This window comes from Ammospiza nelsoni, chromosome 4 (assembly GCF_027579445.1).
Source record: "Ammospiza nelsoni isolate bAmmNel1 chromosome 4, bAmmNel1.pri, whole genome shotgun sequence".
Classification (NCBI taxonomy): domain Eukaryota; kingdom Metazoa; phylum Chordata; class Aves; order Passeriformes; family Passerellidae; genus Ammospiza; species Ammospiza nelsoni.
The window spans coordinates 31,408,340-31,552,518 of NC_080636.1; the positions used below are offsets into that span (position 1 = coordinate 31,408,340).

General features: G+C 37.8%; 1 protein-coding gene across 2 annotated transcripts; it reads left to right on the plus strand.

The window, feature by feature from the left end:
• The first annotated feature begins 13,794 nt into the window (after positions 1-13,794).
• On the plus strand, positions 13,795-115,731 carry FAT1 (FAT atypical cadherin 1). Of its 2 annotated transcripts, XM_059469765.1 has the most exons (29): positions 13,795-14,122; positions 22,045-25,333; positions 51,128-51,442; positions 65,394-65,455; positions 68,204-68,533; positions 69,043-69,253; positions 73,437-73,576; positions 81,037-81,312; positions 81,526-81,736; positions 84,209-88,276; positions 88,876-89,072; positions 90,421-90,574; positions 91,991-92,224; positions 93,463-93,852; positions 95,051-95,265; positions 95,666-95,803; positions 96,106-96,249; positions 98,637-98,834; positions 102,877-103,678; positions 104,645-104,776; positions 104,886-105,049; positions 105,510-105,972; positions 106,490-106,643; positions 106,877-106,987; positions 107,201-107,832; positions 108,079-108,216; positions 110,270-110,329; positions 113,086-113,121; positions 114,014-115,731. In XM_059469765.1, exons 2-29 carry the CDS (start codon positions 22,066-22,068, stop codon positions 114,634-114,636), a joined length of 13,866 nt encoding a protein of 4,621 aa, XP_059325748.1. In that variant the 5' UTR covers positions 13,795-14,122; positions 22,045-22,065; the 3' UTR covers positions 114,637-115,731. The 2 variants fall into 2 exon arrangements, with proteins under 2 accessions (XP_059325748.1, XP_059325750.1); XM_059469767.1 differs by lacking the exons at positions 110,270-110,329; positions 113,086-113,121.
• Positions 115,732-144,179: the final 28,448 nt, after the last annotated feature.

The window sequence follows — 144,179 nt, forward strand, 5'->3', positions numbered from 1 at the left end:
ATAAATGGATCTTGGTGTACCAACTATTATAAATTATTGCTCTGGATATTTTACTGACTGGGATGAGAACATCTATACTGAGTTATATATGAGACTCAGGGAAGTGCATGTATATTCTACCTGCTTATGAGCTGAATGTGAAAAGCTTTTGTAAGAAGAGTGCTTCTCAGACCTCACAGAGCATAAAGAGCTGTGAAGAGGTCAGACATTTAGGCTCTTTCCTGATGCTTGAACTGTAGGTGTCTGTGTTTTTGCATTTGGAAGGGATGAAGAAAAAACAAACAACTGTTCATCCATTGTTATTAATCATTTACAGTGAAGTAACTATCCCACATTTGTATGAGCTAAATCTAGGCAATGTGCAATTAATTAGATGTGAGGATCAAAGCTGCTTGCTCCTTCTGATGTATTATTTTTATAATATATTTTTAAATGTTCTGTCTTTTCTTTTTATGCCATCAAAGACTAATAGAATGGTATGTGACATATGATCATAGATGTTCACACTGTTTCAATACAGCACATGCAGAGGTTGAAGCTAAATAAGAAATTTTGTTATATTTTATTCCTTATGTAATTTACAAAAAATTCTGGTAAAGAAGGTCAATCAGAAGAACATAAATTTATTTCTATGAACTTAGCTCATAGGTTAGAATTTTCAAGGAGATTTAAAGGACAAAAGTGCTCAGCAGAAAAATTAAATAAACAACTGGATATTCATGAGATCAGGGTGGGGATGTTGGGTTTTGTTTTCAGTGGGGGACAGCTTGTTTTTGTTTTAGGTTGTTTTAGTTTGGGGATTTTTTTGGCCAGGGAATCCAAAACATCACAGCTTTATTGCTTTCCCATCTTTCTAATATCAAAGAAAGGGCACATTGGTCCAAGTGGTTCTCATTATATGTTTGGAATATGATTACAGAAAATCCCGTCATGGCAGTTCTTGCTTTGCAGGCCTTGGGGGATGTTTGGGAGGGCAGATGATCTTGGGACTATCTGATTGAAGAACCATCTCCTTCTACCTTAGTTACTAACAGAATAATATAAGAATGGTCTTAATGGATCCATCTGGCCCTGTTGTCTGTGGTCTAACTGTGAACAGAGATGCCAAGGGAAGAACTGATTAGAATGAAAATTAAAAGAATTAATATCAGGCAACAGCTGAACAGGCGGGCCCCGAGGGTTGTGAACAGCGGTACACAGTCCAGCTGGAGGTCAGTCAGGATATACCTGAGAGGCTGATACTGGGGCTATTGCTCTTTAACATGTTCATTAATGGCCTGGTCACTACTCACATGAGGAGAGGTTGAGAGCTGGGACTGCTCTGCCTGGAGAAGAGACAGCTCAGGGGGGATCTTATAAATGTGTGTAAATATCATATGTGAGGGAAAGATGAGGGAGACTAGTGAAAGGACAAAAGGCAGTGGGCACAAAGCAAACACCTGAAATGCCCTCTGATAACAAGAAACACTTTTTTACTGTGAGAATTGTCAAACACTGGCATAGATTACCCAAAGAGGTCATGGAATCTCCATTGTTGCAGACATTCAAGACTCAGCTGCACACAGTGCTGGACCATCAGCTGCAGCTTGCCCTGCCTGGCCAGGAGGGCTAGACTAGGTGATTTCACATCCCCTTCCAACCACTCAGAGACTCTGTGCGATTCTGTGACAACAGAAATGTCTTGGGAAGAATATTAGTGCAAGGTAAGCATATAAAGATATTTCTCCTGACAGCCTATCTTAGGAATCTCTTTAAGGCAGAAGTGGTGTTTTGATATTTAATAGAACAGCCATAAATTTCATACGTTCCCAGAAAATTCTCTTTCTTTCTTCCATCGTTCAAACAATGATTATTTAACAGTCTAAAATGGCACTAATTTTAACCTACCTGCAGACTTGTAAGAACCACTCATTAATTTCAGTCTAGTATTTTTAACATTATCCCTGCAATCTGTAAGTATGTTTACAGTAGAATACAATTTATATATGTGTGTATGGATGAGTTCAGGGGCAAATCACCATGTGCATTACCTTTGAACAAGGTAAATGCTTAACTTGCTATGGAACCTTTGGGTAACAATTCCTAATATCTTAGATAAGAGCATATTAGAAAGCAGCACATAGCAAACTGCACTTTCTTGCTGACATAGTCTGTTTATTTAATACATATATTTGTGTCAAGAACACTTAATCTACTAGATCTATTCAAGATCGGTTATAGTAAACCCAAGCTTTATCAACCTGCAAGACTGCAAGATTTTTAAAAGTTCTTAGTTGGAGAAAATTTTCATGGAATCTAAAATATTCTCTAGGGATTAATACAGAGTAAGTCTGGAGTAATATCTTGAGGTGTAGGTGCTGAGAAGGCAGACAATGTTTGATTCTTGCTCTTCATTCTTTGCTTTTATTTGAATTATGTCACCCTTTAAGACTCCAGCCCCCAAACCATAAACCATCAGCAATAAATGATGTTATTACACTGGAATAGCACATTACCTTCCTAAATGATGGTAGTATGCTTTTCCAAAGCATGAGAGAAAAGGTTTTTATTAAAAGTCATTCACCATCTTCACTCTTACATAAAAACATATAGAAACATGTAGTAGCTCCAATGTTGTCTCCCATAAATGTTAATTATTGTTGTTCTGACTTTCCTGAATTATTTTTGGTGTCTCAATATTTCACAACTAATAATTTAGGTTATGGCCCTTAGGTGCTTGAATATCAATAGTATTCAATGACATTTTGGCATTGAAGTAATTGTAATATATGACCTGGGCATGCTAATAAAAGGTGTTCTTTGTATTTCTCACAAAATGAATATACTGAAACCTTCTAACCACAAAGCGTTATTACAAAAATAAACACACTGAAATTGTGGAGTAAACAATGGTTACATGATATGTCAGATGGTGGTTACATAGACTCTTAGCACTGGATTTAGAGAGGGATCAATGATGTAGGACGGTTCCATGGTCAAAAGAATTATACTAGAAGGGTAGCTTTGCTGCATTTTTTACTTTTCTTCTGCAAAGGAAATGCAGAAGAAAAACTGCAAAGCTAAAGTGCCAATTACATCAGACTCTATGCTACTGCTACTGAAACACACTTATTTTATCTAATTATCCAATGAATTTAAAATTTCCATTCTTAAATCTTGCTGGTTTTAGTCATATAAAGAAAATACCCAAATTGTAAGTTTCTCTTGCCCAGATAACTTTCTATTCCACATATTCCCTAAAAACATCCAGGAGCCTTGTATGATAATCAGATAGTGATTTCATCTGGATTCAGAGAGCAATGACGAAGTGTGTTTCATGGCCACAGATCTAGGAAAAACAATGTAATGAGAGAGAATTAATTAAAGCAGCGGAAACTGAGCTTCTCAAGAAATTGAGGGTCTTCTTGTCCAGATAGGTCACATAAAAAAAAAAATCTTGTCAAAGCACACAATATATCAACCCAGCTATGATTAGAAGAGCCAAAGGAAAACTTTTTACACAGACCAAACCATCCACTTCTTAATGGACACACCCAGGCAATTAGACACACCCAGGCCAACCATTAAATCCTTATCAATAACTACTTTTCCTATGAGGTCACTGAGCATTACAGTGGTAGCAGTGAATCCTTGTCCTTATTTCCTGCATGTTCCCTGGCATGAACAAAACCCATTTGTATTCTGGAATTAGTTGCAAAGCTTTCCTCACTGGCGTTGTCTTCCTCTCAGTTCCTCTCCTTTAAGTAATTTCTTCACTTTGATGACAGAAACATGGAGGAAATCATGGAGGGATCTCTTTTTAGCACTTTAGGACGAGGACCAATTGCAAATTCCATGTAATATATTGTTGCTTTTACAAACACTCTGTCATCTGGAAGGCAGTGCACCACAACACAATGAAAAAATATTTCAAAGGATAAGCATCCCTCATGCAATTTCTGGGGTGGTGGGGAAATAATTAAAGAAAGCAGGGGTTTGATTTTCTTAAAAAAAAAAAATCCTGACACTTGAACTGCAAGGAGGAGCATAATTGTGTCTGTCTTTCTGCTATTGTGTCAGGATATATATTAACTAGTGAAAGGGTCATCATGGCATTAAGAAGACAAACAAAATATTTCTTTAATAATTGGATGAACTGCATACACAAATAAACTATGGAGGTCTCACTTAGACTAGAACATATTACATAGACCAGCTTAATGAAATATTTCAAGATCTTAATCAAACATGAAAAGGAAATTAAATAAAGCTCAGTCATTGCTAACTCTTTTTGTTTTGAATAATTCACTACTGGTAATCTTATAGATGTCATCTCAACAAATAAATCATGAAAAGATTTTCCTTGGGCTTGTATATGACATTTTTCCTCAATTTACTTTAATCAAGAAACATTGATTTTTCTATGGTTTAAGACCATAATGAACAATTTTTGATCTTGAATTTCATTCAGGGTTTAATTATGCAAATGGATTTTTCTCATGGAAGGAGAATTGTCCAGTACTAGATACAGAATTTCTCCTGACATTCAACCAGGTAAGTTTAAGAAAGGATTATTGTCTGTAATGATTTGAAAATAGTTTGAAAAACTCAAGTCCTTGATGTCCAAAGCAACACAGCGGCATGGCAGCACAGGCTTCACTCTATTGCTATTCCCCACTTATTTGCATTTTCAGCAAAAATTTTAGTCTTTTGATAAAGTCTCTAGAAGTATCCCATTTTGTCTTCTGAAATGTTAAACATGTATAAAGCCTTTTTTTTTTTTGCATCCTAAACACACATCTACACAAAACTAGATTAATTCACAAACAAATTTCTTACAGCCAGTGATGAGCTACTGAAAGGTCAGTATAGTCAGTCTCCACTGAGTCTCCACAGTGACTTGGCTGTAAAAATTCCATTCTCACTCCCTGAAGTATCCTTCATCTCAGATAGCCTTTTTACTATGTAATTATTTTTTTTCCACTAAACTCTAAACTACTGAATGATGATTGGGAAGATACAGAAAATTTAACTTCTATATTTGATATTTCATCAAAATGCAGAAAAACTCTTCCATGATCAGAGCTTTCACTCTTCTGTGCAGTGATATTTGCAGTTAGAACACAATTGGAATAAATACAAAATAAGAAATACAGTCCACTGTGTTTGAAGATACTCTAGCAAAATATTTTAATCAAAACTGAAGAGAGAAGTCAGTGCTGTCAAATATTAAAAAGCATAAAATCTTCATAACATATTTTACAAACACAGTTAACATAATGCAATCAAGTAGTGCTCTGTTATAGCCACTGAAATTTAATTATGTATAATCTTTTTTCAATGAGCCTGCCTGATTGAAAACATTTTCATCAGACAGAAGGACAAAACCAAACAAAATTTTAATAAGTACTTTTATATATGCAGTTAGATCGTTGTACAGCCCTTGTCACCACACAGACTAAGCAGTTAACAATGTATTTTACTGTTTAAATCATGCAAGATGAGAAGACTTGAAGACAAGAAGGCAGCAATACAGTTTCACATAATGTAGTTTCTGCCTCCTGCCTCTGGTAATGAAAGGAGATAGCCAGAATATTTCAAGCAGTTCAGTAAAAAACTTATCTCCTTCCAGCACAAACATAGTTACTTACTGAATAAACAAACTTTTTCCATTGCTGGGAAAGTAGCAAGTCTTTCCAGTCTGCATTTTACTTTCATTTTGCAAAGGACTATGAGAGCATTGTGGCAGTTGTTTCTGACAGACAATCACTCACCTGCTTTTGATTTCCTGACATACTTCTACCCTGACATGAAAGTAAAGGTGATGATAAATTCTTGCATTTATTTTATATGGTTTTCTTTGGGTCACCAATTAGAAATGCTACTGTGAAAATGTTTCTAGCCGAACACATGCAATCCTTTCATGCATGAATTGTTTCATTTGAATGGTGTGTCAAAAATGTAAACATAAAAATGGAAGTGATGGGCTTTACAGCTCAAAAATGTTAAAAAAAAAATCAGAATTCAGTGCATTTGCAGGAAGTTTCTAAACCAACACCTCCTGTAACAGAGAGGCTCTTATTTATAATGAGGAAACACTTGATAAGATATTTTTCTGATCTCAGTTAGATTTTCAGAAAAAGTTCAAATGAAAGTGCAATGGAGTGCCCTATTCCTGAACACTTATGGTGGTAACAGTAATAGGAGAGAAAACTAAGCAGGAAGAAAAGTCAATAACTTGAGAGCAGAGAAGGAGTTATCATCAAAGCCAGCCTTCCATCGTGTACTCGGATTCCTATTACAGTTATAAAGTGTACACAGAAAAGTTGAGATAGACAGCATTAGCAGAAATATCCTTAAAACCTGTTAGAATGGAAAGAAGGGTGGTTGAAGAGAAGAGAGAAAATACAATGCCAAGCCATGAAAAACAGGTTTAGGTATGAGTTTTCTTCAAAATAATTTTATTTTACACAGTGCCTTGAAAATGCCAAATTTAAAGTTATCTTTTTCTTTATTACCCTGCTTTATTGGACTGATCTTTTTTAACTGAAATATATTTTATTATTATTATTAATTGATCAGCTTATGTTGGATAAAATACATGTGGAAGTACTCTTTCTTCCAGATTTTGGGCAGCATGGCAGCACTGTGATTTATTTGGAATATTGTGATGGGCCTGGTATAGTATTTGACTCATCAGCCTTGAATAATATATCTAATGCTGCTTCCACAGGTCTGAAAAATTCCATCTGTGCAAGATGCATACAGACGAATGAATCACCACAAGAATTTATTACTGGTTACATCTGCTTTCAAGGTACAAATCGACCTAATTACATTGGCTAGTTGAAATATCTCCATGAAACCTGCAAAAATTCCCTGGTACAAGGGTAAGTTCAAACATCTTAACCGAATGCCAGCTCTGTAGCTCACACGGTACCTTTTCTGAAAGTGAAAATATTTCCTTCTCTCTCTCCCAGGAGACTCATCTGTTGAACTCTACCCAGTCTACCTCACCAATCTAACTTCCTTCTTTCTGCTCCCTATGTAAGACCCTCTTGGCAGATATGTCTTTCTCTGTAGTTTGGACTAAAAAAAGGACAATTTATTCGGAACTTAAAAGAACTGCTAAGGAGTTGTGTTTAGGTGGCATGCAAGTTTTATTGCACAGCTTCATCTTCCAAGACACTAGCTTTATAAAGATTGTCAATATAAAATAATAGCACAGTAGAATTTTATTTTAAGGGCAATTCATGCCTGAAGGCATGCTCTATAACTCGCTGTGGGTAAGCAATGATGTTGCAATTACAAACAGAAAAGGACACAATATATTTCTTGTGACTGACACACTTATGTACACTTATATTGTGAAAATGGGATACATTGATATTGATTCTTAGTTAGATCCTATTTTGATATATGCATTTATTTAACAGGCATTGCCCTTTATGTGATCCCATTTATATGAGGAAATTTTTCCATACATTCAAAGGGACACAATATTGGGCTGAATGAACACTTCTATGGCATTCATTGTTTGGCTAATTTAAATACTAATAACCTATCTGATGTGCCATAAGAGTACTAAAGATAGTACAGAGTACTAGAAATAGCATAAACTAGAACTTTAATATGGCATAGCTTTATTATGGAAGATGACGCGTTACATTGATTTTAGACATTCTGTGAGGCTTTTAATGATTTAGCTATTTAAAATACAGAACTCTGGGGGAAAAATTAAATTGTTGAGAAGGCAGCAAATTATATTTCTTTTTTCATTATGAAAGAGAGACAGAAGGTTAATGTGTGCTGAAATATAAGAGAAAAAAAAACAGGTTGTCTAGTCCTACTGAGTAATACAGAGCATATGAGACAATAGATAGTTTTTATATGGAATATACATATTCATCCTTTTATTTTGAAATTTTGTTTTGGCAACACAATTCCTTTGCATATACCAGAAAAGAAATTACACTGCTCTATGACAAGAATTGTGATGGAAAGCCAAGTCAGGTAGAGTGGATAGACCAAGACTTTTTTCTTACACAGAGCTGCCAAAAATGGATAGTAAATTACCTTCAAATACAGGAAAAGTAGATTTTATTAGCTTTTAAAATAGAGCAGTTGACTTAATGGTGCCTAGGCAAGACAGAAAACAAATAAAAAGAGTTCATAAAAGATTCTTTCTCTGCCCATTGTGCTCTTGTCTCAAGGAAAGGTTCTTGTTTCATGGGCTGGATTTATTTCAGCTGGAGGAGCAATGTTTCCAGAAGTAGAGAACCACCCTCAGTACTCCTGGAGCCATTATTTTTCCATGAGTCACGACGGGTAACTGTGTATCCTTTGGATAAACCATCCCTACAGCATGGTTTATCTTCTCCTTGCTATGACACTGTGCTTGAACTAGACAGCTGAAAGGAAAGGGAACTTGTCCTGCTGAGCACCTTGTTTTTGTCCCTTAAATATTCAGTTACTTCCAAGATCCAATAGCCTTTCATTGGACTCAGATTATTTTCATTGATTTAAGTTGGATTTTGATTAATAACATAGAGAAGAACACCATATAAGCAAAGGAAGAATGGATTTTTTAACATATACACTCTTTCTGGGCCAGACAACTCAGTTTACAGCAGATAGGATATCATGTGGAATGGGAATGTCTAGTTAGGAGAGTCCTCTGTTACACTGGATGAAATAATATTCCCAAATACGTTGAACTTTAGAAACTGGATACACATACCCAATGCTTTATCAGAAATTAATCCTAATATTAATAAAATGGGATAAAAACTACCAGTAAAGACCTGGAATCTTAATCTTGATGAAATCTAAGGGCTCTTAGCTGTATGTCCAGGTTAATTGTAGCAGAAGAATCACATATAATATTCTATTCTGTGGAAAAAACATTGAGACTTAGTGACAACCAAAACCAGCTACCTTTCTATCTATCAGCTTTTCAAAACTCTGAAGTTATCTAGGTTTTAACTATTTGGATTTGCAAATCCTAAACCAAGCCTTAACCTAAGATTAATTAAATTTGGACAAATAAGCTATCTAGACTTAAAAAACCATGAAGTTTGTGACATGGTGGATGCCAGCACAATTAAAATCTCTTTGAGACACACAGTAAACTGAAGTCAATTGGATTCTAGATATACATACTGTATACTCTAAAGCTATAGATTTATAAGCTGTAAGCCTACAGCTAGTCTATTAAAAAGGACTGACGACCAAAATAAGAGACATGACGACTTGGTCTCAGTAGAGACCTATGCCTTTCCTTTTTCTTAAAACCTGAAGGATTTTGAAGATATTCAGAGTATTACATGCCACCATTAATCATCCAATGCTAAATTAAAGCCATCCTACCAACCAAGGAACTTTAGGTAAATCCATTGCTTATGCAGAGTCCAAAATAATTTCAGATGTTTATGAGTACCAGTCACTTTGTTTCTCTACTTTTCTCCATAGTTCTTCACACCCTGATTTTGTATTTAGGAGCAAATTTATTTTAGGACCAAAATCTTTTAAGTTTAATTTTTTTTCCTCTGTTGCATTGTTCCAGGTTTACTTTACTAGTGCATATATGTGTATTTAACACATATCCACAAATAGTTCTAGCGTGTAGGTTTAATGATTGAGTAACCTCAGTAAACTCCTCTTCAGGTTCACAGGGCACAAAATAGATTGTCAAGTAGCTGAGATTGCTTAGCATTTCATTATACCAAAGCTGATATATGACTATTATTTTGACATTGGTGCCTTGGAAGTCTTGAATAGCACTGTGAAAGACTACCTAATCAAACAGTCAGTGATATTTTACGCAGTAATAATTCTCTAGGGTGAAACAAAGTCAATAAAAATAATTAAAATATGAAAAGTTAAATATCCTTGCACAAATTCTGTCAGATAAAGAAATGTATGCTAAGGTAATCCTAAAGATTGTCAGGGGTTTTTAAAAAGTTTGGTCTATGTAAGAAAATGTCAGCACTCTCTCAAATGTGTATTTCACAGAACTTGCCCCCTTTCCTCCTGTAAATGGCAGATGGGGGGAAGGGAAGGGAAATCGACATTTGTAGTTCAACTTAAGTTTTCAAAGAGTAGACAACAACAGTCAGAAAGACAAAATTAGTTTTTATTGCCCAGGTCTGCATTTACCAGACAGGAAACAAACTAGAGTGGTAAAGGAGTACATACCATTGACTGCAGGCCAGGGAAAGGATAATTATGAAGTTTTGGGAAGTTGTTTTGTTTTGCTTTCCAAAGGCTACAGCTAATTGAGGTCTGGGGAGCTCTTTCTAAGACTAGAAGAGGAAAAAGAGAAGAACCAGAACAGAAGTGTTACCAAACAGCCTCCTCCTTGTATAAATGCAGTTCGGATAGAGTACAGGTTTTGTGCTGGCCTTTTGTACTGTACAGAATTTAGTTCTTACTGTAAAACTAATCAGGTCAGTTCATATTTAATTGACAGAGAACTCACTGGAAACTGTGTCTGACCTCTTTCCTGAAAAGATGTTTTTGCCCTCTGCCACAGACAATCGATGTTTATGGCCCCTGAGTCACAGGCTGTTTTGTGTTCAAAAGTGCTTTTTTTTTTTTTTTTTTTTTTTCTTTTTGAAGCTGCACTTTGTGTAGCAATTGCAAGTGGTTTACCCTCCCAGAAACCAAGAGAGAGTTATCCTTGCCTTGGCCATCTCTGAGCCGGTGCAATTCCAAGTGCCAGTTTTGATCTTCAAAGGTTTATGCAGCTGAAGTCACAACAACTTAAAATTATCTTCTCTTTAACAAAATGGGAGCTGAGAAATCAGTCCAAAGTACTTCAGATATCACTCTCCAAGTGCATACCTTGGGCTGGGAGCAGGAAAATTTCTCTGGAGGACACTTGAGTTTGGTGTTTACTTCCGATCTCACCCAGTTAACAATCAGCGCCTCTTGGTTAAACATACAGCAAGCGAGTTTAAATCTGCTAGGTTTTGAGATACATTAGTGTGAAGAGTGTTAGTGCCATAATGCCTTAGAAGAATATGGTAATGGCTATAAATATGATTATGTGGAAATGTAATTTCTGTTTCAGTGTTTGGGAAATTCCTAAGTTGAAGGATTCGTATCTCTCTTGAAAGAAAACAGTCAAGTCCAGATAACTCTTTTTTCTCTTTTTTTTTTTTTAATTGACAGTTGAGGTGAAACTTGTTTCATCTTAGGCAATTTGATAAATGACAAATGATAAAAGACAAATGTTAATACATGACAGGGAGAACCAAACATACTTTACTACAATGCTTATAAGATTGGAAGATTTTCAGTGATGTGGATGGTGTCCTACACACCCAAGTGTGATTTCAAGTATTGTCTTTAGTACCTTTCCTATAGGTTAGCAAAATATAACAGAATATATGAATTTTCTTTGGGATAACATATCACAAAATACCCTTTTGTGAAAGTAAATGATAATTATAAGAGGTTTATTGACACTATTTCCAAGAAAAAAAAATTAAAGGGCAGAGAAAACACAAAATGAAAATGGAATATTCAGTAGGTATCAAAATGGCTTTGTCAATATTATTTAAGATGTTAGAAACCTGTTTTAGAAGGTAAACCTACCTATATTAAGCAGACTTATGAATACACTTGCCTGGACATCATGGCTCCATGGCTTTATCTGAAGTGCTCAGCACCATTACCCACTATTAGACAAGGATGGCACATCCCTTTATTCTTCTTCTCAATTTCTTACTGTCAGCATAGCATGTCTAGTAGGAGATTCAAATCAGAAGCTTCTAATTTTTTGTTATCTTTACCAGATACTTTTCACAGATGTTCTGTCCAACTTTCAGGACATTGTTGCAATTCTACCACTTCTCCAGGCATTAAGAATTAAAGTTTAGACAAAAATGTAAGCCATCAGTGGTCCTGACCTTTTATTACTTAACTCAGCAATCAACCACAATATGGTAATGAATCTGAAAGGTAGGAAATTTCATACTCCAAAATTAGAAAATATTTGCAACTGTAGGGAGTAGAAGTGTGGTTTACATTTGTTTCTAGCCCTTAGCTATAATGGTCTAAAGTGTTTCCCTTTTAGTCCTTTTCTGGAATGCTATTTTCAATGCAGTTTATTTTATGCAACTCACTTTGAAGCAGTTTTCACAGAAGAAAAGGTCATTTGGCCCAGTGGCACTTGGATAAAGACTCAGTATAATTCCATTTAGGGTCTTTAGAAAGAAGATGAGATGCTAAATAAATCAGTCAGCTGTGTCTGTTGTGGAAATCTATAAGGACAGAGAATTTTGACATTAAACTTTCCAGAGGTTTGCTCAAAGTGAACATTCCTAGACTGAAATGGCATGTATGCACTATTTGGAAATGTACTTAATATTTATATACTGCAGTTTGTATATGCTCTTCCTATCCTAGAATCCTGCATGATCATTTGGCTGATAGATTTTAGTGGTGTATCTTATAGGAAATAATGATCCAATGTCTTCAGAAGTCAATTTGACTTCTGGAAGAAAGCCATGACTTTAAGGTCCTTAGGGATAAATCGTTTAGAAAAAGAATATTTTACCTTGTGAGAATCTCAGCGTGCTTTACAAATTTACTGTTACACTATGTCTCTAAGACAAATACCTTTTAAAGCATTTTCTGTAGTTTTCCCAAAATTTCATAAACCACACCATTCAGGACCTACTGAGGCTGCTCCTTTCCGCTGATCCCTGCCACTAGGCAGTGCAGCATCTCCTGAACTTTGTCGAGGAAGAGTAATTGGTTGGGGCTGACTTTGGATGAGGGAGAACCACATTATAAATACATCTTGCTGGCTTGTGATGCATTATTTTAGGGAAGGAGCTGCCATTCTGCACTTTTTTTTTTTTTTTTTTTTTTTTTTTTTTGCTGTGCTTTGAGAAATACACCTCCCTTGAAGAAAAGAGAAAGGAAAAAGAAGAAGAAGAAAAGGGGGGGAAAGAAAAAAGAAGGGAAAAGGAGGAGAGGAGAGGAGAGGAGAGGAGAGGAGAGGAGAGGAGAGGAGAGGAGAGGAGAGGAGAGGAGAGGAGAGGAGAGGAGAGGAGAGGAGAGGAGAGGAGAGGAGAGGAGAGGAGAGGAGAGGAGAGGAGAGGAGAGGAGAGGAGAGGAGAGGAGAGGAGAGGAGAGGAGAGGAGAGGAGAGGGGACTATTCTTGACTTAACGTGGCCGGGAGAGCGTGGGAAATTCCCGTGCTCGGAGCCTCCCGGGTGAGCTGGGGCTGTGCCCCGCCGAGAAGGAGCCGCCGGGCGCAGCTCGGGCGCCCGCAGCGAGCGGCGGGGGCAGCGCGGTCCCGCCGAGCCGAGCGGCGCTGCGGCGGCGGAGCCAGAGGGGCCCCCGAGCGGCGGCGGCCGCGGAGAGCTGGGGCGGCGGGGCCGTGCCGGGCACAGCGCGGCGCCTCACCTGCGGGAGGGAAGGAGGAGGGAGAGAAAGAGAGAGAGAAGGAGGCAGGGCGGCCGCGGCACAGCCCGCGCAGAGCTGCGCGCTGCTCCCTCTCGCCCCGACTGCCGCGGCGAGGGCAGGGAGGGGGTGGTGCTGCCGTGAGCCCGGTCCGAGGGGGACGGACAGAGTGCGAAAGAAGACGGAGAGAGAGGGAGGGAAGGAGGGAGGGAGGAAGGAGGGAGGGAGGGAGGCGGGGGAAGGAGAGAGGGAGGGAAGGAGTCGGCGATCCGGCGCAGCGTTTCCACTCTCTCTCTCTCCGCTGCTGTAACTCCTCAACTCTGCCCGTTCTTTGCCTGGACATGTCTTAAGAAAGTTGGATCTTTCCCTCCCTCTCGCCTTTCTTCATATTCTTTTTCTTTTTATATTTTTTTCTTTTTTTCTTCTTCTTCTCCCACTCCCCGTGTATTTTTCCTTCCCCCCTCGTTCAAGTTTCAAGCAGCGGATGGGTCGGAGCCGACATGCCGCGCTGTGGCGGCGGGGCCGGGCGCCGCGCTGGCTGCGCGCCGGGGCCGCGCTGAGCGCCAGGGCCACCGCGGGGTTCACGCTCTAGAGGCGTGTGGGCACCGGAGCATTGCTCGTGCTTTCTCCAGAGGACAAAAAAGAAAGCGGGAGGAGGAAGCGTGCGGACATGAACTGAACTGGAGCGGACTTTGTGAGAAGAGTGCCGAGTCCAGCTGGTCTGGTGAGTTCTTTGTTTAATGAGTTTATTATCAGCAGGGTGCTGAGAGGGATGATTCCCTTGAGAGTTCTAGTGCTCTAATTTGCTGCCTTACTGAAAACAGTAGGGTCTGCGATTCAACCCGTGGTTTTTAACTGTGTAGAGTCGGTATGTTTATGTATATATCAATACGTGTATATATACGTATATACCCGCACATCGACTCTGTGCAAAGCTACGTGTTCCTTGGAGCGGAGGTACCCAATCTTTACCGCCCCCTTCACTTGAGCGAGGCTCAAGTTTCCCGACGCGGACCCCGCCGCCGGAGCCGGGCTCTCCGCTCCGGTCTCGGCTGTGCTCCCTCCGGCGGAGCCGGGGCCGCCGCCGTGCCCGCCGCCCGTGCACTGTGGCGCGGCGCCCCCTGCCGGCCGCCGCGGAACTGCACCGCCGCCGCCGGGGGCAGCCGAGGCCGGGGCCGGGGGCTGCGGGGCCGGCCCGGGCAGGGGGCGCGGGGCTGCGGGGCGGAGCCGCCCGGCTGCGGGCCGGTGACCCTGAGAGCCAGCGCTCTCTGACCGGGTTGGCTCCTCCTGACCTGCAGCCCTGGGCGCGTGAGGCTGTGCTTGGAGAGGGGCTCCCTCCGCCGCTGGCTGTATTTATTTATGTGGCTAATAAAAGACTTGGCGGGGCTAATGCGTGGTAAATGCGCCCCCGCTGGCCGCTCCTACCTGCAACCCGGGTTCGTCGTGAGTCCGCTGGGACAGGATTCCCCAGACAAACATTTGATAGTTATTGTGTGATCACTTATTAATGAGCGGGGAATCCTTCAAGGACTTTTTCGGAGTATTAATCTTTAATGGGGGGCTGACAGACTGCCAGATATCCCTTCAGCATGAATCCCGCAGGGCGCTTTTCCCCTTGAGAGTACGGATTGGTAGCACATATCGTCTCCGCGGGCCGCAGGGTAGTCGCCCCAGCGCTCCCCCCGCTGCATACCCCGCTCCGCGGGTATCCCTCTCACTGCCGCCGCTTTTCCCGACGCCGGAGCAGGGCGCCGTTCCTTACAGCGGTGCCGGGGAACCGCGGGAGACGCCAATGGCTTTTGGCCCCTGCTGAGACCTCCCTGCTCCGCCCGGCCGTTCAGCGGCGGCTCGCCCAGCCCAGCCCAGCCGAGGTGGGGAGGCGTGAGCCCGGTCGCCTGCGGGAAGGGCAGCAGTCGCCGAGGCGCTCCTGGGTACCAGCGGTGCGGGCGGGCACCGCGGCACTTGTCCGGGCGACCCGCTGTTCCTGGAACAGCAGAGGACTGCGTGCGCCCGCCGGCTCTGATGGTCTCCCTTGCCATCCTCGTAAGAGACCCCCGGCAGCAGCTTTCCAAAGTTTCTGAGTAGCCTTTCTTCTCAGAAAGTACGCGAAGTCGCCCCCCGTCCCTGGACCGGCATTCGATTCTCTGCCGCTCCCGTCGTGCAGGAGCGAACGCGGCGGAGGTGAGGCATTCCCCGACCTCGGGCCACCGGGAGGAACAGCTCGCGGTTGTGGTTCGCCCTTCCCCCGCTGCTCTGTCCCGCGGCTCGTCCTTCCACGGCGGGGCCGGGCAGGGGTGCGAGGGCTGCCGCGGCTCAGCCGAGCGCCGCAGAAACGAGTTCCGGAGGGGCGGCCGTCCAGCGCCGCGGAGGAATCCGGCGGCGGGGGGCGCCGCGGCCCGCGGGGGGCGGGGAGGCACCGGCGAGGCGCGCTGGTGGCCGGGGAAGAAAGGGGCAGCGGCGCGGCGGGCACCGTGCGGGGCTGGCCCCGGCCCGCGCCTCTCTCGCAGGCAGCGAGCCGCACAGAGGTGAGCGCTGGGCCGGCCGGAAAGTTGGGACAAGTTCTGGCCGTGGGGGAGGGCGGCGCGGACCCCGGGGGAAGTTGAGCTCCGAGGCGAGGCCGGGACGGGGGCGAGCGGCCGCCTCGTGCTGGGCCCCGCTGGGACGGGCTGCGAGCGGCGCCAGCCCCTGCCCTGCTGCCCACCCCGCCCGGCCTCTGCCCGCTGCCCACCCTGCCCTGCTGCCCACCCCTGCCCGCTGCCCACCCCTGCCCGCTGCCCACCCTGCCCTGCTGCCCACCCCTGCCCGCTGCCCACCCCTGCCCGCTGCCCACCCTGCCCGCTGCCCACCCTGCCCCGCTGCCCACCCTGCCCCGCTGCCCACCCTGCCCCGCCGCGCATCGCATCGCGGGCCCGGCGCCCCGTTCCCCCACGGCTGGCGGCGGCCGGCCGGGCTGCGGCTGGGGCCGCACTCCCCCGAGAGCCAGCAGGACTCTAGCGGGCAGGGTCCGCCTGAGCTGGGCAGAGGAAAAGAGCAGGCGGTGGTGCTGTTCCCTGAGGCAAGGTGTCTGAGTGCGTCTGATGGGCCATTGCAAACTTCATTCCCGGGTGAGCCGGCAGGGGCGGTTCGCGGCGGGTGAGAAGTACCTTAGGATGAATTTCTTCCTTTGTTTGCACTTCCACACCGCGTCCCTCGTTGCCTTCCTCGCCGGACTGCTCCGAAAGGTAAAGGGCAGTGCCCGCCGGGACCCGGCGTTTGGCAGCGGCTCCCCGGAAGAGCCCGGCCGCGCTCATCGGTCGGCTCCTGCTGCTGCTTTTATTCTTCGTTAGGGCAGTTGGAGCAGAACAAAGTTATGTTTGAAAGACGCACTTTTTAATCTGTTTCGTCAGTAAGTGACGCCGTGTTTTACCGCTGTTAGTATCCCCCTGTTGAAAACTTTTCTTCGGAAAAGCATTACCAAGTTAAAGAATTGCTGCCTTCTGGCAGCAGGTTTTCCTGCGGTTTAAATACTTGCATATAAGTTGTTCCTAGGGAGTGGCATAGGAAATACTACCTGTATTCTTTTACCACCTCTGCTGTCTCTATGTAAAAGAAAAGAAAACATTGTATAAACTTCCTATTTGCTTTTCTAACTGTGTGGAAGTAATTCCACAGTATTCAATGAGTAAATATCTTACTTGCACGCTGTAAACTATTTCAAAACTTTTTGTTTTATTCACTGTGAAATCCTAAAATCTCGTTTAGGAGAATGAAAGGTGTGCCTTAGTAGTCATCCCAGAAGAACTATCTGATTTTTTTAAATTAAGCATGCTAAAGAACTTTGTATGGCTAAGTTAGCTCTTCTATCAGTTCAAGTAAACAAGTGTAAAATGGTTTTAAACTCTCGAAGATTCCCTTCTTTTTTTTTTTTTTTTTAAGTTTAAAACTGAATTAAAAATCAGTACAACTATTTTTGTTATCACAAATTTTAGGGTGCCATGCTAAATTTCAATCAAACTGTTATTCACAGAGATTGGAGGTTTGCTTTTCCTTGAACAGCTGATGAGTTCATATTAGATACACCAGTAAGTAACTGCCTACAGATAAACAGTTGAAATCCTCCATGTGAATCTTTGTTTCATTCTGGTTTCAGAATCTTTGCCTGCTGCTGGAGTATAGCTGCTACATTTTCCTTTTAGCAGTTAATACTTGAAAACATAAATCAAAGTATCTCATGAGATTAACTCATGATGTGGGGAATACAAACATAAAACTTACTGGACTTTAGTCACAAGTTGAAACTGTTATGTTAATCTCTGCGACAATGTACATTTTTTGAATAACTCACCAGCTTTACTAAAGTAACACTACCATACACTCTCATCATGTGTTAATTTTCTGAATACCAAAACAGACACTTTCCCCCTCTGAAAAGCAAAAGACACTGTTAATTTGTTTGATTGGAAAGTTATGCATGTTGAAACAGCTAAACCTGGTGCTTCTTTTTTCCCAGCAGACTACATGAATAATTCCTTTTAAACAATTGAAAGGGTAGGTGTAAGGACAATTAGTGCAGCTTGCAAAGTCTCACGATCTCTCATGGACTGCTACACTAGAAATCCTGTCATGACAGTTTAATTTCACAGCGCGTTTCTGTCAGACAGCATCAGTTGGGTGTGCTGATCAAAACTGACCTTTGTGGTAAATAAACATGGTTAATGTTTTGCTTGGCAGATAGGTTATTCTGGACTTAATTGGTAGAGCTTGCATGTAGAAAAAGAAGAGCAATGAGACTAAGACTAACTTGGGTATATTGCCTGATTTGGGTAGTTTTTCTGCCTGTGACTTCCATTGATGGGGGAGTCAATATCTCAGCGTATGCTGCCTATAGATACCTTATGTATCTGTGTGTGGTAAGTTGGTTCAATGTATCTATGGTAAGCAAGATAAGCTTGATTTGGTCTTTTTTTGCTTGCTTGGCATTAAAATTGTTCCTTACTAAGTTTTGTATTTTATGCTTTAAACTTTAAAATCTCAAACTATAAACTTTGAAATCTAAGTACTGTAAACTTCGTGCTAGGAGAAACAGTCTTTCTTGTGACTGCTATCTTATCCAGTCATCTTAATTTGTAACATCACTTTGAGCTCTGCTTGCTCCAAAATTATGCTTAGGCCTTTAATGTAAAGATAGTTCATATTTCTAAGTTGCATTAATACTTTTTTCCATGTACAAATTATGTTAATGTTTTAATACGTTAATAGTTTTGATGATGTTCTAACTAATTAGTAAAACTGTCTTACATATCCCAGTGCTGAATTTGCATATCAATAAAAATGACCTGGATATGCATAGAAATAAAAATTATCTGAATAATAATTTCCAGATAGGAAATCACAGTTTGTTTGAAAGTAGCTTTTCAGAATAATATGGTGTGCACTTATGAGGTTAGGGCTGTGATGTTTTGCTAAGCAAACTGTTGCCTTGTGTATTGAACATGGATACAGAAAATCCTGAACTGGTTGTATTCCAAAGATAATAAAAATTTAGGAGTTCAAAGTGTAGCCTTTGGCTAAAATGTTTCTGAAATTCAGTCATTTTGGCACGCTGTAATGAGCCATCAGAGTTTATATCTAACACATTATCACTTTATCTTAATGCTTTCATACTTTCTCTTAGTAGTTAATATTTTTTATAACTGGAGCTGTTTAATACTTTAGATATTTTCCAAGAATATACTATATTGATTTTTGGATAATCCGAGTCAATGTTTTTTAGTTTCTAGTAACTGTGTGAATTGTGACAAGATGGAAATAGTGTTGTGTAAAAGAAATTGCTGACTTTTTATCTGATGTGGTTAAGTGTTCACTTGAGAGAGACTTTTACATTCTTGTTTGTAACTCAGCAAGTCATAGGGGTTAGTGCTGGGGAGGGGATTCTCTTACTGTGGTTGTGTTATTGTTTGTAATGGGCTGCCTGTTGCTGGTTCTGAGCAGACTTGAAGGTGCTACAAAAGAGCAGCAAAAAGTGCTCAAGGTATTATGGCACAGAAAAATATTGCAGTAATAGTAAAACCTACAAGTGTTCAACTTTGAATATTAATGGGAAGTTTGGATATCTTAATGCATCTTAGTGGTGTACATGTCCTGTCTAATGTGCCTGAGATGTGAGCAGCAAAGGATAAGAGATACAAACAGATACAATGTTTTACATTATAAATCCACCACTTCAAATAGCCTGTTGCCAAACATAAACATAGGCAGTGAGTTAGGTGCTACAGCATCAGAAGTAAAGCTGGGTTTTGGACTTCAGTATAAATTAAAAATAATAATAATAATAAATCCTAGTGTAACTGAGGGAGAAAACAGGGAAGCATTTGATCAGATCAACATAAAATTTGATCACTGAGTAATAGATCATTGGTAATAGATGGCTTCCAAAATTCCAGCAAGATGGAGGAAAAGCTGGGTTTGTTGATTGCTTAAAAATGATGTTTTAAGCAATCTTCTTAACATTGCCTTTTAGGCCAGTCTGGTGGCTTTTTAAAATTTTCAGAGTTTTGGAGTTAGTGATATCAGTTATTTGTTGCAAAGATTTGGTTGTCTGTAAGAGTTTTTGTTTGGGGTTTTTTTTTTTTGGCTTTAAGCAAATATTTGTTAACTTGGCAGTATACTGGGACATAAAGCCCTGGAGACCCAAGTGCCTCTGTATTCCCAGGACATATCATAACCTGGGAAGGAAAGTAGGTGGGGGAGGAATAATACTGTTTAGCCATTGGAATGGTGACTGTTCCAACCTCAGTCATTTGCCCTCCCAACCTTTTCTTCATTCAGTGTTAAGACCTTGTAAGTATTGGTTCCAGCTAGTGACTAACTTCAAAGAGCTTTAATGATTTTTATTGTTTGCTTATTCACTTTTTGTTTGCTATGTTTATAGTTTTAATTGTGCAACTTAATGCCTAGATTTGGAAGACAGACACGCTTTTTTTTTCTCCTTCCAAAAGGATATTCCTTTTCAGTACTCCTCTACAATACTTTGTATGGTTTGTGTGAATCTGAGTCTTAAATTCCTGTCAAAATCATTGACTTAGGAATATCTGTGACTGAATTCCTTCTGAGGTTTTGAAGTGAACTGTTGACACAAGCAGATTAATTTGTTCTGATGTTTGCTAATGGGCAGAGTCAGTCCATGGAATGTCAGCCAGTGTGATCTTTAACAAATCTACCTGAGCAGGTTGGAAATAGGGAAGAGAAAAATTACTGTAAGACAAAATATGAGTGGAGAAAGGAGGCAACATGTGATATTATTTTAGAAGAGGTGAACAGAGCTAGCATGAACATAGGCACTTAGAGATTGACATCCAAAGAATAGGATGAGGGCAAACCAGGGCTTAAATGTGGGGAGAAAAAGGTCAGGAACAATAAAAAAAATGACATACTGAGTAATTAGTTAGATTTGTATAGCAGATTGGCCAGGGAAGAAAACTCAGTATGAGAGGTAAGGGAAAAAATAAAGCATAAATAGTGAAAGGAGAAATCTATGAATGTGTACTACTTAATCAAAGTAATCAAGAAAATGTTAGATTGCTTTCTACTTGCTGGGAAGAAATTTTGCCCCCAGGTTCTTGTTGAAAGCTTAGGCTTGTCAAGGGAGCCTTCTGAGGATTTAATTTGCTGTACTGTGAGACTTGAAGGAGTGAAGACGGTTGCTGTAAACCCAGATGAAGAAGGTGGTCCCAGATGTCTTGTTCCTGAGGTTTCTGCCTTTCTTCCTGCTGCAGTCTTGTCTAGACTTAGCTAGCAGAAATATTATACTGACTTCAAAAGGCAAATCCAGTGAAGGTGTGCCTTTATGACTGTCTTGCTGTTCCAGGCTCTTTCTCTGTCATTTTTAGAGTGTGTTGGAGAAGCCCAACTGAAATGTTCCTCCAGTAATTTTGATAGATTCTTGTTCTTATAGCTCTTGATACTTATTTGTTTCAGATCTGTTCTGAGAGGGGAATAAAGGAATATGTCTTATTCTTTTTGGGCTTTACACCTTAGTGGTGCTTGACTTTTTTTTTTTTTTAATGATAAGCACTACTCTTGCAAGGGCAGTCAGAGCTGCAGGGAATACAATACAGAATTACTCTCTATTCTAATAATAATATTTATAATTCTTGTAAAGAATTGATGGTGATACCAAGCCAACTTTTGCAGTTTACTTCCACATAATTGCATATCAGTCATTTTACAATCTAAATTAAATGAGGGAGGAGAATTTTCTACTAGACATAATTGTCATATATGAAGTAGAGAACTGGAGTGAATGTTCACTACTCCAGATTAGTTCTGACCTACTTTGTTTGCTCACAGCAGACAGCATTGATATATTTCTTCTAGCATGTTGCTTCATGGGAATGTTCATTTGAACTTAGCTCTGTGTTCCTCTCGTGTTGTGTTAGTAATTCCTAGAATTTGATGTAATGGATTCTTGGCATTTTGTAGGAGTTTTTAATTTATCTGTGTTTCTATTATTGCAAATAATTTTGACACTTTCTTTAAGAAAATTATATAGTCTAAATGTGTAACCTACAGTTTTCTTTCAAGCATGAATTCTGAACTAAGCATTATTGTTTATTTGATAAACTTTTGAACAATCATAAGCCTTACTACATCTCTTTCTTGTTTCAGGGTTTCTTTGTAATTGCTGCCATGGGAAGATACTTGACTATGCTGCTGCTGCTGATGCTGCTGGTGCAGCATTTTGGAAACTGTGAAGGAAATCAAAGGCCACATCATGCTCCATCAATGCAATTTACAGAAATACAGTATAATGCCACTGTGTATGAGAATTCAGCAGCCAAGACTTACGTTGGGCATCCAGTGAAAATGGGCATTTACATTACAAATCCACTGTGGGACATAAGATACAAAATTATTTCTGGTGACAGTGAGAACTTGTTCAAAGCTGAAGAGTATGTTCTTGGAAACTTTTGCTTTTTGAGAATACGGACCAAGGGAGGAAACACAGCTATCCTTAACAGAGAGGTGAAGGACCATTATATGCTGACTGTTAAAGCAGTTGAAAAAAATACAAATGCTGAAACGCGCACAAAGGTCAGGATACAGGTACTGGATACAAATGACTTGCGGCCTTTGTTTTCTCCAACATCTTACAGTGTTTCTTTGCCTGAGAACACAGCAATAAGGACCAGCATCGCAAGAGTCAGCGCGACAGATGCAGATATAGGAACAAATGGAGAGTTCTACTACAGCTTTAAAGAAAGAACGGATGTGTTTGCCATACATCCAACTAGTGGAGTGATAGTTCTGACTGGTAGACTTGACTACTCGGACACAAAACGTTATGAGATGGAAATTCTTGCAGTGGACCGTGGGCTGAAGCTGTATGGTAGCAGCGGCATAAGCAGTATGGCAAAACTAACGGTTCACGTAGAGCAAGCAAATGAACATGCCCCTGTCATTACAGCTGTTCCATTGACTCCATCAGAGTCAGACCCAGATCCCACGTATGCAATTGTAACCGTAGAGGACAATGACCAGGGTTCGAACGGGGAAATAGCATCATTAAATATTGTTGCAGGAGATGCGCTTCAACAATTCAAAACAGTGAGGTCTGTTCCGGGTGGCAAAGAATACAGAATAAAAGCCATTGGTCCCATTGACTGGGAGAGTCACCCTTTTGGATACAACCTTACCCTTCAAGCTAAAGACAAAGGGAATCCCCCACAATTTTCTTCTGTAAAAGTTGTTCATGTGACATCACCACAATTTAAGTCTGGTCCTGTCAGATTTGAAAAAGAGATATATAGAGCTGAAGTAAGTGAATTTGCTCCTCCAAACACACCTGTGATAATGGTGAAAGCTGTGCCTAGTTACCCACATTTAAAATATGTATTTAAAAACACACCAGGAAAAGTAAAATTCAATTTAAACACTCACACTGGTCTTATTACCACATCAGAACCCATAAAAGCACAATATGCATCCCATTTTGAACTTGAAGTTGTGACAAGTGACAGAAGAGCTTCTGCAAAAGTATTAATTAAGGTACTAGGCATGAATAGCAATCCTCCTGAGTTTACTCAGACGTCCTATAAGGCCTCCTTCGATGAAAATGTGCCAATAGGTACAAGTGTCATGAGAGTGAGTGCAAAAGACCCTGATGAAGGGGAAAATGGTTATGTGACCTATAGCATTGCCAACCTAATTCCTTTGCCATTTGTGATAAACCATTTCAGTGGGATTATTAGTACCTCAGAAGACTTGGATTATGAATTGATGCCAAGGGTTTACAATTTAAGGATTCGAGCCTCTGATTGGGGTATACCGTATCGCCGAGAAGTTGAAGTTCCTGTTACTATTATTTTAAATAACTTGAATGACAATATACCTCTGTTTGAGAAAATAAATTGTGAGGGAATAATCCCCAGGGACCTTGGTGTTGGAGAACAAATAACAACCGTATCTGCTATCGATGCTGATGAGCTCCAGTTGGTGAGATACCAAATTGAATCTGGAAATGAACTGGATTTATTTAGCCTAAACCCGAATTCTGGAGTACTTTCTCTCAAACAATCACTAATAGATGGCCTAGGTGCTAAAATGTCTTTTTACAGTTTGAAAATTACAGCTACAGATGGAGAGAACTTTGCAAAACCATTGTATATCAACATAACTGTAGCTAATAGTCGCAAACCAGTGAACTTGCAGTGTGAAGAAACTGGTGTTGCCAAAATGCTTGCAGAGAAACTCTTACAAGCAAATAAGTTGCACAATCGTGGAGAAGTTGAGGATGCTTTCTTTGATACTCACTCTGTGAATCTGCATGCGCCTCAGTTTAGAAGTACTCTTCCCAGTAGCATTGAGATAAAAGAAGACCAACCTGTGGGCTCTAGCATAATATCTGTGAATGCTGCTGATCTTGATACTGGCTTCAATGGAAAGCTAGTGTATGTTATTTCTGGAGGTAATGAGGACAGTAGTTTCATTGTTGATATGGAAAGAGGAGTGCTGAAAATTCTATCTCCCCTTGACCGAGAACTAAAAGACAAATATACTCTCAATATTACTGTCTATGATCTTGGAATACCGCAGAAGTCTGCCTGGACCCTTTTAGATATAAAAATTTTGGATGCTAATGACAACCCACCGGAGTTCCTCCAAGACAGCTATTTTGTTGAAGTAAGTGAAAACCAAGAGCCCAACAGTGAAATAATTCAAGTTGGAGCTACTGATAAAGATTTAGGGGCTAATGGAGAAGTGAAATACTCTCTTCTTACAGATACAGACAAGTTTACTATTAATTCTGTGACAGGAGTTGTGAAAGTTGTAGGGGTCCTGGATCGGGAGGAGCAGCACATTTATTTGTTGAAAATTGAGGCTAGGGACCAATCTACTGAAGAACCTCAATTATTTTCAACAGTTATTCTGAAGGTGGCTGTAGAAGACGTAAATGACAATCCTCCCAAATTCATTCCTTCAAATTATCATGTGAAAATTCGAGAAGATCTTCCTGAGGGAACAATTATTACATGGCTAGAAGCCTACGATCCTGATTTGGGCCAGTCAAGTCAAGTACGGTACAGTCTTTTGGACAGTGGAGACGGCGCCTTTGATGTTGACAAAATAAGTGGAGCCATACGTGTTGTACAAAGACTGGATTATGAAAAGAAACAATTTTATAACTTGACCGTGCGGGCCAAGGACAAGGGAAAACCCGTTTCATTGTCCTCTACCTGTTACGTTGAGGTTGAGGTAGTTGATGTGAATGAAAACTTGCACCCCCCACGGTTCTCCATATTTGCAGATAAAGGCTTCATAAAGGAAGATGCTCCTGTTGGCTCCTCAGTAATGACAGTTTCTGCTTATGATGAAGATGCAGGACGAGATGGGGAGATCAGATATTCCATCCGAGATGGATCGGGTTTAGGAGTTTTTCGAATAGATGAGGAAAAAGGTAAGGTGGCTTTCTGTTACTTTCATACACTAAACAAAATCAAATGCCAGGAAAGAGAGAAGAGAAGCAGCATTGTATTGTCACAGTTGATTTAGGTGTTCTTGTTTGGACTAAAAGATGCCACTAACAATGTGTATAGTTCTGTCTGCTACTTAAGTGAAATTATTTTTATACATTTAATAAGTAATTTCTCTCTAATACTCCCACTTCCATTCAACCTACCTAGAGCCATGCTTAAGTCTTAAAATCTATACCACCCGGAAAAAGTAGGAATACTCTTGATGTAAAATGGAGCTCTGCCTCATGTGAGTGCATACACTCTCTGTCTCGTGGACAGTGGGGCTGTTATACTTTCCAATTAAATTACATTCAATTAAATAGCATTATCTTTTGCTCCTTTTACTGGAGGTATGCATGGGTGTGATATTGCCATCGTGCTGGTTTAGGCAGTTACTTTCAGAGTATACAGGTACTCATGTGGAGTTCAGTAAGCAGTGCCATCTTCATTGGAAGGCTTCTGCCAAAGAAAGCATTGATGCAACCTTAGAAGAACCTCATGTGAATCAAGCACTGAACTGTTGACTTATTGCATAAATAATGCATACATTGATGAGCAGTGTGAGAATTTTTCCAGTGTCATGTGTTCAGAAGAAACATAATTTTATTTTCAGTAAAATTCTAGTGCTGATTTTTGGCATTTTGGTGTGATGTCTATGTAGCTATCTATTCATTTATGTCTTTGATAAAGAGAGAGCATTGATATTTTGCAGTTATCTAAGCATCTTGAAATAAATTGAGGAGGAGTCTGGTGCACAATTTGTCTACAGGTTACATATAGGTAAATGATGACATATGTGATCAATGTCTTAAAGAATAAAAGCTTGTAACTGGGAATAAAAAGTGGGAATTATGTCTGATTCATCTAGTAGTCATTTGGTGTGTTCTCTGTGCTTCCCACAATTGTGAATGTGGGTAATAGAGACTCATGAAGCCACTTTGCTCTGTAGGGTTTGGGTGAACAAACTGTTGCTCATTATTTTTCTTCTCTAGAAAGTCTTTTATTAAATTATGTGGTTTGTGGCCAAAGAACCAGCTCTACAGGTTGAAATGTATCAATGCTTCTCTTAGCTTTGCTTTTAACAAAGCACATAGTTAAGGCAGTGAAACAGACTTTCTAAAAGTGGAGAATTTAATACTGTCTTTCCAAGACCTTGCAATTTAGCTTTTGGCCATTTGGTATGTGTGCAGAATATTCATTTGTGTATCATTATGCATTTCTTTTTACATAAGTATATTAAAGTTTACTGTGTGTTATGGTATTTTAGAGGTGTCTCTAGTTGTTCTATAGAATGAGTCTGAGTTTGGCAATGTATTATATGTGTGACAGGTAACAGTAAGTGAGAATGAACCTGTTTATGGGTATGTGGACAGGTGTGTGTGTTTTTGTGATGGTACTACCATGGCACAATTAGTTGTCTGCATGTGTTGCCTCTCTGCTTTTTTGGCACAAAGCTAGTTTACTTGACTAACAAATTGGTGTGAGTTTAAGTTGCTTTTTATCAGCTGGGTTTACAAAGCAGAGCTTGGGGCAAAGCCAGCTTCTGTTCAATAATATTGTCCAGAACAGTGGCTCTGTAGTTTCAAGGCATGGGAGAGGCATTGTCTCTATTCATATCTGGTATCTAGTGTTTGCACTTCTTTGGGGATGGAAGTAGAAGGATTTGGTGGGAATGGGGTGGTGGTGGAGAGGGGTTGCTAGTTTATGATATTATTGGACAAATTCCACTTATGACACTGGTGTGGGGAAGAAAGTGTTTATTTTGGGTTGCTTGATGTGTTTTTTCCATCAAATGGTGAGCTGAAGGAAAGAACATTGAGTATGTACAAACTTAACAATATAACTTAAATTTTGGATTGACCATTTTATTTTGGTGAAAAGCCATCAAAATTATTCTTGAAGGACTCTTTATACTGCAGTGTCTGAATATTTGTCATATTTTTCAAAATGGACTGGCCTTGATACAGGGAGCAGACTGATTATCAGCCAAGAAAGTACATTGAAGAATTTGTGAAAGAGAAATTCTTTAAGCAACTTGCTAACTCTTTGAGCTTGCTGAAAAGTTCTTTTGACTTTACCCCTGAGCTACATGTCTCATCCTGCTGTCTTTGAAGAGCATCATACTACACTGTCAGTTCAAAGACAGATAAATCAGATTTAAGAACTTATTTCAAGTCAACATTAAACTATTCAGTGGTTGAGGGGCTCTTTTATCCCTTGCTTATAAGAAATTAAGGAAAACAATCATATTTGCAGGTAGACTAGATGATGATAGAAGCATTGAATAGCTAGTTCCATGCATTGATTTTTGTTGACTTTTAGGTTGTCTTTACTATGTTAAGTTTATTTTAATTTTACAGTTCAAAAGGTAGGAAATAGTATTGGTGTTTGATATTTGGACCTGTAATTCTGGTATTTTCACAAGGGACTTTAATACATCTTTGCCATGGAGTCTTGAGTTCTGTTTTCCAAGACTTACCTTTATTTTCAGTCATTGGTTTTCATAGGTTCTGTTTTCTGCAGTTGTGCCCAAACCATTAGCAGTCAATGTCTTAACAGGGAGCACCAAACACCAATATTTCCAAACTCAGGAGCTGCTTTGAATACTTAGTTCCCTGACTGCTCTGATGCTTTTCAAGTAGACGTAGAAAAAAGATATGTTAGGGGTGAATTTGGTAGTCAGTCATATTTTAGCTTTCTTAGTATTCTTAAGCCTGAAAAGGCAATAATGGTCAGAAAAGGAGTAGAATAAGATGATAAAAGTCTAGAAAATTGCAGTAGTTTCTGTAGCACCTATATCACTGTCTGTTTTTTGTAATGTAAAAAATAGGGCACACACAGTTAACAGGTTTTAAAGTATTCTTCCTTTCCTAAGCTAAAAGGAAGTATTTTTCACATGAAGTGTAATAAAGTCATGAAACCCATTTCCTCAGGAAGTTATAGAGATTTATAAAGTATGACTAAAGAAAATAAATGATACTAATGAGATTACTTTGAGGTTCAGCCTCATGCTTTCTTCAGCTCATAAACTGTTAACTGGAAGCCAAGGGGGTAAGGGAGAGGGATCAGAGGTCATCGCTCAATGTATGATTCAGAAGTACAGCAATGCATTGTGCCTGATATTGTACAGAAATAAAATTTAAATTGCATGGTAAATGAAGACTTTGAGATATTATATGAGAGGAAAAATGTTAAATGAGGTTTTTGTGCTGTGAATTTATCTAACAAAGCCATTTGTTTATCCTTTAGGTACGTATTCAGGAGAACTTGGAATTTAAGATAGCTTTTTATTTGTGAGTGGAACTGAAGGCTGTAAATTGAGATGATCAATTGGCTATATAAATTGCCTGCTAAAGCAGCAGTAAAATATTTTCTCAAAGAATTTGACAAGGAGTTGAGCACATTGGTGTGTATTAATAACAGAAGGCATTGTGTTGATGCAGATCTCAGTGTGCCACAAGAAAAACCCATGCACCATCTAAATCCCATTAGCACAGAACAGTAAAAGTGAGATAAATCATGTCAGTACCATGCTGCTACTTCGATTGAGAAAAACTCTAAAGAATTACAGAAGCAATTGCTGGAGCAGAACTAAAGCAGAAGCTCTGTGGGACCAAGGCAATACTGAAACTTCTTTGTCCCAGTTTTTATTCCAGTGGAAAAGGAGGGAAAAATAAGAATGTCTTCCTGTTTACTTTTTGGTTTTCAGTTACAAGAACAGAGCCTTTCCTTGGGTATTTGCACTCCTCTAAGGTTAACTGAAAGATGGAAGCTCTAGTTTGTAAAAACTGTGTTGGGAAGAGCTCATAGTACTTCTTCCAATTGTCTAGGCAGGTGAACAGTGGCTCTCACTGGGCTGGATGGAACATTATCATGGGAGCACCAGCATGTGCTGAGCAAGTGTCCACACTGATTTTCAGCTGTAAAAATGAGGCTGAGAAAAACTTGTAGCAGTTATCTGGCCTTCTCCAAAGAATTTTTCCAAGCAGATTGCTCTTTTTCTTGGGATATCAGGACTTCTAGCTTATGACTGAGTGCTGTTCTTATCATGTTTCAAGGTTGTTTTTTATGGTTTTACTTTTCTTTCTAGTGCTCAAAATTTAGATAGCTAAGGGAGCCAGCAGACTCTGGATGTGTAGATGCCATGGGTTATTTAGCCTAAGAAAGGACTCATTGAAATGCTTAGGGAAGATGGGAGCCCATCCTGGAAACTGATGTTCAGAAGTGAAGGAAAGTTTAAGTAATGAATTCCATGGTGTCTGTTATAACGAAGCAGTTGCATTTACAATCCTTATACATGCAGAGGCTGGATGTTAGATGTAGGGCCTGCACAGTAAGCTTTCAAGACACAGTGAATTTTATAAACTGATTATCAGAAACTTAGCAAGTAGTTCAACTTGCAAGGCTACCAGCAGGTGATTTCTAAACTTTCTAAATTTCTAAATTTCTAAATTGAGGAAATTTCACCGTACATACCCTAGTTCCAGAATGGTGTGAAGGGTGAAGTGACAGTCTGAACCTCATACATGATAACCTTGTGTACTGTTACCTTGTTTTTACAGTATGTAGTTACTTGATGCCAGGAATCTTACTGCTCTTTCATTAACCTGATTTTGAGTTATTAGGCCATAAGTGTTACAGAATAACAGTAATTCTGCTTTAACGATATGGACAAAGTTTAAGGTGATTAAACTAATTTGCTGACTTAAAAAGATGCATTACTGTGTTTTTTTAAAACAAAGATCTGTCTAGCCTGAGATACTGTCTTCAGTAGCACAGGCAGGGCACGGAGATAATGCTTTCTTCTAATACTTCCCCAGTCTCTGGTTATTTTGTATTTGGGGAATTTTCAAGTCACATAGTTGGTAACATTCACATGCTTATCTTTTGTGTGTAGTCTTCCCTTGGAACCATATAACTTTGAAGTGTAACCTTGCTACTGTGATAAGGAAAAATGAATCGTTTTGGTAAAGAATATTAAAGGAACAAGTAAAAAAAAAAATTAGCAGGGGCATATGGAAGAAAATTATTTTTATTGCACTATCTCCGTATGCATAAAATAGTGTCAATAAAGCTTAATGGCCATAGGATGCTATTTTTAATATTACTAAAACTATTTCCAGCTGGGAAGGCATTCATTAAGAAGAGTGAATAGGATTTTAACTGTGTAAAGCAAAGTACTGAATTATATTCAGAAAAGGAACAGAGCATGGTTAACATGTAATAAGTATGTCAACATTGCTTTGTAGTGTTCATGTAAATCCATTAACTTAAATACAGGATATTATTAACATTTGTACATAAGGGATAGCTTCAGGCTCCATTTCTTCGGTGGTCCTTGGCTTTTGAGCTTTTCAAAGACTGGCATTAGCAAAGTTTAAATGCCATGATCACCAGTGGAGCAGAAAACACGAGCATCCAGTGGATAGCTGTTAAACCAGCACCGTTTTCTGGAACAGGAACCAACTGGCTTGCACCTACACCAACAACTCTTGTACCTTTAGGAAGGGTGACTGTACCCAGATCATCTATTGGGAGTCCTAATCCTCAGTTCACTCCTAGCTGTGACCCCTGCTCTTTGAAAAACGGTACAAACCAAAAGCAATTTAACAGTACACAATTTCAAATGCTTGGGAATGCTTTCTGTCTGTTTCTTGTAAAGATACAGTCATAAAATACCTGGAGATAGGGGAGACATTTCTAATCAAAACTGAGATTAGTATGATTTGGTTTTAAGTTAATTGTAGTAAGCAACCTTACAAATACAGGACTTTCTTCACATTCTCTTGTTGAATGCTTCATCTTGAAGCTCCTTCTGTATACTTTGTCACTCTTATTGTATAAACCATGGATATAAACATCAGGATGTGCAAAAACTTAGTTTCAGTTTGAATTTTAAAAAAGGGAAAAAAAGACATCAAGAAGTTCTTAATAATTTCCATTCTACTATACAAATTCCATGTTACATGTTGTGACTTACTGTTTATTCTGAATCTTTGAAGATCTGTCAGATTGTAGTCACTGGAAACTATGAACAGAAAAATATGTTGAACAAATCTTATTGTAAGAAAGCAATGAAACATTAAATTAAAAATAGTAATTGATCAAGTGATGTTGATACTAGGGAAAGAATATTCTAGGTGGGTTTAATATGATTGACTAATTCTTAGAGTATCTTCACATCAAAGACTAAGTTTGTTTACAAACATTGTGACAATGGCATTTCTGCCTGGCTCCTGCCCACCGAGGCAGTCTCATTAGCACACAGGATTTGCAATTAAAATTCCTTGTGTGAATATTTTGACCAGTTAAAAGTGAGAAGTAACTAAGAAGAAGACCTCATAGAACGGGGTCCTCAGATAGCATTTTTTTTTCCTGCAAAGCACAGCAGTTCTTCCCAGCAGAAGAGAGAGAAGGGTTGACGGGGTCTGTAGTTCTGCAAAATGCTGAGTGGCTGCAGCCTTTTGCACAATGAAGTTTTACCCTAGCTAGCTCAGGTACATTATGAGTAAAGCTCAGAGTGCAGACTAATCTTGCAGGTATCTAATTAGCTTTTCAGGCACATTTCTTTCATCCTACGCTGCATTCTGTGCAGCTGCATTACATTGTACTGAAGTTAATGATTTGCCCATGTAGCTGTAGCAATTAAATTTCTTCAGTAGCTGAGGCATACGTGTCCTAGAGTAAGAATTTAGATTATTCTGATGCAGTTTGAAGAAAACCCACAAAACCAACCCAAACTAAAAAAATTCCCAAGAAACCAAACCCCAAACCTAAAACAACAACAAAAAATAACCTGAACAACCCTCATCATGCAAAACAACCAAAACAAAAAAAAAACCAAACCCAGAATGATTACTAGGTTTTGTAAACTCCAAGTTAGGGTTAAATTCTTAAACTTATAAATGTTAATTTGGAAGGTTAATCGTTTAAATGAGGGGTTGCATCAGCACTTCAGTTTGCAATTAAGAGAAGACCTAATTCTAATGTATGCTGGAGATTTGAATGACATTTTAGTCAGCAGATGGGAGTTTTTTCATAATCTAAAGACTCAGATTATTTTTGGATTCTGGAGTTGGTGGTTAGTTGTCACACTGACATCTGGAACAGAATTTCAGGTCAACACCTGGAATTTGAACACAAACTGTTAAACTTAGTTCTTTGGGAAGCAGTACAAGGGCAAGGATCTATTTGTTTGAATGCTGTGTAATTAAAGCTCTTGAAAGAATTTGAGAGGTGTATTTTTGTGTGTATCTCTGTAAAAGTGAATGTGGAGTTGGGGCTTTTTTTGTGTTTTGAGAAAGTTTGGGAACATACCTGTTCAAGAAATTTTAGTTTATCTGTGCTAAATAATAAAAAATGCCACTGTTCTGGAAGCATTAAGCAGTGTAGATCAGAGATGCAGAAATAGTAATTTCTTTAGCCTTCTCTGTGAGGATAGTTTTGTAAAAATAGCACTACTTAAAAAAAGGGGCAGGGAAAGTAAGGATTACTTTGGTAGTTAAGTGCTCTAAAAAGATATTTTAATGCTGATACATGTTAAGAATTTTTTTCTAGTGGTATATTTTGTTCTTTGTCTCTCCTTTTGGTGTTGAATTGAAAAAAATGAGCAGCATGAGAACATCTCCACTGACTCTAGACCAGGTCTGCACATTTCAATTCTCCTGCTGACACTTTTGTGAATCCTTGGCAGGAGAGTCCTTATCAAGCTTCTCCAGAACTACCAGAAAAAAAGGTTTTGTTGTGACTATAAATAATGAGGCCACTTATGGTACTGTGCCCACCCAAACACTATAACCTGTTTTTTAAAGCATTTATCCAATGTTTTTATGACCTCTGTTTCCTACCATAATTTTCAGTGGTAGTCAAGCATGCTATATATGGAGCAGAGGTTAAATTCTAGCTTAGTCTGCAAGATGGGACAGACAACCATATCTGTGTGGGACACTTAAATTGAGGAGGCATACTTGTGGTTGTTAATTACAGATACTAAAAACTTGGCTAGACTATTTCTAAAATGAGGTATTATTTTCTGCTTTCTAATTAAGGATAACCCAGTGGGTTTGTGTTGTGTTCAGTCTGATGTTGAAAAGAGAGTGAAGCTGATGCAGAAGATGGTCTGTTTCATTTTGTTTTTATGTATTTTTCTTCAGTGGCATTAAAGCAAACTTGTGCCATTATGCAAGAAAAAACAGTTATGTTTTAAGAAAGTAACTATGCCTAAAGTGAGTAGTATTTTGAATTTAAAAAACATTTGCTTAAAATTTCATGCAACTAAAATATATTTTCCGCCAATTTGTTATGGTTTTAAAAATGAGTCCTTTGGCACATAGATTCTCTTTTTATGAGACAGTACAAATAGTTATAACACCAGCTTACTAATAATGATTTTTGAACTTCTAGATCTCCTCTAGTATTAGGAGAAATCTAAGAACTTTTAAGAGTATAGACCGAATTTAATACAATTTGTGTCTGAAATAAAAGAAATAAAAGACCAAGGGATGCACTGTCTGTAGACTGAGGACAAGGCCTGAATTTGCTGCTTTTCATAGAAAGCAATACAGGAAGTATTTTACTAGAAGATGACTAAATCCAGGTGTCAGATAGCCATGGTACCAGCAATCAAATAAAGTATCTCACATTCAAAAGTTAGTTTAAGTGTGTGTTAGTACTCCAGTTCAGAAGAGGTTGCATGGTTAACCTGTCAGGGACCATCTGCTTTTGACTGCAGTGTGCAGTTCTCTGCTACTCTACTGAGGGTGTGATTGTGTGCATTCTAAGGTCTAGAACTACTGGTGCCACTAGGTGAAACTGTGATATGATGCTGTTGCATTTGTGTTTCCTTTTAGGTGCATAAAACTAAGCCTGGCCTTTGGAACTAATTGAGTTTCAGTTTGGCAGGGGTTGAGGAGGCCTGGGTTTGGACCAAGGTCCTGAGCAGCCTGGAGCTAGGGAATTACTTTTCTTTCTTAGGCTTGAGGAAAACCATGTAATTTGCATTTGTGATGGTGGCAACTCCCAAAGTGCTATTAGGTTGTTAATGCAGCTTTTAGAATGTGTCTTTGGAAAAAGCTGAATTAGTTTTAGACAAACATATTCATCTTATGTTCTCTGTTGGCAGGGGCATCTTCCAAAGTAGTTTGAGTTTTCTTAGGTATCCTACTGAGTAAAACATCACCTTAGCTGCCAAATAGGGATCCCATACAAAAGCTGAGGCTCCCCTGCTCTGCTGCAGGCATGCTGAAAGTAAGGGATTGTTCCTTTCTGAAAGGTGTTGATTGGGTTACAGCTTGGTTTGATGAAAACAGAGCTGCCTGGGGGCTGTGTCTCTGTAGGAGATGAACTGGGGCTGAGCCACATGTGGTCCCAAAGATTTACCTTATAAACAGCAATCAGTTCAGGCAGCAGAATAGATACTAAGGGCCTATTAACTTACTTGGGTCTCTCTTTGACTTGAAAAGTACTTGTGAGCGGAGGAATAATAAAAGGGAAGGGTCGCCAAAAGCTATGGAAGGTGCATTTTGCTATATCACTCTTGGGACATCTGTTAAATTGGGCATTTATTTCCTACTAAGCATCTGCTGAGCTTTTGAAGTACATATTAAGGTCAAAGGAGGGGAGCTTGAAATGATTGCATAATGTTTATTCTTTTCTTTGAAGATTTTAGACTTTAATCATACAGCATTTGGACATATTTAACAAAGGACAAACCTACATGAGCATTTGGCAAGCTTCCAGAACTTATTACATGCAGTAGTTGCAGCTTTAGAACTTGGATTTAAAAATACTTTGGGCTTTGCTGAAGCTAGGTTTTGCAGGTCCATTTTTTAATCTGTCTATCATTCTTACTGCATCTGTGACTTTATCACACTGGACATCTGAATGTGACCAAAAATGAATTTTCAATTCATCACTCTCCATGAGGCTCAAGAAAAGAAAATCTCTAGCATTCCAGTACCATCAGAGAGGGATTTTTGGAAAAACTGAAGTATCCAAAGAATCTAGCAGCAGGAGTGCAACAAATCGTTTCCATGTTCAGAAATGAGGTTTCCCCAAGCTCATTGTGTTCTATTCATGATTTTAATTGCTGCTTCTTTTTAATTTAAAATCATTTGTGAACAAGGATAGTCAATATGTTAATGGTTCTTATAAGTAGTTGCATAGTTTGGATTGGCATTAGCGTTAGAGAGCAAACTGCTGGGTTAGTGGATATAAATTGACTTGACCTACTAGTAGTGGTCGTCATTAATAATTCGTTTGGCTCAGAGTTCTGTCTTTGCAAACTTGTCAGTGTGGTATTGCTGATAACAGAACTGAATAGCTGCTGTATGTTGGGAAAGTTACACATAGAAAATACAGTAGTTGCATTGCTTTGTTGACTAATCTTCTACCAAGAATAATCTTTTCTAACATGGATCATTTCCAAAATCTGCATGTATCTTGAATCAATCATTTTGGGTGTTTATAATAAAGGCAGAAAGCCTGATACCACCTCTATACACCAGAAAGTGAAAATGAGTGAGTTTTGGTTTTGAAGTTGCTGATCATAGAGTGCTTGTTAATATTTTTTGTAGGATTTAAGGCTTAAAAGGTTCTTATATTACAAATTTCAAAATACAAATTATGGATTAGCCTTCTAATTTTAGTGTTACTGGTAATGTACATGAGCATTACAGAATTGATACAGTCATGTGAGTGAAAAAATGAAGATTCCAGTAACGTAATATGCTGTAAGTGAATAAGAGTGAACAAATAATATGCTAAAAATGAATACAGACTTCCTGTATGTGTTGCCTGTAGTTCTGGTTGTATTTATGATAGAGAAGGAGTTTGGTAGTTCAGCTTGAAAGACTTTCAGTGCCAAGAAGTTTATGATGGAGTTATGGATTATGGAATTATGAATGTGATTTTAATGTTGGTATGTTGTCCCCTCCATTTCTCTAAACCTGTGAGAGTGACATGTATAGCTCTTTCACAGGGAATACATTTCCATTCTACAGGGGGTTTGTATTTATGTTTTTTTAACCCTCCTCCCCCCTTTGCCTGTAGATTTGCCATGACAGGGTATATCCTGTCTGTATGAAAATTAGAGATTGCTGTGTAATGATAAGGGTTTAATCTGCAACGAATCAGACATGTGGAAACTTCTGTCTGTGGAATTTTCTGTTTGATCTGAGAGGAATGCCCTTGCTGTGCCCTTCCTGTAATGAAAGCAAGGTATAGTGAATCAAAGTGATTCTAGATAAGATTGGAATGTGTGCATTGGTTATGCCCCTATTATATTTGGTGTTGCAATTCTGGCCATATGTATTATCTTACTATTCAAAATATTAGCAGCATAGTTCATCTTCTTCAAAGATATCTCTCTCTGTTTTAGCTAAAAGTGCTATAATTTTATTGATGAAATATGAGTTAATTACTTAGGTTTGAACACAGAAATTCTTGCTTGCAACAACCAATATTGTCAGCAAGATATTGAATGAGCTATGATAATATAGCATCTTTTTCTTACCGTAAATAATTTTACAGTATTCACTTAATCTTCTGTTTTCAAGATTTTGTTGGTGTGCCATTGTGAGAAATAGCTAACAGTTTCCCTCCATCATTATTTCAAAACCAGTTAATGATTAACAAATGTGCAGCTGCCTGTGCAAGGAATGTTACTTACTTTGGGAGGGGGGAAGGAAAGATTATTTCTTCACATAAGAAGTCTGGTGTGATAGTTCACTTTAAAGGTAATTTAAATATTACAGGATCAATTTCAGCAGATTAATCAGAAATGGGAAAATGACCCGTGCCTTTCTTTGATTTTTGGTTATATCTATCTTGTTTCTACCTGTACTATTAGTTAGTATAGTAATATTTTGTGTTGCCTATGTTTGTCCAGACAGTAGTTTTAAAGTAACAAACTATGTAAGAAGACATGGCAATTTATTCTTAAGTGTATGGATACAGGCAGAACATGGCTTTAAAAAAAAAAAAGTTATAACATCTAAGCAGTTCATAGTCCAAACTATTTTACACCATTCCTAATCAGATTTCTGAGTGGGGCCTTGTCTGTTAAGTACAGAGACCAACAGATCAGGAACTGTGCTTGTAAATGTAAAAACAAAAACTATCATAGAATTTGCGCTTTTCAATTAGCTTTTGGCTTGCTTCAGATTGTTCATACTGAATGGTGAAATTTTGTACTGAAATTTTGAACTTACTTGAATCTGTACAGTTAAGGTAGAGCAGGAAAGCATTCAAAAATTGTTAGTGGAAAATGAGTTGTCAAGTTGCCATTGACTCAAATGACACATCAGCTTTAATGTGCATTGTTTAATAAGAAGTTAAGGGAGTGACAGAGCGAGAGCAAGATTACTGCTGATTATTGGAATAAATGTTTGAGTGAATATTGATTCAGTATGTGATGATGGGAGGAAATGGAATAAGACATACATGCCATTCTATTTCTGTAATTCCAGGAATCATAAAAAATACTTTGGAAACTGAGTCATTCAGTCTAGTCAAACACAAGAATGACCAACATTTGAGAGTCTCTTTTTGACAACAGCTATGCACAGATACAGAGATTTGAGGAGGTCTCCTGGTGCAACTCAGTCTAGTTGCTGTGTATTCTGTGAATTTCTTAAACAAGGAAGAAAATCCTCAGTGGTTAGGACTAAAATGCATTTTATGTCTAAATGGTCTACTAATTACCTACAATATCATATTTTTCATTTACACTGTTCTAGTGTTGACAGAGTTGATCTACTTCTTTATGACAAATTATTGGTTTGTGAAGCAATTATTCATCACACTAATTTTCTTTGGTATTGTTTTGAAGGGTGCAGTTATCTTCAGCAAAAAATGTTTCTGTGGAGAATAACTAAAGGCTTTTTCAATGGAAATTCTCTCAGAGAGACTCTGTGGTCTTTGTTCATCCAAATGCCTGCAGGTTTGCTTAGTAAGCAAAAAAATGAATTAAATTTATAGATTTTTATACTTTTTAACTGTAGCTTGCATGAATTTCTACTACCATTAGTAATTTTTTATTCTGGAGAGTGTTAATTAAGACTGCATATGCAGTTGTCCATTGTTTATGTGAGAAAAACTGAAACGATTTCCCAGCAAGCGTCCAGGGCCCCCACAAATAAGTATGCTTGACATCTGATAAATGATCTCTAGTTTTCTAGTTACAAGTCTTCTTTTTAGATGTTATGTATTGGTTCTTCAGTGCTCTAAGAATTTGCTTGCAAATTGGAGGATTTGTCATTTGCTTGATACAGTAATCCTAAGCAAAGAGAATAAACTTAATTTTATGGTACCAAAACTATTTGCTTTCAGGGTTCCTCTGGCTTTAAAATTTCACTCAAAACCAGACAAGTTCAGAAATGTTTCTCTGTATGGCCTTGTGTTTAGTTTGATTCATATGCAAAGGCAAATAAGGCTAATTAAAAATTAGTTTAACAGGTACTCATCAATGTAGAATCCCCTCTGGAAACAGGACCAGAAATAAAGTCTGAATAAATAAATGGATACTTTGTAGGTTAATACATCTGACTTTGTCAGAGCAAGGATGAAAATGTCTTTCGATGTCACTGAATCCCAGATGCTTTCATTCCATGAATTTGTCAATTTGCTTTGTTCTCCTAGCATTAGCATGCCCAGAGGTGTATCAGATCTTCTTTGTACACAGAAATCTGCTTGGGAGCAGCACTTCTGTTGGCAGTAATTAAGTGCTTTTGTTTTCTATAGCTACCTGGTGCAGTAACATGAACAGCAGTAATAGCCTGATTTCCAGAATTCCTCAACATGCTACCTCCTTTTTGATAGATATCAGTATCTTTGCTTGCTCAGAGCTGGTCTGGAAACTATCATTGCTAACCAGCAGTTTCTGCAACTGAAAATATCTTGGAGACTGAAAGCTTGAAGCAAAATTGCAGTAGTCCAAACCACAGCCATGCATAAATAACACACACATGTGCTAAACAACAGTTTTTTTGTGGTGGGTTAGTCATGAGCCAGAGTTGTTGTGGAACACAGCTGTAACAGCTTCTTTCTGAAGGATAGGACTGCTCTGTTTGACTTACTGGGCCTTTAGTGTTTCACAGAAGTAATAAGGGGTGAGCTGCAGTTTCAAATTTCCACCAAAAAGGGAATCTGAGAGAAATGCAGTGTGTACAGGAAAAGTATTCCTGGGATACATGGAAAAATTTTTCCTTATTTAAGATGGTCACTAACCCCTGAAATTTACAGAAAAAACCTGTAATCTGTAAAGTTTAATAGTTTCAAAGTATAGTTGTTGCAGAGCTGTCCAGGTTTTAATAGTTTGCAGAGGTCTAAACAGCTAGATCCTTCTGGATCAACAAACCAGTTTCTGAACAATTAAATGTGTTGCTCTTGTGCATAATTGGCTTCCCATGCGTCTCATTATTTTCCTTGTAGACTCTTCTTCTGCCTAAGGGGGACCTAGGTTAATCTGTCAACTCCAGTTAGTTTTGAAATTCCTGGGGCCGTTTGCAGAGGAATTTCCCCTTCAGAGGCTCCCCATTTCCCAGCTAAATTATGAGACTTACCACACTCATTGTCAACAATTCCTTAGTAGTAAGAAGACTAATAGAGAAGAGGGATTTCGCAGTCACTGGTGAAGCCAGAGTTCTAAAGACCATATATTTTTTTCATTTGTGTGTTTAAGAAATTCTTATAAACTTTAACAAAGAATATAGAAATTCATCCTTCGTGTTTCTCATGCAGAGGCAAGTACACACTCTTTATAAAAAATTGATTAATTAATTTCCTTCTTTGTCCTTGATGTTCATAAGTAAACAAACAGTGGACCTGTAAAAGCCTTTGATTGTTTGTGAATCACCTACATTTTAGTAGAAATTTTCTTGGTCATGAAGGTAACTTAGCTCAAAACAGCTCAGCAATATTATCCCAAAATGTTTTGCTTAAATAGTTTCTTATTCTAATTTTATTTCTTGGGTCATAGAAACTTGTTATGTTTTTATCTGAACACAAAAAGCTGTCCTGAATAAGGGATGGGTGGCCAGAGCAATGGCTTGCCTCAGATCTTACAAACCTTGCTCGTGTAATGCAGAAGCTGCTTTTGTGGGTTCTGAAATCCCATGTGCTGGCCCAGAACCTGCTGGCAGTTTGTCCTGCTTTCTCTAGTATTTTATGAACCTGCTGTAATGTTGAAGTGCAGTCATGTTTTCTTCAACAAGTTTTCTCTCAAAGCGTGAATGACTGATCATGTTAACAGCAAAGCATGCTTTGCTTGCTGTCTCTTCAAGGCAGTGTAGATCCTATGTGGTTGTATTACAATAATTTTTGCTATTGGCAGAGGAGTTAACATTACATTTTCCTAATGTGGACGCATCAGGGGGTTTTTGTGTCTCTCCATATCGAGCTTTAGCAACATGTACTGTTCCTCTGTATAGCAATTATATTGCCTGTCCAAAAGCTTGACATACAAGCCGCCTAGCTGACAGAAATAAGCTGGAACTATTAAAATAACCATAAATGAGGCTGACAATGGGAGCTGTCTGCCATTGTCCCAAAAGATTTTTTGAACTGGAAGTAATCAGTTGAGTTCTAAGGCAGCGCCATCACGGATCTTCTAATTGCAAAAATTCCCCCTCGCCAACCCCCAACTTCCTGAAAGGAAGTTCACAATCTTTGTGGACCTTAGGAGATTTATTGATTGTAGCCCAGACTACCTAGTACCAAATCATAATTTCTGGGCATAATATTTTATGTAGACAATTTTAGGAACATACATAAAAACTATTTTTCTTTCATAAATGGTCCTAACACTGTGTTTTCTGTTCATTTGACTTTTTTTTTGTAGAAATGTGCAGCAAGTAAAGTGGCAGGAACTAGAAGTTAAAATGTTACTGCTTCTAATTATTTACAATTCTCTTTTTGATAATTTCTTATTTGACTTTACCATTTACATGATAATGGTACCTGATAAATCTGGCTTTTCAATGTTTTAAAATATAGTCTGTTTTTGGCGTAGCGCTTTAACTATGCACATCTTTACTTCTAGGTCTTTTTACAATCTCTAGATGCTTATTTAAGGGATAGCTGCACCTACCTGATGAACATTCTGTTTTTCTTCAAATCTCTCTACCTACCTGGTTTATAAGCTGTGCATAGCAAAGGGCAGTAGTGACCCTTCCTCTCTCTCCACTTGAGCACTGTTCAAGTTACTGCTGTTGACTCATAGCACAGAAGTGATGCATAAACTGTGGTGTATTTGTAAGTTTTTTGTCAAGGTTTGGGTTTGACCACATGCTGAGGCTCTTTGGATGCCAAGTTTTTGTCCCCAAAAAATATTTTCAAAGGACAGCTTTGATAATTTCTATGGACTTGGAAAAGTGAGATAGGTTTCACTGGACACTGATAGTGTCTGATTGTTTCACTGACTGCTCTTGCTGTTGTTCCATTGGTGTCATAGAAATACTTTAATTTCAAATACAGTAGGTTTGTAATGAAACCTGGGGGGTTTGAGAGCTTGTACTAATATCACATTTACTTAGGCTTCTGCTGCAAAACTGGATTTGGCTATATATTTTGCTGTATCTAGTCAGTGCAGTGAAGTTGAATTTGAGATGTAAAACATAATTTTATTATGATTGAGGTTTTTCTTTGTTCCATTTGGGCTTTTTTTTTTTTAATTAAAATTTTAAATCTGCTTTGCTGGTGATGGTTCCTCTACTCTGTTTAAGGGTGGGTTCTGTGTGCCTTGCAGTGATATTCTTCCCCTTCCATCTCCCAGAACTTGCAATAACTGGTCCCTGGAAAGAAAGCAAGCAGTGGTGGACTCTACACATTTAAGGTCTTGCTACTGCTGCAGTTCCATCAACTTACTGATATTGATTGTGATTTCATTTGAAACTTTCCAGGCCTTATTTGAGTTTAATTTGTCCTTGAAATAGCAACAGGAGTTGCTTTCCAGTCAACAGTTCTAGCTAAGCATGACTTCTCAACTGGTAGTACGTAAAGCACAACCTGAAATGTGTGTAACTTTCTGTGTCAAAGAGCTATAAACAAAATTTAATTACATTTCGTGGGATCTGCCCTTATACATGCTGACAAAAGACTTGTAGTTCCAGTATGATATTTTCAGCTTAAGTACTTTTTTGGTAGCTTTTCCAGAGAGAAATCTTTCAGTGCATTCCCTGAAGCTGAAATTGTGAAGTTTAGATTTTTTCATTGCCTTTCTTATAAAGAAGAAATTTATTTATGATAAAGAAGAAATGTTATATACATATAAAAGCGAATTAAACCCACTGTATAGTAACTTATTGAATATTTAAAGAAACAAATGTGTAAAATGTATGTGATGAGCATTAACTTTAAGAACAAAGTAAATAATTTATATTGATTATGTTGTTTATATTGTATGCTAGACAGTATTATCTTGGGGTACATGAGAAGCTCTTAGGTTGGTTGGTGGATTTTTGGGGTTTTTTTCCCAATAACATTAAAATGCAATTAACCAGGATGCATGTAAAAGGCAAAACACCAAACTATTTCAAAAATAAATCAGAATGTGTTAATTTGCATTTCAGCTTAGGCCAACCAGAAGAATTTCCGAGTGGTTGAAAAGGGAAAAATGAACTATTTCAAACTAGACTGAATCATTAGTTTTGCACATTGATATTCCTCAGATGTGTTTGCAGACAAGTTACCTCACTTTGAGGTATGGAAAACACAGTATCGATGGTTTGTTGCCAGGTTACAGACTTTCTGTCTTTGCCTAATTAATGCTTCTGGAGAAGAGACGAGTGAAAAGCAGTGAACATCTCTTGTTCATGTGTGGTTCAAAGGCAAGCAGTAGTTCCTACAACTTTTCACTCTCCTTCAGAGCTGCAAGAAAGGATTATTTATATTCTGAGACAGTACTGTTTAGTCTGTGTGAATCTTCAGATGCAAGAAGTCTGAGTAGCTTGCATTGTCACTGATAAGTTTTAAATTGCTATGGAGGTGAAAAGCAAATTGTATTTCTCTGGGTGGCTTTTGCACCATGTTCCATAGAGGTGCAATCATGTAATGCTTCCTGTTCAAAGTGCACAAACAATAAAAGTAAGGAACTTTTCCAGCTCAGCTTATTTGTCAAAAATAATACTTTTCTTAAAAGAAGAGATTGTATATACTTTTAAGAAGTTCACACTGCCTGCCACAAGTCTTTAATATTTCGGGAGTTAAATTGCTGCGCCTTTCTTGATATTCTGCTGTGTTTATGGAGTGGATGAGCTGACATTTCACTTTTGCAAGAGGAATCTCATGCCATTCCTTCTTTAGAGGGAGATTGTTTCATGGACTTACCAGGATGGAGATTTTGGGCTTTTCAGATGATGTTTTATGTAGTGAATAGTTTGTTGTCTTTGTGGCAGGACATAAGTAAAATTTTCAGTGCTTAAGGATAGCTGGTTTGTGTAAAATTAGGGCTGATGTGGTATTGTGCTGTCTTTGTTTTGGTTTTACTAAGTGGTTATTTATTACACTTGAGTGATCAAATACTATTAAATTTTGTTGACATTAGCATTGGCTGCTATTTTAGAAGCATGGTAGGCTTAAGGTTTACTTGTCTCTTACACACTGGTGCTTGGTAGAGGCCTGAGTTAAAGTAGCACAGTGGCCTGAGGGAAAGAATAATTTTTTTCTTCAGAGTTCAATAGGTTACATGTTTCAAAACCTTCAAATTATAAAACATTTTATGGTATGTAGGGTTGTGACTGCTGCTTCAAGGCATTTCCCAATGTCAGATTACAGTCATGACCAGAAGCTTCAGTAGTTATCAGAAGGAAGTTGGTAAGTTAACAGAAACACAGATAGAGGGTTTTTTTTTAATTGCTGTAAAAGTGGAAAGAATCTGAGCTATGACACTGGCCACAATTAGTATTACAGATGGATGTAGTACTTGTAAATCGTGCACTAAACTCTGCTGTAGTCTGTTTTATCTTGCATAGGTAGATACCATAACTATTAATGAATGCACTTTTTTTTATTTTTCCAAGTCACCTTCCTTCTTCTTAGCATTTCTGACAGGGATCATAAAGTGGAGGGAAAAGAAACCAAGTGAAAAACCCCTCTGTGTAACACACAGGAGCACGCAGGGTTGCACTTGCCAACTGTCCTGGTTTGACTGTGCCTCTGGGAGTTACTCACCGGGAAAAGGAGGGTAACAGAGTGTGGATGTGCTCCTCTTCAAGGCCTCTGGGGTCTGCTGAGAAGCAGACAAGCACTGCATCTTTTCCTAGACCAGATGCTCTTTCCTGGTTTCTTGTGGGTGCCAGTTTTTGAGGGGGGGAACGACCTGTTTGTTTTCTGGATTTTTAATCCTGTCTTCTCTGCTATAGCCTCTCTGTTTATACAGCTCAGGAAAATGCTAATCACATCATGATAGGTAATAAGGAAAAAAATCTAAGAAAAATAGAGCATATAAGAAGAGATGAATGGGAAGTAATTTATGTTCATCTGTGTTTGATCTGGATGTGTTTGAAGAACTGCACTGTCATTAACAAAGTTATTGGTTAGAAGAGATGCTGTTTCAAATAAAATGAGCTGTGCAAAAAATCAAAAGTTAAAAATACCAACTTTATAAAATATCTTTGTTTTTCTGGCCTGTTCTAGCCATGTAATTGTGGAGATTTTAGTAACAACCTGAAAACTGTCTGTTTTGAATTGAATAAGCTAAAATATAATAGTATTTTATTAAATAAGACTTTACTTAGGAAGGTAGCCAAACCACTAACAAATTCTTTGTTTTAACAACAACTTAAGCAAAGTTTCACAAAATGTAAAGCAGAAATTTTGTCAGAAAAACTGGCAAGTAAACTTCTGGGAGCTAGGGTCCTTTAGATCCCTGTGCACATAGTAACTTCTGAAAAATACATGTTGCCTATCTTGAGGTAGTAGAGATTCACAAAGTAAACTGCAGAATGTGCTGAGCAGTTTTATCTCTAGTTTAAAAGAGTGTGCATGCCTTAGTGGCAGTTTACCCTGCAGTGACTCTCCGTTTGTTTAGAATGCAGGACAGTTGCAGTCTGGGTTGGTGTGCTGGCACTCTGGTGCCATTGAGGACAGCGTGTCTCCGTGTTTATAACAGGCTTAATCCACTGGCTTTCGAAACTTAGAGTTGAATTGGTTGTTTGTTGAAGGTCATATTTGATCAAAACTTTTGTTCGTGCAATTTGTAAAATACTGCTTTCCCCCTAGCCCTCAGAATGGCTTTTAAAGCAGCTGAAGAAGCTTTTTGATTTACCCAACTTATTAGAACTTAGATTAATTGAGTTTGTAATCAGATTTCAAGCATCATGTTCCAGGCCAGGGATTTCTTAGTTTGCTTCAGATGTCATTCCGGGGGCAAATTCTGCTAAACTGCATTTTCATGCTTTGCTGAGAAATGATTGCAGGTTTTGATTTCCATTATGGAATCGTTAATATTGTTAATTAGAGTTCTTATGGATAAGCACACTTAAGGAGGATCATCCCTGGGAATTGGGAGTATTATAGTTTGAGCATTTGTTAATTAGATAAAATTGGCATATGTAAGAGTGTCAGATTTGAGGTGTATTTTATGCTCTTTTTTTTTTTAAGAGTGACTTTGGTTGTAGTGATTTGTCTTGTGGGATTTAAACTGGGGGAAGCATTGCTTCTTGTTACCAATGGGGTTACTCTTTCGAGTTTTTCCTCAGTTGCTGTATTCATATACCATCCTATTCTTCCACATTAAATTCTGTCTAAATTATATTCTACAGTAGTCACTTAGGACTTTTGCCTTCCTTTAATGAAATTGATGGAAAAGTCCTACTGCATCAAGTGGAAAGAATACCTAGTCTAAAATTTCAGAATATGAATATTGTAAAATCAGTTCTGATGTCCTCTTGCAGATGACTGAGAAACATTTCATCAGAGCTCTTTTGTGCTCCCCTCTGGTGGTTAGTGACTGAATTTAAATTTCTTTTTATCCTGATCACCTGGAAGGTTTCACGATTGCACAGCCAGTCAAGTGAAAAATGCTTTTTGAATCCTCACTTCACCTTATGTTTTGAATAACAATGTTTGCAAGTGTTTGGGATTACCATACATGTGAAAGATTCATTAGTAGATTTCTCAACCTGTCTTGCTACATAAAAAGCAAATGGTTTGTAAAAGTCAAAATTAGCTAACTGCCTTAGCATAGAGGATGGATGGGAAATCTGCTGGTTAAAGATATTCTGTGAATGAGGGAAGAGTTAGAACAGAGATGGAGCTTTTACAGCATTGAAGCTACAGTAAAGGCACTTCAGGTGTATTCCTTAAATGTGCCTTGTACCACTTGAAGAGAAAAGGAAAAATTCTTTCTAGGAGCCAAAACATGCTCTTGAAACTGATGATATGATCAATATCTTACTGATGCTTAATGGATCTAGATGTTTGCAAGATTAAAACAAATTAATTCTTATTAGGTTGTTTTATTATTTCAGTTTGATAGAAGAGTCCTGATCAGTTTTTTCTCTGTTACCTTGAGAACCACTGGAACTAGAAACCAGTGAATTTATTAACACCTTAAGTGCTGAGTGCTGGCTTTCAGGCAGCATACAGTCTTGTGCTGCCCTAAAATGTGAAATAGGCTACTGTAGTCAATATTTGCAAAAGCAGAAAACTGATGTGCTTAAAGGACTGATTCTTGACTTGTGATTTGGTAGGAGAATGATTGTTATCATTGTTAACAAAAGTAATCAGTCATTTTTTTTGAGCTTCTGTTCCTTAGAAGGTGTAGTAGGCTACTGAAGTTTTCATGCAATTTTATTCATTATTGTTCAATAGAAATTAAAAATGAAGCTATTAGTGTTCTCATAGGCAAAATCAGGAAAGATTTAGTGTTAAACTTTTAGAAGCAGGAGCAATTTCAACTAGAGTAACGACAATAGGATTGTGTTTTGTAATTACTGGTGTAAGATTGTTGAGGGGGCAGAGAAAAAACTGAAGTACTTCTTACAGTTATATGTGTTTAGTTTTTATTGTACTTTGTGACATAAAAGCTGATATAGAACCAGAAGAAATTCAAGTTTTGATTGTCTGAGCCTGCCCCCACCCCTAGATGTGTGCTGGATTAGTATATGTGTTCCATTTTATTGCTGGGTTCAAACATCATGAAGAAAGCTGAGTCATATTAATAAACCAGTCGTCCCTTCCTTTGCTATATTGCCTGCAGCTTTGAGCAATGAGCAGAGGTAGGTGTGGTGGCCTTTCCTCCATAGCTCTCAATATGCTATTGGGAAAGGGAAATTTTTGTTCTGTACCTTCCTGTTCCCTTTTTCATAGCTTTTATGATGCAGGAATGTTATTTTGAGTCTTCATTTTTGATATTGTCAAAGTAATTAATCCACTTACCTGCAATGCCTGTCTCTAGTAATCATGGAATTGTAGAATGGTTTGAGCTGGAAAGAGCCTTTAAGTTCATCTAGTTCCAACTCTGTGCCCATGGGCAGAGACACCTTTCACTTTCAGAGACCAGGCTGTTTAAAACCCATCCAAGCTGGCCTTGAACACTTCCAGGAGTGGGACATCCACAAGCATCTGTTTCCCAACTTGCACATTCATACCTGTCTATTGCATCTATTTTAAACTGTGTCCTTTGTACCTTTAAAAAAAAAAAATCACTCAAGAATTAACCCATTTATTAGTGTTGAACAGTTAGGTAGATGGTTTTGCGTAGGTGACTGATCATAAAATTGTTTTTGTGGATGCTTTTTATTTCAGATTGGAATTATAAAAGCCACATAAAAAAATGTTCATCCTCAAATTCAGGATAAGTTTAGTGAGAAACATGAGGAAAATGGAAAACCAATGAAATTCCCCGTTACTTTGAGTAATGCATGCTCAGAGTTTATGTGAGTGCCCCTGTAGGAAATTGGGACATTCTAATGAAAGCAGAGCTATCCTGTTGGGGAACCTGTGTTACATGGTGCATCCAGTGGTCAGATCATCAGACAGATTCTAAGCCTTTCTCTACAAACTCTATGTAAAATACAGAAGTAACATTATATATGCAGATCTAAATTGGAATTAAAAATTACCCAAAAGACAAAGTTGCCCATGTGCACTGTATCATACTGTAAGTTTTCCCACATATTTCTTTTTGAGATACTAATTTTTCAGGTGTGGTACTGTTTTTTCCCTCTTCATCTCATGTGATGGATGTGACTTAAGGGAATGGACATTTGAGAACTAATACACTACAAAAGTAGAATAGGTTTAGTTATCCTTTTGTCTGAGGAGAGCTTTGATAACTAGGGAGGTAGATTTTGTTGATGTTAGGTGAGCATATTGCAGGAAGTAAGCTTCATTTCCACAAGAGTCTCTTTTTATCTTTCTTTAGAATCAGTCAAAGCAGTTTTAAATTAATATGCCTGTTCTGGTGCAGCTACTGTTTAGAAAGTGGGATGTGTAAAATGAAAACAGTGGCTCTTTTCAGCACGAATTACAAATAAAAAAGCAGCATTGCTGGAACCTTTGCTAGAAGGGAGTTAGTACAATCCAGGCTTCTCTTTGGTAGGGCATGAAGGGCTTACAGAACTTTCCAAGGCATACATAGAGTCCATCCAGATTTAAGATTGTTTGTATGCTACATCCAGCATTTAGATTTAGAAATGAGGCCACAGTAAGTAACAAATTTAATTACTCTCAGCCAAGTCTCCTGGCTGAGGTAGAGTCACACAAAAGGTGTGCCATGAGTTACAAAATAGAATCTGGGTAACTGAGTGCTCAAGGCTGTGTCCATTAGAGGAAATTTATGCAGAAACTATTCAGGTAACCAGTGCACAAATCCAATGACTACTGGATAGTATTAGCTTTTTGTTGTAATAGTAAAACTGTCATCAAACAAAATGTAAATACTGAGGCAGAGAGACTGGAAATGTCTCTCTGTCACCTAAACTTACTTGTTGATGATGTTGTTCTGCAAAAAGATAAAAAAGGAAATTATAAAGCCAGTAGTTTACTTTCAGGAAAACTCTTATAGACTGCATGTAATGCATGCCTATTTTGAGATTGCAATGCCCCTCCTTTTTACCCCAGTTCTGTAGCCTTTGGCGCTATATTAAACCAATTTCCACACTGACATCTGGTGGTAGTTCTGAAATGCTATGTTGCTTGAAATGCTATATATGGGAGTTCGCAGGTCTAAGCATCAGTTTCAGTCCCCTCCAGCTCTTCTGAAGTGATCTTATTGACGTCTTAAAATTTTAACCTGCCATGGTCAGACCAGCTTCTCACAAGGCAAAGAAACTAATGAATAAATAACTAATTCCTTAATATTTTGCTCAGTCAGTATAATGTATCCAAAAAAATGTCTGTAGTATGTGAATCACGCAATACTTAGAGTTAATTCCTTTCCCAAAGAATTCCTGTGAAAACAGTGGCATAGTTTTTTTGAGATCCTGTTTGTCTGATGGTGTGTATATGTAAGTATATAGAGATATATGTATCTGTGTGAAGTAAATGAGCTCAGTAGAAGTGCCACATCATGCATACTCTCATTATGTGGCTTTATCCAAAGTCCAAAACTGGCTGTCATGGTGATAGTTTGACTCATCTTGGCTCCAGTTCCGATTAGTCCTGGTGTGTGAGTGTACAACAAATAGTGAGAGCCATGACAAAGCCCTTCAAAATTTCCACTGAAATGGTTGCAAGGGCTTGCTCTGTTCCTCATCCTGACATGTATCAGGTTGATCTTAAGTTCTCTTAAGAAAATATCTCAAATCAGACACCCTGTAGGAGTGATTGGATCAGGAAAAGGAAAGTGCGAAGTTTTATTCTGCCATGGTTCCATGACTATTTAATATTCATCCCCCATGGGTTACACCATAGCCCATAGCCTTGTGACACATGCATAGCGTGGCTGTACATGTAGATCAAGCTGCTTGTAAAAATAAAGTTTCTTCATGCTGTAAATTCTTTAGTAATTTCTGCCCTAGACAATCTCCTGTCGGCTCAGCAGACAGCTTTTTATTAAGTTTGTGAATTACATAGTAGCTCCTTATTTGGTAATTAATTTTATGTTTGTAAGATTGACCAGATTTTTGCTCCTATTTTTGCTGCCTTCTATTTCCAGAGTAATGGCAACCATTGGTTAGTCCTAATGTTGCAAAGGTTACATTTGGTATAATGTTTGGTTTTTTTTCTGTGACATGTCTGTGTGAATATAAATCAGCATATAAAGAAAGTTCAGTCAAATAATTCATTTGGGCACAGAGATAAAAATTTTTCACATTTAAGTAGTTATTCATTAATACGAATAATAGTAAAGAGATCAAGAATTTGGCATCTAAACCAGATAGTTTAATGTGGTATACAGTTTACCATAATGAGTACAGAGAGTAATTCAAGTCCCAAAAGATTGTGAATTAAATATTAAATTTAATCTTTTAGGCAAAACCGATTTTATGAATAGTGCTGACTGGTCTGATGTATTTCAAAAGATGTTGGAAAGGAAATAAAGTAATATATTGTTTTAGTAAGTGATGCATAATTGCTTAAAACTCTTACAGTGATTTTATTTGTTGTGGCTTCAGATTAGTCTTAATGTGTGTGTGTGTGTATTAGCACACACTCTGGAATCAATGTTGGTTGTTTAGAACTTGTATTCATTTTGATTTATTAATTTACTTAAACTTGTTGCTTACTGTATTTTTACACATTTCTGCATACTTATTGAGCATTTTCTATTTATCTTTCTTCCCATTAAACAGGCATCATTGAGACTGCAGACCACCTGGATCGTGAGACTACGTCGCATTACTGGCTTACTGTTTATGCAACAGACCAAGGCGTTGTACCTTTATCATCTTTCATTGAAATCTACATAGAAGTTGGGGATGTTAATGATAATGCTCCTCAGACCACAGAACCAGTTTATTACCCAGAGGTCATGGAAAACTCACCTAAAGATGTGTCTGTCATTCAGATTGAGGCATTTGATCCAGATTCTAGCTCAAGTGAAAAACTAACCTACAAGATTACAAGTGGAAATCCACAGGGATTCTTCTCAATAAACCCCAAAACTGGTAAGTACAATACAGTGTTTTATTTTAGGTAATAATAAATTATTGTGTTTGCATAATTGCATAAACCAGGTGAAATCAAAATCTTTGGTTTAATGTTGGAAACATGCTTTCACAATAGTGGAGTTAAGCTGGTGTCTTGGGTTCTGTCAGTAAGTTATATAAACATGTAGAAAAAGAGATATTAGAGTGGAGCACTTGGTTCCAAGTACTTGACAACCACATCAGGTGTGTTTTCTGAAGGCTTACTTCTGAGTAGCTCCTCTCTAGACTGGTCAATGTCCATGCATTTTTATAGTGCAATAACTATACAGTAAAAACCCATATTTTAATTTAGTTTCATACAAATTGTTTTTAGTTGTCTTTATAGTTTTGTTTTTTTTTTTAATTATTTTTGGTGGCCAGGGGGAGGATGTCATGTTAGTCTAAGCAAAATAAGCCACTTACTCCCTGCAGACTCACTTGTCCCACAGTCAGAAGATTCTTTCTTTGTAATTAACTATTGCTGCTGCTAGAAATACATAATCTGGAGGATTATTTTCAGCTGTGGCTTTTATGCACTGAAAATATAGAGTCTGAGTTCACTGGTTATTTGGAAAGCTTCAGAAAAAAGCACTGAGGTTTTAACAGGGGAGTACAAACACAAGAACCGGGTAACCTCTTAGGAACTGAATTGCAGTTACTGAAAGGTTTGTAGGACAGACAGATGGGAAGCAAAATAATCAGTCTTAACTGAAGCTACCTAGTAATTTTGAAAATATTTTAAGTGTTGCATATCATCCCTTCCTTCTGAATGTGCAGAAAATAATACACATACTGGATGTTTTCCCCACAATCTATGCCTAGAGAAGAACTTGGGGTTTTTTTGCAAGGTTGTGCCCAGCTTAGCTTTTCATATGTTGTGTTTAGGTATTATTTCGCAGTAAAAATTATGAGAGATGCTTTTGGTTCACTGAGCCATTTTTTTTAAATCACAATTCAGAGAGTTTAAGATTAGAGGTCCTGCAGAGGCGCAGTAAGCGACTGTAATCTATTACAAACCCAGTAAGTACAAGGGAGCAGTAGAAGCTTTATTAATTTAGCTCTTGCCCATTCATGGAAGCAATTTCAGGGTACTTAAAGGAGCAAAAATGGAGTGAAAAAATGTTTTGAATGCTATGGCCTTCATTTTGTTCTGTAGTTATTTCAGCTCAGAGTATGAAAGACTTGTGTGCTTTATCAATTGCAATTGCTGTGTCAGCAAAGCTCTGAGTGCAAACACAGATATGTTATTTGGGTTATTTCTGCCAATAACTTCTTTGCCAGCGTGTGCTGCATCTGTGAAAACACTGCCAAGAGGGGCATATGAAATAGCTATAGCAACAGAAGATATTTAGTATAGTTAAAGCCTTCATCTAAACACTGTATTTACAAAATGTTGGTTTTAGAGAAAAGGGAGCCTTAAAAGTAAAGCAAGAGAAATTCAACCACAGTCTTCTGAAGTGAATGCAGAAAGTGTTTGTATGCTTTATTTCTATTTGCTTTACTCTGTCTCTTTTTTCTCATTTTACATGATGCAAAAGGAAAAAAGAAATCTGCTTTTTTATCTACTTCCTTGTGCTTTATGATTTTGAAAAAGTTCTATTGCCTGCCACTTTGATATTTTTTTGTTGTCTCAGTATAATACTGAGAAAATGGAAATAAAATTGCCTGCGAGTTGGGTGGAAACAAAGTGAATGACTGCAGTATTCAAATTGCAAAGGAACATAAATTCTACCTCCATTCTTTTCATCACTACTCTATAATTGGCCAGTTATTTTTGGTTATTGTTTCCTTAAATATTCCTGCAAAATATACAGGATACAAAACTACAGGTCATTTTCTCTTTCTCTTTCTTCTGTTCTTTTCCTCCTCTTTCAGCCCCCTGTATCATCAGGTGGCATTTTCCAAACTGTGTTTTGAAAAAAGACACTACTGTACCTCCCTTGCTGAAGTTTTGACATAAAGAAATATCTTTATTCCTATTTAATGGGTAGAATTAGGGCGCTGGGGGGTTGTGACTTGTCTTGGACAAAGTTTGCAGTTTTCTATGTCAGTAGCTTACTGTGATCTCATTTATGTTACAAAGGGACCTTGAGTGAGAGAGCTCAGCACAATAGATGGTGAAGTGATAAGGAGCACTTAATAGAAAAGGAATAAAGATTTTCTGTCAAGAGAGCTTCTTACCTGCCTCTATTGTAGCACTCATACACTAGAAGCAAGCAGTTCAATCCACAGTCCTCAGTTTGGTGTTTAAGAATAAAAAGCAAAAGAGCAACTGGAAATTATTAAATCATTCTATTTCAGAACACAAGCACTGTGAATAAAAGAATCTCCCTCTGATTTACATTCAGCTGAAGAAATTTTTTTTTCCCCTCAATATAATTAAAGGCCCAGGCTTAGGTATTCACCTGTCATGTGCCATTCATGCTATTACTGTTAAAATTGTAATGCTAAATAGATATGCTTCTAGACAGACATCTTAAACATAGTGAAAGGAAAAAGGTGGGCAGAGCAGAGAAGGGAAGCTTGTTCCTAGAGTGCATTCAGATAATTCAATGGAGAAATTAAAAAGCTAACTCATATATACAGTTGTCTTCCCATTTCATGTGCTCTAATGGGACATACTGTCTATCCTGTACATGACCAGTTTGAAACTGTTAGTCTGCAGTGAGCACTAACATAGGGGCTGGGTTTTGACTAAGATTATCAAGTTCTTAAGTTCTCAATTCTCTCTTCTATCTATAAGATACTGAATGTATTTAATCTGAATAGATCTTACTTGATGTGAAAGTGTTTTCAATGGAATTGACATGCTAAGGAGTTGAAAAAACTTTAAAAGACACTGGTTATTGTTCTAGTTATAACACAGTGCATTTTATCTTCCCAATCACTTAAAAGAGGGCTCAGCTGAAGAGTACATTTGACTAGAATTGGAGAGATCAAGTCTTGTCTTGTTTGCTTATGTGTGTATATTATCCTTGTTGTGTATATTATTCTTGTTGTGTATATATATCTTTGTGAAGAAAGTGTTGTACTTATGAGCTGTCCAGCTGTCCAGAATAAAAATAGTTATCATAATATTATTAGCCAGAAAGAATGAGAACAGAAACTTAATTCCACAACTTTCATGCTCAATCTGAGCACAACTGTAGACAAACCTGCAAATTATGGTAACTACTTTATATCTGCTAAACTTCTTGCAACATAGCTTGTAATTAAATACAGAAGTAATTGACAAAGTGGAAAAGTTGCAACTCGTGCTAATACATTGAGGTGGAAAGAGTTGATGTTGCACGATTTGGTGGCTGTTCTGAACACATGTCCTGGGACTCTGTGGTTAATCTCAGCACTTAACTCTAGAGCTATTGCACTGAGGCTCAGAAAAGATTTGCACCTTTACCGACACTCATGTACATCAGAGGATTGTATAGCAGTAAACAAGTTCTGAGATTGGTGCCTTGGAGATTAAAATACATATACAATGCTTTTATAAGCACACGTAATACATATGGTGTGTATAATAGTGCTTTAGTACTATTTCTGTTTCTTGCAGGTGTGGTTTATTTGCTTGTGAGCTATTTGGGTACTTGTAGAACTGAAAAGTTTCATGTATCATAGATGTAAGCTCCACATCTGTATTTACAAAATACAATTGATTATTTTAATGCTTGGAGTAAACTACTCAGTGTTTCTATGTTACATGAACACAGTCCTATTGAGTAGAAAAACTTCTGGTTTTCCTCATCTTTGTGCCTTTCATGTTAAAATATCTTAATTTGCTTTTTTGCTTTTGAGAAGTGTTGGAAGGATGACACTTGATAGCAGGATTGCTTTCTTAGAGAAAGTGGATCAGATAATTAGTGTGGTATCTACAGGTAGTAGCTGATGATACCATTGCATATAAGTGTACATTTATGAGTCAATGAATTATGATTTTATAATTTCTAATCTATTTGGATTTAGAAATTACATATTTAGAAACTGATCTGTTAGTTCCTCTTCAAAAGAGTTATATCAATTTTACTAAAAGCTTTCAATCAAACCATTTAATTTCTTTCTGTCTGAGGAGGGTAGGACATGATTGAAATAGGAGCTTTTTGTTGCACCCAGTAAGAATTGTAAGGGTGGTTTGCAATCAAGCTCCTCAGTTTAAAATGTGTGCTGACAGTTCCCCAGAATGACATTGTCAACCAAATTATTTTCCTGTCATTGTTTCCCATTTCATATTTTTCTTCTAGCTTTACTTTTTAAATTAAGGGATGGCAAACATCATGTGAAATTAGAAGAAAGGTATTAACTTTTAGATGACTAGCAATAACTCAGCAAGTCATATGTAAAACATGGAAATTGGAGAGCTAGGGAGAATTTCCTAAATTGCTGTAGAACTAGACATAAGACTGAATTCTCTCTTAACAAAAAAAGCTCACCGAATTCCCTTAACTCTGTATCAGTTTCCATATGGATGAAATAGTTTTGCTATGCCATGTTTTTTAAATATGGCTGCTGCTCAGTGTTACAGGCTCTGTATGATTAATATGTCAAAGATTGCCGAGTTAAGGTGCCTGAAAGAAGGTTATATTGCTTTATAAGTGCAGCATGCATGCTAGAAGGGCAAAATCTGCATTTGCTTAGAGAAAGGAGTTCCAGCTTCCTCTAGCATTACCGAGCAGGATAATTGAATCCTAACCAGGTATCCATATAGGGCCCTTATAATCTTTTTGTATTACCTTGCACATATATTCAGGCTAGAAATAATTTCTGAACTTTTGCTCAATTAGTATGCTTCTTTCCACTTCCCTAGGACTTGTGTTACATTTGTTGTGCCAACCAGATTTGGCTTGGGGAGGGAATCAGGGCTGGGTAGCAATAAAACACTTTCTTGACAAGTCATGCCTCAGAAATTTAAAGCAATAATAGCGAATGAGGAAGAGAGGTACCGAATATTGCGCTGTATAACAATTTTGTTTCAGATTGGCAGAAATGCTGATCACAAAAGTGTAGCTTTCTATGCTTTTAATGAAACCTGGTATGAAAGTGATACATACCTCTGAAAACTAGACTTGGGTTCACAACGTGGACAGGAGAATGCCAAAATAAATTTTGAGTTGTTATTTTTTGCATACTTAGGTTTTGCAGGTGTAAAATAGAAATAACTGTGTGACCTAATTGGGAGTGTTGTAAAGCTATAAATATTTATATATTATATAAACCATAATTTATATATGAAGCAGTTTGGTATTTATTATGAGAATATTATGGATGTACCTTTGAGGAAATTAGTAATCCTGTGGTGTAGGACATAGTCCATTTAGATAAGGATATTAGTAGGGGAATTCAGCAGAAGCTTTGAGTAATTTCCCATTTCAGAACATAACTGTGTCCTGTGCATTTGACACAGTAACCTTTAATGGAGAGTGTGTGTGTGTCTGTCTGTTGGTCTGTCTGATTTGGAGACCGAAGTGAAACGGGAAATGGGTACAGCTGCAAACAACTTCCATGGGTTTCCGATAACACTGGGGAATTACTTAGTGAGGAAATGAAGGGTCAGTGACCACAGAGTAGTATTGGCTTCATTTTAACAAAGGAAATCTTTGTTGTTTAACTACTTGTGGGTTTTAATCCCAATTGACGTAATGTTTTGGAGGTTGGATAAAACCAGTGTTAGTATATTGCACGCTTATGTGATTTAAAATTAAATAAAGATCAAAATGTTGAATTCTTTCATGTAACTTCTGTAGCTGGTAAGCCATGCAGGCTGAATTATTGTTCACTTATGTCACACAGCTCGATGTGTATGTAGCAGCTCAAGTGTTTAACTGTGACAGGCAGAGAAAGTAAAGTATTTGATTATACTGTCTCTAGGACAGATTTTCTTCTTTACTGAAAATGTAATCAGAATTAGCCCAAATGTTTTTAAAAAGATTTTAATTCTGCAAAAAGCTACTTTGATTTGTCTTTTTAAAAGCACTTGAAGTGCTAGGTCTTTTTTTTAACTGGGAAAACAAGTTAATATCTGAAATTTCTAATAATATTTTCATATCCACTCACTCTACACTATTTAGAGAGTATCTGCAAATATAGAAATTTTACTATAATAGAGGCAGCTATTTTTAAAATTACTTGAAAGCATTTATGTTTTACTTTTAGTTAGATACATTTCTGGAATTTTCTACAATTATATGATCAATAAACATTAATTTTACACTTAATTTGAAATCTAGTTGAAATTGAAGTTGTACCGTGTTTGTTGTATTGGATGGCTTAGCTTTTTATGTAAACTATTTTTTTTTCCTTACGATGTACATAAATAATATTTGGACAGTTGCTTGTCATTGCTTCATGTTCAGATCACAAATATGATTAATGAGTATTCTGCTCAGCGAATTCCAGGATGCTGTTGAAATAGTTCAGGTAAGTGACTCAACTTCAGATGTGCACCTTGCAGTTATACTTTACAGTAGTAGGATTGAGTAGTTAAATTGCGTGGTTACAGACAAACATGGTGCCTCATGGTATGAAATATTAGCCATACTTTTTGATGCTGTATACAAAACTTGCAGTCTGTCTTGGTAACAAGCAGCAAACTCATAAACACTGAGCTGGACTTGATGATCCCTGTGTGTCCCTTCCAACTCAGCATATTCTGTGATATTAGTGTACTTCAGTAAATGGGCTGCACAAATACGCCCTTAGGGACAGGGTGTTACCCCTTGTTTGATGCAGTCCTGGGTTGGGTAGGACTGAGATCTCAATTATTGCTTGACTTTTCATGGAGTACTATTCAAAGAGCAAGAAGTGTTCATCTGGGACAAATGTGCCAACAATGTTTTTTGTGAATGAAATCCGGAGCATATGCACTAGCATTTGAAACAGGAATAAGGAAATATCTAAGTAAAAAGAAAAGGTGATCTGAAGAGCAAACACAATGTAGTTCTTAATGTGTTTCAGACTTTTCAGTCTGGAGTTTACTTAGGTGTCTGTACACTGTGGGAGTGTCCTGTTGGCTTTTGCTTGAATGGCTGTACATGGGAATTGAAGAGGAAAAGGCACCAAAACTGTGAAAGACTGTACTAGTCGAGTGCCATCATGTTATACTTAACAAAAAGGGAACAGTGACTTCATCAGGGTGTACTGCAGTAGGTTTCCATTTTAATTTTTTTAAAGCTAGGGTATTGTAACTCATTTGTGTAATTACCCTCATGAGGAAGTTTATATATGAAGTAGAAAATAAGTCCTTTAGCCCCAAAATTGCATTTAGGCAATCCAGAAAAGTCTCCTAGCCACAGGCTGTGCACTCTGCTAGGCAGAATGAATCTTTGTTCTACCTAAAGAACTGCATAGCAAAAAAAGGTAAAATTCAAGAGGCCAGAGAGAGCAAGCAAACAACAGCAGAACTAAAGAAGAGAGTATATGGCTAGGAGAATGGAAAGAGGAACTCAGACTCTCAATTCTTCTTGAAAAGTGATACTATTTTTGAGATCTTTGTTGAAAGAACAGTAATGATTGCTTTTAAGTGTTGTACTTGAGCAGAAGAGGCATTTGCAGCCATTTAAGGTGCTTTTAAATTATAATCCTAGTTTATCTTGGGACTGTATATTTACAATCATATTTCAGCATTAGAAACTTACTGGTGACAATTCTGTTGCTGGTTTCGATGAGAGTTATTAAGGTGTGTAGAACAAGGAAGAGTTTAGGAATGAAGAGCAAGTGAAATTGCTAAGGAATTATCTTTAAGACTATGTAAACCAAAGTTCAGTTTCTTTATGATAAATTTGCTCCAGTATGATAGCTTGTTAGCACTATGTTGTATCTTTTTTAACTCAGCAGTCTGCCTTCATGCTGATGTAGGACAGTGGTGATATGTTAGACTTTGGATCTTATAATAGTCATCATTAGTCATTACATGGCTATTAAGACAGTTGTTTTTTTGCCAGCTGCAAAGCTGGAATCTCGTCTTCAATCCTCTGCTATTAATTTGTATTGACCTGGTTTTATTAACCTGTTCATTTGGTTTGGTTATGAAGAGGATTTTTGGCTTATGTAGAAAACAAGGTTTGACTGTAGTTTTCCCAAAAACTTACCTGAACATCTTCAGAAAGAAAGTGTGGGCCTTTTCTGATGGTCATTGATTGTGAGATGTTACATGTAAAACACAGTTAACTTTTAGTCAGTTGAAAGAAGACTGAATAAAAAGTTGTCTTTATGTGTCAAGTGATGAAATAATCATGGATTATTGTTTTATCAGTTATTTTCTTTGTATTTTGGAAAGTGCTGAGATATCAGAAGAAGTTTAAAATGATCTCATTAGAGGTCTTTCAGACAATGAGACACTCACTGTATTATGAGAGATGTCTGAGACATGATTTGATCACACCTAGTACTTCTGTGAGGAGGAAACTACTGATTTCTGTGAACTTCTTAGTCTGTCATACAAAAGAAAGATATATTCCTCTGTCTAGAAGGGAAAGCTGTCTTGAATTGGATATAATACACTACTTCTTAAATGACAAAGATTAGTAGGAAACCCTGCCTTGAAGTGAGACAGTATCTCTATCACTTGAAGAGACATAATTGGTGTTCAATTTACAGAATATTTGCTGTAATTTGCTCAGTGCTTTTGGGCTGTAGTAGTTATACAGTAGTTAACACGATTACCATTACAGCCATGTGTGAGTTTAAAATCCATGCTTCCTTCAAATCTTAAACTGATTTACGTATTAAGACCTTATAAACAGATCTGAAGGCATAACAATATGTTGAGAAAAGAAAACCCTTTAACATTCGCTAGTAATTTGTTGGTTTGGAGGTTGAAATGGGGGAACGAGAGCTAAAATAATAATTGACTAAGTTACAGTAATCATAACTGAGAGTTTAAGTGATAATTGACTGATGCAATCCAGAGCAGCCATTTCTGCTGGTTAGTTATGGTTTACATTTGACACAGAGGACAAAAGCCACATTGACCAAATATGTCCTCATTTTTAGTTTATGACCTGTATCTGTTGAAGTTAGTGATAAAAAAAATTGTAGCTGCTTCCTTAATTCTTCAATGCAATGCATTCAAAGATCAGAGAAACTGTATTTGTTTTTGTATGCTGCAATGCAAATAGTGTTATACTAATTCAAATCAAGCCTATCAGTCCAAACTCATTGGAGGCAGCATGGTACACTTGGCATCTGCTTTAGTCTTTTGGTTCATTGTGGGGGTTAGCCATGTCTAACAGGCAAACTCCCTCCCATCTGCAGAATCTTCATCCTCTCAATCTGAATGTGCAGTTGGAAAGTCTGCAGGTATTTGTGAAAGCACAAATGCATGGGGATGCAGGATGTATACACAGCAAAATAAAAACTTTGAGCCTTTCTCCTCCCCTTGGAAAGACCACTTTTTCTGATGCCACTTCTTTCATCGCTGAGATCATCCATGCCATAAAGATAGCTAATAGGTAATTCTTAACGCAATGCCCACCTAATATTCTATGGGTTTTTTAAGGATGTTGTCATTTTGGCATTGAATGAAAATTGTTGATGTGTTAGTCTTCAGAAACAGAGATAGTGTGATGTAGCTGGGAACCAGTGTGAAATAAATCCCTGCTAATATCTGATCTCTGGTGCTAATTTCTACTCCAAATGTAGAGTTTTATTCAGATTTACATAATTGTACATTGCAGTTGCATTTCTGTATATTTGTTTTGCTGTTATTTAAAATGGAAATCTGAAGTAAGTTTTATCTGAATGCAGCTGTAATTCTCTTAGTTTTTGGGTAGACATCAAATAGACAGCAGGTATCCTCAGAATGTAAACTCAGATAAGGAATGAAGAGAGAATAGAGTTGTATTTGCTGCTCGTGCATTTTGTTTTGTTTTATTTGTTACAGATGTTTCCAGTTAGTTTCAGTTGATTCTAGTGACTCTCCAGCTAGTGAGGCAGAGCAGCTATGATTTATCCAAAGACTCTAAATTATTACGCTGCTGTTCTGAAAATGTTTCTAATGAGGCAAGTTTTTAAATATTACTAAATACAAAAATGGCACCAATTTACTAGAGATACAATTTCCTCATTATCTTAGAAATGTTTTTTATGAACTTGCATTTCTCAAGAATGCTTGACATATCTTGCCATAGTGACATTGATTTCAGGTAAAATAAAAGTCAGTGATGTAACTTACTGGAGCTTATTGTTCCTGTTGGTTTGGGGAGAGGGGAGCTGATAAAAGGAGGCAGAAGCAAAATGCAGGAATATGGCTACAAAACAATGCTCTGAGTCAGTTTTGCTTTGAAATAGAATGGTTTGTCACAAGTGACCTGTTTCTCACACATGCTGTTATTTCATTCAGTAATAAACACATTCTCCCCACCTCATAACAAAGATTTCAAAACTGAATGTTTTACAGACTTCTTCAGAGCTTAATTGAAATATTTTGCTTGCCGCTCCTTTGGGGATGTGACGTGTGCAGAAATGTGGTCATGAATTTATTTTTGTAGAGGGAGGGGCACAGCAAGGATATATACAAAGTGTTACAGAAAATAGAAGGAGTTCCATCTAAAAAAACTTAAGAACAGAGCAGACTGGTGACTTCTGTTGCAGGGAGCTAACTTACATTAGGTCCAAAGATTGTCCCCAACCCTCTTAACAAGCAGTTACAGTGCATAGGAACACTTGACCTTATTATCACAGCAGTAGTTCAGGAAAGCTCTTCAACAATGGATAAAATCTGTTGGTGCAGCATTAAACATTCTGTAATATAGAAAACCCTGGCAAGAATAGAAAAATGTAGCGATTGCAATAATCAAACCTTTTATAGTCTTAAGCTGAAGCGAGAAACTTTGCTGAAGCTAAATTTGCACTTAGGAAAGTGTCTGTCAGTAAAGAGTTAAATAAAAAGAATGTCATGCATGTGTATGTGATTCTAAATCCAGAAGTGTTACATTTCCTTTGTTGGCATTAGTTTCTGCTGAATATACAGGATATATATGGTGAAGACTAAGCCCTTCTGTTATTGGTCTGAAGTGTTTTAACAGAAGTGTGGCATGCTTGGCTGAAAAGACTGGAAGTTTTAACAGATCAACAGATCAAAGTTTTAACAAGATTGTTCTTGCTGGATATTTTTCTGCTTACCTATTTGTGTTGTATTGACCAGCTTCGTTAACAGGAATTTTATCTGGAGCAAGACTTCCTTTAAGAATCATTAGTGTCTGAAGTAGTGGTGCGTGGTAGAATTTTGTTTTGAGTGCTTAAAGCAAAAGCTTTTGAATGGTCTTTTGATTGATATTTGGTTTTCTCCAAGTATTAATTGCCATCTTTAGGAGTGGCTCCAGTCTTCATAGCTCTTGATGAAAAATAAAATGGATAGGAAGCTATTGAAACGTGCCATTTTCCTGATCTCATGTAATCCTCTACTTGCTGCTGCTGTGAGAGATGGAGTCTTATTATTGTCAGAGGATGTAGACTAACTATTGAATATTCAGGGAAATGCAAGCATTATGAAGTAATTCGGCTAGGTTGCTTTATTTTTCCTGTGTTTTTTTTAGGTTTTCCCCATTTTCAGCTTAGCTGTCCAACAATAGTTCAACAAAGCTTTTTGTGGCTGTGCTGCAGTCTACCCTTTTCTCTTGTAACTGTGGTGAGCCTTGAGATTAATGCTTCATGGGAGGGTTTGTGCTGGCTTTTTACAGAGGTACTCAGTAGAAAGAGGGTTTAGGAGAACTTGTGTTTCCTGAAGTCACCTGCAAGTCCCTTTGCTGGAAGGAAACAGATGAGGTGGCAGCTGTGCCACTTGTACCCTTCCAAATAACAGTCCTATTCTGTTTCCCATAGTGCCTGTAAAAAGAAAATGTGTTATCTAGACTTGGGCAGAAAAGCAAAGCTTTTTAGAATATGTGACAATAAATATTTTCAGTTGTCATTGTTCACAGCTCTGTAATATCCGTGTGAAAATATTACCTCAAGAAGGTTAATAGACAACTGTAACATCATATTCTCTTTCTTCCCTTACCCCTTCCTAAATTCACAGTAATGATGCAACCTTTTTCCTTGTAGTTTGGCTTGTTTGTTTTAGGGTTTTGTATGTTTTAATTTTCATTCTCCCTTTCTTTGTAACAATGGACAATTCATAATACCAAAAGATATATCCTAACAATAGCAAACGTATCTTCTATGTGCTGTAAAAGCATAAAAATAAAGCAGGAGAAGATGACATATCATTGTCAAGAATACTAGATAAATAATACATTTGATATGATGGCAAACAAAATTGCAGGAAAAACAAGGGCAGATTTGACCATAATTGGAACAGCTGTTATTTGCACTGTCTGTTTTTTGCAGGATAGTTGTTTGAACAGTTGACAGCTGTAATATCACCTTATATAGGTTTTGTTCATATTATTTAGTGTGGGCTGTCTGTTTTGTTGGTATAAGTAGACTACAGCTGTTTTTGTCAGAAGCGCTGAGTAGCTATGCACCTGTGGTATACAATCCTGTTTCTCTTGGCCTTTCTCTTTTAAGTGAAATTTGAGGTCTTGATTGCTTTTCTTACAAACTCTGCTTTTTATCAGCCAAGAGAAAATTGAAGGCTTTTTTATTGTAGCAGACAAGCTTTGAAAACTTTTAAAGTGGATTTTAATTTTCCTTATATAAGGTCATATTAATAAAAAACTTATTCTGTAGTTAGAAAATGGAACATGAAGTATGCCACTTGTATTTTGATCTATTTCATTCTTCATTGGGTAATTGCTTTTCTGTTTTCCAGTTTGACATTATGGATCAAGGTGGCAATGCTTTCCTCTCACTATCAAAAGCTGAGATAGTTGCATAAAATGTCTTCTGACATTGCATTTTCCTCTGTGTTGCTGCTTCAGGGAATATGGGATGCTTTTCTCAGTAGTTGCTTAAGCTGGGCAAATCCAAACCTTGGAGTTTGCTTCATGAAAGGCCAGGTTGGGTCTAGCAAGATTTACTAGCACAGGCTCAGTCCCATGTGAACGCAGCAATGGTATTTGTGGGGCCAATTTGTATGTCTGAAAATGTTAATTTTCAGAGGTACAAGTTAATTTTCAGAGGTACAAAATGTCTTTCTTTGCTTTTGTGCAGTAAAGAAACTGAATTCTCATGTGGCTGCACCCATTGCACAGTTAACTCCCCCAATAGCAAATCATTCTGCTATAACTGAGAGTTGAGCAAGTTTACTTTTTGTGAAACTCAATAGTTAAAATTCTGAACTAACTGTTAGGGAGAATGAATTCAAATAAGATCCTTCTGTATTAAATTTCACTGTCTTTTTGTTACTTCTTACTCTTTGATTTCCTTCATTTGAAAAAAATCCATCATGCCTTCCTAATCTTGCATCAGGAGTGTATCAAAGTCTTGTGATAAAATGTAGCATCATGCATCAAAAACTTGTGGTTCTTCTCTGCTATTGTCAACAGCACGTGTTTGACTGCTTGTCTTTGTGAAATTAAGTGAACAAATTGCTCTATTTTTTTCTATTATTATTGCATCTCTTCAGGTTATCCTTCTTTTGCCTTTATCACTAATAATACAAATAGGTGTTTCTCCACAAGAGACAGGTAATTAATTCAGTTAATGTCCCTCAGCACCCTTTGAAAAAGGCATTTGAAAACAAGATTTCATGTGGGAGAATTGCATTCATTACTCTGTCAGAAACATAACACACACAGTTGTGTTGGAACACTGAACTGTGTTTGTCTTAAGTGTTAAAACAGCTTAGTTTTCAGATTGCAAAGAATATTTTCACAGCTTTTAAGGATGGGGAAACCCCTCATCCCTTCCCTTAATGAAAGCATAAATTCTACAAAAATGGAAGTGGCCACCTAAGAAGAAATTGATATTGAGGATACCAGTAACTGCTGATTTAATCTAACCTTCATTCAGATGATTTTCTTGAAGGATCTGATTAATTATTCTCTTACATTTGCAGGGCTAATTACAACCACATCCAGAAAACTAGACCGAGAGCAGCAGGGAGAGCACATACTGGAGGTAAATAATTTATTTAGATTGCCGAAAAACAGTGACTGTAAGTTCATTGCTCTTTACAGAGAATTAAGTCTGCCATGAAGAATTCAAAAAACTGGATTTCAGAAGTAATTTCCTACTGTGTTCATTATATTGCAATGCAGATAACCACCTATCTTATAAAAACTGTGTGTTGAGACTTTTGCTAAAAAAGAGTAAAGGTACAGATTGAATGCAATTATTTTTTTCTGTATCTCAAAACAAAGATTTACATTCAAATGGTACAAAGGCATGATTGTTAAAAGGAGTGTGATTCCTCTTTTTATCTTCCTGTGTAATTATTGGAATAGCTATTTTAGCCTAACTTTTGCTGAGTATAGGCTTCTGCAAAAGAAGTGCAGAATGTTTTTGTAATACAGAGAATACAAAAGGATAGTATGTGAGTAGCCTTATTTTTCTGCATAACATTCTTACCAGTCTCATCAGTTGCAAGACGTGCATTGTAGAGCCCGAATCCAAGAGCATGAAACTTGTGACATAATGCTTTTATTTAACTACATTTGATTAATTGCCTGGAGTTTATTCTCTCATTCTCTGTCAAGGAACCTGAAAGGAAAACACATAGAGAACTTTGTCATCCAGTTTCACAAGGTTGTCAAGCAGTGTAATGGTGTGGTACTTCTCCTGTAATGAAGACTTAATATTCACAGTGATCCTTATGTCCTAAGATTTATCTGTAGTGTTTATTGTGTCTGTTGTCCTGGATGACAGATAAAAAACTGCAATGGGAGTTGGCCAAATTAATGTTAAAGACAGAGAAGCACCTCTAGACTTACTCAAAACTTGTGAAATCCTTAGAAAGGTGTTCCAATAGGAGACAAATGACTGCAGAGGCGTGGAGATTAATGTATTTATTCTCTGATAGCACAAACTATCCTTTTGCATAATTGCAGTATATGTGCAGTCTTCCTGGGCCTTTTGTATCCCTTTGGTGCATTGTGAGCTGGATTAATGCAGCTGTTGGACCAATTTTTTTAATCATTATTTTAATTTCTGTATCAGCTTTGAAAAGAATGCTTTGTACCTAAGTAGCAGTGGGGCAGAATTTCTTCTGCAGCGTGTTTCTAGACGTAATAGTAACAAAATTAATTAAACGCAAATCTGATATAGTACTAGACATAATATTCCTGTATATTTTAAAGTAATTATATAATTCTCTTTTCAAATTTGCCTCCTCAGATCAGTTGTCTCAGTTTCCCAAAGCACTTTGTGTCCGTTTTGTCTTATTTCTTGACCACTGCTATGTATATTGGTTGTAAAATTGCTAAATCATGATTTTTACTTCTCTATATATTATACTGTATTTTTAAAATTAGATTTATTCAGTAAATAAAATGAGCTGTGGATTGTTTTCTGATCCTGAGGCGACGCGGCCCATATGGCTTTGATTGCTTACACCTTATCCCTGGAACAGGGTGCCCACATGTTGAAAATTGTGTCTGAATTGTGTGAATTCTCAGGCTGCAGCTAAACAACACGTGTGTGTGCTACTTGTTCTGGGCCAAAACTTATGCCAGAAGTCACACTCATGGTGTAATGTTATGGGCAGTTGTCTGCTTGCAGTCATGCTAATTTAAGTTTAATTTATAACCTTAAGCTAACATGTACAGAACTCAGAAAGTTTATTTTTAGGATTACAATGTCACGTAATGGTACCTAAATCCTCCTGCTTTCATCATTCTGTATAAAATAGCAGTTTAAGCTCATTGCTCTTTAGTTTGGAACATTGTTTATTGCCTGCTGGTGTAATTTATAATTCTTTGTTAATTTTGAATCCCAACTGGTTGCTAAAGTTTTAACTAAAAGTCTGTGAAGAATGTGACAGAAGAGCTCTTAACTACAGAGCCACACTGACAGACAGCCTGGCCTAAAGTAGCAGTTTTCCCATGTGTTAGTTTTATGTTTACAACTCTGATAATAGGTTGGAAAGAAACCTGGAAATGCACAGAATGGTGGACAGACCCAAGTGCTAAGCTAATTAATTGAGCATTGAAATGTTGGCCAGATGGGTCGGTGGTTTTATTCCTTTTCAGTATTAAATTTGATCTTTGATTGAACTTCTGCTTACATAATAGTAACTAACATGCCCCATTTTTTTATTCCCAGTTTGTGTTTTTTGGGTTCCAATTCACACTTTCTTATGCATTTATTTTAGCTTAGCTTCATGTTATTCTCTCATATCTTAGTGTACTCTTGGTCGTCAGTAATGCCTTCAAAACTGATGTTGCATTCAAATCAAATAGATGTTTCTCAAATTTGCCTTTGTTATTTGCTTGGTTCAGGGCAATGCTAATTTTATGTTAATTGCCATATTATCCCATTCGCCTTGTAATATCCTCATTTGGGATATGCTTCAATTGTCTCATTGGGTGTGGTTGGGGTTTTTTTTGAACTGAAAGTTATGTGGTGGTGTTCCATTTCAAGTCCTAAAGGGAACAGATATTCAAATATGTGGAAATCACCATCTGTTAGACATGAGCATGAATATTTGCATTTCATGTTGCATTAAACGTGTCAAAATATTAGGATAATAGTTGAATATACTTTTGAGTACCTTTTGTAAATACTTAATAGCTTTAGGCAAGTGCTTCAACTAAAGTTAGGGGATAACTGTACAGTTGTTTAGGCAGCTGTAGGAAAACCTCATTTATGGAGGAGCATTGTTGAAGGACCAAGTTTGAGCTCTAACTTTACCCTTGTTAATAAAAACAGGTAACGGTAACAGACAACGGTACTCCCGCAAAATCAACAATTGCACGGGTGGTTGTGAAGGTCTTAGATGAGAATGACAACAAGCCACAATTCTTGCAAAAATTCTACAAAATTCAGCTTCCGGAGCGTGGTAAGCCTGAGCGAGAGAGAGCTGCCAGGAGAGAGCCAATCTATCGAGTTATTGCTGCAGATAAAGATGAAGGCCCCAATGCAGAGATCTCCTACAGCATTGAAGACGGTGATGAACATGGCAAATTCTTTATTGAACCAAAAACTGGAGTGGTTTCATCAAAGAAGTTTTCTGCAGCAAGGGACTACGATATCCTTTCAGTGAGTGAAAATCCTGTATATCATGAATATGTAACGTGTTCTTTTATCTGTTCATTTCTTATTCAGTAGCTGGCAGGTGAGTGACTGCAGTATCTGAAGGAAGAAAGCTTCTACAAATCCAGAAGTATTTTTTTTTGTGTTTGTTTGGTTTTTATTGAGGGATGATTTGAGATGTTTGTATTGTGTATTAAGAACTGCCGTTCTTTCCCAGAACTTGGCAGATAATTTATGTGATGAGGGAACATAAGCAGTCAGTTTGACTCATCTTCAGGAAGAAAGCAAAATAAAAGTGAATTTGTGGTAACAGTTTGTGCTGCTATCAGGTGCTGCATACTTTTTCTCCATTTGCTGCCCAGATAATGAAGGGCAAGTGGCACTTTGAGAGACACTTAACCTTTGTGGAAATATCTCACACGAGCAAACATGCTTGGAGCTTATTACTGCTTTCTATTTATGTGACATAATGATTTATGTGATCCTGTGGCCTAAAAGATGTGTCTGTTTCGCAGATTAAAGCTGTAGATAATGGTCGCCCACAAAAATCTTCAACTACGCGGCTTCACATAGAATGGATTCCAAAGCCTGTCCCACCCACAGAGCCTATTTATTTTGAGGAATCATTTTTTTCTTTTACGGTGATGGAAAGTGACCCAGTTGCTCACATGATTGGTGTAATAGCTGTTGAACCTCTTGGAACACCACTTTGGTTTGACATAACGGGTAAGGATGCCTTAAGGGCCTTTATTATTAGAAACAAATGCATGGAGTCTGAGATACTGGAGGGCTCATTGTAGCTTGATTTTAATCACTCTTCAAATAAATAATGTAAGGTTTTGACATTCCTTAAGTGCAAATGTGGATTTTATAAGTCAAAATTATTTAATTTTTATCAATGCCACTCTGTACCAAAGATTAAAATTAAGTTGCAAAGTATCTGCTGTGTTGCAGTTTTAAAATTGATTTCTGAATATTGAGTCACTTCAATGAAAACTAATGAAGTCAATCTCATAGACTGTATGATAGGAAAGGAAGTCAGAGGCTAGTTTTCTGCAAAGCAGGATAGTACGTTCAAAAAGAAGTTTTACTGTTCACATGGGTTTCTTCTCCTCTGGGCTGCTTCTCAGTTTGCTGTCCTTTGATTCAGTACTAAAAGGAAAGCTTGCAATGTTCCTAACCCCAGCAATCTTCTTCTTGTACTTATTCTTTCTACTAAATCATATCTTAACCTCTACTATTGAAAGGCAATTTCTAACCAGTAATAATGACTGCATGTCGATTTCAAGGTAACAAAATTAATAGTACTTTTTTGAAGTTCAGACTTAGTCACTAGACTTATGAGCACCAGTAATACACAGACTGTTGACTGTGTAGCTGGTAGTCAAACCAAGTTCTGTTGCGTGCCAAGTGTGTTAGAATCAAGGAGAGTGACATAGCTTTTTTTCAGGAGAGGTGCCTTGTAATGAACTGCTTCTAATCTTAAATGAACTCTTTCTCTCAGTCTGCTAGATTTTTGATAGATTTATGATTTTTCTACTACATTCACAAGGGAAGGATCTTTTTCATCTTAGTTACTACTGAAAACTTTAGCCATTATTATGATGTTAAGCTGCTGGGAAGAGCATATTTTTAATTAATTAATTTATTATTTTAATTTATTTCTCAATAAATTAAGTATTTTAAACATCTGTTTTGCTGGTATGTATTTCCTGAGGTGTACTGAGAACAACAACAGTTAAAAATAAAGTTTATGAAACTAACACAAGTAGCAGGAATATACAAATGCCAAATTTCAAAAAATTTTCAAGCACATGCAAACAGATACAATTCTTCCCTAAAATCATGCTTCATGCATGAACAATCTACGATAATAGTGATAATCATTGCCAATGCATTAAATACTTACAGAATTACAATATATTTTTTTAAAATGGTTCTTTTAAATGTATTCTTGAAAAAAAAAAGTTCCTGTCCAAATAGATTATAATTGATAAAAAGTGTTGGTGTTTAGACAAACCTAGATCTGTACAACTCTCTAGTGGGACTAAAAAGTTGAGGATGCTTTCTTGCCTTCTTCTAGGAGCAAAGTTCTGCATTCGATGTATTTTGGAACTGAGGCTACTTTTTCATTGTTCTCCCAAACACACTCAGGGATGTGGGAGTAGAAAAGCAGAAGGTAAAAAAATAAGTGAGCAGGAGAAATGAGAAGGTATTCCAATTCGAATTAGGGAATCCATAGCAAACAAATATCTGTGGACCGAAATGAGTCCATTAAAGGAAAGGTTAAGAAAGTGACATTGTCAGAGAAAGGTGAGCAGTTCATGGAGATGAAAGAGAGTAGATAGAATAGGCCTCAGAGGCTTCTTGGAATCTGAGCACATTACAGCAGTGATTTTTTTTTGGAGCCTTTTATTAGCAAAATTTGTTAATTAAATTGGGGATGTACTTTCCTATTGTTCTTAGCGTGCCTCAGTTGTTATGCACTGTGAACAGTGTGTACATCTGAATAGATTTCTAATTGATAGTATTATTTTGATCTGCTCCTTCTAAGTGTGCAGCACAGTTGGACATTTGCATATTTTTATTGTATGCCTAATGCAGAAAATGAATGATCTTTTCCTGCTCTTTTTAGAAAGACATATACAGAAAACTCCATGGGGAAAGAGCATAACTTGTCCAGGCATTGTTAAATAAACCATTTTATTTTGACGGTTTTCTTAGTAAAAGTGTTTTGGAAAATTTGATACATGATCATATTGTGAAGTTATGGGCTACTCTTACAGGTGGTCACTTCACCACCCTCTTTTACTGTTTCTAATAGCATGAATGAATTTGATTGACAGCTTTCCTTTGTGTTCTGTGCTTGCTTTCCATGCTTTCTTTCTTTTTGGCTGAGCCAGGAGACAAGCTTGCTAGTGAAGTATTTTACATCTTACAGATGGCTTGTGACCTGAACTGTACAGCAGAAGGTATCTGCTGAGATCACATAATTTATTACCAGATTATGAGATCTGAAATGAAAGCGTACATTTATAAACTATTTATTTTATTAACCCTTCGGAAATCAAAGTGCTCACGGTTGCATTTGTGACAGGTTCGTTTTTGTTTTGTTTTGTCATCATTACATTTATACAGCATCAATTCTGAGCATCCAGTTTTGGCTTTGGCCAAAATTGTTGCTGTTACACTTCAGTGTACTAGATGCAGAAGTTTGGGTTGAGTTCTGCTTCAGCGGATCACCAGATATCACTGCTACTACAAATTCAGGCAAGGCCCTGGTGATTTTCTTGGTAAGGAAGGGAAAAATGTTGGTTAGAGAGCTTGTCCTTGTGTCAGGAAAACTGACTGAACCAGTTCATGCTCATTCACTTTACTCTTCCCTTAAAATGTAGAGAACTTCATTGAGAAATCTGAGAAAATGGTTTTGCCTGCCAGCTATGAAAGGAAAAACTAGATTCACCTTCTAAAACTGACATACTACACAAAGACCATTAAAAAAATTCATCTGTTAAGAAAAAAGCTGCTGCCTTTCATCATGTCCAGTTTCTATCCATTTGAGTGATTCGGAAACTGCTGCTGGACCAGTAAGAGGAGCTGGCTTTCAATTGAACTAGAAAAATTATGTGATGTTGGTCATTACCAAATATCTCAAATCCAGTGAAGCAGAATCCAGCCCATCTTTCCTAAACTGATATGTTTGTCATGCAACCTTCTAAAAGTGAAATCCTTTTTACATGTGAATGGGGGCTCATTTCAGTATTTACTGTTTTTTTCTTGGACTAAGTTCAAATTTGCAACATTTGGAACTTCACCGTCTCACTTCTAAGCTTGGCTTTTCATAAAACGCATTTAGTGATTTGCAAAGCTTAGCATGTATAATCTTGTTAAAGGAAAAAAAAGCACTCAGATGATATCTGAATGCTATCTGCTAGCCTTGTAAAATATAATTAGAAAAACACATGCCCATAATTAGGAAAAATTGGTTTGCCATATCTAGCACTGGCTTGACCAAAATAAGAATTGATTCTTCCATTTTAGGCACTTTATTGAGAGGTCTAAAGCAATTGTAGTTAAATGGCAGTATTCATCATCACTAATAGTATTTGGACTTAATGGACATTGCATTCTCAGGGCAGTCTGCTCCAAGTGGCAAGATGATGATCAATTAAATGTTTAAACAACTGAGTGTAGCTATTGATCTACACAGTTATTTAACTATATTTCAAAGAGTAATTTGAAAGTTTCACAAGGGAAATTAAGATAATTTGCTTCAGAAAAGGAACTTGACCATAATTAAACATCGGATTTAAACATTTAGCACTATTCTATCTCAGTAAGACTGAGATAGTAAATTCCTTAGATGCTCAACATTAAGATGATAATCCTTTGGAGGTACTGCAGCTTTTTCAGCCTTATCTATAATCACATATGAATATAATAATATGTATTCTGCTCCAAAAGACAAAAATTTGACTGTATGTCAAATGGGATTTTAATGTATTTTGATAAAAAGTATGTTTTTCACTTATTAGCTGATAATCTGCCCAAAAGAAACTTGCATTTGGTGCAGTAATTCTCAATTTCCTGCTGTATGGAATCATTAAATTCCATGGTTTTGGTTTTTTTTATAAGTAGTGAATCTTGCTAATAAGAATGTCCCTGATGACTTCCCATGAGCCGGGCAAGTCAGCTTTGTCCAAAACTACTCAGTTTTAAATATCTATTAGCAGCATATCAGGTTACCAGGAAAAAAACCTAAAGTATTTAAACTAAATGTATGTATAAATATATGTATATATATTTCCACCTTCATTAAGCATTGGAAGACAGAACATGATCATACATAAAAACGATGATACAATAATGCATTTTATTAACTTCTCCCTCTCACAATTTCCTGAACAAGGTGGCAACCATGACAGTCGATTTGATGTGGACAAGGGCACAGGAACTATCATTGTTGCAAGACCTCTTGATGCAGAACAGAAATCAAATTACAACTTGACAGTAGAAGCAACAGATGGAACCAGATCTATCAGCACTCAGGTAACAAACTTTCTGATGAAGCACTTGTAAAAAGAGTATGCAGCTGGAGGATGGGGAAGCTGTTGGGTTTTCTTCTCACCATTTTTTTAATCCTAGGCAATGAACATGGTTTGTTTAAATTAGAGACTTTGTCTAAAATTCAAGTGAATTCTGATATTTACAGACCCATGTTGTTTGGTGGTTTAGGTGTAAAGGTGGTGTGTTACTATACTGTAGTCTGAACCAACAGTTTTTAAGTTATAACATGTTCCTGCAGCTAAATAAATGAAAACAGAAACTAAGCCCCTGCATGCATGACTCTCTTACAAGAAAAGGATTTATACTACTCATCTGAATTACTCCTCCTTACAAGCTTCTCCAAAATCACTACATGAAGTGATTACTGTACTTGAAATTTAAAGACAACTATTTTAAAATTTTGTGGTTCCCCTCCCCCTGGAAGATCTGTGGATGACCAGTTGTACAATATCCAAGAAACTAAGCTGCTTTTTCTGCATAGTGTATGTACAGAAACAAGGTTTAGATTATAACATCTCTTTGTATTCTCCCAAATACTTTATTTTAGTTTTGGTGAAAGTAGAGATTGTTTAGCAATCTCCAAAAAAGCAGCAACCTCAGACAAACCAATGTTTTAAAATTACCTTTTTACTAAAGCTCTCTCTGATGGTGGCAATTCTTTGCAGTTGGACTAATAAGTTCACTTAAAGCTGCAGAAGCCTTTTGTGACAGTATTGTCTAATTCATAGTAAAGTAGTTTATGATGTATATCCCACCTGTTTTTGCCATCTAGTGTCTTTCCCCATCCCAGAACCTGAATATATTTGAGAATACAGCTTAGCTGAGGTTGGTGTGAGTAGAGCCATGATTTTAGAGGAGCTTCTCTTTTCTTCCAGATAGAAAGGAAAGGCTTTATTTACTGATTAAAGACTGTTGGGCTTGGACAGTGATGTGTCTATATTACCTACCCCTATCATTGACCTTCCCTTCAGACACTCAAAGAGCAATAAGTGGGTTGCTGCTGTCTTTTCTGTACATGGAGATCTGTGCTACAGATACAATTTCTTCTTGTTCAGCTTCTGTGCAGTGCATATGTTTTTCTGTAATGTTTTCTAATGTCTTATGTGTTGTCTTCTGCTTTTAGCCAGAAGATGTTTTTTGTCAATGTTAAGGATTTTAAACAGAATCTTTATTGAGGTGGCTGCATGTCTGGAGGCTTGATAGGTCAAATAGAGTAAATTTGATAGTAGAAGGTGACCAAGTTTAGCAATTTCCTTTAAGAAATGCCTTCTCTTAAGAGGTGACAATTGTGAGTGATTTTTCTAGACCATGACTCTTCAAAGGCAGCAACATGTTTCCCAGTAGGAGGTTTCTGCCATCATAGCTGTGGTGCCATTGCCTCTGGTGCTGATAACCACCATAAACAGTTTAAAGAATCCTGCTGAAAATTTATTAAATTCGCCTACTTGTAGTAGAAATATTGAGCAGATTCACTTCTAGTGATTACAGAATGCTGGAGAGAAGGCAGGAATTTCTCAGGACAAAAAAATAGAGGAAACACAAATTCAGCTAACATTCAAAAAGACAGCAAGAGGCTTTTCCATACACACTTTCCCCCCCACCACCAAAAATGCATTCAAAGATGCCATCATACAGGGTGTTGGGGTAGCCTGGGGACTAGGCAAGGCTTAATATAGGGCCTTGGTGAATGCAGATAGCCTGTCCAGTGCTGCTGCTGGCATAGCTGAATTTATGCACATGTCCTGGGCTGCCACAGTTGAAACATAATCTGCATTGTCTTTTAGAACAACCAAGAATGGGAAGGTCAGAAAATTACTTTAACCCTCACCCCTTCTTTTCCTCTGAGTTATGTGATTCATTTAGTTCTTCTTGGGGAATGCACAGTGTACTTTTTGTTCCTTAAAAGAATTTGTTATTTTAACATTTTGTAAAGCTAAGTGATCATTATAAACATTTACCCCACAGCACTCTTCTCCAGAAGAACTGGAGTAGTAGTCTCACATTTGTAATTTCTGTGATTGCTTTTCCTGTGATTGTTTTTCATGTCTTTCTCTTTCTCTCTCAGGCTTGGCAGGATCAGGGACTGTGGTTTCTGTTACAAACAAGCACAAAGGCTTCCTTTGCCTTGTCTTTCTTTTGCCCTACTCATGGGACAAGGGCAAGTTTTACTGTTGTTGTTGGAGTCTCAGTGTGGTGTATTAGATTGTGGAGTGTGGATTAGTTCAAACTCTGCAGCTGTTGGTGCATGATCCTGATTTTAATTGATTCTCTTATCTCCCCCATAACTCCTGGCCCGCCCAAATGCACTGATCTGTTAAAATAACCCTCAGGACTATCCCTCAAAAGATGCATTTCAGATCAGGCTTAAATTAGGAGGTTAAAAATGTTGATACAAAATCAAATTTGAAGGTGTGATTTATGGCTGCCAGTGTGTAAACTCCATTACTCACTGCAAAAATACTGATGATTGAAGTTTAAGTGCTGATGTGGCATTGGATTCTTCTAAGAGCTGATGAACAGTTAAAATGGAGTGACAGGCAAAAGAAATTCTGAATTCTGAGTGAATACATGAGGAACAACAATATGCCACACAGAGCTTTTAGCTTACAAAGTAATTGCTATAAACACTGGATATAACCAATTTAGCAGATCTTGATTAACAGCAGAGTAAGTAATTTTGCATTTAATTTGAAAAAGGAAATGGCATTTGCAAGAAATTGGGGAGGGGCACAAGAAATGAAAACCTTACTGTGTAAAAGCAGTGTATTGAATCTGACTTGAAACTGGAAGGCATTTGCTGGCCTCGGGCCATTAACATCTGTAGAGCATTTGACTCTTTCAGGACTTCAGTTAAATAGCTTTTTTGAAAAATGAAGCCATAGTAGGCGTGGAGTCTATTAGAATTTTGCATGCATCTAAATGCCAAATGCATGAGGCAAAACAAGGACAAACAAATTCCAGGCCTACAGTAGTGGTGTTTGACATGATGTTAGAAAATACTAGTGTCAGGCTTGGAAGGATTGCGATTAAAAATAAAATAAAAATACAGAAATTAAATGACTAAATCCCACAAGTCGGCATACCTATGTACGCAAGCAGAAAATGTTATTCACAGGCTCTAAGTAGTGATAAATGAACTATTGAATTGATTTTGGGGGGAAAACCAAAAGAAATGGTCCTGTTTCTAGCTATAGCCACTTGCAGTCATTGCTATATATATAAATTTCTTTCTTTGAAAGTAATATTTCAGATGGCTTACAGCTAATTGCAGCATTTTACCTATTGTTTTGCTATTGCAGAATATTTAATGTTACTTTTTTGCAAAATCTATATGGACCTGATACTTTGGGAATGAATAATCTTAATTTACTACGTCTTTGCTTGTAATTTTGCCTGCAATTACATTGCTCTACAGAGACAGAGCTGGAATGAAGTTATATCATCTCTGGATAATACAACTTTTTATTTATGAAAATTATATAAACATGTCAATGTAACTGTAATGTAATTATGGGACAGGAGTAGATTTTAAACTCCACACAGAATCAGTAAATGAAAAATGATAGTAAAGTAACCTAAAATCTAAACATTATGTTTAAATAGTTCACATTGAGTATGCTTTGTCAATGGCACGTATCACTTCTTAGTAGCAATCAGTACATCCCTATGCAAATTTAGGTTTCACCTGTCAGATTATTAATAGATTTTAAGTCCTTCCTCCAAGTAATCCTGCTTTGTTCTCTTATAACCAGTGTACATTGCTCTCAGTGGGATCTGTGGGAAGAAGGCAGCTGTGCAACACAGCCCTTGCATATTTTTGCAAAATAAATGAAGTTTCTTTAGTTCCAGAGCATTTTTTTTCAAAGATCACATTGTGGTCTGCTGATGTTAAGCTTTTCTATATTGTGCCTCTTTAATGTGCAACTCTTTCTTAAAAGATAATATTAGCATATTTCGTTTGAATTGAATCTTGTCATTTGATTGAGAAATGTTCAAAAGCTAGTTTTATTTTATACTGCATGTTATGTTAGAATTACGCAAGTTCTTCATGTGTTCAGGCACACTAAACCATATTTTTCTGTATGGGTCTTTAAAACTGCACTCACAATTCTTTCTGCAAGTGCTTTCCATTTAACTTCAAGGTCTTAACAGTTTACGTGAAAATTTGGTCCTCTTACAATTAAAAGGTAATTGCACATCTAGCACTTGTCACTTAGCCTCAGTAAGAACTCCTGAATTGAAAATAGGGTTTCCTTACTAAATTTATTTAGTATTTATTTAATAGTTCACATTGGAAAGAACTCTGGAGTTCTGGTTAAAACTCCTGGTCAAAGCAGATCAAACTGCAAAGTTGACCAAGTTTTTCCGTGACTTGTCAGGCTCTACCTGCCTGGGTTGACTTAGCACAACACCTGTCCCTTGGACTTGCTTTTATACTGATGTTTAACCCCTCTCCTGGAAAAAATAGTTCTCTTAAGTCTAGTTGTATTTTCTCTTATTGGAGCTTGTGGGTATCACCTCCTGTCCTTTCACTGAGCGCCTCTGAGAAGAGTCTGGCTCTCTTTCCTTGCCCCCCCTGTGGAGAGATTGCTTTTCAATCCCCCCTGATTTTAATGACCTCTCTCTCATTGGATTAGTTTCATTTTGTCAAGGTGTCTCTCCTGTACTGCAGGAGTGGAGGTAGTGAATCTACCTTCCCACCAGGGAGTGTCAAACAGAAGGGGGCAATTCCTTCCCCCTGCCCTTATTAAAGCAGCCCAGTGTGCCAAGTTAGACGAGTTACCAAAAGGGAACCCATCGGGTCACATCATGCTTGTCCACCAGGATTTCTGCAGGGGCATAAAGTAATAACGTCACTGAGAGAAAAAGGAATCCTAGAGTGTGTAGATAAAACTCTTGAGTTAAAAAGAAACTTTGGGTTTTGCATACATTTAAAATGACTGCACTAATATATGAAGTTGTGTATTTGTGGTGTTTGTCAGTGTGGAGAAAACTGCATCCAGGCAACTGGTGTGACAAGTAATGGAATACCTGAGCTAATCATTTGTAGTGACTGAGTCACTATGTTTATTTCTTAGCAATATTTTTTTTAATAATTTATATTTAATAATGTTGTACATTTTGAGGAGCTAATCCTTATCTGTTTACCCCAACAGTACTTTTTGGAGGATTTCTCCATATGTGTAATTTTAATTGCTTCACTAGCTAATACCAGATTTGATGCCAAATCCTGATCAACAACTCACTTTTCAGTTAAGCTGGTTCATTGGATATATGGCTAGTACTGTAGGTACTGATGCTGGTTTTAGAGTCACTACATTCCTGGCATTTAACTTAGTTGTTTGCATGGGGATTTTTGTGGTGCTCCATTCTAGTAATGCTATTTTTCTTTATTTGTTTTGTGTACTACCAACAGCACAGGTGGCCATGTCTTCTGCTCCAAAGATTTGCTTAACAGAATTGCTCTGTAGTTGCACACCTTCTCACTTCCAATTTTAACCTATGTTTCTGTGTTTCCTCATTTGGAAGTGGAAATAGACATGAACTTAAATAGAGATTTTAATTTAAATTCATTGCATTTTACACCTCATCTTTTCACTTCGGTGTTTTGGGTTTTTTTTTATGAGTCTGGCCTTAATAGTTTCTTGGTGATGGAAAGTTAATAAAATAATTGGTGATGAGTTCATTCTGAAAGCACATTATCCATTAATGAAGTGTTGTAATTGTATAGGGCCTTTAAAACTTTCATTTATGCAGAAGTTTTTTTGTAGTTTGAATTGTATTGAGTGTTGGGGCCTTATATTTTTTTTAATTGTTTGTTCATCTTCATTTAGTATAATTTTTAATTTTCCTGAGCACAGTTTTTCAGTGAGCAGCTATTTTTACTCAAATACTTTCTAAGTGTATTAGACCTTTTTGTCTTCTTCCACGAGGCATTATAATGTATTTCATTTATACAAAATTTTGCTTTATTGCATCCTGTTTAATCATGACAATGTAAAAAGATCACATATTTAATGTAATACTTACTCTTCATTTTCCAAGTTAATTTGTTGTTAATGTATTTAAAAACTTGTCCTAATATGTATCCTGGATCACGTACCATTAATATTTCTCCCACTGAAAGTCAATATTTAGTCTAACTCTTCGTTTCTTTTCTTTAATCAGTTTCTGATCCGTGACAAAACCAAACTCCTTAGTCTCCATAGCAACATCTTGCAAGGGATTTTATCAGTGTGCCAAACTATTCAGTTTTAGAGTAAGATGCTAGTTTTGCAAGGTTGACATTTCTTCTTCCTGTAGCAAGAGCCCTAGCATTTCCTAATTATTTGACACTATCAGGATTCATCTAATTTAGTTTCTTCTGCATGCAGTTTGATACCTTGTCTAAATTACACCTGCAGACTCCACCAGTTAGCAATGGAAAGCAGTAAGTGTCTCCAAAGAGTAATTTAACCCACTTACAGAATTGTAAGTCCCTATTTTAAAAACCTGTTTATATATAGCCCTTAACAAATGTGTACAAAGCTCCTAACCTTTGGATGGATAGAAGCATGGCTGTACGTGCAGCACATAAAGAACCTGAATTTAGCTGTGTGTTGCTGGAGCTTTGCTGTCTACTTGCCAACTCCTTTGCATTCCTGTTACTTGTCTGGTGTTATCACTGTTGCAGGAACAGGATCGTGGCTGTCTGTCTCACCCGTTTTATACAAAACTTTGGTGCTGTGTAAAGCAAGTGGGGCTGCAGGGATCTCGTTTGGCTCCAGTGAGCAATATTATACAAAGATGCAATTTGAAGCATCAATAGATTTAATTTAACTGTAACTTCAGAGAAATCGTGTTGGTGACCAGTGAGCTGTGCTGAAATTGGGCTACATTGCTAGAGAATAGTAAACAAAACCACCTGCAGTTCTTCAAAATAATGCACTTTAATGGCAATTGCACCACTTCTCTATTCTTGCCTATGCTTGCAGATGTGAGGGGCTGAAAGAGGACTGGTTTTATGTGAGGGCAAGGAGGAGTATTATGCATGCACTGCCTTGAGAAAACATTGCTTAAAATTGTAAATTTGCACTCCAAAGCAGTACTTTTACCTACTCTAGGATCCATATTGTATATTTTAAATTTTTAATTCCAAAATTAACAAGGAATTTTTTTTTGTCTTCCTTTGGACAAATATTATTCCCTTTAAGATGTCTTATCTAAGATGTTTCCGGTTGTATAGATTTCTTGTTTGACTTTAAGGAAGGTGAGGCAGATTTGGCTTTAGTGACATTCTTCTTCCCTACGCATCTTGAATCTCTCCTCCTCTCAGCAAAATAAAATTGTCTTGAGGTGGTATTACTTCAGTATGATGGTCTAATTTTTAATAAAATATCCTCCTTTCATTTCTTTTTACCAAATGTCATCAATGTTTTCCCTTTCCCGTTGTATCATTTCAGGTGTACATCAAAGTTATAGACACAAATAATCACAGGCCTCAGTTTTCTGCTTCAAAATATGAAGTCGTTATTCCTGAGGATACCTTACCAGAGACAGAAATTCTGCAAGTCAGTGCCACAGACAGAGATGAGAAGAATAAACTGATTTACACTATGCAGGGCAGCACTGATCCCATTAGTCTTAAGAAATTTCGTCTGGACCCTGCAACTGGCTTCCTTTATACCTCAGAAAAACTGGATCATGAGACCATGAACCAGCATATTCTCACAATAATGGTGAGTACGCATGAGATTTCTTCTGTTGTGAGTTACACACGGATACTTTTTAATGTCCTTTTAGTTTGTCCCCATAATTCAAACGCTTATTTGTACCTTCAATTTTTGTGCAGTCTTTGACTCTGTGGCTGATTGCACCTTGAATTACTGCTAATGTCTGGTGAACTACTGAAGTTCCAGTGCTAATTCCTGGCGATGTGCTGACTGTTGCAGGTCCGAGATCAGGACGTTCCTGTGAAGCGCAACTACGCCAGGGTGGTGGTCAATGTCAGCGACACGAACGATCACGCCCCGTGGTTCACCAGCCCTGCCTATGAAGGACGAGTGTATGAGTCAGCAGCTGTTGGATCAGCAGTGCTCCAGGTTACAGCACTGGATAAGGACAAAGGAAAAAATGCAGAAATTGTTTACTCTATTGAATCAGGTATAGTCACTTTCTTACATTTCCAGTCTGTTGAACTCCCTGATGGTTTTTCAACTGTAGATGTGTGAAAACATATTTGTGAAAAAAGGGAGATAGTGCAGGTTTATGTGCCATATTTTGAGAGATGTATTGAAGACACAGCCTCAGAGTATTTAAAAGAAAATAAAAAATATTCACCTATATCCTTTAGTTGTTTATGTTTTCCTCTAGATACATTTTGCGTATTTTAGGAGTAGGGGAAGAAAAAGCCATCTTGGAATGCTCAAAAGGAGTAATTTCTTTAGAAATTACAGAATCTGTAATTTCTGTAAGAAATCATTCCATTCAGGTCTAAAATTGCATTCTATTTTGATATTGTAGGTCTTATTTTCTGTGGCATAAGCAAAGCAAGGATTTGATGAATTGAGTAAGAGCTTGAGACAAGTGCTTTTGTGTTTAATATAATGCAGAAGTAAGGAGCTCAAAATAACTTAAATATGCATGCACCAAACTCCTATAAGGTAATTTTTTTAATAGATGCAGCAAAGAAGGGGCCGCTTGCTATACTTCCCTGTGGCTGATTTTAGTAGTGGGACTGCTATTCTAACTTACTAAAATATCTGAGAAATTCCTTAAGAGTTCGTCAGTTTGGCATTAAGACTCCTTCCAGATTGCAGGCCAGAAGAGAACTGCTCCTTATTTTTAACCTCAGTACATCTTTCTGAACTTGCTTACAATAATGTGGTTCAGATTGTGGCAATTTTTAATATTAGAAATCAGGATGACATGGATTGAGTTCACTTACCAGACAGAAGTAGATTTTGATTCAGTCCATTAAATCTGAATTCATACAAGTTTGCCATTATCAAGGTCCTGAGTTTTATAGGTACCATGACTAGAAAAAAAAGAGTTATTTAAATTTCACTCCTTATGTGAAATACTGTTTTCAAGGTAAAAAATAATTTAAATAAAAAATCCCAGTAACAAGCATAAGAGACTATATATTAAAGAGGACAACAACAGGCAAAAGGTTACTCAGTTTCTGTTGCATGCAAAGTGATATGTGCTTTTTTTAAAATTTTACATAAATTGCTGTGTAAAGGATAGGAATTATTTACTATAAATATTTTCCTTTATTTCCCCAAAGTGCTGTTTTCATGTGAAAGCACACTTTAACACTGTATTAAAACAAAGCTGTGATTATGATACTCTGACAAGAATGAATGGTTTTGAGTGTCTCATAACTTGCTTAAACTACATGAGATTTTTCTGTCATTTCTAGAAATATGACATTTACTAAGCAAGGCACCAACGTCCATGAAATTTTTCTCTTTCCTTCCCACTTTGTTAGTCTTGTTTTCTGAATGCCAAACAATGGCAAGAAAAAATGTGTGTGCCTGCAGTCTAGAATGAAGTAACATGCTGTTCTGTTCCTTTCTTCTAGCTTTTTGTAGGAGTAAATGTAAGACCTGTAAGGTTTATTTTATAGGATGGTGATCTACTGGGAGGTTAAAGCATTATAATTGATATTCTAGGCAAATGGAAGGAACATTCCTTAAATGCTTGTAATGGCTGCTTAGATATGTAATGGGATATTCTAAGAATGCCACTGTGTTTAGAGTCTGCTCTAAAAAACCCGAAAATACCCAACCAAAAAGAACCAACAGTGAAAAAAAACTCAAAACACAAAACCTCCTTCTTGCCTACTTGTGTGCAGAACTCAGAAGTTTTTAAAGAATTTTTTTTCATGCTGAGATTATGGCTTTGGTAATGTCATTTTTTAGGTTAGTAAAATGTTAAATCTTAGCATATTTTATACATAAGCAGGGTCTTGTATGCAGTGTAGTTCATCTGTATATTTCAAAATTTGAAGCAAATAAGTGTTTATGTTAAATGGCAGCTGGTTCTTCTCAGCAGGCATTATTTTTCTTCTGATACAGTCACAGGGAATAACTTGTCTGTGTATCAATAGGAAATTAAGAGAGAGGTAACTATTTGTCCAATTTAAAAAGTTTGGTTTTGAATCAGTCATTTAAACAATACTTGTATAAACAATTAAGATTCACAATTGTTTGTTACAACCCTTCTTTTTTTCTCATCCAAAACATTCCAGTTGTTTTAGATTATAAAATGTAACTTTTATTCCACTAATGTTAACTTCTGAATATAAGTTCCTTTCAGCTACAGCTGATGTTTAAGTTTGCTAAAGGAAAATTTTTACATTAATTTTCAAGTCCTGGATGGCTTTGCTAACTATATTTTATGCAATATTCCCACAAGTAAAGTTAGAATTACTGCCAGCTCTTGATTACAGAAAACTTTCCAGACAGGATAACAAGTGTTTATCAAGCAAAACTAAGAAATTTTCATAGTCTCTGTTCTGTCTGCTCATAGTCTCTGTTCCATCTATGTCTTTTTAAGTATAGAGCTACATAAGCAGTCATCCCTTAAATTCTGTATTCCTCTTTTTAATTGCTTTTTCTTTCTTCACAGGGAATATTGGAAATTCCTTCCTTATTGATCCCATTTTGGGTATGATTAAAATTGCAAAGGAATTAGACCATAGTAACCAGGAAGAATACAACCTGATGGTAAAAGCTACAGATAAAGGACATCCTCCAATGAGTGAAGTGACCTCTGTGCACATATTTGTTACAGTTTCTGATAATGCCTCACCAAAATTCACAGCCAAAGAATATTCTACAGAAATCACTGAAAGTGCCAACATTGGCAGTTTTGTTGGAATGGTTACAGCATACAGTCAGTCTTCTGTAGTTTATGAAATAAAAGATGGTAATTCAGATGATGCCTTTGCTATCAACCCCAACTCAGGTGTCATCATTACTCAGAAGATACTTGATTTTGAGACTTTGCCTTCTTATGCTCTTACTGTGCAAGGAACAAACATGGCTGGCTTGTCCAGTAATGCAACAGTTTTGGTACATCTTCGGGATGAGAATGACAATGCACCAATTTTCATGCAGGCTGAATATACAGGACTCATCAGTGAGTCAGCTTCAATTAACAGTGTGGTTCTGACTGACAAGAATATCCCATTAGTAATTCGAGCTACAGATGCTGATAAAGAATCTAATGGTTTGCTTGTTTATCAAATTGTTGAACCATCTGTGCGCCAGTATTTTGCCATTGATTCTAGCACTGGTGCCATTCGGACAGTAATGAGTCTGGACTATGAGGAGACAAATATTTTCCGCTTTTCAGTGCAAGTACATGATACGGGCATACCACGTCTATATGCGGAATATGCAGCTAATGTTACTATTTATGTGATTGACATCAATGATTGCCCTCCCGTGTTTTCAAGAGAGCTATATGAGACATCCCTTCTGGTTCCAACTTATAAAGGCGTGAAAGTCATCAGTGTAAATGCCACTGATGCAGATTCAGGCATTTTTTCCCAATTAATTTATTCCATTATTGAAGGCAACATTGGAGAAAAATTTTCAATAAATCCTAAGACTGGCGATATAACAGTACAAAACACAACTCAATTAAGAAGCAGATATGAATTAACTGTGAGAGCATCTGATGGCAGATATGCAAGCACTGCATCTGTAAAAATTAATGTGAAAGAAAGCAAAGCAAGCCAGCTGAAGTTCACACAGAGTTCTTACTCTGCAACAGTGCAGGAGAATTCCACAGAGGCAAAAACAATAGCTGTTGTTACTGCTATAGGGAATCAAATGAATAAGCCTTTGTTTTACCATATTCTAAATCCAGACAGCAGATTCAAAATAAGCCAAACTTCAGGAGTCCTTTCCACAACAGGAATACCATTTGATCGTGAACAGCAAGAATCTTTTGATGTGGTCGTGGAAGTGACAGAGGAAAATAAACCATCAGTTGTTGCACACATTGTAGTTAAAGTCACAGTAGAAGATGTAAATGATAACGTTCCATTTTTTGTCAATCTTCCATATTATGCTGCTGTTAAAGTAGACTCGGAAGCAGGCCATGTTGTTCAACGTGTGACAGCAGTAGATAAAGATACAGGCAAAAATGGAGAGGTGCGTTACTATCTCAAAGAACATCATGAACATTTCCAAATTGATCCTACTGGTGAAATCTCCCTGAAGAAGAAGTTTGAACCAGACACACTAAATAAGGAGTATCTGGTCACAGTAGTGGCAAAAGATGGAGGAGACCCTGCATTTTCAGCTGAAGTTACAGTCCCAATTACAGTTATGAGTAAAGCTATGCCAGTGTTTGAAAAGCCTTTCTACAGTGCAGAGATACCAGAAAACATTCAGCTCCACAGTCCTGTGGTACACGTACAAGCAAACAGCCCTGAAGGACTCAAGGTGTTTTACAGCATCACAGGTGGAGATCCTTTCAATCAGTTCACTATCAACTTCAACACTGGAGTTATAAATGTTGTCGCCCCTCTTGACTTTGAGTCTCATCCAGCCTATAAACTGAGCGTTCGAGCAACTGACTCCCTAAATGGGGCACATGCTGATGTGTTTGTAGACATAATAGTGGAAGACATCAATGATAATCCTCCTGTGTTCACAGAGCAGTCTTACATTGCAACACTTTCTGAAGCATCTGTTGTTGGAACATCTGTTGCACAAGTGAGCGCTACAGATGCCGATTCTGGAACCAACAGGGGAATTTCCTATCACTTGGTTGAGGATAATAGTGAAAGTCATGACTACTTTCACGTAGATAGCAGCACTGGACTCATTCTTACAGCAAAAACTTTGGACTACGAACAAATTAAGCAACACAAGTTACTAATAAGGGCCATAGATGGTGGCATGCTGCCCTTGAGTAGTGATACTATTGTAACTGTGGACGTAACTGATCTCAATGATAACCCGCCTCTTTTTAGCCAATTGCTTTATGAAGCCAAAATTAGTGAACTGGCTCCTCGAGGACATTTTGTGACATGTGTGCAAGCCTCAGATGCTGATAGCTCAGATGTTGGCAAGCTGGAGTACTCCATTCTGACAGGCAATGATCAGAAGAATTTTGTTATTGATAGTAAAACTGGCATTATCACCATCTCAAACCTACGCAGACAGACACTGAAGTCACATTATAATCTTAATGTGTCGGTTTCTGATGGTGTCTTCAGAAGCTCAGCCCAAGTCCATATAAGTGTAATCAGTGCCAACATGCACAGTCCTGTTTTCAGCCAGAATGAGTATGAGGTTGAACTAGCTGAAAATGCTCCACTGCATACTTTGGTTACTGAAGTTAAAGCAACAGATGAAGACTCTGGTACACATGGCCACATCACTTACCACATTGTAAATGACTTTGCCAAAGACAGATTTTATACAAATGAGAGAGGGCAGATATTTACCTCTGAAAAGCTTGACCGTGAAACTCCAGCAGAAAAAGTAATTGCCATTAGTTTAATGGCCAAAGATTCAGGAGGGAAAGTTGCTTTCTGTACTGTTAATGTCATACTTACAGATGACAATGATAATGCTCCTCAATTCCGAGCAACAGAGTATGAAGTAAACATTGGGACTGATGTTCCACGGGGTACTTCGGTCATTAAAGTCTGGGCATCTGATGCTGATGAAGGTACAAATGCAGACATCACATATTCTATTGAAGCAGAGTCTGAAAACGTAGAAGAGAATTTAGAAATTGATTCATTTTCTGGTATAATTACTACAAAAGAAAGCTTAATTGGTTTGGAAAACGAGTTTCTTACTTTCCTTGTTAGAGCAATTGATGGTGGATCCCCCCAGAAAAGGTCAGTTGTTCCTGTCTATGCTAGAATACTCCCACCAGAAGTGCCTACACCAAAATTTTCAGAACCATTTTATTCTTATACTGTCTCTGAGGACATTCCAATTGGAACTGTGATAGATGTTATCAAAGCAGAGCATAATCAGACTTTGGTATATAGTCTGATTAAAGGGAACACTCCTGAAAGCAACAGAGATGACTTTTTTGTGATTGACCGACAGACTGGAGAGTTGAAACTTGAGAAGAACCTTGATCATGAAACAACTAAGTGGTACCAGTTCTCAGTTCAAGCACAGTATGCAAATGAAGATTATAATGTTGTTTCCTCAGTAGAGGTTAGCATTCAAGTAAAAGACACAAATGATAACAAACCCATTTTGGAATCCAACCCATATGAAGCATTCATTGTAGAAAACACACCAGCTGGAACAAGAGTCATACAGGTTAAAGGAACTGACTTAGATTCCGGACTCAATGGGCAGGTTACTTACAGCTTGGATCCTTCTCAAGAGCCTGACATTATAGAATCTTTTACCATAAACATGGAAACTGGCTGGATTACCACTCTGAAAGAACTTGATCATGAGAAACGAGACAAATACAAGATCACAGTGGTTGCATCGGACCGGGGTGAAAAAATCCAGCTGTCTTCTATGGCTGTGGTTGAAGTTACTGTCACAGACGTGAATGACAATCCTCCACGGTTCACTGCAGAGATTTATAAGGGAACAGTCAGTGAGGATGACCCTCCTGGTGGGGTAATTGCCATCCTGAGTACAACAGATGCTGATACAGAAGAAACCAATAGACAAGTCTTTTATTACATCACAGGTAAGTCTTTCTGGGTAATGTCAGAATAACTGTTTGAGTGGTGCTGGAATGATGGGAGATACAGCTTAATCTTTGAAGAGATTGGAAAGTGTTTGAAACCATAGAACTGCAAAGAAAGAATGTATGTGTCTTAATATGAATTTTAAAAACTTCAGTGGAAAAATGAATTTTAGTTGGCTTTGTTTCATGTGTGCCTTGCTTAAGATGCCTTTCTCTGTATATTATTTATATATCAAATTTTATTTTAAAAACTGTACTTAGATTAGAGATGCAGTTAAAGAAAAAATGCATAAAAAATCACAAAATAATAGGCTGTTAATTTCCAGTGGAATATTTTATTATCTATTTATTTATTATTTAGTGTACGTCATGATATGATGTTTTCTATAATGCTACCTGAATTTCTAAATTAATTTTTATGGATTTTTTTGGCCACAGCTGAATTGGTTGTGTGAGCATCTACTGACAATTTCTACCTGGGAAATGAAGCTGTTTCCTCATAAAGCCACAGAAAATGCCTGCTTTTTTCTTTCTTTTTTTTTTTTATTTTCCTATACCTTAATTTTGATAGAGTAATAGTATTTCTTTTTATATTTCAGGAGGTGATCCTTTGGGACAGTTTGCTATTGAAAATTTACAGAATGAATGGAAGGTCTATGTCAAAAAGCCTCTGGACAGGGAAGAAAAGGATAATTATCTTCTAAATATTACAGCTACTGATGGGGCCTTTGCAGCTAAAGCTGTGGTGGAGGTTAAAGTCCTTGATGCTAATGATAATAGCCCTGTTTGTGAAAAGGTAGGCAGAGTCTCGTATCTTCCATTACCAGCTGCTTTCATACATAAAATTTACATTTTCTCTGAAATTGCTTCTCAGGAGACTGATAAATAGCTGTTCCTTTTAAACCAGTAACAAAATTTGGACTACTAAGATAGATTGCTATTAAATAAAAGATACTTCACAGACAGATTTTTTAAAAATCCAAAGACAATTCATTGACACTCAGTGGATATTTGAGAGATACAAGAAGAATTGTAGTACATTTCTCCTATGTTAATTTTTTTTCCAAAAAGAATTATTTTAAGCTGTAGCCATCATCGTTTATATGCTCTGTTTTATGAAAGAAGCAAACTTTTAAAGAAAGCTGAATCCCATTTCTTAGTTGAAGTTTGTGAATATTTCCTGTGATAAAAGAGTTGAAAATAGTGGAACATTAGTCTGCAATTGCAGTCAACAACACCAAAAATCTGTAAGCCATAAATGTTTTCTTGTTACAAAGCTGTCTACCGTACCAGATTTTTATAGTCTGCAAAAATGGACATGAAAAATAAGGAATGGAAAAAACTCAGGAAGATAGCCCCTGCAAAATATGTTACTGCCTCTCTTGTATTTTTCGTAGAACACAGATTTCATATTACTGGGTTGAAGTCTTCCCTTGTACTAGGAAGGACAAGTACACAGTGATGTAGGATTCTTTTTCTTACTTGGTGTTTATGTTGGTTACTTCTGTGCAAATGGTTGCAGTTATACACAGAGTGGCAAGTCAGTATTTTTAGCTTTTTTTCCTTTTATTTTCCCCTTTGTTAATATTGTTGTTACAAGGCTTAGTGCTTCAAATGTAATACACATTCCTGACATGGTTGGGCTAAGCACTAAGAGTGCTTAGTGCCAATAAATTCTGAATCCTTTTTCTTATTTTTAATTTAATCTAGAAGCTTTTGTCTCATTAAAAGGGCAGCTATCAATTTCTTGTAGATTGGGACAGACCTAGAAAAGATGATCCACCAAAAGAGAGAAAAATGAAATTAGCAAAAATTTGTAACTCCTATTTTGGGAACACATTTCATTATTAGCTTATTTATTTCATTATTAGTTACAAGTGTTTCAAGATCTGAGCAATGCACTAATGTCCAAAAATCCCTATAGCTGCAGTATTAAATACCTTTAATTAATAAATGTGAAGTAATTAATTAGAAAATCATAAGTTCTTTTAATTTTAAGTTATTTCATCCTCTGGTTCGCGTGGTATGTTACCAGACATTCAAACAGAATATTATTTCCTCTATCATTCCTTTTTCCCCTCCCCTTTCCAAGTTTTGCTTACTTCATATGTTTAGTTTTTCAATGTAACTTTGAAATCTTGCAGACTTTATATGCTGATTCAGTTCCTGAAGATGCCCTTCCTGGCAAGCTGATAATGCAGGTGTCTGCTACAGATGCAGATATTCGTTCCAATGCAGAAATTACTTACACACTGCATGGCACAGGAGAAGAAAAATTCAGACTTGCTCCAGACTCAGGTAATAATACTTTATACATTATACAAGACTCCAGTCCACTCATTTTATAAAATGCTTTGCTATTGCATGAAGACATAAATGTCAGTTGTTAAAACTTTCCACTAAGGGTTGGTTTACTGTACATTGGTTTATGTGAATTTCTACTACACAAGTACTAATAATATATTGAATAAACTCAGGCAAAAGGCAAGTGTTTTAATTTATGAGGAACTAAAGCATAAACAGGGTAATTGCCCTGAAGCCAGAAACTTCCATGCTGAAGTGACTGGAATAAAAGTAGGCCATAAATTTTGCTCTTTTTATACTCACTGTAGTAGCAGCAATAATGGTTTGTAGCTGTGAAATATCTTCATTCAGATTCTCTTTGCCATCTTTTGTTTTGGAAAATTAAATGGGATGAGGTTAGATGGAGCAACAAATTTCCTTTCCATAGGAAACACCAGAAGTATCCCCAGTTTTATTGGAATGAGATTAACTCAAAAGTATAAATGACATCAAGTTTTAACTTGCTTCACTTTGGTCTTCATGGCATTCGTGTGTTTTGTATTACACTATTGCCAAAATCCTGTACTGTGCAGGCTGCAGTAGACAAGCAGTAGGAAGGTAAACAGTGTAGAAAAAATAGAATAAGATGAATACAAAAATGTAATGCAAGTAGAAGAGATTAGAAAACTTCAGTGACAAAATAAATGAGAAGGACCTTACTTCACATGGGTTTGGGAGGTATTTTTGGCTTTGAATGTCACCTGTGTCATGTGCTACTGTGTTACATAAATTGAGAATTGGTAGGGCTAGAATACTCAAAAAAAATGTTTCATAATACTTTTTTGACCTGTTTATAAGGTGACAATGACTACACATAGTTGTGGCCTCTCATGTTTTCTGTCACTTTAGAAAGAAAGTATGTGTTAGAGGTCTACAGATTTGTCTGTAGTAGCAGTTAAGATCTCATTATGAATAGCTGCATCTATGCATGAAATGTTAGAGGAGGAATTACCAATACCTATGGAAGGAATACAACTAAATAGCTGAGAAAAACCAGACATGGATTTAACCTTGCATTTTTTTAATCCCAGAGTTCTAAAATTTACTTTGCACAAACACACATGGATTTTTGCATTTATACACATTGTCTCTCTGCACTATCAGAGAGTTTAGCTAATTTCTATTTCATGAGCATTAGGAAAAAATAAAGTGTTTTAGTTCTTAATCTTTTCAAATTGAAAAGGCAGGTCACTTACATGTTTTGCCCAAAGTGGAGTTCATTAATACAGTACAGCTGTTGATTTAGCCAGTGATGAAATTACTGTAAACAAGAAAATTGTTGTTTAGCTATTCCAATTTTAAGGGAAAACATGTTTAGGGGTACTTAAGCCTTGCAATTTGCATCAACTTAATGTGTTCTGCTGTTTGTAGGTGAACTGAAAACATTAATGGCACTTGATCGTGAGCAGCAAGCAGTTTATCATCTTCTAGTGAAAGCCACAGATGGAGGAGGAAGATTCTGCAAAGCTAACATTATCTTAACTCTGGAAGATGTGAATGATAATGCCCCAGAATTTACAACTGACAGTTACTCCATTACAGTTTTTGAGAACACAGAGCCTGGAACCCTTTTGACAAGAGTGCAGGCAACAGATGCAGATGCAGGTATGCATTCTTTGACTGATACTTTTGTCATGTTCTCAGACTTACAGTATTATTTCTTTAGTTTTATCCTGAGAGGTGTCAAGTGTTTCAGTAGAGCTGACAGATGTTCAATACCATTCAGGATTAGACTCCTGAAAGATATATTTTGGTCTACTAAATCATTTAACACCTGACTTTCATGTGTGAATAGCTTGGAAGACATCCCTGTGGTGTCTTTGCAAAAAGGAGGAGAGGGAGGAGAGACAAAATGTAGGGAATTTTAACTGTCATAAGGTATTAATGCTATGATAAATCGGTTCATCCTTTTACTCCTGATGAAGTAATAGGACTATCAAGCCATGTCTGTTCATGTAAATGGGCATTCATGGATTTTTGTGCTTCTCAGGCCAGCCATTGATGACCATACCATCAAGAGAACACTGGTCAACTGTAGCTTTATGTATATGCTGTTAAGATTTTTACTGTCTCTTTGCCTTCATTGTTCAGTTCCAAATATTAAGTGAACATGAACTAAAAATGACGTCAGAAGGAGTTTGCTCATAGGCTTTGTTGTAAGGAACAAAACAGCATTTAAGGGCGTGATTTCCACATCTTATCAGTTTCTTAATCAAATAGTATTAATGAATAGTTGTCTCAGTTTTCTAAAACAGTTGACCTGCTTTGTGCTGTGATAAAGCTTGGTTGCTCATTTGAAAAGTAACAGACAGTTGTTTTCATACTTCACCAGTGTTAGAGGCAGGTGGACCAAAATACTTGCCCTTAAAATCTATAAGGTTTTTGTTTGTTTTATAAAGAAATGGTCCTATAAATTATGCTCCTGTTAATTTTGGGGCACGATTCCTAAATAAAGAGTTTGGAGTCTAGTTAATTGATGCAACCTAAGTCTCCCATATCCTCCTGTGTTATTATAAGCTTGGTAAGCAGATTCTGTTGTTCTAAAGTTATAATTACATTTATATTAACAATTGTTTCATATTAACTAGTGCTACAACTGAAGCAGAACCATGGTTCATGTTTTCTGTATGACAGAAAATCAGTGCAGTGAAGTGTTAGCTTAATGTTTTTTTGGAAGTAATTCTGCCCCTCACAAGAGACTTTACCTCTTTCTGAAATGTACTTTTAACATGAATGATAATATTTAGCATGCATGTCTTATTTTCATAGCTATCAGATGGATTATTCTGTTGTTGTATACTTTAATGGCTGCTTCATACTTGAAATTTTCTTTCAAAATGCAGGGTTGAACCGTAAAATCCATTATGCGCTGGTGAACTCTGCAGAGGGGCAGTTCTCTATTGATGAATTCTCTGGAATCATTCGTTTGGAGAAGCCTTTGGATCGGGAATTACAAGCTGTGTACACATTAACTTTGAAGGCCACAGATGAAGGCTTACCTAGAAGACTGTCTTCAACAAGTAGTCTTATAGTTTCTGTTTTGGATATTAATGACAATCCACCCGTATTTGAGCATAGGGAGTACAGTGCAAGTGTGTCAGAGGACATTCTGGTTGGAACCGAAGTTCTCCAGATCTATGCTGCCAGCAGAGACATTGAAGCCAATGCTGAAATCACATACTCAATAGTCAGTGGGAACGAACATGGAAAATTCAGCATCGATTCAACAACAGGTAACAGGTTGCAACTGTGAATGTTACTTGTGGCCAAGCAAGCACCATGCCATACTGACTTCCTCCATAGTTGAGCCAGGTTATGTACAGTCTGTGTGTACACAGATTTCTTCATCCCAGCTGAGAAGTTGCTGCTGCTGTCTTTCACCCATTTTACCAGCAAGCTTACTAGAGGAATGCAGTAAAATGTAGAAGAGGAACTTTATTTGTTGCTTCTGTTTATTGGATTATTACTTGGATTAGGTTCATTTATAAGGGTTTCCTAACTGGAGATTCCCTGCTCTGGGGGCAGGCAGGTGGAAAGTCATAGATCTGTAATGAGAAACATAATAGTCTTTCCACAAAAGGTATGTAATCAGAAGGAATGGCCAGGCTTGGCAAAAGAAGGATTAGAAATAAAATTGGTTGGGAAGACTACTCATTGGTCCACAAAGGCAGTAATCCTAGAGAAGTTTGATATGACATTAAAGAGAGCTTGGAATTGGAATATTATGTTCAACCATATGTCCAGCATGACTGGAAATTTTAGGCTTGTATGATAGTCAGATTTAGTCTCAGGGACTTTTTAGGTTATGTTGAAAATTTTTCCCTATTATTGACAATTCTTTGTTAAAAATCAATAAACACCTCAATTTTAGTTTTGTTTACTTATATAGTTCTTTTTCTAGAGCTAATTTCTTGCAAAGTTGCTTGGGTTTGGGTTTTTTTATTTTTGGTTTTGTTTTTAATAAGATTTCTACCCACAAGTTAATTTTAATTGACTTTTAGTAGTTAGTTAAATAGTTTAGTAGTTAATTGTGCTAGTGTAGTGGAAATTACAATTCTGCTTTTTCCAGTGGACATGCTGCTACTAAGGTATGGAAGATAAACTTCGTATATTTGAAAGGAGTAAAAAGGTTCCAGAAAAACTCATCCAGCAAATCAGTTTGTATGCTAGGGACTGCACTATCTTAACTAGTCTGTTAAAAACTCACATTACACAAGGTAAGCCTGGTTGTTTTAAACTGTGAATCTTTTGTGGTAATGGCAGGAACTTCATTTACATGTGTAAAACATTATCATATCACAGGGTAGCTCTAGCTTTACAGTGACAAATCAAGCCCTGAAGAAGTATTTGTCAGGTCAAAATAAAAATTGGCAACCCATAATAGTACAGCAGTAGCAGAGTTTGAGGCTTTTTTTTTTTCTTCTTCCCTAGGAGCCATTTTCATCATTGAGAGTTTGGATTATGAAAGTTCTCATGAGTACTACCTGACAGTGGAAGCCACAGATGGAGGCACACCTTCATTAAGTGATGTTGTAACAGTGAATATTAATGTCACGGATATCAATGACAATTCTCCCATGTTTAGCCAAGACACTTACACTGCAGTAATCAGTGAAGATGCTATGCTTGAACAATCAGTTATTACAGTACGTATTGGTTTCTCTCTTTGAAATATTCTGTCATGATGAACATGCTTTCATTCTTGAAGGAATAAGTATTGATTTGAAGGTTAACATCAACAAGTAGATGTTTGCCACTGAATGAATGGAAAATTTACTTTGAAAAAGTTTCAGAAGTAGGGACTTAAGATGCTGTGGGAAAGTAGATAATATATTGTGATATGTTTATGTTCTCATGAGACCATGACTTAACTTTCAGAAGAAATTCAGGAAATTAAATGATGTTGGTATAATGTATTGAGATGGCATTTCTCTTGTGAACTATGACATTTGTTAGACCAAAAGAGCTCATCTTCAGGGTGAGTTTATCTGAGAGATGCTAGAGTCTCTTTCAACCTGTTTTAACTGAGATTGTAATGTCCCTTAGGTTATGGCAGATGATGCTGATGGACCTTCCAACAACCACATTCACTACACAATAATAGATGGGAATCAAGGAAATCCTTTTACAATTGACCCTACCAGAGGTGAAATAAAAGTGACTAAGCTTCTAGACAGAGAAAAGGTGAGTTTTTTGTGGTTTTAAGGCAGCTGGGATTAATTTACCTATGCATAATTGATGACCACCATTTTCTTACTCTATTTCTAAATTACTGTTTTATGTTCCAAAATTAATATTGCTATAGTAAAGTGCAAGCATCTGTTTATATCAGTACTTCTGGGAGGAAAAGAAAGGATTAAATATATGAAGGAAAGCTTTTCTGGGGGTTGTGCTAAAATAATTCTTCCATAAAACAAAATCTGAGTTTGTTACTTTATTCCTCTTCAGTAAATGTTTTTAATTTTTTTTTTTATTCATTTTTTTAGATTTCAGGATATACCTTGACAGTTCAAGCTTCAGATAATGGAAGTCCACCTAAACTTAACACAACTACAGTAAACATTGATGTTTCTGATGTAAATGATAATCCTCCAGTGTTCTCAAAAGGAAACTATAGTGTCATCATCCAGGTAAATGCAACTAGTGAAGTAATTAAATCAGTGTTACTGGACTGCAAATTTGTGGCTTGAATTTTTCTGTATTTTAAATTATTTAAGGTCTTCAGTGAGACTGCTTATCAAATAAGTGTTGAGGGTTTTAAAATTCCTGTTTGCATGTTATGTAGAAACTTACATTGCAAGTTGTAAGAGTCACAGAATGGGTGAGGTTGGAAGGGACCACAGTGAGTCATGCGGTGCAACCTCCCTGCTAAAGCAGGCTCATCCTAGAGCACATGGTTGAGTCCAGTCCTGGACACAGGATTGAGTCCAGAATGTTCTTGAATATTTACAGTGAGGGAAACTGCATAACCTCTCTGGGTTCTTTTTCTGATTCCTTGTGTGTGTACGTGTCTATGTATTATAAATTCCTTTTATGCACAGAACAATCTTAGAATCATGCAGGGATGTTAAAATACATTATAGTTTTCCTATTTCTTTTTAGTCTTAAGAGTTACTGCTTAGAGAAAGATCCTTTAGGTCCTTGTTACTATGAAGCTAATGCTCTGCACCATGGCATCAGGTTAAGCCCTAATTCCCACTGACCTCCTCTGGGATCAGCAGCAGTTGAAACAAGAGTGGAATTTCATATGGCTGCATACCAATCCTTTGACTAATTTTACACTGTAGGATGGTAGCCGTAGGCCACATTGCCAAGTGTCTGGCATGTACTTGCCTGATTCAGAAAACTGCTAAAGCAAAGACAGCAGAATCAGCATCTATACTTCTTGTCTTCCTGAATCCAAGAAGAAATAAATGGAAGTCAACAAAGGAATTGCACTAAGACCTTTGTAGACTAGTACTGTAAATGAGCTCAGTCCCTTGTGTCCTTGTGCTGTTTCCTGGCCTGGTGCAGTAGATCTGTGAGGATCACACAATGTTACCTGATGCACTGTGCCATCCTAGCATACCACTTGTGTTTGAGACAAGTGTGCATCATTTGTAAAGGCAGCTTTCCAAAACAGGACAAAGTGACTATGTACAATATGCACCCAGTATGCAAATAAGATGTCCTGGATCTTGTTCTTAAAAACTCCAGCCAAGCAAAAAATCAAAAACCACCCCAAAAAACAAAACAAAACAACCCACAAAAAAAAAAAAAAAAAAAAAAAAGAAACCAAAAAAACCCCCCCCAAATAAAAAACCAAACCCAAACTAACAGATTCCAGATTCATGTTTGTGTGCTGCCAAATGAATCTTCTTTTCCCCTATTATAGTCTTTCTTGAAATAAATGTTATTTAATATCTCACTTAAACTTCAGACTGTGTAGCCAATGTATGTACTATTTCCCTTACTCAATTAAAGAGGAAGATCTCTTGTTTTATAGTTCATTCGTATGGGCCTGCCCTAGTTGAAGGTAGCAGAGAAGAAGCTGGAGGAGTTGCCCAAGAATGCTGATGTACATTTCCTTTTGTATTTGAGATGGATATATTTGGACACAGTAGAAAATGTGCTTAGCTTTTAGGAAAGTCAAATTACTTTAGATATCCAGCTGTAAATATTTTTATTTTAAAGCAATGGTCTGTTTTGCTGAAAAGGAAAAAGCTTCAGCTTTTTGCAATATCTGATAGCTAAATTGACTTACTCTCTCAGAAACAGAGTATTGTTATCAGGAGTTTTTAGATTTGTGAAAGGGATAGCATTTTGTTATTGTTGTACTTCAAAATAAGTCTTCTACTTTTCTTGCTTTTCTAACAAGTATGTATATAGAGAAATCTGGCTGATACAGTAGAGCACAAGTATTCTGGGAGAGGAGTTACAAGTGTCAGATAAGGTTGTGTGTGTGTGTAACATATGTGATAAGCCAACATATGTGAAGTGTCTGTGAAACCTCAGACATCCACGTGATGCAAACTTGAAGGAATTTTATGATGCAAATTTTAAAACCTGGATTTCGTATTTTAACTGGATCGTGCCTGTAGCAGCCACAGCTGTAGGCAGAACTCCTAATTAGTGGCACAAGGGGTCAGATGGAGGCGTGTATTTTTCTAGTCCTCCCAACAAAGGCATTAGATTATCCTGAACAGGTGTTTTCTCTAAATTTCAAATCTTTGATGACTTGGTAATTTGGCTACAGTAATACTAATTCAGACCAGAAGTGGAAAATGTAAAGTGTCAAGGCTGAGCTACCTTTAAAAATACAATACCAAGTTAAAAAAACTGCCTTTCTCCTATTACTTTTTTTAGTCTTAATCTCAGAGGGTAGTAGTTTCCCTGAAGCAGTATTGTCATTCTGATTTCTCTTGTACTGATTAACTGGTTTGACAGTAATTTTTTGGGGTTTCTGTTGCAAGGAAGAAATCAGCATCGGACCATAGCCTCAATTATAACAAAACCAATGTGTATTATATATCTATAGGAAAATAAACCTATTGGATTCAGTGTGCTGCAGCTAGTGGTGACAGACAGGGATTCTTCTCACAACGGCCCTCCTTTTCTCTTCACCATCCTGACTGGAAATGAAGAGAGAACTTTTCAGATTACCCAGCAGGGAGTTCTGACCACAAGCGCTGCACTGAATCGCAAAGTGAGAGATCACTATTTGCTTCATGTCAAGGTAAGATGCTTCTGTCATGTTCCTCTTACTGTTTTGCATTGTAAATATTTGATTAACTTTTCCCACTCGTGTTCACTCCACCACTTGTCATTCTGTTAGGAGATCCTGACATGCCAAGTAGTCATTTGAGCCATGTCCCATTTTGTGTATTTCTTCATAGACAAAATCTGTTGGTTTAAATACTAATCTACACAGATGTAATGGGAAGATCACATTTAGAAGTAAGGTGAAGTGAAATGTTAACTGGGTGAGTGGTCTTAATAAGCCCTTTGCGTCCTGGTTGGAATGTTGAAAAACCAGCAAGGGACAGGTCCCTTGAGCTATTTTCTATTGCCTGCGGAATTCCTCTTGCTGCTATCGTTTTGACCCTTGAAGCTGTGTACTGGACTAAACTCACATGATGAAAGCAGGGATATTGCACAACACAGCAGTAATGGAAAATTTTCCTGTAGTGCCACATTCTTTTTTCAATGGCAATTGAAAACATCTTTTTTTGAGTTTGGACCTTTTCTCATACTATTTTCGGTAGGTGTTTTTTCATAGCATTGAAACTTGCAGTGCAGTAGTTTGAGATATCAGGATCCTGCAGTGGAAGCCACAGTATAAAACTCAAAAAATGACCCTGATGTGCTGTAAAATTTGCTACATGTGCCATTGTTGTGCGAAAAGACCAGACCATGTCCAAGGTTACATTAAACTAGCTAAGTTCTCTCAAATACTTCTTGTAACCTAGCGTGAGAAAAGTTCAAACCAATTGTTTTAATCTTACCTAGTCCTTTTAAATTCAGTTATAAATTAAGCAGCTAGGAACAGAGCACTAAAAATTAATAGGCTAAAAGTAGATGCCCTTAATTCTTAAACTTCATTTCCAGACTCAGGTTTTAAGAAAAATTCTTACCTACATTTTCACATGAGGAATTTATTTTAATTTCCACATTATTCTTATGCATACTATTGCAGATAATTTATGAATAAACATTCAGTTGCAGTATTTTCAAGTAATACTGTTTATAACAGTGTATGCTGAATTCTGTCCACAGTGGGATAGTTGTGACATATTTACACAAAGTCTGTTTTCTTTGGGGAAAGAAGAAAAAATTCACAGAGATATTGTAATTTGCTGTTTGAGTCACTGAAATGTTAGTATCCAGGAACCATCAATATAAGGACAGATATCATTTCATTTAAGTGTACTTTAGTTTAGGGTTTAAGGATTGGGTTGAAAATGGGGGCAGGTATATTATTCCTCTGTTAGCCATTTTTTCCTCAATAGTGATATGCCAATTCCCCCAAAGTCACCTTTTTGTTTATGGGTCTTTTTCCTGTAGGTGGTATCAGTGTAGGGCAAGAGTCATATGTTTTCCTTTAGATCTTCTCTAACAGTAACTAATTTCTATTTATTTTGCTTTTTAAATGTATTCTTATAAATGCATGTACAGGTAGTTATATTTTCATACTTATATTTTCAACAGTTCTGTACACACTGTTACATTGACTTTGTTGCATTTCATGATTTAACTGCAGCTTTGGCCCTTCCTGATGTGCCTAGCTTTTTTTTAAGTGTGAGATGCCTGTCTAACATCTTCCTCTGGGTGGAATCTCGCAATTCTTTTATTTCTAAGCCACTTTCTGGTGTCTAGTCTGCTTGGAAACAGCCTGTCAGTACTTCAGCTATCTTGTCTTCAGCACAGTAGCTGAAAAGTGCATTTTTATTAGGAAATGAATATGGGCTCTTTCAATGGCATCCAGTAGCTAAACAAGTGTCTTAAAACAAATGTACTCATTTAGAGCAAAGACTTCTCAGAGACTGTAAATCATTAATGCAGACTTTACTAATGTGCCTCTTTTTGTCAGTATTTTGGAGCTGTCTAATCAGTTGATTTCCAAGCTTCTTGACTGGATTCTTGAAATATATCACTGTCTTTAGTTGTCATTTGTCATTTTACATTTTGCTAGCTTTTTTCAATAGACATACTCCTATTATTTGCTATTATCTTACAACCCATGGGTATGAAGGCATCCAAGACTAAAACTAGTATTTCCCTATCACAAGTAGTTCCAGTGATACACACAAAATTATAGACAAGGCTGTTGAGGAAAAATATTCTTCCTCTCTTCCTTTAAAATAATACTTTTTAAAGTCTGTAGGAAGGCATTTTCTCAAGTTTGCATTTTGTTTAATTTCTGAATTTTGATCTTGCAAATCACAAGTTAATGGCTGTGTATGAACTCTTGATACCCGTTTTCAGTTTTTAGCTGACCTTTATTGGTGTGCTTTTCAGTATTGACAGCTTTCACCTTAGTTGCTTTTTGAATGGATTGCAGAAGTAGTGATGTTTTTAAATTTACAGGCATACTTTCATTTGAAAAACCTCATAACTAAAAAAACCCCACTTAAACTACACAAACTTTCCTCATATGCACTCTACGCACCCACTACCTCCAAAAGACTTTACTTTTGTCATTTTAATAGAAATAAGGATTTTTTTTTCCCCAGTGGTCACCTTATATGGGCATGCCAGTTGTATTTGCTTGTGCTCTCTCCAAAGGAAATAGATTATCCATTAACAAATGTCTCACAGCATTAGTGTGCGAAATCTTCAGCTATGAGTCATGCAGTCCTTTGTGCCACACTCTGAAGTCTTCAGTTTAAAACCACAGCACATTTTTAAATATCTGCACTATTGAAAAACCATTTCTCCTGGGGCTCTTCTTTTCTGCTCGCTGTCCATTTGTTATAATTTTGCTTGTCTGGTTTTTTTTGAGCCTTTTCTGGTTTCCCCTGGCATTTCTTCTGTAGCTAAACTGCCTGCCTTGTCTTGTTTCCAGGCAGAGATCTAGGCAAAACAAAACTTTGCCAACTTGAGCTCAAGCTCTCGTTATTTATTTGGGTAACTGGAGGACAAGTTTCTAGCCATGCCTGTCTTTTGGAGTTAACAGAAACAGATGAGGACATGTAGTTCTAGGAGACACACATTACCTTTTAAAAATGCTACATTTATGTGCCCATCCACAGATAATCTTGTGCCTAGAGTTACTCCTCTTGCTTAAATTTGTATTAAAAAAAAACCAAAAGCTGCTTCTCCACATAGATCTTCAAAGTGTACTCTGTAAAATTATTGCAAAATCTATTAAACAATGCAGAATATCTTCTACTTTCTGAGCCCTGTATATCCCCTCTGTACCTTCACATCTCTGATTCTTCTTTAACTAATTTCTTCAGTGTCACTTTCAGTAACTGAGAGTGAGTTCTGGAAAAAGTAGTGGGAAATAAGAGGTAAGAAATAGAAAGAAAAACGTGAACCCAAGGGAATGCTCTTAGCTCACTCTTCTTTTTTTACTGTCCTTGTACACCAGCAGTGTATGTCTTTGTCCAGAAGGGGTGGAGAATAGGGTGTTCAAAAAGGATTTAAAATTGAATTGGGCTGATACAGTTAAAGACAGTTGATTAACTGTCTAAAGCAAATAGCAGTACAGGTACCCACCTCTTGTTTTCCTGTGACCAAAAATCATGAAAGGCAACATAATTAACTTTCTACATGCATTTTTTTCCTTTTGAAGTTCCATTTAGCACGGTACATTTACTTTGTCTTCCAGATTATCTCCTATTGTAGTGAAGCATGTTGTACATTTCTAGTGCATGACTCATTTCAAGTTTGTAAAGTGTTTCTGTGCTTGATATTAAAAAGCTTCAAGCACCATCTGCTGTCTGAAATCAGCTACTGTGCATTTCCTCTGTATTTGCTACCAGTGTTAATAGCTTCCTGGCATTTCCAGGTAATAAGAGCACTATAGGCTTTTAATCTTGGGAGAAATGAAAACATGTTTGTGTGTGCCTGCTTATATAAGCTTTTTAAATTTTCAGCGTTAACTTCTATGTTAGGAATTGTGTTACAGAATTTATGTAAAGCATTTTACTGTAGGACTTCTTGATGGGGTTTTTGTGGGCACAAAAATACAGCTCAACTATATACAGGATAAATATCTGCAGTAGACTTTGAGATAAAGCAAAAATGTAAATTTGTCCTTATCTTTCCTTTAGGTGTCAGATAATGGAAAACCACCGTTGTCATCTTTGACTTACATTGATATTAGAGTTATTGAGGAAAGCATTTATTCTCCAGCAATACTGCCTCTGGAAATCTTTATCACAGCCTTTGGGGAAGAATATTCAGGTGGTGTCATTGGGAAAATTCACGCAACCGATCAAGATGTTTATGATACCTTGACATACAGTCTGGACCCCAAAATGGAATCCCTGTTCTCTGTTTCCAGTACTGGTGGCAAACTAATAGCACACAAAAGGTTAGATGTAGGACAGTACCTCCTAAATGTCACTGTTACAGATGGAAAATTTACAGCTGCAGCTGATATTACTGTACACATCAGACAAATCACACAAGAGGTATTAAATCACAGTATCGCAATACGCTTTGCAAACCTGTCCCCTGAAGAATTCATCGGTGATTACTGGCGCAATTTCCAGAGAGCATTGAGAAACATCTTGGGCGTGAGGAGAAATGACATCCAGATTGTTAGTTTGCAGCCTTCTGAGCCTCCTTCTAATCTGGATGTCCTCCTGAATATTGAAAAGTCTGGTAGCTCTCACCACCCAATGAGAATTTTGCTCCACAAGATAAACTCTTCTGTGCCTGACCTAGAGGAGATTTTAGGTGTCCGGATAATTGATGTGTTTCATAAGCTCTGTGCCGGCCTTGATTGTCCTTTGAAATTTTGTGAAGAAAAAGTAACAGTGGATGAGAACACCATGTCAACACACAGCACAGCCAGGCTGAGCTTCGTCACTCCCCGTCATCACAGAACAGCAGTTTGCCTTTGTAAAGGTAAGAAACACAGTAAAGGAAATTGTATCCTTGAAAAGATTGTTCTGGTTTTAAACACCAGTAGTCCTCAGATGGAAATTTATATTACAGAACAAGATCAGGAATATTCGGTAACTCTCTCTATACTTTGCCTAATTTTATTTGTAGTAAGGAGTAATTCTTTCTTATCTCATTACCTCATTTCAAGAATTTACATAGTACAAGTTCATAGGAGTGGGTATGTATTTTCTTTATAGCTACACCTTCATTTTCCATTTTATGAAATAAGTAAATTTTTTGTTGTTGTTGCCTATCCTATTTTGATGACCATTTTCAGTCTTGTGTTCACAAAAGTAAGTTCCTGCAAAGTACCTGAATACTTCCTTGTTTCTGCTTAGCGGAGTAGCCCACACAGTTTCCAAACTTGTTTGGGAATGAGAGGGTAATGTGGGAGATAAATATTTATTAAAATATATGTAAGTACAAAGATTTCTGACAGAAGGTTAATTTATCATTATCTCTGAGTAAAAAAACATCGCTTTTTAAAATCAGGACTTAACCTTGCTGGGTGAACTTGCACATAGGAAGTAAATATTTAAAGCACATTCCTTTTCCCATTCCTTTTCCTTTCTTAAATACAGACATGTTTTTCTCTGCTCTCCCCTACCTACTCTGTCCGTGCTTATAGCTACATGTTGAATTTTTGTGGTGAATGATTCCAATGGTAAACCTTAAACCACAACACCAGTTTCCCAATTTTACCAATTGAATTGAGTAATCAAAATAAGGCTGAGCATCTGCCACTCTATATACTCTTTGTCTAGAATAGAATGTCTGTGCCAGTCATGCCCCATAACTGTTATTCACTTCCTTGTCTGATAGTCAGAAATATCATTTGGGGCATTTTAACCTACTGTACTTAGCAGTCTCTTTTCACAAAATACCATAATCACCAACAAAAAAGAAATAATGGATTTGGTTTCACAGAAGGGAAATGCCCCCTGGTAAGCAGTGTGTGTGAAGGGAATCCATGTCCTGAAGGTACTGAATGTTTAGGAGATCCAAAGGAAGGAAAATACACCTGTGTTTGCCAAGACAGCAAAGCTGGACAATGTCCTGGTAAGGAATTAACTTTAAAAAACTCTCTAAAACTATATTACTTTCAATCAAGTATAAATTTTATTCCAGTCCTGTGCTAATACTTTTTATGCTTTTCTGTATTCCTAAGCATCAGCTGGCTCCGCTGTGACATTTACTGGGAGCAGCTATGTGAAATATCGTCTCATGGAAAATGAGAACAAAGAGGAAATGAAGCTGACAATGAGACTTAGAACTTACTCTGCTCATGCAGTTGTTATGTATGCTCGAGGAACAGACTACAGTATCTTAGAGGTATATTAAAATCTTCTAGTGCATATCTCCTCCTTTCTTTGTACCATCTTCTTACTATTTTTGTGTCAGATTAAAAGATTGAGTCATAACATCTATGTAGAATGGTTGTAACTGAAAATTGCTTTAAAGGTAGGTAGGGTGTGTTACACATCCAGGTGAAAAATTTGTACAGAAATTTTTACATTTGTAAACAAACAAAGGTTCCTGAATCATATATTTTAAACAGCTTTAAATTTATTTGCTTATAATAGTGTAGTTCATACAGGAAAAGTTACTTAAAACACAAGATGAAAGGTATTGAAGTATTGTAATATTTTGATTATGATCTGTGATTGCTTTACTAGAGGAACAAAATGTACAAAGTGTACATTTCCAGCAAACATAAACTTTTATAGGCATCAATATTTTAAACTCTTTAAGTGTGCAGACCATTTATTGATATTGTGGCTTTCCTCTGTAGATCCATCATGGAAGACTGCAATATAAATTTGATTGTGGCAGTGGACCCGGGATTGTCTCTGTTCAGAGCACTCAGATAAACGATGGCCAGTGGCATTCCGTGTCTCTTGAGGTGGATGGAAACTATGCACGACTTGTTCTGGACAGGGTGCATACTGCATCTGGTACTGCTCCTGGTACACTTAGGACACTCAACCTGGACAATCACGTGTTCTTTGGTGGTCATATTCGTCAGCAAGGTACAAGACATGGTAGAAGTCCTCAGGTTAGCAATGGTTTCAGAGGCTGTATGGATTCCATTGTACTAAATGGACAAGAGCTGCCCCTAAACAGCAAGCCACGAAGTTATGCACACATGGAGGAATCTGTAGATGTCACTCCTGGGTGCTTGCTGACTGCCACAGATGGATGTTCGAGCAGCCCCTGTCAGAATGGAGGCATCTGCAACGCACTGTCAAATGGAGGTAAGCTGCTCTTTATTCTTCTGCTTTTAGCTTTCAAAACTGCTTTTCAACTTCTCTGCTTTGAGGGATGAAACAACTTCGTGCATAATTCTTGGTTTCCCAGAGTTGTAGAAATTCAGTTGTTGAATAGGTAGGAAGGCTGTGTGTGCTTTGTAGATTCAACTGCTTGGGGATATGAGGTAGACAAAGTCCATCTGCCAAAGTGGGAATTTAATCTTCAGTGCTAACATCTAAGGTCCATCCTCTTAACAGCCTACTTTGGAGTTTTTCTTTGAAGATTCTGAAATCATTGGGACAACTTGTGTTTTGTGAGAAAAATGTTTAAGAAAACTCTTACTGTTAGTCTTTGCCTCACCTTTCGATAAAAACATTTCTATTTTTTCCCATCCTTTCTTTCATGTAGCAGCTTGGTGGGTAGGGAGGAATTTATCTTAAATCTGTGGGTGGGCAGGGAGGATTTTATCTCAAATCCAGTAAAGCTGTGTGCACCTTTCAAAAAGACTGTATTTGATTTCAGGTTACTACTGCAAGTGTGCACCTTTGTTTATGGGAACTCACTGCGATGTAAGTGTCAACCCATGTGCCTCCAACCCCTGCCTTTATGGTGGGACTTGCATCCCAGTCAGTGATGATTTCATCTGCCAGTGCCGAGGACAATATACAGGTCAAAGGTATGTTTCTATGGTTCATTGTATCAATGAACCCCTTGGAAAACAGGATATAAATGTAACACTTTTTCTGGGTTTTTTTTTAATGTGTTTCCTACTTTAAGCTCAGATTTGAGACATACTGGAGCTGGCTGAAGTTAACAGCAGCCCCTGTGTTACAGCTCTGTATCCCACATTATGAAATTGCTTGCAGTTAAGGTAATGTTCCGCTGGTTTTGTTTGTTTTGCCTTTGCAGATGCCAGCTGGGTCCATATTGCAAAGACAATCCTTGCAAAAACAGTGGCAAGTGTATTGACAGTTTGGATGGACCTGTTTGTGAGTGTGAAGCAGGCTTTCGTGGAGAAAGGTAGGTAGCATTCCACATATGTTGAATTGTAGTAGTATTAATTAAGAGATTAACAGTTCAAACTGGTTGAAGTCTGGGATGTTGATAAAACAGTAAAATGCATGTTAGTGTGCAGTACCTTATAATAAACAGATCTAAAATTGTTGAGAACAAGATTACAACAAAGACTGCTGATGTAAACTAAACATCACTGCTGTGCTCTGTTTCTGATAGGTGCCTGACTGATGTCGATGAATGCGTAGAAAACCCATGTCTCAATGGTGCCCTTTGTGAGAATACTTATGGTTCATACCACTGCAACTGTAGTCGTGGATTTGGAGGCAAACACTGCACAGACATTGTTCTCAATAAATATGTTTCGACATCTTGGAACATTGGCTTAGCTGAAGTGATTGGGATTATTGTTTTCGTCGCAGGAATCTTCTTGTTAGTTGTGATTTTTGTTGTTTGCCGCAAAGTGGTTAGTAGGAAGAAGAAGCACCAGCCCGAACCTGAAGACAAGCAACTGGGAGCTACGACAGCCTTCTTGCAAAGACCGTGTTTTGATGCAAAATTGAATAAGAACATCTATTCTGACATCCCACCACAGGTTCCTGTTCGTCCCATTTCATACACTCCAAGCATTCCAAGCGACTCCAGGAACAATCTTGACAGGAATTCTTTTGAAGGGTCTGCTATCCCTGAGCACCCTGAGTTTAGTACTTTTAACCCAGATTCTGTACATGGTCACCGGAAAGCTGTAGCTGTTTGCAGTGTTGCGCCAAACTTGCCACCTCCACCTCCCTCCAACTCACCTTCAGACAGTGATTCAATACAGAAACCCAGCTGGGATTTTGACTATGACAGTAAGAGACATTCCTGTTTTTACTTTCCTGTTAAATGGGTATGCTGGTACAATTTTATTATGAGTACAAAGTCTCTGTCTACACTTCTTAGAGTACAAAAGGCATTATGTCTTCACTGGGCTTTGTCTCTGATCAACCTTCATGCTCTACTAAGTTTTGTAAAAATGTGGAGACTTCAACTTTAAGTAGTATTGATTCTTTAAGCTAGAATCTATTCATTGTCTCACTCAAAACTTTTTCTTTCAGCTAAAGTAGTAGATCTTGACCCCTGCCTTTCTAAGAAGCCTCTGGATGAAAAGAACTCCCATACTTACAGTGCAAGAGAAAGCATGTCTGAGGTCCAGTCTCTCAGCTCCTTCCAGTCTGAATCCTGTGATGACAATGGTACGTAAAATGCAACCATTCTGTACTGCTGCTGATGTTCATTTGTTCTGTCTTTGCATCTGTATCTCTTAGTAACAATAGGATTTACATATATTGAATATATATTAAATAGTAGCTTATTTAATATATATTTGCATTTACTTATGTTAATGCCCAAATCTGTTAATTTAAAAAAAAATATTTTACCTATCTCTACGCCAACTGTTAATTACTTTACTTTAAAGTTATAATCATTCTGCTGTTAGAATATTACAGTGAAAATGCAGCTCAAGTTGCTCAGAGCCTTGTGTTTAAAACGTATTAGAATTTGGTAAACTCTTCTAGGTTATCCTTAGTTATCATCTTATGCAAGAATACAGTGAATTTTAAAAAATGGCCTCTGCACAAATATAACTTTCACTTTGCTGTTCAGCTCTCAGTAAAAAGCTTTCTGGTGTTACAGTTTCATTTGTTTCCTTCTCTTTTTCTTGCTGCGACCTCAGCTCCCATATGGATCAGATCAGTTCTGAGTGAGAGCAGAGTTTAAGGGACTGCTTGTAAGTTTGATTACTTTAGTAATGAAGGAAACTTCACAAAAAGGAGTTTTGTTATAATAGAACAGTATATTTGGCTTTCACCATGATTGAAATGAATTCATAAAAACATTTCATACATTGAAAAAAGCCAGTATAAAAATATGAATATTTTGATCACATCTCAAGTCCATCAAAATATAATCAGCAGACATACTTGTGGGTTGGATTATTATTAATTGGATGTCTTTTCCATTGTTATGACAGATGCTTTTGTAGTTGATATGAATGCATCTATGTATTCAGAAGCATGTCATACTGATTGGACAAAGCCACAGTTTTCTCATAACTTAATTTGCTAAGTTAAGGTGTGCTTTGATTCTTTATTCCACTTTCTGCTTTTGTCTCTGCCTGGTAAAAAAGAACTTGAAATTCCTTTAGCTTAGGAATAAAGAACATTCTGCTTCTTTATGAAGTAGAGTGATATGTTATTAACAGCATGAAAGAAAACTATCTGGTTTAATGATTGGTGAAAGTAAAATGGTATGCTTGCAGTCCTCATCATTTTATCAGTAGACCTGATGCCAACTTGCAACTTCTTTTCCTGTGGTTTTAAGTGTCGTGTTGTACATGTTGTTCTCCCCTCCTCACTGTCTTATATGTCTAGTATATTCTTTTTCCCATTTTCTGTCATGTGTTGATTACTCATTAATACATCATTTTAAGAGAAATAGCTGTAGCATCATAGATACTGTTCCTTCCTTCCATTTTGGTAGATTGAGAATTTAATAGCTTGATATTTAATCCCTGAGCTGTGCAAAACAGTTGCATGTGCTTACTTCATTTTTACCTTATAAGAATAAATCCTTCTCCATTCCAAAACTATCTTGAGGGAAAGTGAAGACATAAAAACTACATTCAAGTTTGGTTTTTTAAAAATAAGTATGTAACAGCCTGAATTTGGTATTCCTACTGTGGTATCTCTACTTTATACAAAACTTAAGTAGATGAGTAACAGAAATTTTCAGTAGGTATTTTTCATATTCTATCCTTTTAGTTCATTTCAGGGAAAATTTCTTTTCCGTATCTTTCATTGGTAGGGAGGCAACATAGTTTACATCTTTAAGGGAGAAGTCTAATGCAATAATCCTTAATTCACTCAACACAAGCCTTGAGAAAAGTCTAGTTTGTTGCTATATAGATAAAGTATGATGCAAATGAGTATATTTAGGCAACATTTCAGAAATTCTAAAACAACTTTAGCAGCCTTGTCCTCATACAAAATGTACTTCATGAGTAGTTACTTTTGTATGTTTAGCAATAATAAAATTGAGCTTTAGATATGTGTTTTATGTGTTACATGCCACTACTCTCTAGATTGAGAGTGAATGTGCATGTACACTAATAATGTTGCTCTATAAAACAGTAACAAACTGCAATTTCACAGTGTTGATGGGGGTTTTTATGTGTATGTGTCTGCTGTTTAAAGTGATACTAACTATAGGTTTGTTTTAATTTGCTCCTTTTATACCTTTTACAAGCTTCCGTAGTGACTGTAATACACCTTGTCAATGCTGTCGTTGACTCGGTGGAAAAAGAAGGTATATACATGTTTTCATATTTATTTACTGCTTTGGCAGCATAATGCACGTTTGTTGTCTTACATTGTCTTCTAGTAATGTAGTCCTAGCCAGATGTGAGTTATAGAATATTATTTACTTAGACTTTCTCATAAGTTATAGCAAAAAATATATTTATCTTGTAGATCTGTTAATGTTTTCTTGAGTATGCTGTAAATGCCTTGTCAACAGGTTTCAAAGTGTATTTTCTTGGGGAAAAAAGGGATTGGCATAAAAAGATCTGGGTGCTTACTCTCTTCTGAAAATATTAATACTAAAGCTGCCAGAAGAATTGAGACAACATCAAAGGCAAATACATGCAGTACTGTAGATGAAACAGCAGCCTCTGCTTCCTTTGCTTCTCCCACCCGCACCTGTTGACACCTTGTCCGGCTGATCAGAATCAAAATGGTCTGGTATCAGTACTCACTTCCTTGGTCTTCAGATCAATCTGTCTCTTAAGTAGAAAAAAAATAGTTCTGTCTGCATCTGAGATATGTAGGCATATACATCCTCCTCAGTTTAGCTATCTTGTTACTATGCAGCCTTACAACAGTACCTAAAATGTGCATTTGGGTATATGTACATACACATGTATATGTGTGTGTGTGTGTGTAGTATGTATTTGGAAGTTAGAAGGTAGGCATTTTCAATGGTGTGTTATTTTATTTCTGCTAACATTTAAAAACTAACCACTCTGGGAGATACAAACTCTTTACAAAATAATAAGAGTAATAAAAGTGCCAGTGAGTCTATACAAATGCTAACTGTTGTTTCAATTGACTAAATACTACTTTAAGTAAGTTCCAGTAAAAGGCAAATTATTCACTCCATGACCATGAGTTTGCAGAGGTTTCTTCTGAAATAGATCCAGTCTATGCTTCCTATTTCAAAATACAGACTGGGAAACATAATGTTTTTTACTAAGTCCTACTTAAAATGAAGCCATTGTAAGAACATAAAATCTATTAGAGTAGCTGAAGTTTCACTTTGGTTTGTTATCTGAAGTGTGCCCTTTTTAATTTACACAGGCACACAAAAAGTAGACAAATACAAGAACTTCCAATTACTTGAGAGTATTTCATTAATGAGGGTGCCATTTCATTAATGTGTACCTATAGACAATAGCCCTCTGTGCAAAAAAAATTGCAATGCACAGTACTTGGGAATGGGAGAATTACAGGACTAAAAGAGGCCAGATATACCAGGGGAAATATTTAATTACTGACTAAGATTTTCTCTAAGATTTTAATTGGTAGAATCTGAAAGTTATAGATGTAGTTTTCAAGTCAAAGATAAAAATATTGCCTGGTGTTTTAGTATCACCCTAAGATAAATACAGACATTGTGTGTGTTGCAATTGTTGAGAGATTAAATATGTCCTACTCCAGCTGCTTCTTAACATTTGAGAGTTTCTGCTCTTAATAAGCATTTCCTCTTAATAAGCATCTTAGGTAAGGAGTTCTGCTTTTGAGCACCCTCAGGGAGGGTGCCAGTTCAAGCAGCAGAGATCCTTACTCAAGCCTGCAGCAAGAGCATGTTCTGGGACAGATGGTCCCTACCTTTAGTGTCCCCAAGTGTTTCTGTCCAACAGGCGTCCTGGAAGCATGAACTGTAGCTAATTTCATGTGGGACAGTTTTGGGCCTGTATTCTCTGCACTGTTCCTCAGGCTGTAGCAATGCTGAGCGCAAGAGAAAATACAGCTCGAATCCAGCAGATTGTCACATAAAGATGGGCACGTCCAGTTCTAGTTTGTGTTTCTGCTATTTACTTTAAAGGGTCTTTGCCTCAGAAGAAGAGGAAAACCTAGATGTCTCCATTCCTTGGTGAAAGTGCTCTAAATCATAATGCCTATTGGCTTTAGTTTTGCACCCAATTTCCCAGGAAAAATAAAGAATGTTCTCTTCTAAGTGGACTAAGGATCAGAACCTTCTCCTGGAGTTGAGGCCAGAGATGTTTTAAGAGTCTCAGAGCTCAGACTGACATCTCCATTAGTCTGAACAGTGTGTCTGGGCTAGGCAAGCTTAAAAATAAAGGAACTTCTCTCTGAAGAATCCTCTGTCCCTTCATTCTTCCAACAGATGAAAGTATGAATTCTTAGGAGAGGATTCTGCCATTAGGATAGGCATCACTCATCCATAGAGCCTTTAATAGGGAATATAGATTCCTGAATAGAGAAAGGTTTAATATTTGTCAGGGCAGTTCTCTGCTGAGTGTGAGTTCTTGGAATTGCTGTACAAAGGGGGAGGACGGTTTCCCAGTGCTTATGTATGGAAGCCAGACACTAAAGGAAGAGTTACCCTGATACTCAAGAGATACTTCTAAGTGTAAGCACCAATAGATGGATCCCTGTATGAAAACACAAGGGTAGATACAAGGAAAGAAAAAATCAGGTCAAGTCCCACTACCTTGTGTAGCAGAAGTCCTGTATATACTGATCAGTATATACTGATACAAGAATTTCAGTAAACTCCAGACTGCAGATTTTACCACAAGACAGCCATGTCCCAGATGGGCTTTACGTGAATTCAGTAGCTGTCCTACAGTTCAAGTCTTAACAAATAATGAGCTCAGGAGAAAAAAAAAAAAAAAAACACTTTAGTATTGCTAATTAAACTGGACAAAAACAGCGTGAATGTCATAGTGACTAGTCATTGTTTGTCTTCATATTGGTTCTACTATTTGATTCCTAACTACAGATGTTTTCTCCTTTTTCTTCTTATTCTGCCATCTAAAGAATCTTTTGCTGTTCCTGACCTCAGCAATTCAAGAGGTGACTTCTGCATGCAGTTCATTGATGTTCACCAAAATTTCTGTTAATATTTGGTTTTAACACAGACTTAGTATCAGTTGCTTGCTGTGCATTTGTCTGCAGTGATTTCTTTTTACTATATTTGCACTATATCACAACATTGTATTTTTTTATTGGTGTTTAGATGAGAGAAATTATTGGTTTTTAGTTAGTTTAGGTTTATATCTAGTTTCCAGCAAATACAAACTTATTCAAAGGGAGCTTGCAAGAGAGGATCAAGTCCAGTCATTTTTGCATGATTAAGCTTGATTTTCCTGGTTTGTTCTTGTAGTTGAATGTGGAATGTCTTTACTAATAACGTAAGATTTTTGTCAGAGGTGTTCCTGTAGAGCTAACAGCATTTTGTGAAACTAACTTTATGATGTGCTTGAGCAGCAGTCACTTTAAATGGTCTGAAATACTTTACCAAATAGAAATTGCTTCTTTTATCTAAGAAAGGTTTATATATGCTAACTATATTCTTAAGAAAAACAGGCCATTGTTATGACCCTAAGTAATTACTCAGCAACAATTAAGTATTTAGCTGCACCAGGTAGGGTGTTGATTCTTTGCTATCCATTGAACAACTATGTATTGTGACAGCACATTCCATAGGTGACTACAGCTCTTCCCATGTTAGGTGTGATGTGTGGGAAAATGTAAAAGTTCAAGTTGTGAATGACGCACTATCTCATGCATGGCATAAAGTGAAGTTGTGTTGAATGTCTTTGTGCAACCAGGGCAAACTGCTGATTAACAAGTGGTGTCCTAATCACAGTGACTGCATTGTCTTAATACATGTGTTGACTTCTCAGTTCAGACTGACTTGAATACAAGACAATAATACTATTTTTTTCTTTAATTAACTTTTCAGGTTATCACTGGGATACATCAGATTGGATGCCAAGTGTTCAGTTGCCAGGTATCCAAGAGTATCCAAATTACGAAGTGGTGGAGGAGTCAGCTCCCCTCTACACAGATCCAAATGCCATCGATACAGACTATTACCCTGGTGGTTATGACATAGAGAGCGATTTTCCACCTCCACCTGATGATTTCCATGCACCTGATGAGCTTCCACCATTACCACCTGAATACAGCGACCAGTTTGAGTCAATACAGCCGCCCAGAGACATGCCAGCCGTAGGTAGCTTGGGTTCTTCCGCCAGGAGCAGGCAGAGATTTAACCTTAACCAGTACCTTCCCCATCACTACCCTGCAGACATGTCAGAACCTCAGACCGCCCCCGGCGGTGGCGGCAGCTACAGAGAGCCGTACGCTCCGTACTCGCTGGGGTTCAGTCCAGACTTTGAGGCACCCCCTGCAGACAACATGTCCATGTCTGTGTACGCTTCCACAGCCTCCTGCTCGGATGTGTCGGCATGCTGTGAAATGGAGTCTGAAGTCATGATGAGTGACTATGAGAGTGGAGACGATGCTCACTTCGAAGATGTGAAAATTCCTCCGCTTGATTCCCAGCAACATACAGAAGTCTGACACACTCAACAAAAGTGCCTGGACTCTTAACAAACTTTATCAAATCTAGAACAATTTTCAAGAGCTTTTTTATTTTTTCCTTTTTTTTTTTTTTTCCCAACCACGGTGAATGCTTTTGTTTCAGTGAGCTAAACTGGCATGGCAGCATTGGATCATGCAATTCATTTCACTAAATGAACCTCTTTCCATTTCCTGACCTCCTGTATTTGGAAAGTTCTAAGATTTCCACTGGCTGTGCCATTTCTGAACATCCTTTATGTACTTACATTTTCTATGTTAAAAAAAATCACATACCACTTCTCCATGTTAGCATGATGCGTATATTTATATAGTTCTAATGCAATTAATTTTCTCCTATTTTTTGTAAATTTTATGTACAGTTTTGATTTTAATAGTTTTAACTAGGTTTTGTAGATATTTTGTGAATTTGTTTTCCACTGAAACTAGTGGTGTTAGTGTGCCATTAAAAATGAGCACCCTGACTTATTATAATCAGGGCATCACTGTATGTATTCCCCTGAAAAACTAAGGTTTGACATTTCATTGTAAAACATTCAACATATTCACACAATTTCAATTGTACATACATTAGGTCTGATATTTTTCTGGGTCAGCTATATGGAAATGTCTTAAATGGGTTGCTGTATTTTAGAACTGTAAACATTTTTTCCCTTCTTGGAAAGTGTGTTGGGGACCCTCTGCATACCAGTTTAGAACCAAAACCACCATGACACAGTTTTTATAGTGTCTGTATATTTGTGATCCAATGGTCTTGTAAAGGTTTTTACTGAAAATTACCATTAGCCAGTCTTTCTTACTGACAATAAATTATTAATAAAATACTTTAGCTTTGCTCTGTGTATCTCTATTATATAATATACCATTGACAAAGCATTCAGTGCAGCATTTTTTAAGTCTGTATATGTTTAGTACTGTATTAAGTTACTTGCTCCAAGCAACTCTTTTTCCTCTCCTCTGAAATCAGCCTGCAGCTGTGTTAGAGATGCTCACAAGATGGCAGTGTGTGTCTGCTTAATGGTGTTTTTAAAAGTAATCGGGCCAGTCTGAATAAAGATTGATGGGTATCAAACTGCAGCAGCCTTCTCGGTAGTTTGCATTTTTCTTTAAATATATAATATCAGCTATGTAAGTTGCTGAATATTTTTTCTCAAGTCACAAAAATATATACAAAGAAAATCCCCAAGATCTTTAAAGCAATTTCTCCCCTCCTTTATCACCTGAATACTTAACTTTCATGACTAGTTACCCCTTGATGGTGCACCTGCATGCTGAAATGGCTGTGCCATTATCTGACTTTGTGCTAAATAGTTGGTGGTTTCCTGCAATTATATTTCAGTTGCAGTTTCTTACATTAAGTTCACACTAGAATTTTACCTTGAAGAAGTAAAGGTGGAGTACTGTTTTCCTGTGTATTATCCAGCTGCTTTTCTGACTAGAAAAAATCAAAGCCTTTAACAGAGTTCTCTAGCATAAATTTGGCCTGATGGTAAGCTAAAGGAATAATGTAACTGTCTTCTGCCTCTTGCTTGAGGGATGCTTTTTAAGTTCAGAACAGATTTCTTGGCACATTAGTGAATTTTTAATATAGCCTGGAATCCTTTCAGCTCCACCTCCATTTTGTTCCTACTGTCATAAAGTTCTGTAGCCTAGGAATATACAATATTAGATTCTCCCCCAACATGAGAGCTAAGCCTCAGCCTTCTACCATCTAGGGGAACAGGGTACTGTATTTGGAGTGCTATTTATATACAAAATGGAACAACTCCCAGCTTGGCAGCTGTATAATGGAAATTGGGTGGATTACAGGGCACAGCCAGGCACTGACATTCCTGTGTTAACTTGCCTATATACAGGTTAAGGATCCCATGACTTATGTAAAAAGACTAAAAAAATAATTTTAAACCCACGTTCTGGCTGTGCACTGCAATATTCACCCTGATAACTAAGAGCATTTTGTACATCAGACTGTTAGAATGTTCTTAATTAATTGCTTTTAGAAGAATCTTACAGAACTGTAAGCAGAGGGTGTCACACACTGTAGTAGTTCACATCTCTGCTTAAGGCCCATCTTGAGTGAGGAAGGTTAAACTTACTGGAAGTTTTGCTCAAGATTTCTTAATATCTGCTGCTTGGTAGGAATGACTCTTAGGCGACAGCAAGAGGAAGATGCTGCACAAATTTGCATCATTTCTCAGTTGATAAGGATTTCCAGAAAAGATGAAAACCTGCCCTACAAATATATTTTATAAAGTTACTCATTTACAGAAGGGCTTGAAGACAGAGTTTTAAAATTGAGACATGAAGAACAGGAATATCAACACTTAAATATACTTTTATTTGTAGTACTGCGAACTGAAGGCTAACACAGAACATCCAAACTAAAAAGGAGCAATGTCGCATTATTCTACAATGAAATTCCATGTCAGTGTAAGAGAATGCTTTGTTGAAAGTATCAGAATATATGTACATATATGTATGTATATGTATTTTTTTACCTTTTCACAATAGTGCTACTAGGCAACACACAACACCAAGGTTCTACTTCACAGCAGAAAACAAGGCTGCATCATAAGGCTCACTTATGGAAATAGCAGGCATTTTCAACTCCACAGCTTTCAACAGCTTTGCTGTTGGTGTGTAAAGCAAGGACACATTGGACAAATGCTCCCTTTGTGAGGAGCTCTTACTGCCTAATTCAGGCCCAGTAAGTGCAATCAAACCTATTTTCCCACACCGAGCTACAGCAATACACCAGATGAAGCTGGTGACATTTTAAACCCAATTAAAACTGATACAGCAGAGCTTAGCTGTTTGACTCAACAGTAGTCCAGCGCATTCAAAAACACTGCCCATGTGATTTACTTTACAAGCCAAACATTTTAAAGTCGGGGATTTCAGTGAAGTCACACATTCACTATACCACTGTCCTCATGTTGTCACAGCAAGAGGTTTAAGTTGAGATATAGTTTCATGTGCTACAATTTATGCCCATTCCAAAGGGTACCACTGAGAAGAGCCTCTCCGTCTTTACAGCTTCACATCAGGTATTTATAAACAGCATCAAGTTCCCCACTGAGCCTTCTTTTTTCCCCAGATTGATCAGCCTCAGTTCTCTGAGTCTCTCACCTGAAAGTAGCTCCAGTCTCTTAATCATCTTACCAGCCCTTTGCTGAACTGTAGTTAAGTCCCCCATTGAAGTATTTTTTTTCTATTTTAAAATACTTATGAGCTAGTAGAACTTAAAGTTTTATTGAGCAGATTTGAGTCAAGCTCATTGCTGCTTTGTCCATTCTACATTTTGAATGAATGAAATGTCACTTAGTCTTGAAGCGGAGAACAAACCGCAATTCTGCCTGATTAAGAGTAATTGAGGCAGAAACAACAACAGACAACCCGATGAAACTTCTTTTATTCAATATTTAACAGACCTGGTCTGAGAACTCCAGGATGCAGACATATACGCTTAGTAGAAGGAACATAACCAGAGTACCAGATTTGGGCTCCTTGCCCAAGAATATTTACTCAGATGTTTTTTCCACTGTTCCTGTTCTACCCATGGCCTCCATGAAACAAGTAGTCCCAAGAAACCACAGGAGAGTTCTTGCACTGCCCAAGGGATGAATTCAGCCCTTGGTGGATCCCACAAATCTGAATCCACACAAGCCAAAGATATGAAATCTGTCTCTAACTGCAAGCTCCATTTTGAAGTAGAGGGGTAAGAAGAAATGCTCTATTTCCACTTTGAATGTGCCTGTTCAGCCCTTGAAGGAAGAGAGCTGCAGGAATTAGTCTGTGTTGTATGAAGGGGTCATGACTGACCCCTGCAGACAGACCATTGCTGAATATGTTCACAAAGTGCCTCGCATGACTCCTGACTCCTCTTTGCCCTGGAGAAGCCATGCTGATTGCCTTGAATCACCTTCCTGAGCCTTTAGCACAGCTTCTAGGATGATCTCTTCCATGACTTTCCCAGACACAGAGGTGAGGCTGACAGGTTGGTCATTCCCAGGGTCTTTCTTTCTATCCTTTCTAAAGATGAGCACTATTGTTTCCCTTTTTCTAGTCACCTGGGACTTGAACTCGCTGCCATGCCTTTTTAAATGCCATGGAAAGTGCCTTGGCAACCACATCACCCAATTCCCTCAGGACTCTGGGATGTACCTCATTTGGTCCTACAGACTTTAATACTTGCAGGTTCCTCAGAAGGTCATGAACTTGATCTTTACTTACAGCTGGAGGGGCTTTGCTCCTCCAGTCTCCATCCTGCTGTCCATCCTCTTGAGAGGTGTAAGAAAACAGGTTTGCATTGAAGACCGAGGCAAAAAAGCTCTTAAGTAACTCAGCCTTTTCTTCATCCTTTTGTGCTGGACTGACTGTGTCAATGGACAAGGCAAGAGCTACAGCTGTCATTTTTCTGGACTTCCGTAAAGCCTCTGACAGGGTCCCCCACCAAATCTGTCTACATTGGAGAGAGATGGATTTGATGGGTAGGCTGTTAGGTGGATAAGGAATTGGTTGGATGGTCACATCCAGAGGGTTGTGGTCAACAGCTCAGTCATGAAGGACATTAGAAGTGGTGTCCCTCAGGGGACACTGGGACAAGTGCTATTTAATATTTAAGTAATAAATAATAATGCAATACTTAACATTCAATAACTCTTTATATTTAAATACTTTAATATTCAAATATTATTTAAAAATATTAATATTTTCATGACATGGATAAAGGGACCAAGTTCACTCTCAGAAAGCTGAGTGGTGCTGTTCACACACCTGAGGGATGGGATGCCATCCAGAGGGACCTGGACAAGTTCCAAAAGTGGAGCCCTGGGAATTTCATGAGGTTTAAGAAGACCAAGTGCAAGGCGCTGCACTTGGGTTGGGGCAACCCCCAGTATCAACACAGCTGGGTGGGGATGAACAAGAAGGACTTGGGGGTGCTGGTGGATGAGAAGCTGGATATGAGCCATCCATGTATGCACCTGTGGCCCAGTAAGCTACACAGGTCCTGGGCTGCATCCAAAGCAGCATGAGCGGCAGGGCAAGGGAGGGTATTCTGCCCCTCTGCTGTGCTCTGGTGAGACTCTCCCTGTGTCCAGCTCTGGGGTCCAAAACACATGAAGGACTTCAGCCTGCTGGAGCAAGCCCAGAGGAAGCCACCAATTTGATCAGAGGGATAGAGCACCTCTTCTATGAGGAAAGGCTGAGAGAATTTGGATTGTTTAGCCTGTAAAAAGAGAAGGCTTTGGGGTGACCTATCTAAGGTCTTCCAGTACCTGAAGGGAGCCTACAAGGAAGATGGAGAGAGACTATTTACAAGAGCCCATAGTGACGAGACAAGAGGAAATGGCTTCAAATTGAAAGACAGTAGGCTTAGATGGATTATTAGAAAACAATTTTATTTTCTTTTCCTACTGTGAGTATGGTAACAGACTGGAAGGGGTTGTCCAGAGAAGTTGTGGATGCCCCATGTCTGGATGTGTTCAAAGCCAGACTGGATGGGCTCTGAGCAACCTGGTCTAGTGAAAAGTGTCCCAGCCCATGACAAGGGCTTGTAACTGGATTATCTTTTAGATGTCTTCCAACCCAAACCATTCTATCAATCATTCTATTCTATTCACAAGCACTGTCTGGATCACTGCTCTGCACACATCATCTGTGAACATCCACACCAAGGTACCTGCAGGCTCCACACGAGGAGTCACACGTTTCACTGAAAGCTCTGCGCACACTCCACACATGTCAGACAACCAAGAGCTGGGTGCCTCAATTTCTTTTCATAGCCCTTGCCAATTTTTAGTATTAAATGGCTTTCAAGCCCACACAAGCCTTCATAAAAATACTAAATAGGGGAAGCCCCCATTAAACCAAGCATGCTGAAGCAGACAAATTCTGGCAGCATTACTTCATTCTTCCACAGCTGCACTAGGGTTGAATAAAAATCAGAGAAGCAGAGTGCAATATCCAATGAAGTTGCAAAGCAGGAAAATGTGATCTTTGCTTTGATCTTACAAAGATTTAAGAGAAAGAGAATTACAATCATTTCCCCTCACGTAAGAGGGAAACTTGCTGATAATCAAAAGATTATTAATTATCAATGCCCAACACCCACTGCTAAACCTGGTAACACATCTAAACCTTCACACACACACAAGTTAGGCACTAGAAGCAGTCACCCAGGAGTCAAGGCTATCAGTAGGAACATGACCTTAGAGCAAGAGCAAACACTCTCATTTAGCATTATCAAAGCTGAGTCACATGCCTTTCTAGACTTTTTGCTGCAGATGGTAATTTCTCAGTTTCTTATATTCTTACATGCTTTGAGTTGAAACCTTCAATGTGAGGAAAAAGCACTGAGAAGCCCAATTATGTGAATGAGTCATTCTATCCTTAATCCCCAGGGTCCCAATTGGAAAACATGCTAAGTAAGATGAATTGCTTTCAGAGCTTGAATTTAACTTTGAAGACATACATAGGGAAAGATTATGCTGCTGCATCAAAAAAAAATTTTGCATTTTCATCTTTTTCTACAGAACTTGAAGCACCAACAGTAATTTATAGCATAAAAGATTAAGGGCCTCCTTTTTTAAACAACTAATACTTCATGATGGCCATTTAGGTGACAAAAACTTCTGCTTTAACTTTCACTGGGGAAAAAATACCTCAAGTCCCAGAGAAAAAGGCTAAAAATATAATTAGCCTTACAACTGGAGCCTGATTGTATGCATTGAGCTTTTTTTGGTTGAAAGCCAAACATTGTTCAGTACCACTTGCGCAAAATTTCACAGAACTCACCTCCAAAAACTATGTCTAGCTGCTCAGAAACACCTAGAAGGTGTAAGAACAAAGTTCACTTTGGCTGAGTTGGACTAGACACTTGAAGTGTTTAAATCCACATCTTTCACTGACTGCCCACCTCAAGAGCTGGAAGAGGCTGAGGAAGCCAGAAAGCCAACAAACGTGGGCAACAGAAAAGATAAAGATGCACCTGATGTCCCAAGGAAACAAAAGCAGCTACAGAAAAAGAAACCACCAAAACCATGCAAACACACACACAACAGCAGGAACTTACCAGCTCAGAGTCAGGTACGCAGAGAAGCAAAACGTGAGGAATTTTGAAAATCAGAGGAAGATGGCTACTAAAAGTAGAGAGCAGCTGGGTGAGAGAGAGGTTTTTCTTTAAGTCCAAGAAAGTATATCCTAATAAAGGTTTCAAAGTCTTTTAGTAGACCATGTCTTACATATTTTAGACACTTATATTCATAGCCTCAAGGCTTCCTCTGATTCAGTGTAGGCTAATTCTTGCTCAGTGTGGAAGCTTTCCCAAGAGTTAGATGTGAAGCTGTGTTCCTCAAGTTACAGTCCTGTCTTACCTGGGAGACAACAAACCTTTCTAAGCTGGCCTCAACAGCCTTCCTAAAAGGAAAATACTTCCCTCCTTAAAAGGCTACTAGAATCCATATGCATTACTATTGCTGCCAGAATTTTCTATTGGCCACCATAAAAATCCCACAATCAATATTTAACACTATGGGGAAGTGAGGGAGACTCAAATTTAAGCCTCCTCAGCCCCACAGGGACAGTAGCTCATTCCCCCTCCATTTCTTCAGCTCCAGTTGAGGTTAAAAAATTCTGTTGCCAAAGCCCAGTAAATAGCCTACAGCCACTCTGTCCCACAGCACAAACACACAGGAAGGAAGGTTGGATTTGTATCTCCAGAAGGCAATGGTATTCACACTTATGGTTGAAACAAGTGGAGAAAAGGTCTTGCATTAAGGGGTAGACATTCAGGTCCAGCTGTATCTGAATTCAGATATTACTGAGTCACCTCTCAAACAAGGAAAACATACAGTTATGCTGTGTTTTAAATGCTAGGGGTTATTTCCCTGAACCTGGAGTGAAGCATGTTCTTTTAAGCACCCCTGAGGTTTAGAGGTTTTTTTGGGGACTCTGTTGCAGGGTTTTGGCTATAAGTAGTCAATTTTCTTGTGAAAAGGCAGAAATATCTTCCCCCTATTCATATTAACCCCTCTGCCAAAAATTTGTTCAACATTTATCTGAATGATCTTCAGGTAAAATACTCAGGAGCATCTTATTTAGCCAACCTCTCACAAGAGGGTTAGAGTCTAAGGGAAAGAAAAAAACCTGTTTGCTACAAGGTACCACTTTGGACAGAGTTAAAGAGAAAAAGATGCTCCAAGCATGAAGGGGTATATTGAACAGTTCATCTGGGGACCAGTGTAAAAAGTTTAAAACTATTTCATTCCTACATTGTGTTTGCATCTGAGGATGACTAGATCTGTTGATATCCATTAACAGACACATACAGATTCTCAAAAATGACAAAATTTAAGGAATCCTCTGAACAGAACTTCTCAGGATCATTCAAAATTAATGTTTTGTTTCTCCATATTTCCCTTGTATTGTTCATCTCCCACAAGCTTAACTCCACAGTAGCTTGCCTCAGGCTCAGCAGGGTCCCTATGGTCTCCCCTATTCGCAGCTGTGTGGGTATTTCATGCCCATCCACATGATGTACCACACCTTTCAACAGCTTCCTCACTGCAGAAAACACTTTGTGAGCCCCTAAGAGCCAAATCAGCTTTTTGACTTGTGCTTCACAGTACCCAATGACTACTGACACTGACCAAGAAACAGCATTTAACAAAAGAGCTTAAAAATGAAGCTTTGAAGGAGCATCAAAAGCCAGAACTTGTAACTGCCATGATCAAAACCACCTAAACAACACAGAAGTGAACAAACTTTTTAAAGAAAGCCAAGAGAGGCAGCTAAAAGGCAATTCTTAGAATGGAGCACAGAGTGTACAAAGATGTCATGTTGACAAGCTTGTACCATTTATTTCAGCAAAAGCTGAAAGGCAAAAAGGAGAGTGGCACAGCACAACAGGAAAGCAAGGGAGGCTGAAATTGTACAAAAATGAGGAAAAGAAGGAGCAAACTCCAGCAAGTACGATTATCCAGATGTATTTGAGGACCAATTTGCAAACATCAAAAATTGAAGTTTATTTTAAAATACATTAAAAGCAGAAAGTTCTGCCAGAGAAACTATAAATATGAAACTAGAGGAAGATCAAGGTGTAACAGGAACCTTGGAGAATTCAGGACTAGCAGATATCCTCCCCACCAGGTCTGTGTCCACTGAGGGAAAAGTTGAGATGTTTCACTGCTTTCCAAATGACTTAACATGTAATTCACACAATAAAAAGATATTGGTGAAAAGAAATAAACAGTATCCAAGTCAATATGGCACTGTCTCAGCAGTTCTAATCACTTAAGGTGTTGCAGCATATGTCATAGTGGAGACAACCACAACACACAAAATACCATCCACCATTCAATTTCAGAAATCCTCAACCCCTGCAGAGTAACACCATACCACTTCAGGAGGCTTCAAGCACCAGCTCATGAAGAGCAACATCATCTCACTTCAGAAGGCTGCCAGCATCTGCCCTTGTCCTTCAGCCCCACCTTTTATACCCTCAGGCTGATGCACTGCACCTGTGTGCCCTCTGCTCCCTTTGGAGGTTGGTCAGGGCCCTGGGCACTCCAGGGCTCATTGCTGTCAGTGCTGCTCACCTGCTGCTCACAGCTGCACCCACTGGGGATGAGGCTCGGCCACAGCCCCACTCCCATTCACCACAAACTGTGCACCCACACCCAGGGCTTCAGAGTCACAGCCAGCTAAAACCTCCTCAGGCCCACATGACTAAAAACCGGCAAAGACGCGATACTGGGCAAGATGAACCAAGTAGCAGCTTCTCACAGATGCATACTCTCTTAAGAAAGAATGAAAACACTCATAGCAGAAATGAAAACACTCATAGCAGAAGCAGCAGCAAGCAATTGCGACAATTGAGACTGTTAAACTGAGATTGTTAAACCATCAGTGTGGTCCACTGCTTGTAAAATAAGAACTGAATCATATCACATGGCACCAGTTTGGGCATTCATGCATTCTCTGTACAGTCTTTTAATGTTTTCTTTGTTCCCAAACGTAAGAGACAAGAGAGTACCTGCCAACATGACCATTATCAAAAATATTCATCCAAACAAGATGAATAAGCTTGGTCTTATCTAAGAAAAAAAGCAGATCTCCCATGGGCACTGTGACATTAGGAATATAATCAACATCAGGGGACAAAAGCTATTCATTTCTACTGTCAACCAGACAGTTATGGAACAGGGACAGAAATTCAGGTTCAGGTAGAAAAAGCAGATTAGAATTACTGCCTAAAGATAACCAGATTAGTATTTCCTGAAAGACAGGTTTGCACAGCAGCCAGTTCTAGAAAAAAAAAAACAAAAACGGGCGGGGGGGGTGTAAGTCTCCTTTATGTAAAACAGGTTTTTAACCAAGATTTCCCACTAAAAGGAAAACCATTTTAGCAATTTGGAGCTGTCAATAAAGGTGTAGAGGAGCTGTACTAGTGCCTTCTCTCAGTTTTTATGAATTATTTTAGTTCTGCTCCTTCACTGCTTTGTTAAATAAATGAAAATAGATGTTTTCAAGATGGACTTAAATTTCACGTGACCCATGGGTGCTTTGGATTGGCTTTTTCCAGTGTTCATTTCAGCAAGATACACGAGCTTTCATACAGCTGTACCGAAGGAAGTTTTCAGTTTGGTGTTTGAACAAGGGAGAAGTTATTTTTACTGCCCTGTTTCTGAAACTGCTCTTCATCTTTTTTACTATATGGCAGTGCTGTCAGCTGTGTCCTACAATGAAGTTCATTCTATGCTTTTTTAAGCAAAGGCAACCAAACACTGAAGAAATGTTATTTCCTACAGTAGAAATCACTGCTGCTGGAGCACTCTGGCATAGATTCCTCAATGTGTTAATTTGCACTGTCAAGTTTTAAAAGAAAGTCATGGGCAGCAAAGTATTGGTTGTAATTGAAAACCTCTGTTAGTACTTCAAGGCTCTAATCACACCTTCTACTACCCCTCCTTTGTCTAATTTTAAATATAAAAAATTACATGGGCAAAAAACCAGGTGAAGTTGATATCAAATTACAGCCTGAATTTAGTAATTCAGTCTCTCAAAAGCATATGGACTATGAGGATGCATAAAATAAAACTGAATTATGTCTGCTTCCCCTTTCAGGGAATGTCATGGATGAAAGGAAGAGTTTTCCTCCTCATCATGATCCTTCTAAGTATTTCTATTTCTACACAGTAGAAATTAATCCATACTCAGCAAAGTGTCTTTTCATTGGGATTTACAAAAAGCCAAATCTACCTTCTATTCTATCCTAGCAATAAATAACTGCTATGTTAGATACACTTATGACTCGGTAAGACCTTATCTATCAACATCTTGATATTTCAGCTCCACTTTTATTCAAAGGAATGATGTGACAAATGCAGATCAACACACAACAGCCGCACAGGGCAATGGAGCGGCATGACAGCACAGGTTTGGAAACCACTGGCAACCCTAATACTGGCACTCAAGACCAAAGACCTTCCTACCTTTTCAAACTCCCTTTCTTTTGTGATCTATTGCTACTGCTTCCTCCTGAGTATTTCAGAAGAATCTCACACAGCACAAAACACACAGTATGTGGAAAAATATTTATTGCACTTGGTAAGGTGGGACATTTCTCCAGCACCATCTTCATTTGATAAAGAAGTGCTAGAGAATACAGTACTGGACCAGCAAAGCCACCAACAAAAGAGCCCAACAGGAATCTCGGAGATTTTCCAAGGGTTCAGTGCCAGGCGTGACACTAACTGTGCATGCTCCTGGAGGGGTCAGGCCCCCAGAGTTGCCCTTGCTGCTGGCCAGTCACTGCCTCCCAAAACATGTCTCTTTGTGACGCTAGAGAATCATAGAAGGAAGTAAGTCTGAAGGAGGATAGATTTACACTAAATATCAATAAGAAATTTACTTACTAAATACCAGTAAGAAATTTACAGTGAGGGTGGTGATACACTGGAATTGGTTTCCCAGAGAGGTTGGAGGTGTTCCAGAACAGGCTGGATGGTGCTCTGCGTAACCTAGTCTAGTGGAAAAATTCCTGCCCATGGGAAGGAGGTTAGAACTAGATGATCTTTAAGCTCCCTTCCAAACTAAACTATTCTATGACACTTATGCTCACACTTCTCCCCTCTAGAACTCCAGTTCAGTCCCTCCTTCAGGTATTTCACTTCCCTAGTTATACTTCTAGGCTGTTTTCCAGAGCAGATCAGAATGTGGGGCAGAGCTGGGGGTCTGGCATTGGCAGACTCTGACCCACACCGCTGCCCTAACTCAGCTGTGCATCTCGCACACCGCAACAAGCGCCGTCTCCCCGAGCCCACCGTGCTCTCCCTCCCGCAGCATCAGGGAGCGTGTTGAACCAGCGCTGCCCCTATGGAGACACCGAGAGCCAAAACCTCTCCTCGCAGTCACACGGGGCCGCTGTTCGCTGCTGCAAGCCGGACTGGAGAGCCTGGGAAGCCTCCCGTGCATCGGCACCAAGCAAAATTCTCAGAGCAATGAAATTGAGCGCTCAAAGATGCAGGGACAGCTCCTGAACTAGAAGACATATCGGTTTCTTCTAGGCGAGAAATGTCTTTTTTTTGCTTATTTTGGTACAGGATTTAGATTACTGCTACTTGTTATCAGGGAGTGGAACCGGGGTACCACTGCACTGCTTCTTCAGAAGCCACAGAATTACAATACTTGAACTGACCTTTAGATAGTGCAGATGGCATGCCAGGCCGCATTAGTGAAACTGGATATTGTCGTGGTTGCCCAATATACAAATTAGTGAGGAAAACTATTCCCTGGGGAAATCAAGCACATAAAGACTTTAAAGTAATGTGCATGCAAGCTTCAGTCACAGCCAAAATATAGGATACAATGCTGAATGACACTGGACAGACAAAAGAAATCCAGGGAACTGCTGTATTTCAGATCTTAAGATGGCATCAAACTGTACAGCTAAGAAATCATCACCTAGTCTGACCCACCTAGAACAATACTACCCTTATGGTTATTTGTATTTACTAAAGCAGCCGGACAGTAAGGGAACCTCAGTCTGAACCTGATTCATCATTATTCTCTGGAGCATCTAAAAAAAAGCATGTATTCCTAGCTCAAATTAAAATATAAATGGATTTTAAAATGACTGCAATTTCTCTTCAGCTTGTGATCACAACACCAGCCTGGTTTCTTGTGCTTAAAGGATCTGTTCAAAAATGTCTCTGCTATTCTGGTTACACTATTAATCTCAGAATTTACCCAGATGAACTGCCAGCCTCTCAGGCTGAAGGAGCTTGCACCCAGGCTTTTGGAATACATTTCTGGTTGTGCTCACTGTTGCTTGGGTAGAAGAAACACCCAAGACGGCACTCACAATGAACTAGGATTACAGAACATTATTTGGTTTGAACTTCAGTGCATGGTGCTGCTCCCATATCAGTAAACTTCTGGTTTCAGCTGCAGAGAGGGGTCCCTCCTCCCATTTTAGAACCAGGCATCAATAAGGGTGAAACAAGTGATCACATTATTCCTCTGAGGTAACAAGGATCTAAACTGAAAATCAAATTAGTAAAGACTTGTCTTATATAAAATTGCCACACAGTCCTGACTGCTGCACAGACTGAATGGAGGTGGGCATTACAAGGAGCTGTAGTCATTCCAGAATCTGCATTAGTGAACAATATCCAAAAATGTGGCGAATTTTCTTCTCCAGGACAATAATAAAACCAATACAAGGAAATCACAGTGAGACCTGGACAGATATCTGTTCTTTCATCATGCTTACACACATCTTCTCCACCTCCTTTACAGGAAACTGTATTAGAATATAGAGATTTTTATCCCTTGGTCAGTCCGGCCTCTCATACAGGCTCATGTTCCTTCAAGTCAGCGCCCAAAGCAGCTCAGCTCTTGGCAGGATTCCCACTTCCCACACAGCTCCAGCCAGACACACAGCCCTTTTGCAGCTCACCTCTGGTTGGAGGCATTACCCCCAACAAAATTTCTCCTCTCTGCCTGCTCCCAAATGAAGGCTGTGCCAACCTTCCCATATTCTCACTTTGATCCTGCCCAGCCTCAGGGGCAATGCAGGACACTGAGGACAGACACACTTATTAACCCTTCATACCAACCTGCAGGACTTCATGCAAAGATTCAGAGCAATAAATTTTCAGCAAGGGTCTGAAGAAAATTCACATGAAATGTGGATGGGGGCAAGAAAGGCAAACAAGGGTTTCAGGAGTTTGTGGCTTCAATTACAAGAAATAACAGGCCTTTTACAATTAGGATTGTGCACAGGCAGATCAAAAACAACTGTAAGATAAAAGTGTAGCCCTTTGCTTTATTAGTCATCTAAACAGACAGAAGCTGATGTCAGAATGAGACAGACTAATTCCCTTCCAAATATATGCGCTGCAGCTTGCTTAAAGCCTCTGTGCATTCCCTTTAACCATGACCCCTCTGCTCGAATTCCCACTCTGGCTAATCTTCAGCTTGGACACATCCTTCTTGCCACTGTGTATTTGCAGTCTTCACAGAGCAATAAGCAACATCACATTATCCTAGAAGATTTACCCCCTGGTAAATCCCCTTGTTAGACTCATCTAGCTTGTTACAGAAATTCTCTTCCTACATTAACTGCAGATAAATTTGGGTCAGCAATAACAACATTTTTTTATGTACATATTTGTTTGTTTAGAATTCCTTTCCTTAAAATGTTCACCTTTGTCCTTGTTTAGTCATCACCATATATGCTGGCTCTTACCATCAGGTTGAAAGTTCAGTTTTCCAGTTCTGTCAGCCAGCAAATAAACCTCCAAAATCTTAATACCAATTCTCTTGTGACTGATTCAGCTTCTGAAACATACAGTTCATTGGGTTTAACAGCACATTTTCTCTCACACCAGATATGCTGTGCAGTTGCACATGACACTAAATGCAGAACAGTTTTCCTGAAATAGCAAAATAACAGTTGTAAACAACATAGTATTTGTATAGTATGTGCTCTGAAGTTGTTGCTTTATTTAGAAGACAAAAAAATACACAAAATCTGTCTGGAGGTCTTTTCTTGTCCATGCATATTTGTGTGTGCGCGCATAAGGGCATTTCTTTGGTCTGTAAATTGTTTGTTTGTCCATATCATTTTTTAAACATGCTGCATTGCTGAGTGAGAGGCACCTCAGGGTTTCATCAGCTCTTTGCTGTAATTGCTGTAATTGCTAATACTCTGCTCCACCACGAAGGATATCTGTTTACTGTATTGTAACAGCATCCTTAAGGGTGCACAGTGAATACATATTTAGAGAGAGAGAAAATTACCTTGAAAAGCAAATACAAAGATGGAGGTGGACAAAAGGCTACAGTAATAAGACAGTCCACTAAAAACACAGTTAAATCAATAAAAAAAGGCAGAAAAATGGGATAAGTTTCTAGAGCATCCACCAACACTTAATAATGTGTGCTTGCAGGGGACAACTACATCAACTAGGGAAAAACATCTTTTTCTTCTAAGCTTTTCACTATTATGTAACTTCTTTGCTGTGCCCAAAGGGCTTTGCCTGTAAGAAAGTATGCAGAACTATTCTAGGAGACAGTCTTGCAAGACACATGGATGCTACATTTTCAGGGACACCTTAAAGCCAGTAAAAAATCCCATAACCAACAAAAAAAAAACCCCAAAGAAACAAACCTACAAACAAAATAAACCAAAGAAAAAAACAACCACCCAAACAAGCAAAAAGACAACAAAAAAACCCCAAACAACAAAATGACAAACAAAACAAGAAAAAACCAACCAAACAAAAACCCAAACAAAACAAAATCCCACAAAAAAAAAAAACCTTAAAAACCCCCAAAAAGCCAGAAAATCCTAACAAACAAAGAAAAATCCCCAGTTCTGAATGTGTTCAGCCAATGTAGTCAAGAAGAGCAGACATGTGCAGTGGGCTGTGCTGGAGTACCAACAGTGTGTCCTGGCCAGCTCTGCTGCCCTTTCCCTCACCTTCCCCAGGGAAATGCAGCTCCCCAGCTCTCTCTACCTTCTGCTTGTACAGCCTCTAGAACCAAACCAAGGAGTCCATGTGAGAGAGCAGCTGAACCTACCCACAAAAAACAAGTAGCACAAAGGGCTGAACGAATGAGGTTGATTAGAGGGCCAAAAGTTAATTCCCATTTTTCTTTATGAAGAGCAACAAAGTGGTTTTGGCACACTCTAAACCAGTGAAGCATTGCTACGATTCAATAAACCACTGAGATTTTTTTACCTTTCGTAAGTATTTGATCAGAAAAGATACATTCTCTTCTCCACCCCACATCTGCCTTGTTTCAAGCACTCATTCCTCCTTCTGACTTGTACCTACTGAGAGGTGTTTGTCTCACTATTCTACTGTGGAGGACGAGATCTTCTTTCTCCTTTCACACAGCATCTGCAAATCATGGGTTGCTTCATCTCTCCAAGAAATAGTGTGTCTTCTAGTAAATGTCATAATAGAACTAAGGCTCAATTTAAGAATTTTTCTCAAGAATACTGTTGTGTGTATTGATCCAAGCTTTAAGGTTCTTCTGGTGTACTTTAAATTTTCTTCCTTAGCCCTGGAGAAAAATGCAAAGCTAACAACATCCAGGGTAATAAGAGATGGACAGTGATTTCCTTATGATTAAATATATGTTTATGCTAGGGTTTATCTCCCTGATTCAGCTGTTTTCTTGGTTTAAGCAGGAAGTTATTTTCGTTGATTCATCTACTTTTTTAAAAATTTTTCTTTCTCCAGGACTTAAGAAATCATAAAACAATAGCTCTCCAGAGTGAGATACATAAATACATCTAGTATTTAAACTGTCTCTCACACAGCACAGGATTTGCTTTTTCAACTCAGCTCTCTACTTCTTTGTTTTTCAGTTCCCAAAGCACAAGAGGGGCCTTAGAGGAGATGATTACAAGATCCATGTTCCCAGTATATCCAAATGCCACTTTAAATCCAGTTTCCATTTTAAAATTCCTTCATTCTAGTCAAAATCAGAACACAATTAGATTACTAAGGAAGAGCCATAACAAGGCTCTCACGATGGTACCAAGAACATTTTATTGCTATTAAAGCCATAAATCATCACACAGAAGATGAACTTCATGTTGATTACATAATTTGCTATTACCTAAACTAACAGGATAGGTGTTGGGAATAATACAACAGAAAAGGCAAAAAGATCAAAAAGGATGCGACATCTATACATGGCTTATCCTTCATCTTCTACCTCACGGGGTGGTTTCCCTTGCAATGCTGACATCAGGACAATTGGAGTCCCTGATGGAGTTGTGTCAGGGCCCCCAACACTACTCCTGTCCAAATGGATCCTACCCCTTGAAGCATGACAGGAATTGCATATTTTGACAGTAGATCTGCCTCCTCTCCTTCTAGAGTAGGTTCTCCCAGAAGCAGTGCCCACAGAAAGTCACCTTAAGGTCCAGTCACCTAAACCATATTACTTTATACTTTTTTTCAGGCATCTGCTTTTACTGAGCATAGCTTTACACTCATTCAAACACAACAGGAACATGCAGCACAGCTGGCAAGTTTGAAGAGGCTACAGTAATCAAAAAGGAGGAAAGAAAGAAAGAAAGAAAGAAAGAAAGAAAGAAAGAAAGAAAGAAAGAAAGAAAGAAAGAAAGAAAGAAAGAAAGAAAGAAAGAAAGAAAGAAAGAAAGAAAGAAAGAAAGAAAGAAAGAAAGAAAGAAAGAAAGAAAGAAAGAAAGAAAGAAAGAAAGAAAGAAAGAAAGAAAGAAAGAAAGAAAGAAAGAAAGAAAGAAAGAAAGAAGAAAGAAAGAAAGAAAGAAAGAAAGAAAGAAAGAAAGAAAGAAAGAAAGAAAGAAAGAAAGAAAGAAAGAAAGAAAGAAAGAAAGAAAGAAAGAAAGAAAGAAAGAAAGAAAGAAAGAAAGAAAGAAAGAAAGAAAGAAAGAAAGAAAGAAAGAAAGAAAGAAAGAAAGAAAGAAAGAAAGAAAGAAAGAAAGAAAGAAAGAAAGAAAGAAAGAAAGAAAGAAAGAAAGAGAAAGAAAGAGAAAGAAAGAAAGAAAGAAAGAAAGAAAGAAAGAAAGAAAGAAAGAAGAAAGAAAGAAAGAAAGAAAGAAAGAAAGAAAGAAAGAAAGAAAGAAAGAGCTGGATCTTGTATAGCCAATGACAAAGACAGTTTTGTTACGTAATGGAGCACTCTCTTTTTCATTTGAAAAGAGTATTTCTCTCCCAAAAGAAAATTACTGTACATCAGAATGATTTCAACACAAGGCATATGACACAGGGACAAAGGGCTCATGTGAGAGGAAAGCTCTCGCAGATTTTTTAACCTGCCTCTCCTGACAACTTTAAAAAGCAGAAAGGATCTTAAAAAGAGAATTCACCTTGATTTGGTGCTATCTCATGTCCATGAACTCTATACATGAAATGAGAAGATTGACGCAAAACTTCCAGGCTCTGGCATCTTGGTCCAGAACAGATTTTGCCTAGAAGCACAAGGAAAGCATCTGGAAATACAGGTTCTCTATTTTCACACAAAATCTCATTTAAGACTTCATTAAGAATAAAATGTAATTAATTAATTAATTAATTAATTAATTCATTTAAGAATAAAACATGCACTCCTCAAGAAATCTTGACAAAATCTAGATACCCTTTCCTAGAATTGGGACACCAGCCATTGTTTAAGTGTGGGCTGAGTCACCTCTCACAGGAAGGAGAGGGTTGTGGAGTTCAGGGTCTCAGAGCTCCCATGCAATCCTACAGCTGCCCTAGGAAGCTCTCTAAACACTGTTTAGCTCATTAACAGGGTAGGGCACCAGGCTTTACACTGACCCGGCCGTGCAGGGTTGTCTGTTCCTTGACCCTGGTTTTGTCTGCAGGGGACACTAACTCCTCGTACCCCAATCTCCAACCAACAGCAGGCTCCACACCCTGCTCTGCATAGCCCCGGGGATTATTGCTGGTCTACATGTATGCCTAAATCCCAGTGTTCTTAAAGCCTAAATTCAGAATGGAATCTGTAGAAAACAAACATGCACAAAGCAATAACAAGCCCCTGCTCTCCCAGCCTTCTGTAGTACCCACTGCAGACAGTGTGTTTGCCTCCTTGGTTTTTCAGCAGACTGGGAATATGTGTAACCATCTTCATTCTTAATTCTACTACACTGAAGTTCAACTTGCACTTCAATGGCAACATATTTTCTGGGTTGTGTCCTCCAGCTTTGCTCTGAAATAAGCCAGTGTGGTGCAACTACAGCTCAGCATTGCATGCTATTTAAAGGCAATGCTGCACATGCACCTGACATGGTCGTATGCAGGCTAACCTGAACAATCACACAGAAAAGAGACATTAAACAGCTCAAAAAAAAAAAAAAAAAAAAAAAAAAAAAAAAAAAAAAAAGGAAAGGAAAGAAAAGGAAAAAAAACCAACTTATTTTCAAGTGTGGAGTTTGATCACATGTTGGAACATGTTTTACAATACTGGAAGATACACACATGACTTCACTAGACAGTCCTCTAAATTTAGGTTGTCTCTTTTATGCACAGAATAAAATAAGGCACAGATTCTCTCTGGAATCATCAGTAGCATGTATGCCTGTGAGGAAAGCCTAACAAATTAATTTTGCCTTGTTTTCTCAAGACTTTTCCGTTTCCTGTTTCTGTGCTGCAATGCAGACCTGTACCTTACATTCAGTGATTGCCATTGCTGCAAAAAACACATGGGGAAGAACACAAGAGGAAAATGGCTCTGCTCTCTGCCTTAAGGGTCACCCATGTTTTAGCCCCACTTCTGTGATGTAGTGGTCAATTCCATCAGACTTATTGGTATTTTTATGCAGACTTCACTAGATTGAAAACAGATTACAGTTAAGATTTCAGATTCAAAGATGTTTAAATAAAAATGTTCTTCTTCTGCCCATATTTTTTATTTGTCATCAAAAAAATGCATGACAATGGAACACATCTGAAAACAAAAACATCTGTTAATCACTGGAAGGGGGACAGCAAAATTTGGAATCTTCCTTTGAAGAAAATCACATTATAGATGACAAAACCCACTGAAATAAGAAAAAACACTATAAAATCAAATGCATTTCATTTTATTTTACTCTCAATATACTTGCTGCTTACATGCAACAGGCATCCAACAAAGAAGTAAGAAAATCCAAAACTGTGCCGAGGATTTAATGAGTAATTTAAATTACAGATCTGTTTCCACTGTTTCTTTGGTTTACTCCTCAAAAACTTTTAAATATCAAAAGATCTGGGAGTCCATACAGTAAGATAGCTCAGCATTACATAGTGAATTCTCTTAGTGATTACTGAGGCTTTAGTAGCGCTGACAAAAAATTTACTAAAAGTGCATATGACAAACACATCATAAACAAAGCCTGACATTTGTTTTATTTGTAGACCACAGAGCTATATCAAATTAAGCTCTGATATATTTGATATAGAAAATCAAATAGATTTGATTTTCTATATCAAATATATAGAATAGAAAAACCTCAGCTCATAACTTAGTGAACATTGTTGTTCTTAGAACATACATGGAAAAAAGAGTACCTTCAACCTACTGTATAACTTACAAATTATTTCAGCAGGTTAATCAGTAAGAGAAACAAAAGACCATCATTTTACTAACTATGAATCCTTTCTCTGTACTGGCAGTTACAGGTAGTTACAACAGATTAGAATTTTTTTGTTCATTTTCTTATCTGGGATACTTTGCAACATGAAAACAAAACTCATCATAAAACACATGCCCATGCCAAGAAACACCACTCAGACCAAGGCCTAAATGTCTGGAGAGAATCAAAGCAAGAGATACAAATATATCCTCTTGTATGAAAGGAGAGTCAGTTCTTCATAACTAACAATCCACATGACAGGCAAAATGACAGATATATTTCTGTATGATAGGGCAACCTGGCAATCTGTTTTCTCATGTAAGGAAAAACCTTCAGCACCTGAAAAATGACAGACAAAAATAGAAGGGATAATTAATAGCAGTGAAAGAAGCTAATTTTTTATGAGATTATATACAAAGATAAATGAATACATCATGCAAGACTTTAAAATTGTGATTAAAAAAACAACAAACGAAACTTTTTGCAAACTTTTCTCAGAAAATTAGGAAGAAAAAAATTCCACACAAATTTCCAAACTTGTACTGGAAGATTTTGAATCTTTTTTTAAAAAATTTATTTTACTGTATTCAGCCAACAGGGTTTTTTTGCTGCTTTGTATTTTGGGTCATTTCCTCCAGATATATATTTTAAAATGTACTTCAATTGAACAAAAGCAGTCAATAATGCTACATAAATTTTGCCAAGAAAAATTATATTGTGTTCAAATTATCCCACATCATTTGCACAGTAAAAAACTCAGAAGTTGGCTTTTAGATTGCTTCTTCCCCATAAAATCACAAGAGTTCTTCAGTTATAATGAAATAGCTGCAAGTTCAACCATATCAATTAAAACATTTTAAGTATTATATCTGGATTCTTTATTAGTCAGATAGTTGCTCACCAAAAATCATTTTAAGTGGATTCAGATTACAAATAAATTGTTGGGTCACTAGCATAGAATAGAAAATTTCTCAACTGACTAATTAAAAATATTGTTAACTACCACTCACACATGCTAGCTCCAACCTTGAGTTACACTCACAGATAAAAGAGCAAGTCATTTTCCACCTCTATTGCTTTCTTATTGTGTCAGCTGAATTTCCTACAAAATGCTAATAAAAGGAGTTTTTCTTCTTTGAACATTGCTTTGATCCATTAACTAGATGAAAAGCACTAGTTTATTTCATATAAAATGCTGAATGGTGAACCTTTATCAAATAAGTCAGACAGAAGATAAGGAAAATAAGTCTTTTTAGGGGATGATACATTTTTATGATGTCACAACTACTGAAGTTCAGAAAAAGCTTCAGGGTTTAATGCCACTGAGGTGTTATTTTGTATTCCCCCACTTTATAAATTATTAAAAAATATACAACTTTGGAAATCTTCTTTCTTATTAATAGCTCCACTGTTTCCTCCTCTCTTGAAGAAATAATAAATATGATTGCCATCACTGGCATTTATCTCTTACAATAGGCTGCAGACCAGCTCCTCACACATAAACAGGGGAATATCACAGGAATCACAGTCAAAATGTTGGTCACCCATTTTCCGCAATGAAATTACACATTTGTTCCAAAATAAATCCAAAGGATTTGTGCACCTAAGAAATCATAATGACATAAATATAGCTGAAATCTGTTATGAAATTCTAAATCCAAAAAGCTTCTCTGAAATTGATCACTATATCAATTTCAGAAATAATTCAGATAAATTCAACAGTCAATGCACAGCATCAAAGTGACAGTCTTTATTCTATGTCCCAGATCACATAAAAAGTATATGACAACTTTACATGATGTTTTACTATATTTAGATTTAAAAACAAGCCTAAAAGGAACATGTCTCTTCATAATGGAGATCAAAGTTATATGAAAAGTTCTAGAGATTTTATCAATGGCAGAAAATTCAAACTTTAGAGACAACATACCTTCAGCAGTCCTTGTAGCAAAACACTCCTGAAATTAATCACTCATGTCAACAAAGAAGATGTGGATCTAATCAACATAATTGAAATTGATGGTACTAAAAATTGCTGGCTAATATATAACTTTACGTAGCATAGCTGACTTTTGAACTTGTCTGCACTTTCATATGTAGGTTATTGCTGCAGAATTTTTTGCAGCTGAAGTCCCGGAAGGTAAAAAATATAGTTAAGGTCAATTGGCAACACAAAACTGATCAAACACTTCTCCCCCCAGTACATCACAGAATGGTTTGGGTTGGCAGGGACCTTAAAGATCATCCAGTTCCAATTCCCCACCATGGGCAGGGACACCTTCCACTAGACCCCATCCAGTTTGGCCTTGAGCACTTCCAGGGATGGGGTATCCACAACTTCCCTGGGCATCCCGTGCCAGTGCCTCTACCCTCATAGTGAAGAAAATTACTAAGAAATCCTTCATTAGTACTTTATTTATGTGCATGCTCTGAATTTAAGCAATTCCCTAAGTTTTTTAGTAACTTTGAGGTTTTCTACCAAGAGTGAAGTGACTGTTCATACCTGTTTTTCAAGAGCTGTAAAAAAACATCATTTTGACCACATCAGACGAATAGGTATTAAATCACAGGTTGAGTTACAAATATTTGAAATTCTGATTTTATATAAAAGTTTAAAAGAACCTAGCCCAGAAGCCCGGTGCATATAAATACTTATATTTTTGTGAATAGTTTCTAGCATTTTCATGTCTAGAAGCTAACTGGGCACCTTTTTAAAAAAAACTAGTGAGAATAAAAACAGGTTATGGTAACCATCAGAATTCTCAAGGACTAAAGATGTTTATAGTACTTTTGACTCTTTCATTATGCATGCTGTCTTCTCATGCAGTTTTGATTTGCATTTTGACACTTTTTCCATATTGATTTAGAATGCAAAAGTTTCAGCAAAACGAGAATTTTTATTTTCAAAAATTAATCATGGATTAATGATGTCAGATTTCTGAGCCAATAGATTTAAATGTATCCCCTTAGTAAGTGTGTGTACTACAAGTGGTGCTTATTCACTGATTAATCATCAGATTTATTTTATTCTGTTTTACTGTCTTCCCATTTTTCTTAATCTTTTCTAAGAGACATGAGAACTTTCTTGTTGAAAGAGGGGAGTAATTACCAGGAAAGAGCATGCTCTGAAGAAGTAGAGAGCACAAAATAATAAATACCTTTGTCTTACTGTCCCAGGCTGAGGATTCAAGGATGGAAGTGAAATGAAATCTGTAAGAGCAGAAGTTAAATGTTAGGGTGAAACTGCCTCAGAACTGAAGAGAAATTCTGTGGCTGAGCTTGAGGATTGTGACTAAGCCAGACAAACAAACTGGATTTCTCAGCAAGAGGATGGGACCTGTAGAGGGAGATAACACAAATACTAAAAAAAGCTGCAAGACTACTAGGAGTTAGATAAGCACAAGCCCATACAAATATCTTGACATGAGGATGCAAAACCAGCAGATGAAAGGAATACAACCAGCCCTGAATAGGACTTGGGAGGAATCACAAGACACAGGTCATGCTACCTGGAACAAGCTGGACCAAGTGACAGTGATGCAGTGCTGATCACTGACTTCAAAAATATTTTACAGCCTCCCATCACCACTTCAGATTTTCCTGAGAGATACAGGAATAGAGACATGTCTTACATGTTCAGTATAATATTAAATATCTCAATATAGCAGGTACCCTGGTTGCAGTTTCAAAAAAAATAGCAAGTTCTTCCTCTGAAGGCAGAATTGCCCTCTCACGCCTCATTGCCTCTGAAATATATATTCAGGTACAAGAGTAATAGAGATGGCATTTCTATTCCCTAGATGTATTGTACATTTTCCACACAGAGGAAACATTTCTCAGAGCTGTTACTCGTCCCTTTGAAGAGCACTGTATTGAAAACACAAAAGTGTTTTTTGATTACTGAGCAATACTAAATGTGTCCAATCCTTTCTAAAGAACCTCTGATGTGTCACTTGTTTTGTCTTTGAGGAAAACATCAAGCTTTGAGATCCCTGAGAAGATTAAGTAACCTTTGTTGAACTCGTGGTTTATTTTGTGACTAGGTTTTATATTGACACAACTCTTAACTACCCGAGGAGTTACTGATACTAATATGGATGAAGTTTACTGTAGCACACTGAGAGGGAATTAAAAGGTTACAGCAGAAATTGTCACAAAATCCATTTTTTTTATTAGTGAAATGAAAAGAGTAGAAAATAAAAATAAATTAGATAAAGTATGATATAACCTGTTGAAAGAAGTAAGGAAAATTAATATAAAGAGCTGCTGAGCAGTACACAATTGCCAGCTCAGAAAAATTATTTGTTTGGCTTTTCTAGCCTCCATTTCTTCATAAACATTGTCTCCTCCTAGGATTCAAGTTTAGAAACTGCTCACAGTGGCATGTCATCTGGATGATTTAGTGAGACTTCTGTAATTTTCATAGGCAAATGGAGAAGATAAATCACTGTCATGAACCCTATTATCATCTACAAACTGCATCCAAGCCTACCCTGGGAATACCGGGGGGATGTCTCTATATGTGTGTGAGTGAGTGTGTGAGTGAGTGTGTGTGAGTGAGTGTGAGTGTGTGTGAGTGTGTGTGAGTGTGTGAGAGTGTGTGAGAGTGTGTGAGAGCAGGGGAAGAAGGGGGTGTGTGCAAACAGAAACAAACAAATTAAAAGCCCCCAAACCTAGAAGTTGTTATTTGCAGACTCAAGCCTGAAAAGATTTCTGGAAACACTCCAGACTAGGCAAACTATTTAAAAATCTCTTCCTGGATTCACTGATGGTACTCTAATTGAAGAAAATGGCTCAGCCCATATTTGCTGAATAAAAAAAAAATTGTTGCTGTTTTTTTTTTTTTTTTTTTGTGAGATTCTATAGTAACAAACCCATTCAATAGTTAGTACAGCATCTGAGGATTTCGATTCAGATTAAGTCTTTGTGTTTTCCCATCAATTCTAATTGCAAATGATTCCACATTTCTTAAAGGGCCCATTGTGAAGTGCTCCTTAGCATTACATCATGGAATTTTGTCATCACTGTTTCAATCAAGTTTTATTCCACTGATTTCAGTTCATTAATAACAGCCTAAAACTAGAATATTGACTATGCACAACAATCCTATGCTTCTCCATTTTTAGCATTTTGACCTCTTCCAATCTCCCAGATTCAGCACCCACCCTACCCCACCCTTGGCTCATTCTCATCTAGCTTCCTGTCAAAGACCACCAGTTTCAAGACTACCAATTTCAATTTTTCCCATTCATTTCAACCATTTCCATTGTAACTTCTCCATGCCTTCTCTGAGGCTGTAAGCATTTTTCTGCTTTTCTACACTTGGTAAGAACCGCACTGGCTGGATTTTAATACTTCAGCTTTACTACAGTCAATTCTTTTTGTAGTCCCTTTCCAGTTCAGTGATTTCAATTCAAGACATGTTCCCTCTATTCCCCATATTTAAACAAAAGGAAAGCCAAAGAAAACATTCACTCAGACTGACAAAAGAGTCATATAAAAGAATACGAGAAGATATTGAAAGGTTTTAAAGTCACTGCCAAGGAGGAAAAAAATAAACACACAATGGCAGAATATTCAAAGATAAATACAAAAATATACAACAAGTAAGTGAATGTGATTTCTATTTTAAACCATTCTGTATGCTTTGTTAAAGGTATATGATATTTCCTTGACTGTGATAGATTCCTATGCAGAAAAAAAAATACAAATCAAATTTCAATGTTAAGTAGACAGGCTGAATTTGGTCAGCATAGTAAAAACACCCGAGAAATGGGTGGGCTGGAGTCGATGCAGATTTCTGAGTTTGCTTAATAAAAAAGCACTGTAACAGCATACAAAAACAGGCTACAGCCTTGCAAGAAAAGAATACCAGCTAACAATCTGAATGTGCAGGTACATTCTGGCTTTTGGCAGAGCTTTTATTATATCACAGGAGTATTTAAACCTCTATAGTTAATGCAAGTAAATGCATTACCAGGAACTGTGGCTCTGTTCTCAGAGGGCAGGGCAGAAGGGTGACATGTTGTCATGACACCATAAAATGCTAGTGCCATGGAAATCCTTATTCTTAACATTTTAAATGCAGACTTGAAGGAAGCAGAAGGCAACCACAAATAATAGCACAGCTCTGTTCCCTCAGTGCACATAGAGTTCCCTCTCTTCAGCAGCCTTGCTTGTTGCTGGACTGCTCACATTGTGGAACAATCTGCGTCAATCATCTCTCAAAAGCAGTGGCTGGGGACCAATGTCCTGAAGAATCACAGGACAAAGAAATGGACATGGCAAGCAAATAGACCAGAACAGTCTGAGGGAAGCAACCTCACTCTATGTGTAGCCAGGTAGGTCTCTTAGTGTGATCTGCCACTAGATGCACTGATTTAGAAGTCATGGAGCCACTGAAGACTAAGCTGAGTATTAATTCACCTATCTCAGTAACTGTGGCATGTGACTGAGCTTCAAAAAGTACCAGTTCTGATCAGGATTTATAGCCCTGAACCTTACCCACTTTCATCTCCCCAACTTCAAAATCAGCTCCAAATTAATCTTTAAAATCAAAATTATGAGGTATCATGCTTAAAACTGTCAATTACAGCATTTCACTTTCCTACCCTAAAATTCAGATAAGCTGAGATTAGTTATCTTTTCTGCTTTCAAACTTTCAAAGATAATTTTCTAATCATCCTGGAGAATGTTTTAACAATGATATAATATGCCATTCTAAAGTGAGAAGCTACTATTTCTTCCTTTTAAGGCCATTTCATATTGTAGAAGAGAGTACTAATGCAGAGAAGAGTCCTAGGATGTAGTTCCATTTCTAAATGCAATTCCCTGTCCCAGGCATGTGGTGAATAGCATCTCACCTTAGAAACCCCAAAGCCAGAAGCAAAAGCAGCCTGTGTTGCCCAAGAATTGTCATAACAGCACTCTCTGAATACAAAACCTCTGCTCTAAGGCAGTGCTGAATGAAGAATTAAAGAGCTGGCACGTTTCCCATCAATCTCTTGCATCATCTGCCCAAACCCAATACTCATAGAGAGGATGGGATCTACAGAGCTGGTTTATGACTTAAAACATATAGGTTGGAGATGCCACGGATTGTAACTATGAAAAAAACCCTGAAATAAAAGACTTGTCAGTGAAGGAAAGCAGCACATCACAAAATAAAACTTGGCAAAATTTCAGCACTCTGAATCACTCCTCTAAAAGACAGAAGGAACAACAGCCAGCTTTTTTTTTTTTTTTTTTTTTTTTTTGTAGTGCAGCATCACAACCAATGGTCTGATGATGTAATGAAGAGTAGATACCTCCTGCCACAGGACGAGCTGCAACAAGCCTGCTGCCACAGCAGTTTAACTGTTGGGGAAGTGGAACTGCCCCATAGGTGTATCAGCAAGATCTGTGTACTGAACAACACCTGTCAGGGCAGGCTTATGGGGAGAACTAAGTGACTGTGCCAGTGTGCTGGGAGAGCAGACCAAGAGGCTGGCAAATGTAAAGGTGAAAATGCCTCTGAGCACCACAGTGGAGAGGAGCGGTGGGTTTCCTTTCTTTCCTAGAGTGCTCAAGAACCATCAGCATCATAACTGTTCTTCAGCATTACAGGGGAATTACAAAGATCTCAAAATAGTAAGGAACAGCACCAGACAGAATCTGTACCCACTTAATTTAATGCTAAGCATTCAAATGAGCAGCTGCTCCTACTCTCCGCACTATTTCTCACCACAGAAACACACTGCCAGTTGGCTTACCTCATTTTTTTCCACCTCAGTTCTAAGACAGTTTCAGCTTTTCACTACAGAAATACCTATTGTGATTGAGGAGAATAGAGTCTGCATTTATATATTTTTCTCTTGGGTTTTTCTGAAGGAGAGAAGGGCACCAAAACATAAAGTATGTCAGATGCTGCTGCTTCTCTGCCACAGGACCACAACTTCCTTACCTCCCTGTTCCACTGCAGCCCTCCAAGGCCTTCCTCCCATATTTGTATTCTAGTCAGCCCCTTCCAAGATATCTTATCTGCTATCAGCTTCCACAGCTATTTCCTCTGATGTAAGAAAACCACACCGTACCACGGTGAAAACTTCTCCTTAAGGAGACAAATGTTCTGCCTTTTGCCCTCCCAGCCCATTCTCTGCCAGGCACCCACACCAGCGTGCTCTCAGTACCTGCCCCTGTTACTGATCTTCTCAGCCCCATCTGCCAGGCAGTCTCCATTCTCTTACTCAGAGAACCAGCTGAGTTGTTGATGTCTTCTCATGTTCTCTATATTTCCATCTATCTTTTCAGGCGGGTGGTGCTCCTTCAATTCATCTAATGTCATTGCTGTGTAGTTTTAAGAGCTTCTCCATAGGAAAGCCAACCAGGAGCCAAGGAAAACCTGGGCCCAGGCTGTGGCCAGACCACAGTCTCACAGGACCTAAGAGCAGCAGGCAGAGCCAGATGCTCACAACAGGCTCAACTGCTAGCCCCAGAGAGGACAAAAGGAAGACTCGGGGCTTGCACTCATCCAGAGAGATCAGGTTGCATCAACAGGAGACAGGACCAAAACCAAGACTTCAACATCAGTTCGAGATCCACCAGGAAACTTGGCTGGAGACAGACTGAGCAACAGGCACGTCCCAAACAAGCAAAACCAAATCAGGACTCTTTTATGACAGATCAGACAAGTTCCGTATTTCTTCATGTAATAAGATCTCGGCCGATGTTGTTCACTACAGTGAAGTCAACTCTGATTTAAATTATAATATGGGGTGGTTGGCCCAAGTGATTTTCTTGTTCTTCTGCCCTGATCTTATCTTATGCTGCTTTCATGCAAAGCATCATTTAACTTCACTCAGTTGTACTTTAAAAATGAATATGTAGAAAAAGGGTAGAAAATGTGAGGGCAGAGAGA

Coding starts and splice junctions, on each gene's coding strand:
- FAT1 (XM_059469765.1), top strand. CDS start 22,066: ATGGGAAGATACTTGACTATGCTGCTGCTGCTGATGCTGCTGGTGCAG. Junction 81,313..81,525: donor AGCATATTCTCACAATAATG/GTGAGTACGCAT, acceptor TGACTGTTGCAG/GTCCGAGATCAGGACGTTCC. Junction 92,225..93,462: donor GGCAACAGATGCAGATGCAG/GTATGCATTCTT, acceptor TTCAAAATGCAG/GGTTGAACCGTAAAATCCAT.